The 125,040-nt window shown below is 32.8% G+C and overlaps 7 protein-coding genes across 12 annotated transcripts; 3 read left to right on the top strand and 4 right to left on the bottom strand.

The window, feature by feature from the left end:
* Nucleotides 1-27,893: 27,893 nt before the first annotated feature.
* On the bottom strand, nt 27,894-29,991 carry LOC123697563. Its single transcript, XM_045644105.1, has 4 exons — nt 29,893-29,991; nt 28,771-28,947; nt 28,198-28,357; nt 27,894-27,964 (listed from the first exon to the last, which is right to left on the bottom strand). The coding sequence occupies exons 1-4, from the start codon at nt 29,989-29,991 to the stop codon at nt 27,894-27,896; spliced, it is 507 nt and encodes a 168-aa protein (XP_045500061.1).
* A 15,957-nt stretch (nt 29,992-45,948) lies between these two features.
* On the top strand, nt 45,949-54,167 carry LOC123697303. Its single transcript, XM_045643773.1, has 8 exons — nt 45,949-46,795; nt 46,875-47,434; nt 47,514-47,864; nt 48,024-48,165; nt 48,796-48,937; nt 49,132-49,240; nt 49,486-49,619; nt 53,795-54,167. Exons 1-8 carry the CDS (start codon nt 46,128-46,130, stop codon nt 53,933-53,935), a joined length of 2,247 nt encoding a protein of 748 aa, XP_045499729.1. The 5' UTR covers nt 45,949-46,127; the 3' UTR covers nt 53,936-54,167.
* On the bottom strand, nt 54,161-95,860 carry LOC123697302 (40S ribosomal protein S19a). Of its 5 annotated transcripts, XM_045643772.1 has the most exons (32): nt 95,754-95,860; nt 94,782-94,852; nt 94,181-94,390; nt 92,651-92,827; nt 82,479-82,776; nt 81,897-82,151; nt 80,086-80,247; nt 78,744-78,992; nt 73,390-73,652; nt 72,564-72,751; nt 70,260-70,341; nt 69,122-69,154; nt 68,232-68,495; nt 66,525-68,055; nt 66,031-66,229; nt 65,680-65,804; nt 64,356-64,574; nt 63,305-63,632; nt 62,744-62,982; nt 61,651-61,815; nt 61,041-61,207; nt 60,772-60,887; nt 60,328-60,554; nt 59,609-59,846; nt 59,065-59,340; nt 58,686-58,824; nt 58,384-58,489; nt 57,944-58,069; nt 57,282-57,424; nt 56,722-56,933; nt 55,762-55,959; nt 54,161-55,326 (listed from the first exon to the last, which is right to left on the bottom strand). In XM_045643772.1, the coding sequence occupies exons 2-32, from the start codon at nt 94,850-94,852 to the stop codon at nt 55,265-55,267; spliced, it is 7,068 nt and encodes a 2,355-aa protein (XP_045499728.1). In that variant the 5' UTR covers nt 95,754-95,860; the 3' UTR covers nt 54,161-55,264. The 5 variants fall into 5 exon arrangements, with proteins under 5 accessions (XP_045499728.1, XP_045499723.1, XP_045499724.1 ...); XM_045643767.1 differs by lacking the exons at nt 92,651-92,827; nt 94,181-94,390; nt 94,782-94,852; nt 95,754-95,860 and having other exon boundaries at nt 73,390-73,649; nt 82,479-82,810; XM_045643768.1 differs by lacking the exons at nt 69,122-69,154; nt 92,651-92,827; nt 94,181-94,390; nt 94,782-94,852; nt 95,754-95,860 and having other exon boundaries at nt 82,479-82,810.
* A 691-nt stretch (nt 95,861-96,551) lies between these two features.
* On the top strand, nt 96,552-98,173 carry LOC123697300 (protein lin-52 homolog). The gene is made up of 4 exons (XM_045643766.1): nt 96,552-96,610; nt 96,772-96,873; nt 97,102-97,200; nt 97,933-98,173. The coding sequence occupies exons 1-4, from the start codon at nt 96,577-96,579 to the stop codon at nt 98,070-98,072; spliced, it is 375 nt and encodes a 124-aa protein (XP_045499722.1). The 5' UTR covers nt 96,552-96,576; the 3' UTR covers nt 98,073-98,173.
* Nucleotides 98,174-98,994: 821 nt separating this feature from the next.
* Nucleotides 98,995-102,738, bottom strand: LOC123697299 (probable cytochrome P450 301a1, mitochondrial). The gene is made up of 10 exons (XM_045643765.1): nt 102,058-102,738; nt 101,749-101,986; nt 101,323-101,516; nt 100,999-101,197; nt 100,430-100,494; nt 100,244-100,347; nt 99,902-100,071; nt 99,671-99,736; nt 99,374-99,587; nt 98,995-99,171 (listed from the first exon to the last, which is right to left on the bottom strand). The coding sequence occupies exons 1-10, from the start codon at nt 102,419-102,421 to the stop codon at nt 99,061-99,063; spliced, it is 1,725 nt and encodes a 574-aa protein (XP_045499721.1). The 5' UTR covers nt 102,422-102,738; the 3' UTR covers nt 98,995-99,060.
* A 200-nt stretch (nt 102,739-102,938) lies between these two features.
* On the top strand, nt 102,939-104,951 carry LOC123697298 (probable N-acetyltransferase san). Its single transcript, XM_045643764.1, has 3 exons — nt 102,939-103,085; nt 103,242-103,565; nt 104,038-104,951. Exons 1-3 carry the CDS (start codon nt 103,078-103,080, stop codon nt 104,234-104,236), a joined length of 531 nt encoding a protein of 176 aa, XP_045499720.1. The 5' UTR covers nt 102,939-103,077; the 3' UTR covers nt 104,237-104,951.
* A 378-nt stretch (nt 104,952-105,329) lies between these two features.
* On the bottom strand, nt 105,330-124,669 carry LOC123697196 (hormone-sensitive lipase). 2 transcript variants are annotated; one of them, XM_045643619.1, is made up of 16 exons: nt 124,490-124,669; nt 124,136-124,417; nt 121,146-121,303; nt 119,333-119,519; nt 118,400-118,613; nt 116,853-117,043; nt 116,026-116,272; nt 115,570-115,779; nt 113,945-114,061; nt 113,420-113,569; nt 112,223-112,355; nt 111,540-111,629; nt 111,233-111,328; nt 109,509-109,653; nt 108,840-108,965; nt 105,330-108,422 (listed from the first exon to the last, which is right to left on the bottom strand). In XM_045643619.1, exons 2-16 carry the CDS (start codon nt 124,415-124,417, stop codon nt 108,321-108,323), a joined length of 2,448 nt encoding a protein of 815 aa, XP_045499575.1. In that variant the 5' UTR covers nt 124,490-124,669; the 3' UTR covers nt 105,330-108,320. The 2 variants fall into 2 exon arrangements, with proteins under 2 accessions (XP_045499575.1, XP_045499576.1); XM_045643620.1 differs by having other exon boundaries at nt 112,325-112,355.
* Between the last annotated feature and the right edge of the window lie 371 nt (nt 124,670-125,040).

The following is a 125,040-nucleotide window of genomic DNA, read 5'->3' as shown; positions in this document are numbered from 1 at the left end:
TGGAACATAATATAGCAACAATGAATATCGATACCAGACCTAAATAGATGTTCAAAGTATTTTCATTAAGCTATTGCAGGCTAAAATGAGAGTCCAAAATGAAGCTCTAATAAACTGGCTTCTGAAATAGTTCCTAACACAATAACCCCTTGATAAAGCCCTGTCTGCATCCGGAATTACTTCAGGGGCAATATTTTCCGAATTTCGATTAAGCTCATATCGAAATTGAATAAAAACTGCACCATAGTCGACTAAATTAAATGAAAGGGGATACGAAAAGCCCTTGTTTTGGCGGCACAAATAGAATTAAAAAACGACCCCATGTTAATAATCGCTCTATTTAACAATTGGAAAGATTACCTACTTGACTATACCATTTAATAAAATGTCAATCAAATGGGTCAATCGAACTATTGGGGAGTTAAGTGAAAACCAATCGTAGATTTTGGCTGTATTGAAAATTAGTGAATTATTAAGTATTTTTTTTTTATTATTATTTTAATCATAAATGCGTGTGATTTTTTTTATTGTACATCGTTAGGCGATTAATTCTTTACATTATCGATCGTCGATTTAATACAGAAAGATATTATGTTTGTTCTAAGTTAAATGCATTTAAGAAATCGACTGAAATTTTATAGCCTTAACAATTGTTCGAGTCACATCGGTATTTTGAAAGAGTTGTACCAATGTACACACCAAATTTATGATTTTAATGACGATGCTTTGCATATTGCATGTTTTATAACAATTGATTACCGGTAGTCAAATATATAAATTAATCTATCTTTTGTTATTGATCAATAGATAACAAAAGCAGTCCGAAAATTGGTCCATTCCATAAATGTGACCAATTTTCTATCCTAAAATAAATCCTTCGTAAAATCAGTGATCACAGATAATTAAAGAATTGAAAGATGAGGGTATAAAAGAGATATTTTTGACAACATTAATTGCATTTGATCTCAGTCCGCGACTTGTTTGGTTTCCATGGATATTCGGAAAGGGATACATTTTTGCACCCCATCCGTCCCTGCGGATTATTTACGGGCTGGTGACTTCTCAAATCACCAATATCATAAAGGTAGACGGTATCATATAATCCTAAATAAAGCAATACGCTTCATCGTTCGTGCATGTAATGGGGATAACAAAATTTGGAAGACTCGCCTTAATACTAATATTATGGTTTCGTGATATAGGGAATACATAATTATCGCTTTAATCAAGCTGCTCCGTTGATGGGGAATAATGGAGATATTTCGTTAGGTTTTTATTAAAAAAATACGAGTAAAAACTATCCTACTATCTCCCTACATTATAGGATTATTTAACTACGTATGTTTTAAGCAGGGCTTATTTCGTTTTATGTTTTCCGCTCCTTTATATAAAGTCCTGCTATATTTTATATCCTTGTTATGTTTTTATGTGTTAAATTACTAAAGATTTTAAAATGTAGAGTGATCTCTACAAAACTAAATTTGTATATCCAAAAAGTCTTAAAATTATTTCATATAATATGTTATTTTTATTTTTTATACAGCGAAAATAATGAGCCAGAATGTTATTTTTTATTGTCTTCAATGTTATAATCTTTTACTTTGATTGTTTGTATTAAAAATAGATGTTTAGTAAGGTGAAAGAAACATTTAACCAATCTACAAGATTCAAAAATGTCGTTATTAGAATATACGACTTCCAAACTTAATTGAGTACGCGGAATTCGGAACCGCCAAGCCGACTTTCCCGGAGTGCATTACGGCCCACGTTATGACTCGGAAAATGCGACACTTCTTACCCTTAGAGGGAGCGCTGTATTTATGACGTGTTCTTGATTTATTGCTAAGCACCCCAACGTTTTGTTTCTTCACGGTGATGAGGGCAACAACCTCGCGAATCTTCGAAACGTCTGACAGTATGATTCAGCTTTTCCGAATGGAACTAATGGGCAGAGTTGACCTTTGATAAATCCGAATTCGTTAATGATATGACATGATTTCTGACAAAATCCTACATTTAAGCTTTACTTCATAATGAAGCTATTTTTATATCACGAAATGGACCCAATTTATTATGCTTTCAGAAATATACATTTATTTTTTACTGTAGATTCAAAATAAGTTTTCTACTTTTTAATAACTAAACAGACCATAGACACGGACCTCAATATGCTTCAAGCTTCAATGAACCTTTTTACTTTATTATAAAATTTTGGTGACAGTTACCTAACGCTTAAAGTTAATTTTACTGTAGGCGCTGAAAGAAAATGTCACGTAATTTAAGAAACGGCCACGAATCACGGTAGCGTCCACAGAATGAATCAAAGCGTATTCAGCGCCTTGAAAGAAATGGTCCAGCGAGCAGATTTGAATTCACTTGACGTTTAACTATCATTGGTCCGCGATTTACAATTCCTACCGCGTTCACAGTCCATTATTCACATTTCATTTCGTGACTACATTGAAAGCTACGGAACACTACGTCGTGTAAATCATTCGAATTACCACGCTGAAAAGTATTGCTTGCAATAATGTTTTATGGTTTGTTCTTTTATTTTGATGCGAGCGGGAGCTTACGGGAGTAAATGTAACAGAAAGTTACACCGTATACAGTTGAAAACATGCCAACTAGTCAACGTTTATGTGAAGTACAATGCGCTCACTTATTTTATTTATTTTAAGAAAATGCAGTTAACTTCAAACCGTAAAACAATTTTACGCTGTGAGCAAGAAATTCTTTAAATCGCGTTCTTTATTTTGATGTTTCGTGAACAGTTTAAATAAACTTTCATTTTTTAATACTGTAACTTTCATCTGTTTTATTTTTCCGGTTCGAGAGAAAATCGTCAATCGATTATCTTGCTACTTGAAAGAATGCTTCGCTATAATTATTATCGAACTTTTTCTCATTAACTAATTAATTATGCAGATAATGCAAATCAAATTAAACATCGATTCGGTATTCAGTAGTCTGTAAGACCACCCAGTGAGTTCATAATAATACAATGTAGTAATTTGAAATTGGTGTTACAAACTTAAGTTATTTCAAGACGCAGTAATAATTACATTTTCTAAGATAACGAAGTACGACTCTAGCAAAGAGAAAGAATACTATTCTCTCTATGACTCGAAAGCTTAAAAAAATTATTATACTCGAGAGATAGCATCTAGCCGAGATGTAAAATATTTCCATATTTCTCACAACTTCATTATTGACTGCGAGCGACATTGCTATTCAAATTGAAAAGGCGTTATATTTTTCATAGAGCTTTACATGATAACGGTAATGTATTCAAAGGTGCTTAACCCAAATGCACAAACCCAATTCTTATGGGGCTATTATTTATTCTTTCAGTCACGCGACGTCAGTAACATCGCAGACCTACCCCAAAGGTGAAAGGGTGATAAGAGGCTCAGGTCAGGGTCATATTAAAAAACTACAACTTTTCGTGATTGTTTTATTGGTTACAGAAATGAATTGAACATTTTAAAATAGTTTTCGATCGTTTGTGAAGTGTACCTATCATTAATTTACATGTTGTTTTCTTTGAACATATTTGATATTTCAGCTTGAAGCAGCAGCAGAAGAGCTATTCACAACAATATTTTAACGTTTCTTATTATCAATTGCATCAATTTCTATACAATAATCGAATTCGTAATTCAAATCCAATATATTCCTATAATCAATCACGCTACCATTTTCAACGAGTATACATAAACCAACCATTCATGTCGTATCAATTTCAAGATAGCCCAAATAAATTTAGTTAAGCCTTGTCTATGACCTAAATGATGTTGGAAATATTGACTGAAGGAAATTTTACAAAATTCAATAAATATATTTAATACCCACAACAACTACGACTATTTTAATTAAAACTACTATTAATTTTTGCATAATGAATCGTACATATACTATTTTGGTTCCGTGGACTTCAACACGGTTTATCGCGTGATCGCGGTTACCCATACAAATTTTCACCCCTTCAGTCACCTTGAAGGGGGAAACAGGTGTTTAGTTTTGTACCAAATAATAGTCCTTACATAAATTTCGTCTTGCTATTAAAAAGCATGATCACTGATTTTAACATATAAAATAAAAATAAAAATTATGTTACTCTCTCTAAGCAATTGAAATTAGTGTTAATAGTAACATACATTTTTTATAGTAAGTAAATATACCATAGACTAGACAACAAGCCAGCTAAGCTAAGAAGCATTATGAAGCCATTCATCTATTATCAAAGGACTATATTCATACGATACTCTAGGAATAAGAGTTCAATAAAGCACACATGAACGATCCACCCAGTCTGTAATTAAGTAGGTCGACTGTCTCGAAGCTTTCAATGGGCGGCTAGATAAAGAGATTTTCATTTATTGTTTTTTGTCATATCTGCAACGTTTTTAATCTTTGCAGCTATTAATTGTTGGACTTTACCTTTTTTCTGTTACTATGTATGTCAGATTTTTAGATATTATTATTGTAAAGAAAATTTAAAAGTTTACCTAGGTGTATGAGGCAGTTAAAAGAAAAAAAGGATTTCAATTAAAATTATTAAAAATGTCAGGAAAATAAGAAATTTTTAATAACTTTGTCAAACAGGCATTTAGTGATGACAAAATAAACAAGTTATAGTTTGTCTTCACCTTTATGAAGCTATAACTGATCAATTTAATCTTTACACGATATCAAATTACTAAAAGAATTTAAGGCTATGTTTCTTGCATCATCATTCAAACTAAAATGAAGCCTTCTAATTCTCAAGACTGTTCCATTCAATCTTAATCGATCTAAAGTAGTAAAAGTAATCCATTATTTTAAGAGAAAGTTATCTGAAATTTTAGGTAACTATTATATTATTGAAACAATAGAGGTAAAGTAAAAAGAAAGGCGCTAATGGCTCACCGACGAAGTTAGGTTAAGTGTAGTTTTAGTAGCAATATAAATTAAGGCTTTTGTGTGCTCTGAGTTGGCTGATTACTGGACCGTTGCTTAATAATTTAAAGATGTTTTTACTATTTAACATGTGATTTTGAGAGGCAATTTTAATATTAAAAAAATTTAATTATCTTTTTAAATAATCAGTCTATTAAATAATGTAAATTGCTATTTAATATGTATGTAATGTATTAACTGTATAGTAATTAGTTTATTACTGCGATCTTAGATGTGACCTTTTAGGTAGGTACCTAATACTTTTGCAATTTTCCCATATAGATATTGCATCTTATCTCCAAGGTTTTATTTAACTGAAATATGATGTTCATTTATTTATCACAATCAATTTTAAAATATAATATCTATTCACAGTTCATCAAAATTGCTGCATTTTTTTTTCTTCTGCACATGTCCACGGGCTTCGCCTGTCATTCTCTTGTCATGTGTGACAGTTGATGACGGACCCGGGACCGCACGTGGCGCCCAATCCGATTTATAAAAGTCATCTGTGCTATGTACAGAATACTGATTATAAAAGTAATATCTTTGAAAGAAACAAATAACCTAATTACATAAACATATGTATTAAATGTTATGTATATTTCAGTATCTGGAGAAAATTGGATAAAAAAAGCAAATGACAGACTAGAATGGAGAAAACAGGAGGAGGCCTTTACTCTTAAGAGGTCCTTAATAAAGATTGATTAATTAGTTAAGCATTTCAATAAGAATTTAATAATAATATAAAAAACTATGTATTTACTGTTTAACTTAGAATAATTTACTTGAACAAATAATATAAAAAACTATGTATTTACTGTTTAACTTAGAAAAATTTACTTGAACAAATAATATAAAAAGCTATGTACTACTGTTTAACTTAGAATAATCTACTTGAACACTATAAATGTAAAAATTTTGTAAAACTATATATTTAATTAAGGAAATAAAAAGGCTTATTTTGTTATTTAAATTCTACTTCTATTTTAGTGGCCTAAATTTTCCATTAATTAATATTGTAGGCTTGTCTTAATTAAATTGTATTGCGAATAAATTAGCTGGTTTAATATAATGTTTTGCGTAGAAACCTCAAAATATCAGCATAAGAAATTTTAAAATTAATTAAATGCTCAAAGAAACAATTACATTCTAAACCTTTTTACAACTTCCAATTAATAACATACCTATCCTTCACATTTAATTCTATGAATAAATCTCACACAAAATAACACTTCAAAATATGCACATTTTACGCTCACATCGGATTACAGAGAATAATTTTTGTCACTATTATCGTGACGTTGATCACAATTTTATTGTTCATCACAACATCCATACAATTCACCTATTCCCCTAATCGATTCGCAACAATGGCAGTTTAAATCGTACACTAAACACGTGTCAGGCGTCGTGACAACGCCTTTAGCGTATGAACTAGAGTTTAGTCTGAGAGACCACGAATGCGAATAGAAAGAGTTCTTGAATACATGTGTATTTACAGTGTGACTTTTCAAAGTTTTACGTGAAGTTCTTTTATTGTTGTATTTCTACACTCCGTGTTACGGCCGTGTAGTTTATAATTGCTTTATGGACAATCTTACGCAAAACCTTATCTATAATCGCTTCTTAATAATCTTATATCTACCTAATTTGAATCATTTGTTAAAGTAAAAACGTAATATTCAAACTTTCTACTTTTCTTTCAACTAATACTGTTTTTAACAGAGGATGGAAATATTATAGTACACGGTGAAAATTAAAGTAAGGCTGGCTTAAATATTATAACAATCCAAAAAATCCAGCTTACTCCTGTACCAAGCCGTTGCAAGTAGCAACCGTTTGATACGAGTCCCTAATAGGGTGATACAATAAGCTCATAGCAGTGCAATGCGCGTAACAAATCCGCAGCTAAAAAATAGAATTAAGCGCATCCACGTATTGTACCGTGAATTATAGGAATATTGTTGAACTCTTGTTAGTGACACTCGCGAGTCGTACCGATCTCTGTAATGACATTCGATGCGGTTCAGCTTCCTATTAAACTTTTCAGAGCGGAATCCGTAGTTTATGGTTCACAGATAGGGATATTGAATCTACTTTTATGCTGTATAAAAATAATGCGAATTGTTGGTAAATTATTTTGTAGACTACAATTTGTTTTTATTATACGAAATACTTTTTCATTGTCGTTCAGCCAGGGTTTAAGGATGTACTATAGGTAAATATAAGTAATCAAAGCTTTATGTATATTTAACACTATAATACCACATATTTTTTTGTTTATTAAAGTTTTATATATCAACATCATTGTGAATCAATGAAGCTTATGGACTCAAATATGACTCAAATAAAATACGAACTTATCTTTAGAGACTCCATATAAAAAGTCTCTCATAACTTTACCATTACTTATATTAAATTAGAGGCATTCAATCTAGAGCACGTATAACTGAAGTATACTTTAGCCATTACTCGTATTCAGCATAGTTTAATATAAGTTGTGCTTGTAAGTCCGGTCTCGCATATTCATGAGATGTCCGAGAGTTGAGGATGGCGCTAAACTAATTAGTTTTTAGCTAACCCTTCTAATTATTATTATTAGACGCGTATTTGTTAACATCTTTTAGTCTTAAGATTTTTTGATATAAGATAATCAAATGTTTAATAATTAGAGATTTTTATTTGATTTATCGAAAACTGTTCTGGCCCAGAACTAATATTTGCATTTTCAATTGCACTATCCCTACATTGACAATAAAATAAGACGTAACAATGATTTGTTTTTTGAAATTTCATTAGTTTCATTTGCCTTTATGAATACAGAAAAGCAAAGATTGTATTTAAGGGTTAAATCAATGTTGAAACGATTTTTGAGAAATGAGTCAGGTAGAAAAATTAATCCTTTGCCTTTACTAGCTAGCTACTAGTTATTATTCTGTGCTTATAGGTACATACTATATAAACTTACCGAAAGATTCAGCATGTTCAGATAACATCGTCAGGTATCCGTATATCCAAGACAAGATAGATCTACATTCAATAGGATTTGACAAATCTAAAGCCCAAACATGAAGGGGCTGTTATATAATTGAGTCGTACCGATGACCATAATCCAACTCAATCATGAAAGCCATAAGATAATATAACACTGTCAAAGTTGTAGCAAATTTCAAAACACTGAGCTTGAAATTAAAATTAATACAACAATATTATTAAAAACACAGACAAAGAGAAACCTAGTTCAAAACTGTTTTATAGAGTAAATATCAAGATCATTCAAGTCAAACAAATAATGTTCGTTTTAATTGGATAAACCATCTTCCTTCCTTCGACATACAAACTTTATCTTAATCCGAAAAGTACTTCATTAGAGAGAAGTGCAAAAAATACAACTGGCTTTCCTCCTAACTTTTACGATCTTAGTTTTCCAGAGTGCTTCGTGCCGGTCTAGTTAAATTGTTTTGCCTGTTATTTTAAAACTTCTTCATTTTGTTATTTAATAGATAATAATCATTTTAATATGTACAAGGTGATAAATGCAAATATACATTATTATAAACCAAAAATGAGCAAGAAATCTTGATGTGTTGAAAAATAACTGCCCGCATAGAATATCATTCAGTTCAACATTTTCTATGATTTTCAACATCACGCTCCACGACGACATCCATAAACTGCTAGATTTAACTTTATTGCTTTGTCAAAAGTAGGAATTAACGCTCGAACTATAAGGCGCAAGTTATGCAATATGTGGCACACACTGTGTGAAACTCGTTGAGAAGTTACCACCCCTAACGATCGGAAGGAAAACATTTTGTTATGGCGTCACGCACGGCGAGTGAGGGGACTAGAGGTCAAAATCAACAATTTCTTTTCACTTCGAGAACACATTGAACGTCATTTATTACAGGTGACGCGTCTTTCGACCTTTAAAATGTACACGCGTGTTTTTAGTCGTAAAAATGTACTTAATTGAAAACTAATCTATAAAATATTTTTTTACACTAAAATTATGAACTGATTTTTGGATCTATGGTTAAAAAAATTGTGTCAAAAGCTACTGCTTCATTATTATGAAGATTTCAGTTAAAATGTGAATTGAAAATATTCTCAGATATTTATTTATAGAGATATTCAAGAAGCAACACACAGTAATAAAACGATAATTAAGTCCGCAATTACTAGAGCCATTATTTACTAGAGTTCACGCAAAATAAGCGCCTTAAGAGATTTATGAGCGTAGTATAAGAACAAACTCAATACTAATAAATTATAACGCTGATATGAAAGGCATAAATTGTAATAAATGTATAATCTCACACCCTTCCCTAGGAAGAAATTTGCAATTCCAATACTCATATTATACTTACAATGCCACGAATATTTACATAAAACTGTATATTAAATTAATTGCTTTATGTTGTTTAGAATATTTGACGAAATTAGAAATGAGTATGTTCAATATAAACAAGGTTAAACTATATTATAAGCTCTTAATCAATATTCTCAATAATTCTTAGATCCTCATCAGTCATTGACATCCACATTCAAACTATGATTTTACATTAAAAAAAATCAATATGCCAAGCTTTTTTTCACTCAAACTACCTTACGACTCCGTTGATGTAAGTGATGCAATTGTGAAAAACAACCGACTTCAAACTTGCACTTGCAACATTTACAAATACAGACAAAAATGCTCATAAAATAAAAACTACTGGGCCTATCCGAATAAAATTTTTATGGGACCAATTCGACACCATCCCGCATCGAACAAAAAAAGAATCACGTAAATCGGTTCAGAAACCTCGGAGTAATCGGTGTACATACATAAAAAAAAATAAAAAAACATACCGGCCGAATTGATAACCTCCTCTTTTTTTGAAGTTGGTTAAAAATACGCCTTTAGTAACTACTAACCTACCTACCATTATAAACTTATTATTTTGTTATGCAAAGTTTATCCACGAGAAAAACAAATTCAAATATACATAGAGATAAAATCGTGTCATTCACAAGAAGGATTATTTAATAAAGTAAACGGAACATTTCCATCATAATATAAATATTTGATGGTTCACGCGTTCCCGTTCTTGTTACTATGAATATTACATGAGGAAACACTTATGACGACTTAGCGCTTACTTATCACACGGAGCGAAGAATTACTGCCTTCTACGCACCGAGTAGGTGTTAATGCTGAAATCTTGTTGCGTGAAAAACTGCTATAAATACATAAGCTAGATTTACGCCCGCGGCTTCGCCTGCGTTTACAAAGAAAATCCTCCTGTAGGATTTCTGGTATAAAACCTATCTATCCTATGTGTTACTCCAAGTTACCCTCTATGTAGAGGGTAACTTGGAGTGTGCTAAATTTCATTTTTATCGGTTTAGTGGTTTTTGCGTGAAAGAGTAACAAACATACATGTATACATCCATCCTCACAAACTTTCGCATTTATAATATTAGTAGGATAGGATAGGATATGGATCAGCAGCTTCAATAAAAATAACCGTCAACGATCAAATTTTGTGATTAATTTCCATTCACTACTTGGTCTATAAATTGTCTACATTAAATCCAACTATGATTCACCTTATCCAAATAAATCTTCATACACTAGAGTAAAAGCTTAGAAAAGTTTTAACCAGTAATACAAATGCATTTATCTAAAGGGGAGTTTTATAGGTACATTTGTATCCATTTGTCGCAAAATTAAATCTGTGAGTCGACTGTTCGATTCATTTGCTAATGGACAGCGCTAAACTAAATTGATATGTGGAACTGTTATGGATATGCATATCGGTTGTTTCTGTAACAATCGCTTTTTGGATAAAGACATTATACACAATTTCATTAGCCTGTAGGTGCCATGCCTGTACTTTTCGTTGTCTTGTTTTGCACTTAGTTTAAAGTCAGACGTCAGTAAATAAATAAAGCTGAAGAGTTGTTTGTTCGTTTTCTTGCGTGAACGTCGAATCTCATGAACAACGGGCCAATTGGAAAAAATATCACACTGATAGATTGTTCATGTAAAAAAAAAGAAAGCTATAGGCTATATAATTCCATCACGCTAATACTAGAAGGTAGTGTGTTTTTATTCTAGTGATTTTTCAATTATGAAGAAGATTAGGAACGTGAAGTTATATCTTACAAAGTATTTAAGTCGTTGTTAATTAAAATACATTATCATTAATAATTTTTTGGTAATTTCATTTTTTATGGAATTCTGAATAACGAGCAAAAGTGTCAATGGATTCAAGTTTTCACACAGGTATAAAAGCTGAGTCAACAAATTTTGAAACATTTATTTACCTACCTGAAAATAAATATCCGTATTAAACGAGACACTGTTTTATTATTCCAATCGTTTATATTACTAGTGTGAATAAAATTTCAATCGAATTTCATCTATTTAAATAAGAAATTCCAGTTTAAAAGCTTAGTTCATTTAAATATTTTACACTAGATATGTAAAGCATATGGGGTAAGTTATTGAAATTCTAACTAATGCGTGCCTCCCGAATAATCTGAAAATATCTAAGCTTCACGGGAGCCCAGATTACCTTTAATATTTTAGTATAGAAAAGCTACAACTTTCACATTAGGGACCGGGATTTGCATTTTATTGAAGGATATTTCTTGCGAATATAGAGATGCTAAAGAAAATACAATATGTTTAGCAGGTATCTGTACTGTTTAGGTTTTGACCTTATGACCATTAATTTAATAAATTGGTAATGGATATAAACATTAGAAGCATTCGCATATTTTGTACTTCAATATTTTTACCATATAAGTAGGGTATCAATTGCAAGCTATAATTTGTGGCTGGATTTATACTTTACTTACAACCAATTTAAAAGTTTATAACAAAAGTTGATCATAAAAGTGTTTTATTAAATCTCAGAAACAAATGACGAACAATCGGTGATCGGTGTCATCTGCTACCAAAACTTGGTGAAGCGTATCTATTGTCACGTTTTTCATAAATGTTCGACACGCAATAAAGTTGTCGGACTCAAGCGAGGTGTCGTTAAACAAGGAATCTCATATCGCCCCAGATTTCACCCATATCGGGAAATCAATTTCTGCGAGGTAAAGCGGATAACGAAATGTTTTACGTTCTACGTTTGGTGTGCGGCGTTTGCGGTAAATTATTTGTAAAAGTATTTGTATGTGTCATACAATGTACTGGGAAGTAAGTAAGTTTATTAAGCATTTTTTAATTTTACTTTGAAGCTTTTTCTTATATTTAGGTGATTAGCGGTACCCTTATCTTCAATGTCACTTGTAAAAAGTGATGAATGTTGATACTAATGCACCAATTATCTAGATAGATTATTGGATGATTGGAATCGATTATTTTTTATGCTATTAAACATTTCTTTCGAATCTTTCGAATTCTCAAAGGCACAACCATTCCGCAACAACAAAATATAATCGAACCAAAAACCCCGCCAAGAAAAAACACAATAACCAAAAAGTTAACATCACACGACCACAATATTCGCAAACTTATTGAAACGTCGTCAAATCCACTTAGTTTTATGACTTGGAAAATGCGATATAGCGTCGTGCTGCGCGGGGCGTTTCACATTATATATTTCTTCCGCATTCTTCACTAAAGCCTCATTTATGGAGACGAAATCGTGGCCTAAACTTTGAATAACGTTACTTCTTAACTCAGGTAAACGTTACACGGAAAGGTCACAAAATCTTTAACGAAAACTCTACTATAGAGTCCGGAAAAGTATTTTTTATCTAGATAATAAGTATGATGCGTAAATACAAAAAAAAATGTTTTAAAATTTTACTGGTAATATTGGGTATCTAGATAAATAAACAAAATCTAATAAATTTGAATACTTTTATTTACTCTTAACAAAAAGTGTAGTCCTTATAGACTTAGAAGATACTAGCTATGCACCCGCGGAGCAATGCGGGTGCATTGCTCCGCTTCTTTTAGTCTTAACATAAAGATATATATCTTATAGCCTTCCTCGATAAATGGGCTATCTAACACCGAAAGAATTTTCCAAATCGGATTAGAAGTTCCCGAGATAAGCACGATCCAGCACACAAACTCCTCAGCTTTATAATATTTGTATAGATAAGGTCTTATAAGATTAATAGTTTAAAGTTTTCTGTGAATTGAGATCTTAGTTTGTGATAAAAAATTAAAATAAGCTTAACAAGTTTTTCTTGAAACTGTACTAAGAAATACTCGCTATAGCTTCCTTTCAGAGTATTAAAGAGTTAAAAAAGTTCATGTCTGAAAGCCAATAACAAACTCGGTCTCTATGAAAATGTGGAATTAGTTGAGAATATAAAGTATAAATTGGATCTGTTCGAGCCGTCACTGACTCAATGCCAACATAAATTGTTGTTTCATTTCTGTTTCATAAACAATATGTTGATGGGATTTGCTGGATTAATTTTGAACAATATTTAAATTGAGTTTTCAAATGGGGCTTAAAGCATATCAGTCGTTCGTTATTAGACCTTTTGTAAAATCAAAAATAGAAGCTATTCATTTTTGTTGCCATTGTTTTTTCATCATATAAAGATACATAATATGTTTATGCATTCAAATCACAGTTATAATTTGTATCATAATTTCATACACTACAAGAAATACAGTGAATTATAAAAATAAGTGGGTATACATATTTTATTACCTTGAGTTTTCTTCTAATATAACCCAGTTACATTTCAAGAGCCAGATGCGAAATAAAAACAGCGCACAGCATTATAAGATGAGCAAAAATACCCACATTAATTTACTGCACTTCGCACCTAGATCTCATTTACGGGAATAAGGATGTAGGATAACATTGTGCGATGCATCTCTTTCAAGATGCAAGAAAAAGATAATAAATTCAACACAAGCAGACGTGGGGTAGTGGGGCTCATCTCAAATTATAACAAATGGCGCCATGCATCAACGGTGTCCGGGGCTGGAGGCAGGTGCAATGTTACTGCGAACTTGAGGCTACGAAAACAGCGGTTGACACGATAAATATGTGTATTATGTGATATACTGTGTGATATACCTTCTTAAGCTGTCTTAAAAACATATAATTGACAATTTTATACCTTTTTCAGCTTTGTTAATGAAAGCTGCTTACATAGGTACTAAGTAATTTATAAATATTTTACTACATATGTATCTAATGGATCTATCTCTATTTAATAAAAATCTCGATCAATACCTACTTTCATCTTCAAATTGTTTAATAACATTTTATTATATATGGCACACCTTGTTGTAGAGAAAAATAAATGTAGAGTAATATTATATTTTCATGAAGTTTGATTGAATTTAGTACTTGCTTCCTACTCTAAACTAAACATTTCCCGTAACCGTTACAACACAAACACTTTAGTAAACCACCTGATACTAGTATAAAGAGAACTCTGTTCTTAAATAATTTACTAGCCTGGTTTTTAAATTACAATCACATACAGAATTAGGCTTTTAATGATATAGGCACACTCTATACAAATATGATGTAAACCACGAAAAATTTCTAAAACCTTACTGTTGAAAGTTTCAACATGAAACAGATTCATAATGTACCTCAAATACAGACATAATAAAATATAATTATATTAATGGACTTATCGATTTAACTATTATAGACAGAAACTTAACACACAACCCTTGGCACTCAACACAACATACATGATACAACATATAAAAAACTATTGTTTTCATCACTCCCCACACCGCCTATAAAATCGCTAGTTCCACAGACACACTCCTACGCGTAAACTGCTACCGTAATTTCATTTTACCCCTTTTATCACGTGAAAGTGATGCTGGCCCACGGCTCTTATTTATTGCTTCCTAGATAAGGGCCTAATGCGCCGTATTATTAAGCTGACCCGAGCAATCTGATCTCACTGGGAATAATTGTTTTGTCTCTGATAATTGAAGACATGTGGAGATTTGTTCGTATCTCTATTGATATAAATGGAGAGTTGATGTATAGACACGCATTTTGATTAGGACAAATGCTACTTGTAAACATCGGGTTTTGTTTGATATATTTAAGGTTCTAGCAGTTAGTTGTCATTTACTTTTAAAGATTTTTTTAACCCATTAAAAACTTGAAAATAAGTGAAGTATGTGAATGGAAATAGATAATGTATTAAAATTTAATTAAACAAATATGATAATTTAATATAGGGAATACAAAAACATACCCCATTTATTGAGGATTAAATAAAAGTACTTATCGTACGTATCCTGCAGGCGTTATAAGATTAAAAACTCTGCAAAGTATAAAAATACGCAAAAGTTTTCTGCTTTACTATTCATAAGAAACAATATCCATTAGGAAAATACTTCAATAATTTATTTTTCCTTGATATTTGCTTAAGACGAGAAATCTTAGGTCTCGCTTCAGATATTATTTTACCAACTCTATGAACATGAATATACTTTTTGTTATTTTAAATATTAATACAAATCTGCTAAACCGTTTATGAAAACTTACAAAGAATATACACAATTATTAACTTGAACCCTTATATTGTTACAATAAATATCATACATACATATAAGTACCACCTAACATACAGTCAAGAGTTCTACTGTGTTCATAGGTAGGTACCTACTTCATTTTAGCGTATAAGATAACACGTATATTGTCATAGAAATAGCGTTGTCTCACTGTGTGTGTTAACTGAAACTTGACTTAGTCTTATTTATTTTATCATTCTCAAATATTGTATTAACGTAAAAATGTTTAACCATGCAAAATAATTGAATATTACTTTTTCAGCTGTCACGCAAATCACCACTAACCGTTACTTCAGAGTTCTTGAGTAGGTATCTAACTAATTTTTACTGCAATTTTTAGTTACATAATAGATTATTAGAGCTAAAGTCAACCTGTCAACATGATTCCTCGAAGATTAGTAGAAGTCTCATTATTTTTTACAAGACAAAATAATATTTAGAAATATATCGTGACCAGTAACCAACAGTTCAGCTTTTGTGAAAATCTAAATAAGTGCCCAAAAACCTATTTGGATTTTCATCAATTTATGTTAGTCTGTTATAAAGTTTATTTGTATTTTAGGAACATTTATATTTTAATTTATCCCCAGAAGCAAATGTCTACAGCTATATGAAACAAAAAGCCAGTGGTCCCGGGTCGGTTTCACTCAATTTATCGGCCAACCGCAGTTTTTGCGAACTGTTCAAATGTGATTTCCGCAACATTAGGCTTGAAGCTGTTATTGAAAGGTGACAAGAAATCTCTTCAATATCACTGAAGCCTGAAATTATGTTTTCATTTTTTATCTCCTTTATTTTTGTGGAGGAAGAACTATGCGTACAACGGTATTTTTGTAATAGCTTTTTCGTGGCTTATTAATAACTGTGTACGTTGACTTCTTTAATTATTATTATTCCTTTGTTTTATTATATTGGACTGGCTGTGCCCCGAGGTTTTACCCGCATTGCCTTCTTCGATAAACTATCTAACATCGAAAAAAATTTGACCAGTAGTTCCTGATATTAGCACGTTCAAACGACAACAAACAAATTATTTTGTAAAATCTTGTTTATCAATTTAATCCCTAGCAGATTATACTTTTCAAATTCCCTTCGTTATTCTATGTTATTTCCCTGACAAACAAAATAAAATAATATTAAATGTAATAGTTAGTCAGTGTTATATCCTTGTTATATTTTTATAGTCAATTTATTTCGGGGAAAACACTTTCGTAATATGATTTATTAACTTATTTTGTTGTAAAAAGAACATCTGGGAAAATGTTTATTAATATAACATTGCTGCTAAAACGTATTACAAACTCTCGTAATTGACAAAGATTGATCATCCGAGTTTTGCTAACAGACAGATTCATATAATAAGGATGAAAATCATGCCTAATCTACATTGATCATTTAATATTGAAAATGCTAAGCTACTAGCTAGTAACAGAAAATATCATGAATATTAAAAAATAGATCAAAATATATAAAATTAATCTACACAGAAATGTCACGTCTCCTCAGTTTACTTTAGGTATTGAAGTAAAGAAAGTAATCTTCTGGAGCCCTCCCTTATTGACAAAACGTGTTCTTTGCTTCGAGAAAATATTAAAAATAATCCGTCAAAAGCGGATTCCCTCTGAACAAATTGTAAAGGATTCAAAATGTACACAGGCGCCAAATATTGAAGGCAGGAATCGACAAACCTCCGCGTGACGGTAATATTTAACAAGCACTCCGTATCTTAGGGTTCATACGCACTATGCGGGTAGCCGCGTTGCGGGTAGCCGTCCGGCTGACCGCAAGCACAATTATGTACGTAATATTCATTTCTATGCGCACTGCGATGCGGCTACCCGCAGCCGCTCCGGTTGCTCGGAGAGCTGCGGCCCGAGTGACGGCCAACCGGACGGTTGCTATACGCACTGTGCGGTTCAGTCTGCGGCTGCCCGCCATTGAGTGAGTGTGTGCACGTGGTTGCCAAATGCTTGCTCTCATCTCGTGTTTGCAAATAAGGATGCACCCAGTACTTCTTTCTTTGCTTTTCTTCTATACGTAACGTGTGTAAATGTAGTAAATAGCTGCAACTTCTTCCATTTCCATCTTTGAAATGGATCGAAATGACCGCAAATCGCAACGGTTCTTCAACCGCACTATGCGGGTAGCCGCATTGCGGGTAGCCGTCCGGCTGGCCGCATTCGCAACCGCATCCTGCGGTCAGCCGGACGGCTACCCGCAATGCGGCTACCCGCATAGTGCGTATGAACCCTTAGATGATATTAAATTTTGTCTTTAATATTCACATGTCGCCTGAGGACGCTATAATTAAAATTCAGAGAAAAATAGAAAGTCAGTATCATTAAATACAAGAATGATTAAATAAATAATTAAATGGTATATTTTGAGCTTTAAATGGAAAATTTACGTCCAATTAAGTAGGTAGTAGTAGAAGAATAAAAGATAGGAACGATAGTTTTCAACCTTTATACATAGTTGCTCGAAGAAACGTTTCCAAATGATTCGTGATAGTTCCATCATAATTAAATTGAACATACTAACATTATTCTATAACTAAAGCCAGTACCAGTTCATATTTATTCGATGATAGCACATTGCCATAATGAACATTGGTTATTAAGAGTCGCGATGCGTGCAGTAATGGCCGACGCGGCGGCGCCTTGCGAGTGCCGGGAGGCGCCGCTCAGCGGTATCCTATTAAATACCTCGTTAACTGAATTTGTCTTCCTCCTCCATTATATTACTGAAAAACAAGCTGTTGAACACATTAACGTTTATTTTGTGTATAGCACTGGAAATTTTCCGATTTTCTTTTTCAGTTTTTTATTTTAGACTAGGTAATGTTACCTCCTTCTTTATATTTGATCAAATAAAACACAATTTTTACATTATTTTACGTATGATTTGTATCTACTAGTAAAATGTTTCTAAAATCAAATTTGCTTCAACACACAAATTTTTCATATTCGAAACATATTGAAATTTGGTTCCAAACAATTTTCAGGATGGTATTGACATAGGTTTTAGCAAACAACTCGAATAAAATAAGCCGCCTCGCAAAACTTTTTAGCGAAATGATGTATGGTACACTATAACGCTTTTACGCGTGAAAAAGTTAAGGAAAAGTATGCTACATATATATTTTTCATACGTTTTCTCTTTATCTAAAATCGAACATCTGATAAGTATGTGAAAAAATAATGAACTTATAGCGCGTAAACCGATTTATTTATGATTATAAGAAGAAATTGTTTAAAATCTGAGGGCTCTATCTTTTACGTCCATAAATTTTGCGATACTCAGTCTTAACACAAAAGTGATTCATAAGTTGTTACGGTCTACAATGTCAGAATATCTCATATAAATTGTTATATTCACTTCTATGAAAAACTCTTCCATGTGAGTAAATATTTCTAGTTCAAATGTTAAATAAGTTTGCTGCAGCCTGCTTCTTTTAATTAACATGCTACTTCATAAATAGTTTTGACCAGGGCTCGGAACCGGTTTGAAAAGAGCGGTTAATTTAGATTATATACCGGTAAATATATCGTTCCTTCATTTACCGGTTAAACAAGTGAACTGTTTATAAGTAACCCAAATGATTAAGGTTACCGGTTACTTCTGCACAAACGGTTTTGACACCCAAATTAACCGGTTAATTCCTTTATTATTTTTGCCTCATTTTTTAACGCTTGCCACAAGATATAGTGAATCTAATATAATAAATCTGTAGAAGGGTCAATTCTGTACATTGAAAATATTGAAAAAATAAATACCAGGGGGTGTTACTGGATCGATACCAAACCCAAATATGTGATTAAAAAAATTTTTGTCTGTCTGTATGTTCAGGAATCACGTGAAAACTAACGGTTCGATTTCGATGAAACTTGGTATAATTATACCTTATTATCCTGGGCATAAAATAGGATACTTTTTATCCCGGAAAAATACGTAGAAAAAAATAAATCTTAATTTTTCCGCGCGGACGGAGTCGCGGGCGGAAGCTAGTATCTAATATATCTAATATATTCTATTCTAAAATATAGTTTGTAAGTATAGATGTATGGATGTATGGATGTTTAGCACACATATAGAGGGTAACTTGGATTAACACATAGGATAGTTTTTATCCCGGAAATCCCACGGGAACGGGAACTATGCGGGTTTTCCTTTGCAAACGCGGGCGAAGCCGCGGGCGGAAATCTAGTTATCAAATTCAAATCTCAAATATAAACTAAAATTGCGAACTTGAGTGCGATTAAGAATTTTGTAACTAAATGACTTCGCAACGTCCAGGCCCGTCGAGCGAGGGTAGCGGGGGCCGAGGATCCTTATGTAACTTGGTTTTAACCGGTTAATTTTCACCACCAAAACCAATATTAATGAAAAACCGGTATTTCGCATAAACCGGTAAAAACCGGTAAAGTGCAACCTTTAACCTAAATCAATTTCGGTTTGGGGTCAATGACCGAAACCGGTTAAGAATTTAAACCGGTTTCCGAGCCCTGGTTTTGACAAAGCCACGGAAAGCACTATGTATCTAAACTTACATGAACTTTATAAGGAATCTCTCATCCTAGAGACTCATACATTTTTTACTTTGGAACTATGCACAGGAGTTCAGCTTGTTGTTCTTAAAAATACTTTTTAACATAGCTATGTAGTCTTGTAGTATGTAGAGATTTAATAATCTTGGTTTATAAAGTCTCCCGTTAGTAAAACTCTTAAATTTTTTCCCGGGTAAATTTTCACGAAAAACATCGTAATATTTTTAATTAACAAATATTACTTAATGTTTCAGTCCGTTTAATGTCAGAATAGTGTGCGCAACTAGATTTTTAGTTTTTAAGTTTCTATTAGAAGATTAAAATCATATGATTTCATTTCATCAAATAACTTTTAATTGAGTTATCAAAGACTCGATTCTTTACCATTTTATTTATCCCAAATTTAAATAACACAGTATGCACTCACTTCTCATTTTGAATAATAAGGCATTCTATGCTTACGCAGTGATGTTAGTTAGTAGTAGTAATATTGAAATAGGCCAGGATTATTTGATTATGTCCGAGCAAATTGCGTATGCAAGTCATTATTTCCATATCACGAATCACGACGTCTACAAGCCTGCTATAGCAATGCTACCACGTTTCAGCATTGTATGCATTTCACACAAATGCCGCTGCAATCGTGCTATTCGTCACTAAATAGTCGCATAACGCAAATTAATACATAATTCATTGCATTAGTATTAATTAAGCAGCAATAATAGTTATTAATCTCGATAGGTACTATGCTAATATTTACGTGAAAGTAGATGGAATATGTATGTTATGATGCAGAAAGTTAAGATTCGGTCGTATAGAAATTTCAAAAAGTATCAAGTCTTTAAAAGTTTTGCTCAATAAAGTTCATATTATGATGATTTCGCTTGATGATCGTCTCTTTTTGTATACTTTTTTGAGATTACATTGGATAAAGTGCTCAGAATATTTATCTTTCTTCCATATACGTACGCCACATACACACCCACACATACACTTTCTTATATCAACACACTTAAATGACCAAAAGCCAAGCCGTTAGCGTATCACGATGAGATCATCCTTAAACTATACATTATCCAGGTATTAATTATAAATTAATTAGTAAATAGTTGTAAATTGTTAAAATTGTCCATAGGACATCCTAGTATTTCCATTAGCGTCGCAATCGTTAAACCGAGCTTAACCCAAATGCGGGCAGGCGAGAGAATTGGGGCGCAATACTAGTCCCATTAAGTGGGGATGAAGTCTCGGTAAAACAATTTAAGACACCCGACACCACTCCTCTATTAACGGTTAGCTTAGTTTATAGAAAGGTTGTAATATTCTACGTTTTAGATTAGATACACGTGGTGCATTCCATTCTGTATTCCAAGTCTGTATTCAATAAAGGTCTGTCGTTTGACTGTTGTCTATGAATATAGATTTCAAAGCTGTAACTAAAATTTATATTGGGCCATACAAAGGCTTGACTTCTCCTTAATAGAATGAAAGTTAAAGAAAATCGAATACAAAACTAATGAACTCTTCTACAATTTAATTTAGATCTTTAATAAAATGTGACTAAATAAACACTTACACTGTAACTGCGTTCCATTTCATAATTTGCACACAAATAATGTACAAGCCATTAGTACAATAATACCTAATTTATTTTATATTATCCGTAATGCATGTTGCTGTTGCGTATAACGACACAATCCAGCAATAACCAGCTAACATTTATAAAATTTTTAATATCGTCTTACGTCTTAATAAAGATAGCTATGACATAAACTAAGAGGGTGGTTTAATAGCACTTAAAAACGTGACCTCGTAAACTCCCACTTCGAGTGAAATTAAAACATTTTGCCATTCCTGAGTCGTGATAGAGAGCAAGATCTATGATGAGGACAAATTTGATAATTCTTGATTGTATCAACGAGGTCCTCCTTCATAAATTGTGCAAAATTTATCCAAATACAGATTCTGTGGTAGTTTTATTAAGCTCATCTAGTTATAGTTTATTAATGTTGAAATAAGAGTACATTTATATTGGCAACACTGTATAGTATTCTCTGTGGTTTTCGCGTGGCTAAGAGCCAGCGCGCACGAGCAACTTTGTCTCCGCAACTATTTTGTCTCTCCCATCAATTGTATGGGGAGTTGCGTCGCTACGTGCGCGCACTTTCATACTAACCCATGTGTTGGAGAGACAAAATAGTTCCGGAGACAAAATAGTTGCGGAGACAAAGTTGCTCGTGCGCGCTACCTCTTAGATGGCTGATGCCGGCTAGCAATGTTAAATATGTAAAACTGTAAACTGTTCTTTTATCTAATAAAGTCAAGTGAAGTTATAACATGGTGTTTAATTCTCAATATAAATTAACATGGTAGCAGATCGTGGTTCAAAAATTTCGAAAATAACTATAACGAGAACTACAGAAACAGAAAGTAAGAAGAATTTTAAAACGAATACGAACAAGAACAAAGGAAAAAAATGGCGACCAAAAGTAATGATATCAATATTCCAATTTTCGACGGTACGGAATACAGTAATTGGAAAATACGAATATTAAAATTTCTACAGTTCAAAAAGTGCAAAGATGTTGTAATGCGAGCGAAAAAAAGCAACCGACAGCGATGAGTGGGACGACAAAGATGTCCAAGCAACAAATTACATTTATAGTGCAATAACCAACAAGCAGTTGGAATATATAAGTGAAATCGATTCAGCCTACGGAATTATACAAAAATTCGACGAGATGTATCTTAAGAAATCAACAGCGTTACAAATAGTTTGTCGACATAACCTCGAAAATATTAAATTGAAAAATTATTCTGAAGTGTCTCTTTTTTTCGATGATTTTGAAAAGTCTGTAAATGAGTTGAAACAAGCAGGTGCAACGGTATCAGAAATAGAAAAACTTAACTATATGTTAAAAGCATTACCAGCAAGTTACAGCTATATAGGTGATTTAATTGATGTCTTGCCAGAGCGTGAAAGAACAGTTGATTATTTAAAGAGTAAAATAAAAGTGAAAAATACGGAAAATGTGAGCGAAACGTCTAATGATACATCAAATGCTTTTAAAGCTGACGCCAAACCATCATATTATTGTTATAGCTGTGGGAAACCTGGTCACCTAAGAAAAGACTGTAAATCTGGATATGTAAACCGTGGTCGAGGACGTGGTTTTTCTAATTTTCGTGGAAATGGTTCATATAATAACAGAGGACATGGTTCATATAATAACAGAGGACGTGGTTCATATAGTAACAGAGGACGAGGCCCAGGACATTATCACCGTAATGCTCAAGACAGTCAAGGTAACAGTTTTCATACTACTATCGTTAATAATACTTACACAACAACGGAGAATGATAAGCTAAAGAAAGGTCAAATAAATTGGTTACTAGACAGTGGATGCACAGACCATATTATTAATACTGATGAGTACTTCAATTCATGTGAGATATTGAATAAGCCTGTTAAAGTTAAAATTGGTGACGGAACAATATTAGAAGCTACAAAAATTGGTAATATTAAAACTTATTTCCTAGTCTATGGACAAAAAATTGAAGTGACTCTTAAAAATGTTTTTTATGTAAAAGAAATGAAGGCAAATTTATTAAGTTATTCTAAAATTACTGATAAATACTCAATTAGTTCAAAGGGGAGATTGTCAAAAATTTACAACAATTATGGAAAGGTCATAGCAATTGCATTTAAGGAAGAAAGACTGTACAAGATGAAAAGTTACATGTATGAAGAAATATCAGAAGCAAATATGAGTAAAAAAGATATGACTGTAAAAGAAAAACTACATCGTACTATGGGCCATATTAATTTTAAAAGTTTGGAATTAATGTGTAAAAATGAATCATTAGATGGATTACCTAAAGAGATTGAAAGTGAATATTTAAAATGTGCAATATGTATTGAAAATAAAATGCATAATTTACCATTTCATAATAATAGACGAAAAGCAGAGGAGATATTAGAGATTGTTCATACTGATTTAAATGGGCCACATCAGACTACAGGATATAACGGAGAAAAATATTTTTTGAGCTTTATAGATGATTACAGCAAATTAGTTAAAGTTTATTGCATCAGATCAAAGGATGAGGTTTTTGACTACTTGGTGCAATATGTTAATGAGGTACAGAACTTGACAGGAAAAATGATAAAGGAACTGCGATGTGACAATGGGAAGGAATACATGAATGCAAGAGTTTTTCAGTTCGCAAAAGAGAAAGGAATTATAATAAAACCCTGTCCAGCATATGTTCATCAATTAAATGGAACGGCAGAGAGATACAATCGTACATTAATGGATATGGGTAGATGTCTTTTATCAGAAGCAAAGGTAGAAAGAAGATGGTGGCCAGAAATAATTAAAACAGCTGCTCATCTTAAGAACAGAACTTTGACTAATACTATTGAAAGGAAAACACCATATGAAATATTTTTCAACAGAAAGCCATCTGTCAAAAATTTGAGAATGTATGGAAGTAAAGTGTTTGTTAGAATACCCGAAGAACGGAGAAGGTCTAAATGGGATAAGAAAGCAGAAGTTGGAATTTTACTTGGCTATACTGACACTGGATACAGAGTGCTAATTAACAACAGAGTTATCATTGCTAGAAATTGTGATATAATTGAGGAAGATGTTAAATTGTGTGGTTTTGAGGGGAAGGATGAAAATTATACTGAATATGAAATAAAAGAAAAGGAAATGGAAGATAAAAAGACACAAGAGGAAAGAGATACAATTAAACACTCGGAAAATGAAGAAACAAGTGTAGCAGGAATTAAAAATGAAGAAAAGAATAAAAGATCAAGAAGACAAGTCAAAACCCCACTTCGTTTTGATGAAGAATTTGGTTATTATTGCATATACAGTAATTACTGCGATGCTTTGACTCCAGTTGATTTTCAGGAGGCGACTACATGTGATGAGGCAATGAAATGGAAAGCAGCAATGGATAAAGAGATGGACAGTTTAATGAAAAATAACACATGGACTCTAGTTGACAAACCTCCTAAGGACAAAAAGGTAATTGATGTGAAATGGGTGTATAAAAAGAAAAGTGAAAATGAATACAAAGCTAGGTTAGTAGTAAAAGGTTTTCAACAAACAAATTGTATTGATGATACTTATTCTCCTGTTGCTAAAATGCCGACACTTAAATTACTATTATCTTATTGTTGTCAAAATTCTTTAGTCATTCATCAAATGGATGTTGAAACAGCATTCCTAAATGGTAGAGTATTATCTGAAGTTTATGTAAAGCAACCAATTGGTTATGAAAATAGAACTGATAAAGTTTATAAACTAAATAAATCATTGTATGGTTTAAAAGAAAGTCCCCGTGCTTGGTATGAATGTTTTAATGATTACTTAACTAATCTAGATTTTTACAGAAGTAAATATGACTATTGTTTGTATGTAAGAAGGGAGAACAACTTAACTGTTTATATTCTTTTATTTGTTGATGATTTATTAATATGCTGTGAAAATGAAAAAGTCATTGCTGATATAAAAATTAAATTGTCTGAAAAGTTTAAAATGAAAGATATTGGTATAGTTAAAAACTACATTGGTATTGAGATTGAATATATGTATAATCAAAGTAATATCCTAACGTTAAGTCAGAAATCTTATATTGAGTCTTTAGCTAAACGTTATAATATTGAGAATGCAAAATTGTTTAAAACCCCTATAGAAATAAATTTGAAACTGGAACAATCTGTTATTAATGAGGATGTAAAATATAGAAATTTGATTGGTGCTCTTTTGTATATTAGTTCAGGTACTCGACCTGATATATCCTACAGTGTAAATTACTTAAGCAGATTTCAAAATTGTTATAATGAAACACATTTTAAGTATGCTTTGAGAGTTTTAAAGTATTTGTATTTGACAAAAGATCTTAAATTAACATATTGTAATAATAGTAATGCTGATATTCTAGATTGCTTTGCTGATGCCGATTGGGCAGGAGATATTGTGGATAGGAAATCTACTACAGGATTTGTCATAAGATTGTTTGGAAATGTTATTTACTGGAAATCTAAAAAACAAAGTAGTGTAACAAAGTCTTCAACATTTGCTGAATATGTAGCTTTATCAGAAGCAGTAACAGAATTAAATTTTCTTATTTGTGTAATGAATGATGTATTTACTAAAGTTTGTAAACCAGTTAAAATCTATGAAGATAATTCAGGAGCTGTAATTATTTCCAAATATGGAAACTTTACTAAGAATTCTAAGCACATTGAAGTTCACTATCATTTTGTAAATGAAAATGTTAAGCAAGGAAGTATTGAAGTAGTAAAAATAGAATCAGAAAATAATATTGCAGATATATTTACAAAAGCTTTGGGAAATGTTAAGTTCACTAAATTTAGAGAAATGTTAAATTTAAAGGGGTAAAGGTGAAAAATGTAAATGTAATCTAAATGAAAAATACTATGTATAGTTCTTAAGCTTTGTCTTTTTTGTTATTGTTTTGTGTGTCTTATTGTTTATTGTTTTACAATATAAATGTAAGGAGGCGTGTTGAAATAAGAGTACATTTATATTGGCAACACTGTATAAGTATTCTCTGTGGTTTTCGCGTGGCTAAGATGGCTGATGCCGGCTAGCAATGTTAAATATGTAAAACTGTAAACTGTTCTTTTATCTAATAAAGTCAAGGGAAGTTATAACATGGTGTTTAATTCTCAATATAAATTAACAATTAATACTTACATTTACCTACCCACATCCGTACTTTCGGTGCTAAGAATTTTATTACTTGCCTTCCTTTATTTTTTTCTTGTCCTTTAATAAAACATATTGTTACAATATTTTAAGCATTTAGGTCACTCCCCTTATAAATCGCCTAAAGAGGGAAACTCAAGTCATTGTTTTAAAACAGGGTAAAAAGATAAAATTACGTCATAATTTATAGCGTCATTACACGAAAATGAAAAAACGGCTCAAACAGCGGCCAGTGAACACTAATGCAACTCGTAAAATTATACAATGTGCAGGTAGTATTCATGAAAACCGTGATTTGCATAGATAATATATTTGGGAAATGGATTTACATTATGTTGCTTACTTTAGTCGTGCGTCGTTGCAAAATCTTAGTTTTGTGAAATGGGTATGAAGTTAGAGTTACTTTTATTAATAAATCACAAAGCTTTGACCGTATACATATCTATTGTAGTTAAAATTTATACCGTTATACGAGAATTACACCTCCATAAGACAATAATGTAACAGCTCTGTCTTGATAAAAAATAATGTTTTACTATCAATATTTTTTGCAGTAAGGTTTGCTGAAACATGTTTACTAACGTTCTTCTTAGGTACTTTCATTACCTATACAAAACACGTCAAAAATAAAGTCAGGTCTAACACAAAGCCATTACAAACAAATAAAACGTATAACAAGCGCTAATTCAGATTTTAAACCTCCTTTCAGTTTAATAATATCTGTGAGTGGCGAAATCCTTTTCTTAGCTCGACGACATGGTTTCCAGAGCGTAATGACGTCATAAAGCAAGAGTCCTCACGGTTTAAGATGTTTGCTGAAATCCTAAGAGAATTTCAGCTTTGCCAATGTTTTATGCGAACTGTACTACTTTTATCTTTTCAATGCTTATATAAGAGATTTTTGTGGGTATTATCGCGACGATGAATGTTGTTTTCGCTTTAGTTATTCCTTCACAAGTGAAAGGTCAACAGGTAGTATTCATAATTTTAGTGCAATAATGCCGAAATAGGATATTAATTATTATTAGAACATATACTATAGATTCACTTTACGATATAACTGCTTGTTTAACCTTTAAGTAGAGTTCACTACAATTAATTACTTAAATGAAAAGAAATACGTTATAAATATCTTACTCCATTTATTGAATGCATATAACTATTTACTACCACTGCAAAGTATATAAACACACCTGGAAAATAAATAAAATTAGGATTCACATAATAAATAAACATGCTGATTTGTCAGCGGGTGAAACCGCGTGGCTCAGCTAGTGTTTCTATAACTTATATAAAATTGATGGAAAATGGTTACCTTACTATACATTTAAATTTTAAGAATACATTAAAAACATGAATATCATCATAAATAATAAAATGATTGCTAGTCAATAAAAATATAGAGCTACATTTCAGAATAAATTACCTTCATATAAGATTCCAATGGAAATTGTAATGAAAGCCATCAGATTGTGATTCTGAGTTATGCAAACATATCCCCTTGAGCCGAAGAGAATAAAATATATCACCAATATTGATATATGGGAAATATACCACAGTGAGCAAAGATAGCGATTCGTTTTGCCCTGAAAATTACACACATTTCAATGATTTTTAAATAGTATACTGTTGTTATATTCATATTATAAATGTCCATCGAACAATAATCTAATTGGTATTAATAGTGTTTATTAAACGTAAAGAAAAATAAGCCAATAACTTCACATATGTTTCAACTATAATTATTTTTTTTTTACGATCAATCGGTACCTAATCAACCATCAATGGGCTTCCAGATGGAAACGTCTCTTGTTTGATTGTGTTAATCGGACATAGAATCTCTCACTTTAAAAGCTTAACCTTTATACAAGAAATTTTTTACATGCGTCTCTGACAAATGTGCTATAACAACTATTGAAACAAAGACACCCATACTTTTTATAGCATCACTAAATTATAGTTATTCGAAAAACCATTTAAACCAGTGCCAAAAACATACCAAAGCTTGCCAAAGCAGTAGAGCTGATATGAGGATTTGATAACTGGAGATACAGGAGGCCACTAGAGAGAATATGAGATTCATTGCAATCATTGGTCGGTTGTTAAACAGCTCTTGCGTGTTTGCTATCACGATTACACACGTGGTTGAAGATAGCAGAATTATCAATGATGTACACTGAAAATAAGGGAAATTAAATGATAATGGTTCTTACAAATGTCTATATAAAAAGGTTATATGCATAGGTATATGTACCTAATTGTGAATCTTTGACAACTGAATTCATATATTTTCTTCAGTTCAATTCAATGTAACTGTGGCAATTACTTTGATTTCTGTGAATGTATCCAATATTTAAGCTTCTGGCGACACAAAAGAGACTGGATAGATAGTACATTAGACGCATGTTTGTTGCTCTCACGTGAAATTGCTGATGGAATCGTGGCAAATTTTCTTATAGAGATCTGGCTAAGCAATTTAAAACTGTGTACCACATGAGTTAGCTACAATATCCATTGTTATCCAGTGTGTATTTATTTAGACAATTTAATTATGATTTTATATAGGTACTATCCACACACGTAGAAAAATGCCAACATAGCCTGAACGGAAAGAATTGCATTTAGTACCTACACAAACTAAAACATCAGATCATCAGAAATCTCAGGCAATAGCTCGTATCGCCAGTTAACCTAGCGTGTGACTATATCATTTGCTTGTTCTGTTAACACAAAGTTGAACAAAGAGTGTTCCGTCACGTGTCGAGACGCAATGTAGCTTGTATACGGCTCTCTATCACAAAGACGTTTATGGATGCGACTGGGATTTGCTCCGCTTTATACTTTATGTTATATAATGAAAATGCAAGTTATATTTAATGCCTGTTTAATAATGTATAAAGAGTATTTAAAATGAAACTAGGTTTTTTGAAGCCATGAAGGTAAACGGAAAATTAATAACAGACAGATTCCATTCTAAATTAAATTACCTAGTGCTTATGGAAAATAAACCTTTTTGGACCCAGAAATTTCTTTTATTTTTATACCCCTTAATATCATTCGGATGTATCTCATTATCGTGACAATAATATGGGCTGAATAAATGCATACATTACGTACTTACTAGCGATATGACTCCAACAAACACGACCCCATCGCGCAAGCTACGACCACACATGGTTTCGACATAGCAACATCTGCATTTGGATTCCGATTTCGCCATTATTTTTAATTAAGTAATTTGACTATTTTAGCTTAAGTTTTCTATTGATATTATATATTTCCCATACACGAATACTTTCAAACTTATTCAAAATTACATTTTTTTTCAATATTTTTTCAGGAAAATTACTTGATTCGTACGTTCGTTTAAATGACATTTCAGCAAGTGTCACTTTTAAGTTCAGGGTTGAGGTTTTGTTCAAAAAGTATGGTTTGGGTGTAACATGGTATTTATTTATTTCACATTTATTTAGACTACATTTAAAGGAAATACTGCTCTTTACTGCCGTAAGGAGCAGTATTTCCTTTAAATATATGAGACTGCTCAAACCTATGTGGAAATAAATTTATCAAATAATAAGTATCAGCTTACCGCTAGAGGCATTTCCCGTTCCATGTTATTCTTATTCTGTGGCAGCTTTATCTCAGAATTATCTCCTAAATCAGTATTTCGGTTTTATTTTTACAATACTAACTCATGTTTCACTATACCTAGGTCCAACCAACTCTACAACTACTTCAAATTCATCAAAATCGTTGTGGTATGAAAACGGAAAACTTGATCAAACGTAATTATGTGTACACTTACCTAATTATAACATTGGCAGCGATATACTTAGATCATTAAGTAATGATCTAAGGCGATATACCACACTAAAACACCTTTCATTAAATCTAGCTACAATTGATTAAGAGCTAGCGTGCAAGAGCAACTTTTGTCTCCGCAACTATTTTATCTCTCCCATCAACTCTATGGGCTACTAAAAAAGCTCGCACGTAGCGACGCAACTCCCCAACAACAACAGTTGATGGGAGAGACAAAATAGTTGCGGAGACAAAAGTTGCTCTTGCGCGCTAGCTCTAACAACAACGATAATCGTACCAACACCACTTTTATTCAAATTTAACACCATTAACGCTTTGATGAAATATACAGTCTAATTAGTTTTGAAACAACACAAGCATATGCTAACTAATGTTAGTTTGAAAACGCCTGTTATTTATTCAATTCATTTTATTGTAAATTTAATTTATCCGAATTCTATTGATACAATTGGACAAACAAAATATAAGTAAGTGTAAGGTAAGTGTTTAATTTTGGCGGGAGGCGGAGAGTGTCCGTTCTGTAGCGTTTAGCTACTATTATGTATTCTGTGCTTAAATATTGAATAGTTTTTTCCTACTGGTGATTCCATCATTGCCTTTTACAGGTTATTCCTTTTTTTTGCGACCTGAATTTAAAAGTAAATCCAACTTCAATACAAAATAGCATGTATTAATTTCATTCACAATCCAATTTCAATGTTTACGCAGTAAACTTAAGTCTTAAACCTTCCTAATATTATTACAGAAAACCTTCCCGTGTGCCGTTACTACTGTGTAATTTATTATTTAAAAATATATTAGTTAATTACACAATTAATATTATGTAGTTGCGTTCTAAATTTTAATATTTACCAAACTAGTCTCTACTTTTTGTAATTTAGAAGCTGAGACGAGCTTTAAATGTAATATTTAAGTAGTGTAATCAAGACAGGAACTAATACTCGCAGGCGACGATTAAAACTTAGATTGGTTGGAGAAAGAAGATGGAACTCGTACCTACTTAAGACTTCTAGCGAACCTATATTCATAAATAATAAGGTGTAATATGAAACAAAGTCTTAAATTTTATACTGCTTTTCTTCGCTTATAAACATAGGAACTTTTCTTTGAAACTTATATCCAACTAGAAAGGACAATGGGAAACAAATGTATGGAGTCTGGGCCCACCTCGCAATAGTAACATGTGATATACCATTGCATAGGGCTTTTTAAGCGGAACATTATTTATTATGACAACTATGGTCAAATGTTAGTACTTTCGGCGTCTTAAAGTATTTTAATCTAACTTATTATTTATGGATTTTTATAAGGTACAATGGTAATAATACACGTATTTCACTTTAAATAAGATTTATTCGTCGTCCTGTACATCGATAACAATATTACATCGTTTAAAAAAGCCGCGGGGGCCAGGAATCGTTGATATCTCCCAACTCCTAGGTACCAAATCAAAGATATTATATGAGCGCAAGTACCTACAGTTCGCCGTCCGGTCAAGCAGTACAATAATATTGTGTTATCGCGTTTCTTCCAACTTGGTTTCGATCAATTAATACGGTAAATTATAATATAATTATTACGGTAATTAATAATTTACATGTAATACGGTTCTAACACTATTCGGTAATATATTGAAGTAAACTACGATAATTAATTGCAGGGATTGGGATCACTTTTATGACAGTATAACTCCGAAAGTACTGACTTTTAACCTTTGATGTAATACGAAGTTTTATTCGGTATAAAAATACCAATTCATTCATGAGTTTCTCACTTCTATTGAGAGGTGGGCCCACCATTACTCATTGTCCTTTCTTACTATATCAACAAGAAAATTTATATCAACAAATTTATTATGATAGATAAACTGTTATAGATTTTAAGCATAGTAACATCATCGAATATGTATAACTTCACTTCAAACCATAGGATATTATAGCATGCCGTTTGATTAATTATTAATTCTATGAACATAAGATGAGTGATTGGTAGAAATATGAAAAGAAGAGCTCTTAAATTCCGCTTTTTAAACTATTACTATAACTATTACTATTACCCAAAAAAATTGCATGCAAAATGCAATAATTTACTAAGTACCCGAACTGTTAAATTAACATTTGTAACCTTAACACGTAATTGGGCTCTTTTTAATATTAATTCTATTAATTAAATAAATGTAGAGTACTTGTTTTACTATTTCCAAGGCTTTAACTTGCAGCTAACACGAAACAGACATAATATTAGACGTGCCGGTCGTAAATGTTGAATACTTAATTAAAATATACAAAGAAAATCCAAATTATTTACATAGAGAAACAATTTGCATTTTGCAACTGCTGAGGAATTATTCAAAAATAATTAATGTTTTTCCGCCATCCTAGAACACTAACTTGTAAATATTCAAAGGTAAACTACAGTTTTACTAATAAAATACTACCTATTACAATTTTTTGGTTTTAAACTTATGATATAATAATATGTACTTTCATATTTTTCAGAATTTTGAAAAACTACACAGAAAACGCTGATAACTATGTCATATCAGGTACATTTATTTACATACAAGAACATTTAAATGATTTCACTTAACAATTTTTTATTACGTATTTAATTTTAATAATATTTGTAATCAACATAAATAGTATAAATAAGATACAAATCTGAAAATGGTACAAAGTTTGTTTGTGAAACACATTCAAAGCACTTGGATAAGCGGAACATCGGCAAATAATTTGAAATTGAAACGATATTTTTATTTGATACTAGCTTCCGCCCGCGACTCCGTCCGCGCGGATGTCGGTCTTTGCGTGGATGGTTATTTCTCCATTTTGAGTACCTCTGTCAATAACATCTTATAAATATCTATTGGACCCAATTCCCAAATACGGCTAGGCCTATAATAATACGCAACGTGTGTTCGCGGTTCTACGGAACAACGTCTATGGATAAAACTGAAAAATTAAGATTAATTTTTTTCTACGTATTTTTCCAGGATAAAAAGTATCCTATTTTACGCCCAGGATAATAAGGTATAATTATACCAAGTTTCATCGAAATCGAACCGCTAGTTTTCACGTGATGCCTTCACATACAGACAGACAGACAGACAGACAGACAGACAGACAGACAAAAATTTTTTAATCACATATTTGGGTTTGGTATCGATCCAGTAACACCCCCTGCTATTTATTTTTTCAATATTTTCAATGTACAGAATTGACCCTTCTACAGATTTATTATATGTATAGATTGCCAAGAAATTATTATTTATTATAAAATATTAAGGCCCAGTTTCACCAAGCTCTGTTAGTTAGTTTAACACATTGTTAACTCTTTTAACGGGACATCAATGTAAGAGAGTGTCCCACCATGACCTAATCGAGGTTTAGTTTCCTTAACACGGCATCATTTTTAATTACTGGCATAGAGGCTCTTTAAATTTTTAACAAGCGATTAGAAAAAATGATTTGATGTTTTCTTGCTGTCAAGATGGACTCTGCATACTATTTTATTTTTGAAAATGAAGATGTGTTGGATGATTTGTATAATTTGGATTATATAGTGCGAACGCGACGGCCCAGAATTTATAAAGAGGTCGTCATTGTTTCGTAGAATATGATGATGTTGATTTTAGTACAAGATTTCGTTTATCAAAACAATCGGTTTTGGAAGTATTGCAATTAATTGAAGATAAACTCGAATAACCGTCGGATCTGTAAGTAAAACTATCTCGTGAGGTAATATTTATATTTATGTGCATAAAAGGTTCCTTCCTACATACTGTATTATTTTCAATTAAACCATAATAATCCTGTGAGTCATGTCAAATCTAGTATTGAATACCAATATAGGTACTTCAAATGTAAACTTCACCACTACTCAGGTAAGGCTCAGGCCTCCTCATGATTATGAACTTATCTTAATTTTAAATTCTGTTGTAGGAATCAATCAGTTTCACCTACAGACCAACTGCTTATTGTAGTGCAGTGCAGTGATGGCTCAGTGGTGAAAAACATTGTGAGGAAACCGACATAAGATAGCGTGGTGGATAATGACCTGATCCCTTACCGTGTTTAAGTTTAAGTTAGCACTACCAATCCCATGTCCCAGCAGTGAGAACGTATATGGGCTGACGATGATGATGATCCTAATTTAATTTAAATGTGACATTGTTATAGAAATATGTAATTTTTCATGTTAGTTACCTAAATAAATAAAACTTGTGTTTTTATAAAACATTTTTATTGTACCCTTAGATTGTACCTATCAATATCATTCAATAAATTGGTTATAACAACTAGATACTAAGTTATTACGAACAAGAATTTACTATTAATTTACTGCTTTCTTTTATCTTTGTCTTTATTTTTCTTGTTAATTGCTCTTCTAGTATGAGATATCTCTCCACTTTCCTTCGAACTCCGAATTTTTTTTCGTAATTTCAACCAGATCCAGTTTACCTTCTACCAAGTGAAATTGAACCGCGATTTTTCTTCAACATTATTGTATTTATTCAACTAAAAATAAAATTAAAATAACACAAGCAAAATCACAACAAAACAATCTCCAAATAACATCAAACATTTGTAACCATGGTAACGACCAAATCGTTTGACATATAAACCAGTAAACGTAAAAGTTACTACATGATTATTAAATTTTATACTGTATCAGAACATATCGATTTAGTCGAATTACCAAACATGACAGTTATTATACAACTAGAACAAATAGCCCTAATGTGCGAAACTATGGCATTGTCAACTATGACATTTTGTTTCGGGCGGTTTAAAATACGAATGAATGATTCGTGAGTCGCTCAGTTAAAGGTCGATTTGATAAACGGCTGTTGGATTTCCTTCTTGGGACCTGAAGAGTTGACAACGATGTTAAAATACATGTTTATTTTGAAGCTCGATTAATAAATCTCTGATTTAGAAAATATTGGTGAAATCGGGTCTTAAAATTCTAAAAGTGTTCCTAAGTAGACAAGTCGCTTTTTAGAGTTTTTGTGTTTATTTGAGAGTTTTTCGTTCTTGTTTAATAACAAAAAAATATAAATTATTTTCTTGACGAAAAAAGTTTGTTTGAATTATTTATTTTTTACATAAAATTTATTTTGTAAAATTAAAAATCGCGTAACTTAGCGCAGAATAAATTTAAAATTAGACAACTTAACTAATATAATGAGAAAAGATTCAATTCCCTATTTCACTTAAACTTTAACAACGGACGTAACAATGCACATTTCCGTAATACGTAAATTAAATTTACTATAAACGTAAACTTTTTCGCGTAACTTGTAAAATACGAACTGAAATGTGGAGTATTTAACGGAAACTGTTAGCATTAACTAGCAGTTTAATTGCTCTCCATTATACCAGTCTATAAAGAGGACATATAACAGCCGCTTTACAAATAACCTCTTTATTTAAAAAGCCAATAAAGTCGTGTAATTAACAATATTATATATTTTATGCCTCTTTATAATAAATGATATCTCATTTACAATTCATTATACCAATTTATGTTATGGCTATATTACGTATGTCAAAGTAATTGTACATTATTGTAAAAAAGCAATAAACTCAAAGAATAAGTTAAGAAAAATAAGCAAGTAAATTTTGAGCACTAATCAGCCTCTAATACATTAAATACAAACAAGGTAAGTAATAGGTAGGTAAAAAATCATTTTTTAACCATTATAAACGACACTTATAACCGATTTGCTTGTTAAAATATACTCATTCTACGAGAGAAACTTACTTGTCTATTAAGTAGCTTATACATATATTATTTGTGATTTAATCTTAGCTGCGACGGCCTCTTTTGTAACGTTTTTATTTTTATTAGTAATGAGAGGCATAAATATTTAGGACTATAAATGGTGCAATAGCACCCCAGCAGCCTTCGTATATATCAGGGATTTGTACTCTCGGACTTATTGCTGTGTCCATAAATTACGGGCCCGCGGGACAAGTCGGGTCCACGCAGTTTCAATCCCTTTTATACACTTTTATGATACCTCTAACGTATAATATTGTGACCGAGGGTTTCATTACACTTCCGACGAAATTTCAGGTCATCATAAAAGAGGCCCTTTCTGTTATTGGTCTGTACCACGCAATCGTATAACTTTTTCTAGAAGCTTGTGGAAATTGTAATGGGTCATTTGTATGTATTCATAATTTTATAACGCAAGTTTATTGCATGGAAAATATAATTTTGTGAATTGCTTTCACTCATTCTCAATCTCAATCTTAAATAGGTAATATATAAAGGTATTCGAAATCTAAATGCTAAAATCACGAAACAATAAAAAAAAACCTATTTATTATAATGAAACCCATTTTTTTCTCACAAACACATTTCATCATGCTTCATAACGTGGACTTCTCCGTAATCTAATAACAGCTTTCCACTTACATCGAATGAAATTTCTTCTATTTAAACACGTTTCAGCCGAGTTTGGATAAAAAGTAGACCATGCCTGTTGAAAACGACACTTAGCATAACCCAATCTAGGCCAAGTATTCAGATAATCTTAAGCTGACTAATTCTATTTGTAATTCAATATTCCATGCATCATTTCTTTTTTACAATACCTACATAATAATAAAACATATTTAAAGGGAAATGAGAAATATTTAACAAATTATTGTTTAACATGATTTTTAAATAAATAAACCCTTAGATTAAACCTATATTCAATTAAAAATAATACTTATACATGACTTATACATAGCCACTCGACAATCTTCTATAGTCTATACATTTAATAAGTAAGTCGACTTTATTTTATCATACAAGAAAACAGAACAAAATTCGAAATTAACGTCTAAGCCATTTATTTGCAAAAGAGTAGTCTTTATCATACACTTTCTAGTGGTATAACGTTCATGTTTCAGAACGGAGATATCGAATAAATCAAAAGAGGATTTACTTTCACAGCCGTAATACGTTTGGGGATCTTGATCTAAAACTGGGAATAACTACGGCTTTCCCATTCCTCTTACTGAAAATTTATAGAGTGTGAAAATTCTCAATGCACACGCCTCGGATGACAGACGTGACTTGAGTGCAAAGTGTATTAGGAGGATAATAACGTGCGTATTTATATCATAGAAAGTAAAGTTTTGATTTTGTCCTACAGGGCTTTCAAGTAGGTTAAAGTTTCAACAATGACCAAAACAGCATTTATAATGTACAATGTACCCAACGAACTTCATAAATTCATTACCAAATATAAATAACAACTGCAAAAATAATTTTAACAAAATTCAAGGATTCGTGACATTTTCTTATAGAAATAAGAAATTTAAAATAATTAAAAATATTCATGAGCCTATATTCTGACATAAAATATCTATTTATTTCCTTAAAAAGCTTCTGATTGAATCAACATTGATTGGATGATACAAGACTATAAATAATTCAGACGTAACTTTAAAAAAGCTATATATATTGAAAATTTGTTTTTCTACTGCTCTAGAGAAATTTAACAGTATACCGGTAGTAATAGCGCCAACTTCTTTTTTCTTTACCTTGCCTTATCTTTGCGTAGTAAGGATATTATGAGCATAATAGGTGAAAAATTAAACCTCATTACAAGGACATATTCTTCTCCTTATAAGATTAAGGATAAAATTCGTGTTTTATCAATCATCTCATGAAGTACTTCTAAGTTCTTGAGATCCTTTGCCATGAGACCCATTTTGAAATTGTATGCTTTTTTGTTTGCAAATACAGATTAGACCAGGTTTTTACTTTTTTATGTTTATATTTTTTTGATCTCATATAATGTGAATTATGTAATATTTCGACTGAAAAAGAGGTATTTAGTTGTTTTTTTTTCTATTCATAAAAGATAGGGTTGTATGTTTTGTTGATAATTTTAAATAGAAAATATATAGTAATGAAGATTTATAAATAAATAAACAGACTTTTTAATTTTATTTGTGTACTTGTTCTTGTTTTAAAAATGGTATACCCTCGTAGACCACGCGACCTCTAACGTCACTTTTAGATACGCGACTACTGTAGGGTTAAATAATGAAAAAAGTTACAAGAATGTATAAGCCCGTATAGTATTTATTTTATTTCATTAAAAATGAATATTGTATGATGAACAATAATATTAAAAAAAATATGCAATTACTAATGAAATAAGCTTTCTCAATCGTACTCTATTTCTTATCATTATTTGAAGCGCCGCGCCGCGGCCGTATCTCAGAATAAAATCTAAATAAGTTGATACAGATAACATCTAAAAATGCTTTTGTACGTGTTGCTATCTGCGTTGATTATACCGAGGACGCCTAACTTTATTTTTGTATAATCGTCTCAGTGCCCACGATAGGCTTGCCTAGTGTGGGTACTATAGTACCTACACTAGTAATTCAATGATTACCTATGATGAATCATTGAATTAACCTAGATTAAGCCAAATGTATGTAAAACGTGCAACATAAATACAAATATAACTGTGTAAATCATATGGTTTTTAAATAAATATATTTTTCATGTTTTTCGTTTCATCTTTCCGTTACGAAGTTTCACATCATCTAACATAGTAGGTACTAGTAAAATAACTTGATAACAAAATAATATAGATTTATAGGAAAGACTTTCTAAAATAACTTTTCACATCGGAAATCATTACCGATATTCATAATACAATCTATCACTTGATACAGTACAGTGTACAAAATGTATAATAAAATCTTCTTAGTAAAAATTATCTCAAAGACAAGAAGATAAAGCTAAAATATTCCCCCAATTTTCATCAATTTTCACTACTTCAATAGTAGGATTTCATTTCTTCACAGACCGCCAGCAAAATAAAAAGCCCTAAAAGAAAGATTTTCAATTAACAAACACAGGGCGCAGAGCACGCAGTAAAACCACGTAAAACTTGCAAGAGTCAATATTCCAAAATACTGGCGGCTCTTGATAAACAAAGCTGCACTAAAGAGACGCTAACTGCCTAGATACCACGCAGACCTGTTTACATAATCCTGCTATGCCCGTCCAGTTATTTTTGCACTTCGCAGTTAACACTCTTGTTTTCATTGCTGAAAGCACTAAACGTTTGTTTCGCTCTGTGCAATTGAATGTACGTAGATACACCGCTTTTGAAAAATCCTGAACAAATATTGGATAATTAATACCATGTATCTTATAATTAAACTGCTTTTCCTAAAGTGTACCTACAGTCAGCATTTCAGAAGTAACTAAATATATTAAATATAATATCATGTATGAAATTTCCTTCGTAGCACCTACGTAGCGTGAATACATATTATGTTTAAAAGATTTTTATTCAAGAAGGTAGATGTAAAATTTACAAGTTCTTCCGTAAGGAACTAAACTTATTTTTATTTGTTTTTTATTATAATTCGTATCCGCTTCAATATAAGTGAAGGGAAGTGAATTGTGAAGGGCTACCGCAAGCGGTATTTTTTGCCTTTCCTACCAATCTATCAACGCGAACCTTTTCTACATCCATTATGCCGCCCAAATACACTGGCTATTAATTTTACCCATTTTTATACGAATTTTAAATTGAATGATCACTAGGGAGTAGTGAGTTATGAATTTTTTTCGTAAACAATTTTTTTTGATATTTTTATCCGATTAATTATAATGGAATAAAACATAGATATTATAAACAATGTTTTTAAATATTATCTTAATCAGGCAAATAGCCCGTTTCTTCAAAGCACTTAAATTGATAAAAGAAACCTCCTCGAATCTTATTTAAGTTTTTCAGCTGTTTAAGGACCTCATTTAAAGTTTGTTGATATTTTACCGTTTATTAAGAGTTAATTATACGACGATGTCAGCAGTTAGCTCGTTAAATGTTTATAAGAGTTTCAAAGACAATTGTCGCCCAGTGGAATTCACTTTAACATTAACACTACATTCTAAGAAGTAAAGTAAGTACAATATATTCATTTTATTTAAATGTTTGTGTCGAGTAAAATTATTTGAAAATATTATATAAGAGCATTTTCTCTTGCAATAAATACTTCAAGTTTATATAAATGATTCAATAATAATTTTATCTGTGTATCTGATAATAAATGTATGTAGAGTTGTAGAGCCCACTGAATAAGTGAATTTTCTATTATAATTTTTATCGAAATTTAATGCACTCATTATTTAATGAATTACTTATGGTGCCTGTATCCCAGTAGTGGGAATATAATGGGATGATAATGATTATTTAATGAATGAAAAATAAAGTTTTCTTTTTATAATATGTACAACTAGCTGTGCTCCGCGGTTTTACCCGCAGTTCTCCGCCCTTGTTGGTCATTGCGTGATGATATATAACCTTCCTCGATAGATGGGCTATCTAACACCGAAAAAATTTTTCAAATAGGACCAGTAGTTCTCGAGATTAGCGCGTTCAAACAAACAAATTCTTCAGCTTAATAATATTAGTATAGATGTAGATATAGATGCATGTACATTCAAAATAAAAATCATCTTCAATGAACAATGCATTTCACAAAACCACGAACAACAACATTTGAGCGAAACATCGATGTTGAACAGTGAACACCCAATCATACAGAATAATTCCTGTTTGTGGTTTTTGTTTACCCGTCAAACCTGCGCAGTAGATGTGGTTATTTATGTCTTTATTATGTTGTGCTCTGAAGATAGAACAATGGAATAAAATCGTTTTATCTGGCCGAAACCAAGGAAAAAATGGTGACAAAATGTTAAATTCTATATATTTCAATTTCATTTTCACCATTGCTGCGGTTTCGCTGTGAAAAGGTGCATTCTGCATATCATCTTAATTTTTCCTTGTCGTATAGGCTCACAAAAAAATTATTAATAAGTATATTATTTTCGCGTTTTATGTTTACTTTTTTCCAGTACAACTTTCTACATTAAAATCTATTTAAAATTCACTCTGGAAACAGTGGATTTTATAATAAAAATCTGCCTTTTATGTAATTAATCCAGTTCACCGGTAAATCTTATATATAAAAATGAATCGCAAAATGTGTTGGTAAGCGCATAACTCGAGAACGGCTGAACCGATTTCGATAATTATTTTTTTATTATATTCCTTGAAGTACGAGGATGGTTCTTATGTAGAGAAAACGTTAACAAGTACCACGGGCGAAGCCGGGTAGGACCGCTAGTCTTATATATAAAAATGAATCGCAAAATGTGTTGGTAAGCGCATAACTCGAGAACGGCTGAACCGATTTCGATAATTATTTTTTTATTATATTCCTTGAAGTACGAGGATGGTTCTTATGGAGAGAAAACGTAAACATGTACCACGGGTGAAGCCGGGGCGGACCGCTAGTTAATTATATAAACTATTATGCAAATGCATGACGCAAACTTTAATTCCGGGCTTACAAAGTTGTGTATACTAACATAAATATTAGTTACTTTATAGCTTAATTAGATCAAGTTTCGGTAAGTACCTCTATAAGCTATATTTTACTGGGAATAGGCCCTGGAGGGCAGTTTGTGTGGCTACCAATGCAGTCACTCGGAACGGTCTCTGTCTTGTCATTATACGAAAAGAAATAATATTTTTATATTTTTGTATAAAATAATGTTATAAAATTTGAGTTAATGCAAGTGTGTTGGTCTTTGTGATACAGTTAATTTTAAACTACTTTTTATTTAATTCAGTTGAGGCTTCCTTTCTTTCTCTCCCGAATATTGAATAAACCAAGGCAATGAAAAAAGCCAAGTAAATAAAAAAACTAATACTAGACATCGAAATGAAAAATGAAAAATAAATTGTTATTACAAAAAATGTTCAATTATACTTGATTAGGTACCAAACAAATTAAAGCTTGATTAATACGAACAAACTTCACATATTTGTACGAGAAATGCACGGTTTCATGCAAAGTCAATATTTTGCATAACCTATTCATACTTCGTATCAGGCCATACGTTAAAAACTTCATAAACATTCATATTCCGTGCTCGAATTAAATAAAACTATACGAGCGCGATATCTCTTGCATATTTCAGAACGCGGTTTGAATTCACTGCGGGCGCAATACAAACCCGAAACAGACATAAAAATATGCTTATGCATCGTTTAGCTATGAAGCAAACATCGGGGCCCAACATTATGATCTTCTGAATTCAATCTTGTACGGATGTCGTAAAGTGCATTTTAGCGGGCGCCTTCGGACATTTCAGCATTTTAGCAAATCTCTTTAGTTGAGAGGTAGTAAAGGGAGCACCGTGCTGTGCGGTTTGCCGCTAACATACTCTACTTAGCATTCAGTAAGGCTTACGAAGAATGTACATTTTTAATGCCAGGTCCAACAAACTACAGTTAGTTTGAGTAAGTCAAAAAGTAGTGTGATATTTTTGGTTGTTTTAACTTACAAACGTGACTTCACTAAAAGTTTTTACAAGCAAAACGCCCGCCTCAGATTTGTAATATGTTGAAAGATAAAAATTCTTTAACCGACTCAAAGCATTTTTATCTTTCAACATACACACGACATTAGACGAAGGGAGATGAAAATAATTAAGAATAGGTATAAAGAAAATAACACATACATGATTTTCTTTGAAAATCCTTAACGTATCCCTAACATTTAAACGTTTTCCGTTTCATTGAGATCCAAGTTGATAGTAACACAGTAACAAGAAGTAGTAATTAAAAATATATAGGTATATTTATTATAATTATTCAATAGAAAGTGTTTCAAAGAACGAGTATTAATAAATTAAAATATATCTTTTCATAAATCTTCTCTACCTTTATATTAATCCCTCAGTGAAACATGTTCAAACACATACAACCACCATATTTTTATTCAATCAACTAGACTTCTAATAGAAACGATTATGAATCCATAAATACATATTATATCAATTTTCGTGACTTTTTTCGGTGGCGTATTTGTAAGTGACGCGTCGCTTCCTTTATAAAAAAATGTTATAAATATTAAGAAAATTCTAGTTATATTATGAATATGAACGATACATATTTTACTCCACTGAGTAATTTATTACAGGATATTGAAAGGAAATATTTGTTTTGCGATCTTCATGTTATTAAAACAATTTATCATTTCCAAACGTTAATCCCGTGTCCTCTTTATGAAGGTTAATTAAAATTTAATTACCTTGTTCGGTTCTTTGCGGTAAATATTTTGCTTTAATATTTATAAGTATGTAATACACGACACAGGTTTTTATTTTTATGTCCTAAAAATATACATAATTACGAGTGTATAAGTACTAGTAGGTAGGTATTATAATATGCGGACTATTAATTCGTGGATAAAGCTAATACCAGTAGGTACACGATTTTTCAATTATTATTTCTAATTTTAGTTCATTCATAAAAGAATACCCAAAAATTTTGCAAGATATCAAAACGCTTTCAGATAAAACATCTGGCGTATTACTATGCAAATATCGACGTTATTTAAATTATTACCATATAGCTGATACGGATACGGATTTGCTAGGAACCGATATAGGTAACCTTTCGGGAGATAAAGCTGCCTCAAAGACGATTTGTTTCTTGTTGAAATAAAATATTCTCTTTCGCCAACTTTTCGAATTTCGCCTTTCCGTTGAGCGCGAGATCAACCCAACAAATCTTCTTCGGTCGAACGGAACAGATTTCTTGAAACGAAACGAAACAATGTTACTGCAAGAGAATTAAATTTACTTCGCCCGTTAGTTATTCAGCCGGGTAAATAAATAAAGTAAATTCGGTCTCACAAGGTGACCGCGTAAATACGTGTTTAGCTTAGCATTACGTTATTCGAATTCTGCTTTTGTTACAATGCTACGAAAATAATAATATCTTCAACCAAATAGTGAGTCGAAACAACTTTCAAGTATGACAAGTTATAGAAACACTGAAAGTACTACTGAAAATTGAAGCGCTTACCTTATAGTAAGTGGAATAGGTACTAATAATACTGACCTATAATAATTAAATTATTAATCCCAAAAATGTACTTTATATTTCATTTGTTTGTGAAATATAAAGTACATTTTTCATAAGTACATCATAAGTTTGATCATTCGACATTATTTTTGGTCAGGATAAGTCTTTCTATACATACTAACATGTCTTATGCTCTTTCAATTCGCATGTTTAATTCAGGTCAGAATATAACAAAAGGGCCGTTGGCAGAGAGTTTTTCTATACGAAAGTGGTGGCTAATCAACATTAGATGTAATTATGTAATTCCTGCTTAAACCAGTGATATAGTATAATTAAAATATGCATTATAATTTCAAATTAATTTTAATATTATTTTTATTTGAAAGCTGTTATGAAATCGGGGAAAATCCTTTGATAATAATTTTTTTCGAAATTTGAAATTGATAACTAACCTATAAATTATAATTATGTTATGGTACTTTGTTGGTAATCTGTGTTCAATGAGCAAAGCTTGTCGAGTGATTAACAGAACTACTTAAATTTAATTTTTAAAGAAAAAATTAAGACTCTATTGTCTCTCTATGTCTCTCTCATAATGCATTTCATTACTAAATGTAGAGTCATAATATTATTAGTTATTACCACAGGTTATTACTAATTACATTTAAATAGATACATATATTATATTACCTACCTACCTACCTACTCATATAGATAAAACGAATAATTTTGCATAACTCTATGCATCATGTATATTTCTATTAATTATTGTGATTATTTTACTCATATTCCTAACAAATCTATAAGGTAAAATGTAAAGTAGGTCAAACGGTTTCAGAACTTTTTTATTTGTCCAAGCCTAATTAACTGGAATAGGTAAATGAGTAAAATTTAGGTCATTGTGAGTTTATCTCGGTATTTTAACGTCATAATTAATTCATATTTGTTTATAATAACTTAATCACGGTGTACATTCGCCGATAGAAGTGTACAATCGAAATTTACATGAAAATAAGCTTTAGAATAACAAATAACTATCTGGTACATATCGTTTTAAGATTATTTTTATACATAGTTTGAAATTATATTGCCGTTACTGTATATTGATTGCTCTCTTTTATTTATTTATTCATAGTAAAACTTATTAATTTTCTATTGTATCGTTATAGCGGTTTACGTCCACCTAATTAGATAAAATATGAACCAGAATTATGTCCTCAATACCTGGTATAATACCAAGTATTGAGGACATAATTATATCATTAAAATGCCGCTTCGAAAATAACCACTAAATGAAAAAAAAAGTATCTTCATACTAAGTTATTTCAAGTAGGTAATTGTTATAAAGAGTTATATGCACAACTGTACGAGTGATTGTTGATGCTATTCATCTCTATGTAGCGCAATGCTTGGACGCAAATTATTCGCCGAGCTACGTTTGAACATCACGCATCCATCATAATTGTCGCGAACTATCAAACGAATTGTTACCGTAATCACTGTAAATTACCCGATAATTGGTGCACACATGCAATATCCTGCACTCTTAACTTTTGAACACAACACAGTTCGCAACAGAGTTATTCCGCATCCACGCCGCGCTGGCCGAAACAATGTTCGTGAAATTATACATTTCCCTTTTATTCGGTTTAGTTTCATCACAATTAAATGGTGAATTCTGGTGGCTCAATGAAAAAGTTGCACAATTGTACAATATAGAGCCGCCGCATCCTATGTTCGATGACGTGAGTGAATTCGATACGGATGAAAGTGTTAAAATTATTTTTAGAGACGCCGATGTTAGTATCGAAGCTAATGAAGATATAGAAAAGCCTCCTAATATTTCGAACAATAGCACGGAAAATATGACACTAAACATTTATTTCCAAGATCAGAGTTCATTGGCTAAACCTATTTCTTTAACAATAAATGATAATTTAAGCGATAAATTAACGAGTGAAGATTCGAATAAAAGTAGTAACGATGAAGTCGTGCCTACTCCCATTAATAACTTTTCATCAACACCTCCTGCACTGCTTAATAAAGATCATAATGAAGATGTTTTAAATTTTGTGTTTCCCGATGACAATGCATTGGAGTGGGATGACAAAACTGAATTTGATTCAACCCAAATTAATGGCCTAACAACCAATAAGCCAGACCCAACTACCACTTCCTTTAAAAATGATAATAAACTCATGGATAGTGAAAGCATTTGTACTTTTATAACAACTGTTGTATGTTTAAAAAGGCGAGGAAATCCGTATTCATTTAATGGAAGGTAAGACTCATACACTGAAATAAATTATAAGGTTTCTTAATTATTATTATTTTTTTAATAATTGTAACATTCGTTTCAGACCCCTATCGCAGCAAAAGGTTAGTGATGACCAAGTAATTTGCTGTATACTGCCCATTAAAGCGTATGATGCTTCGAGGATATTATTTCCAAATATGGAAATTAAAAAATACAAGCGTTTTAAGCGCTCAAACACTGATACAGAAAATAGTGCTTTGAAGCAAAGAAATGCTTTAATGAGGCGTAAATATCAATCCCAAGAAGTTAATCCGAGACTATCAACAACAACTTCCCGAACGATACTGACACAAAAAATAGTTACTCCTGAAGATTACTTGGATCCATACTGGAATATTAAAAACTCTAAATTTAGAAATCCTGCTAAAGACAGTAGCGACCAGAGCAATGATTCAAAATTCGATTATGGACATAAAGAATATGCAGACGACTATACAGTTGAAATTCCTAAGCCTGGTGGCTTAGTCGGTTTATATTCCGATCACGGCTGGTCTGTTGCTAAACCAAATACTGGCTATTCATATGGAGATTCTGGTGATACGAGTGAAGAAAGTGGTGATGGGGACTTTTCGATTGGATATTCTACAATTGATCCGAGGCTTGGTAAAGTTTCAAGACCTCTACTTGTTTGATTACCCAGTTGGAAATTTAATTTTATAAAACAATTTAATATTATTTTCAGGTACCCCTTTGTTACTATCTGCAACCAGACGAAAACCAGCAAAGTTATCAATTTCGTCGATTGGAAATACTCATAACTCAGCCAGTCAATCAATAAGTTTTAGGTCAAAACCGGATTTCCAAGTGATGCAAGGTTTTAAACTTCTAAATTTGGTGCGAAATAAAAACAGATTTGTTCGAAAAACTACAGCTGCAACTTCAACAATTAATGACTACCAAGATAGTACAGCTATGAGCGATAGACCATCAAAAGCTTTTACTAGTTATGGTGTCGATTATGAAGACTTTATTGATGCAGAAAATCAAGTATACAGTGATTGTGGAAAAATCTATAACAACATCTATAATATAGGTTTGTGATTTAGATACAAACAGTTCTTTTTAATTCGTATGTATATCTGTGATTATTTCGAATGAAATTTTAAGTATTTTTTTACATTACGACACGAAACGAAAATCTCATAAAATTATTTATTTAAGGACAATATTTTTAATAATCTGTTACTTTCAGGTAGAGAATCTGGTGAGTTAGACAAAGGTACTAGTCCATGGCTGACGCTCGTTGTTTTAACGAGAAGCCGTCAGAGTATTCTCTGCTATGCGACACTAGTTCATCCCCAGGCTGCTGTTACTGCTGCTGATTGTGTTTACGGGTAATATTGCTTGCTGTCAGGCTTTACTTCCATAGATTAAATACATATTCGCCATATTACAAGCTTTGCACTATGCACATACTTTGTGTTAAACTTATGTGTGTAGATACGTAACTATTCCGTGGTGTAGGTTTATGTCTTATTAGTTAGGTACCTACATACCAATAAAAATATGTGTATAAAATAATGTTCAATACGACCATGCTTTTATAAAATTCGTGCGTGTAATTATAATATGAGTAGGCTAAATGAAATAGAAAAATTCCATTAAAATGAAAAAATATTTCACTAAATTCGTTTTACTTCATATTTATGAACGCTTTCAATAAATATTGAAATTGGATCATGTCGAGATTTGAGTTCGCCCATTTATCTCTTGTGATTATTATTTTCTGTAAATCGAATTGCTGTTATTCCAATGGATATTTCGAAATCAAAATTGAACGTTTGCGATCTGCGAATAACGTTTCAAGAAATTATTGGATTTCGATTTTCGAAGCAAGTTTACGATAAATAATTTTATATACCTACCTACTTGGGTTATTAAACATAAGCACATAACATTGAATTGTACGTACCCAAATTTTTTTATGGACTTAAAAAATTACCCAAATATGTATATTTTTGTAGAACCGCTCCTGGTGAAGTCAGCATTATTACAGGCGCTTTTGATTTATCCGAAGAAAATGCTAAAACTGAGCATCGTCTTACCACTGTTATAACACATCCACAATACAAGCCCGGACAATTATCCGGAAACCTAGCAGTTTTAGTAAGTATTCTAAGAAGAATATTTTCTTACCATCTCTCAAGATAGAGCAAGGTTCATTATAAAGTATTAAAACAATATTATACATACCTACTATCATATTTTGTGTAACTATATGACTTGGAAGTAAGGTAAATAGTATCACATTATAATGCCGTTTCAGATCAAAATAATAGTAATAATATTTGTTTTATTAGCATTGGAAGCGACCGTTGACTTTGGGAAGGAATGTGCAACCAGCGTGCATGTCGGACCCGCATGTTGGTGACGACTGCTACTTCGTTGGATGGGGAGGTTACGATGAAGGTATGAAAATAGTATTTAATTTTATGTCTTATATTACTGAAGCCTTATATTATTTTAAGGAAGATTCTAAAGAATACTTTAAAGTTTATCTAAGTCTCATCCTTTAGATATCTGTTTTCTCATCACAAGGAATTCGCTAAGCGTGAAATGTAGTATTCTACAAAAAAAAAAACACTAGCTTTTAGCGCAAACGGTTAACTAGAAAAATCGTCGATCCTTCGAATAACTCTTAGCTCTTTTTTCAGGAATTCGCCAGCGGCCACACTGGCAACGTGCTTTTATACTTTCGCCAAAAATTTGCAATGTTCGGTTAGCTAAGCTTGATGTGCAACTACCGACTGATGCATTTTGCGCTTCCGTTGACTCCTCCAGGACCGTGGTAAGTGTGTTACTGTTAGATATTATATTTAAGGTGAACTAAAATATAGTATATAAATATAATTCCTACTTAGTAAATTAGTAATTAGTAAAGTAGTAAGATAAGTGGCTGAATTCTATATTTGTTTGATTAATCGACATATACGAATTATTCTAAAATGCCACAGCGTGATTTTTTTGGCTGAGTTTTAATGTGGTTATTAATTATTAGATATTAAAATATATAGTGTGTCACAGATTTACGTAGTGCGTAGGTACGTACTGCACGTAGTGTTTTTTTATAAGCGTCTGAAGAAGTTTAAGTTCCAGTGATCGTAGTACCTACACCAAATACGAGACTCTTGTATAAAAGAGAAAATAATATCAAGTAACATTTTATTCACAATGCGTCACCAAGCTTTTATTATACATATTATGACTCTCTACTTGTATGTAGTTATGTAAGTATGTATGATGATTGTATGATGATTTTCCGGCTGTTACGTATGTTATATGTTTACGCGACTCGGAAATAACCTACTTACCCACTTCAATTGTTGTAAAAGTTTATTATGAAGTAATTTTAATAATGTGTTTTAATAGTGTTATATAAATATAATGCGTATAGTTTCAGTATAATGTCCATGTATCGTGTGAAATATCTACGCACTTTAGTGAATAATAATTCAGATTTAATAGGATGGATATGTAATTCCATTTTATTATAAAATACCTATTATCTCCATAGTCAAGTAGCGATGTAAGTGTATATTGGTGGTAAAAAGTAGACCTACCTACATGCTAATTCGGATTAAAATACGATCACACCGTTCCGATTAGTTGATTTTGTGTGAAACGTGTGCGTTACCCAGGCAAAATGTTTTGCTTTAGAGAGATGAGACTTAAACAAATAATTAGTGTATCATGAGGAGCAATTTGTTTACTAATAGCAAAATTTGTTTGAATTGTAGTTTTTAAGTTATTTAAGAAAAACAAATTTTGCTGGAGTAACGTTTGAAACGTTACCCAGGCAAAATCGTCTTTCAAAAATTAGTTTCAGCACGGAACCAAATACATGAATAGATAGCTTTTGTTGCGTAGTAAATGTTTATAAATAGCAAAATTTGTGTGTGGTATAGTTCTTTAGTTATTTAAGATTTTGCTGCGGTAACGTTTTGGGATTTCCCAGATCTCGAAAACGGCTCAACGCAGAAGTTTGAAAAAAATACCAATAAAAGACCTTAATTTGTTTAAATTTGTTTAATCATTAGTTTTTGATTTGGTTGACGTAAACCAATGTAATTAAATGGTTTCAAAAATCAGAAGAAGCGGGTTTACATGTAAACCAATACACTTATAACCAAATAAACAGCTGTAAAAAATACCCGTGGTTCGACGCTTGTTTACAGCAAACATTTTAGATTTCATACTTTACACGTTAAGAAGATAAAAACAAATTTGATTTATTTTAGACTGGTCGTACTTTAGCGATCGAATACGCAGTTCCCATAACATTAAGAAACATGGCATACTTTAAACAAATTAAAATGATTCATGAAAATTCTTTCCTGTTAATTTCAGCCTTGAATTACGGCTCTAATGAAAGTTATCTCAAAAACAAGAATATGTCAGCAATTCTCTAATAAGCCGACCAAATTGAAAAGGTCACGTAAAAGCGACTGCACCGTACGTACGGGTAATCTTCGCAAATTAGCAGCTTGGTAACCGATGTTTTGTACAGTTAAGCAGAAAAACGTTATTCGTGAAGCCGATTTTTTAATATTTTTTAAGTGCAGTACCATATTACACAATTTTTACTAGTTAATAAAAGTGTAATATCATAGTGTATAATTTATAGTGTGATTTAAAACAATACAAACATATATACATGTAGCTATATTTTTAGTACTTAATTTGTTGTTTAATATAACAATGATTTTAGAACAGGTATTCATGAGCAACATATACTTTTCTGCCACCAGACAGAGGTGTTGCTCAAATGACACATGCTCAAATGCATTACAACCAAAGAAAATTGATTGTAAATATATATCTTTAAATATAAATATTATAACACAAAAGGGTATTGACTTCTTGGAAGAATCTGCCACATCGTGTATTAATAATGATAATGTTTCACTGTGTCCTGTATGCGAGACAGGAAATGTATATTTTACATATGAATTAAAACCATTACTTTTCTTCGAACTACATGACATGTCTGTTAACCTGAATGATATACCCATTAATATAGAGTTAAATGGCCAACAGTATATGATTTTGGCAGTAATTGATTTTGACCCACCATCAAGTTCCACATTGATTGGACATTACAGAGCATACTGTTACAGAACGAAAACTCAACAATATGAATGTTACGATGATCTGTACTGTAAACTACAGAAATGCAAAAACTCCATAATGCCACATTTGATTATATATTCATTAGTGTAGGTAATTAAAACGTTAGAGACTGGAAGCATAAAACACATAATTTTATACGGTCCCAATGACCACACAAATTTTATTGAATTAGGTACGAATCTGTGATTATGAGTGATATTAGTAGTTATTAATGATAAAAACTGTACTGTTTCCTATATTTTTAAATAGGTACATAAGTGTAAAAGTTGTTTATTTTTTATATAATTGTTGGAAGATTTTTATTATATTGTTGTTTTCTCATTTAAAAGTTTTGTGATTATATACATTTTTTATAGAATATGCTCGAAACCGTCCCTCATAAGGGCAAGAAATATAGGCAAGCCGATAATACATATTTTGTAAAAAAAAACATTAAATGTGCTTTGCACATTACACACACAACGCCGACTCAATTCCAACTCAAGTCACACTGTGGTATTGAAATATGAGCTTTATGTCGTGTTACTTAGAGTGGATATTTCAACATTAAGTTAAAAGAAGGTTACGACGCTTTGACAATGATTGGTTCACGGGTTATCCACCTGTGGCAGTCACATGTAATGTTAGAATATTCACTCTAAGTAACACGTAACAAAATTCAAAAATGTTGATGGTAAGGCAAAGCAATACATATAATTTGTATGAGACTGATTTTTTAAATAAAAATAATGAATCTTAACCATTTTATTATTTTAACTAACCTGACCAGAAAACTTTTGTATTCAACTGTACTAACAAAACATCTATATTATCCTGTTCATTTCAGATGGTTGCGCTTATGTATGGTGCGGTCGCTTTTATGTGACCTTTTCAATTTGGTCGGCTCATTAGAGAATTGCTGACATAATCTTGTTTTTGAGATAACTTTCATTAGAGCCGTAATTCAAAGCTGCAATTAACAGGAAGGAATTTTCAGGAATCATTTTAATTTGTTTAAAGTATGCCATGTTTCTTAATGTTATGGGAACTGCGTATTTGATCGCTAAAGTACGACCAGTCTAAAATAAATCAAATTTGTTTTTATCTTCTTAATGTGTAAAGTATGAAATCTAATATTTCTGATGTAAACAAGCGTCGAACCACGGGTATTTTTTACAGCTGTTTATTTGGTTATAAGTGTATTGGTTTACATGTAAACCCGCTTCTTCTGATTTTTGAAACCATTTAATTACATTGGTTTACGTCAACCAAATCAAAAACTAATGATTAAACAAATTTAAACAAATTGAGGTCTTTTATTGGTATTTTTTTCAAACTTCTGCGTTGAGCCGTTTTCGAGATCTGGGAAATCCCAAAACGTTACCGCAGCAAAATCTTAAATAACTAAAGAACTATACCACACACAAATTTTGCTATTTATAAACATTTACTACGCAACAAAAGCTATCTATTCATGTATTTGGTTCCGTGCTGAAACTAATTTTTGAAAGACGATTTTGCCTGGGTAACGTTTCAAACGTTACTCCAGCAAAATTTGTTTTTCTTAAATAACTTAAAAACTACAATTCAAACAAATTTTGCTATTAGTAAACAAATTGCTCCTCATGATACACTAATTATTTGTTTAAGTCTCATCTCTCTAAAGCAAAACATTTTGCCTGGGTAACGCACACGTGTGAAACTTCAAGCAGGCATCCATATATTCTTTAAAACTTTTGCGCATATACCTATTAGTAGGATAATAGGGTACAATTCACAAATCTTAAATAAATGATCATCTATCATATTATATGTGCATGAAAATCGATTAACGTACTTTTAAATGTTTTCCAGACGGGTGTCGGTGGTCCGTTAATATGTATGAACAATGGCCGTCAATCCATAGTGGGAGTAGCAGTATGGCGAGATAACGTGATACTAACATTACCTGTGTTGGAATGGACCGCTCGGATAGTCGAAGATATTGTTAACTAAGCTTGTAGACAACATGTTTTTATGTGTGGAATGTCGTTTAAAATGTTTTTCATTCAAATAATGATGTGAGCATTTTAGAAGACTTTGTACTTTGCAGTATATTATTATAATTTTATTTTTAATAAACTGATAATGTAGAATAGAAATAAGATGTAACTGTAGAAAATTAAGAACAATTTTGTATTTTTATATCTAAAAGGAAAAGGTTATTTAATAAAACAATTATTTTTCAGATGATTTATTTTTATTCAAAGATATTCCTTTCAATTTATGAGCAACGTCTACGATATCCATACAAAACTTACATTACCTACGAATTTTGCTATTTATTATATTTATATCCAAATAAATAAAGTCATAAGAACGCTAAGAGGCAATTGTCACCTATAGGAACTAAATAATAAATTCACAAACTTAGGGAATGTCGAGATCTGAGCTACCACGTTTTATGACAACCCTAGAGCGCTTTAAAAAACTATTACTATCCAGGCAAAAAAACATTGAATTTAAATGAAAAACACTAAGAAAATATATTCAGCGCCCTCTGTGTTCAACACAAAGATTTTATTTATAAAGATCACCAAAAATATACACTATATTTATATACGTATTGACTATGAATACATATATTAAAATCTAACTTGTATGAAATCTTTGGTGTCGAACTTGAGTCAATGTTCTATTAAACTGTAAAAACTTAAATATTTTTTAATGAATACAACTTAAAATACAAAGAACATAAAAGTCTTCTAACAATTACAGCCCGCGTAACGTTTACATAAACACGAATTAATAAAAAAATACGACAAATCACTAATTGTACTAAATTAAATTCTTTCTATTTCTTCTACGATAGTCATAAGAACTTATTCATTTATATCCCACTAGCGTTAACAAACTAGGGTAATAAAATAATAATACTTTAAGTGTTTCATACTGGTTATTTTTCTAACAAAAACTGGCAAATGCATGTGACATAGATATTAAACGAAAAAAAAACTTCTAATTTAATTAACTTCACACTACCCACAGATATTTTATTTGTTATTATATTTTAACTATATTTTATTGTTTTGGAATATAATACATATTTTAATCACTAAAGATAAGGTTTTGTTTATAAACCTTTTTCATCTGCTTCAAATCCAATTTATTATATCCCATTTGTACATTAAATAATCTTAGAGTGAAAGGGACAAACGATGATCAGCTTTAAAACAGATAAAAAATATTTATAAGTAATTTTGTTTTTTTTTTACATTTTCAATAATCACGATGCGGGTAGTGTAATAAAATGACAAGATCACAATAAAATCACATTAGAAAGGTTCACGCGATAACGAGAGGCTCGTCGTCCGAGAAACCGTGGATTGGCGGTACGTCGTCATCTTCTGTAAAAACAATAAAAAAATATATTGTTAAATATAAAAAGTAAGGAAAAAATTGTCAGCGATACATGAAAACTAATAAATCTTCAAATTAATAATATATTACAACTGATTCGCTAATTGCGCTATATTGCAGTAAAATGTAGCATGAAAATCTCTCAAATTTGTAGTTTTGTTTTGAGCTAGCGCGCAAGAGCAACTTTTGTCTCCGCAACTATTTTGTCTCTCCCGTCAACTCTATGGGGAGTTGCGTCGCTACGTGAGCGCACTTTCATACTAGCCCATAGGTGGGAAAGACAAAATAGTTGCGGAGACAAAAGTTGTTCATGCGTGCTAGCTTTAAATAAATTGCCGCAAAATTTGATCCGTGATTAGAGAGAGAAAAAAGCTTTTCCTCCAAGGCCCACACAAAGGCGATACCGGTATACAAGTCCTCACCGTGGTCGATGGTGGCCTGTCCGCGGCGGCTGTCGTAGCGCGGCGTGGCGGCGAGGCGCAGGAAGGAGCGGTGGAGGCGGCGGTGCCGGAGCGCCGCGTGCAGCAGCGCGCCGCCCAGCGCCACCGCCGCCAGCGCTGCGGCCCCCGCGCCCCACCACACTGCGCCCGCTGCACTCGACGCGTCCTCTGCCGCTGCACCTGTGGAACGCGAACGGTGGTTTGATTTATTAAAAACTAGCTTTCCGCCCGCGGCTTCGCCCGCGTTTGCAAAAGGAAAACCCGCATAGTTCCCGTTCCCGTGGGATTTCCGGGATAAAAACTATCCTATGTGTTAATCCAAGTTACCCTCTATGTGCGTGCTAAATTTCATTGTAATCGGTTCAGTAGTTTTTACGTGAAAGAGTAACAAACATCCATACATCCATACAAACTTTCGCATTTATAATATTAGTAGGATTACCAGTGAATATTAATAATTATCGAATTGGATAGGTGTAAAAAGTGTTTTTTAAATTTTTATCGAAGTTATACTTCTTTTGGCGCGATGGAGAAAATGGTGAGAGTGAATTTTTACGATGCGCGCGCACACCGACACCTAAGTTTAACAGCATGAAGTTAGTTCTAGGTGGTATGATAATTGATAACTATGTTCAAGTTGTATAGAAGTATAACTTCTAACGCGTGTACATAAGTACACACACTCTTTTTTTTTTCAATATTAGCTAATTTGATTCCGTAGGAATGTCAATTTAGCACAATATCAATAAAAAAACCCGTATTCGCTGATGACGCAACGTAAAACACACTCGATATGTAACTGTTTTAACGAGTCACTGAAACATTTTTTTATACGAACTGCAATTTAACAAAATTAAATATTTTTAACGCGCTAACGAAAACTTTCTCTTCGCCAAAGAATTCCCATATAAATGCAACATTTTATCGCACCAAAGAACTCACCCAACATTTCCAAAGTCTGCACCTCGCTGAGATCGCTATAATACCCGTCGTCTGTCACAGCCCGCACGCTCACGTACATCGGCCCCGTGCCCACTATCGGCACATTCATTAGTAGAGGCGAGAATTCCGTCTCCGCTGTGGTCATATCTGGCGTGGGGATCAGAAGGTCTTCGGGGATCTCCTTTTCTGACACTATGACTTGGTACTTGTGCCTGAAATTTGGTTTATTTGATTAATAAATACGGTTGTGTATAAGTAGGTGTTTGTTGTAAAAGAGACTTGTGAAGGAATTGCTGCTTAATTTCAATGATCATTATAATTAAGTGCGGTCATTTACAAGTAGGTGTAAAATTATTGAAAAATAAAGTTGTGAAAGAATTGTTGCTTAATTTCAGAGATCAATAATAATTAAACCCCAGCGTAAATTGAGTTAACCGGCGATTAAGGTTATTCAAAAATTTGTCTATAAATATCAGAGTTTTATTATTAGTATTACCTAAAATACGTTTAAAATTATAAATTACATGTTACAATATTTAAATAACACATTAAAAACATACTTATTCGTATCATTGTGTTGCGGATGATCCCAACTCAACATAATATGGCCGCTCGGTGAGAGCCACGCTACGACCGCGTGCGGCGGCTGAATGATACCGCTGCGTGCGTGCCCGCAGTGTGGCGTCGAGTTCTTTGCTGCCGTCTGTTATAGATTTATTATTTTTTTATATTTATTAGACATAAGCAATTTTGTTAAAAAAAGGCCAATGAAAGTGATCTCTAACTCTCTAAACTCTCTCTAAGGCGAAAGACAAATTACATAAAACGTGACTTATTCATTGCTATAAGTACGAACATTAAAAAGAAGAGAATTATTAGAGAATTTTCTAACTACCTATATTATATTTTAAGAGTCACGATTTCATTATACTTACTTTTGTTTAATCTAGACTAATATTATAAAGCTGAACAGTTTGAACGCCCTAATATCACGAACTACTGGTCCGATTTTAATAATTATTTCGGTGTTGGATAGCCCATTTATCTAGGAAGGCCATAGATCAGGCTATAAGATTATCTCTCTAAGACCAATGAATAAAACAACAGGAGCGGAGCAATGCGGGTGAAACCGCCGAGCACAGCTAGTAAGAAATAAATGAGTTACTGATGTTACTGTTGTTACTTCTATTCGGAATTAGATCATACAAAATATTTAACTTACTCGTAAACAAATATAATATCTGCCGCCAACTGGCACGTTGTACATCGTATGCACGAGTGTTACATTGCTGCTCGGCTTCAGTTCATACCGACTCGTTACATTGCGCGTTTGTTCTGTTATATCCATCTGTAAAATACAATAGTTTCATAAAAATATAATAAGGTAGAATAAGGAGTCGTTTATTTTGGTGAAATAATAGCGATCTGGTTTGGAGTTCCAGAGAATCACAAAAAAATAACGTCTACAAAACTAGATAAAACTAGAGAAATAGTATTTTAGCAAGTGATAACATTAAGAGGCAATGACAAAAAATTTAATCTAAAATATTAACGGATCCAGTTTTTCCCACATATAATTATCTCTTTCAATTGCAGTATTTTGTTTCTACTTAGAAAATACGTCGCTTGTTTAAACAAAAAAAGCATATCATAGTAACTCACCCTGTATGCGACAGGCTCACGTATGACGTCACAGTTGGCCTTCCAGTGTATTTGCAACTCCTTCTTCTTTTCATCATATTCAAAGTGTAGGTCTTTAACAGGTGCTCTGAAAACGAAAATATTGATAGATACAAGCTTCAATAAGTATAAATATAAACATTATAAATTATAAAAATATTTTTTTAGTTTTTGATTAGTTCTCAAACAATAGATTTATGTTATTAATTTTTTTACAATTATAAAGTTACGTAAGTATTTAATTATGTTTTTTTTTTCTTTACAAATTAAAAATCCACACTAACTTCTCATTTTCCCTTGTAATAATCTCTTTAACAGACGCCAGAGGTCCATTCCGCAGGCCCACAGTGAACAAGTAACTTTCGCACGCGTTCAGGCCGTCGATCACTGCGCCAGTGTTCTTCGTGTATATTATCTTTTTATCTGGAAATTATGGAATGTTAATTTTCATTATTAAATGAAAAATGTCATGTCAAAACAAACATTGTAAGTATGTTAAAATAGTGTAACGTTTTGGCATTATATTATATTCTGTTTTATACATTCCAACTTGCAAATACTTACTTTAGTTGTGTGCACATGTGAAACAGTCAGAAGTGAAACTTCTTTGGCAATTAATTCGAACAGTTTATACAAGAGACATTAACTTAAAAACTCTCATACCTTGTGTCAACTCCCTCGGATGCATCCTGAAGTTAGCAATATTCGTATACAGCACTTGATACTCAAGTTCCTTGTCCTTATACCGTTCAGAGACCGGCGGGGACCAGCTCAACTGTACCGATGTACCCTTTTCCTTCAATAATACCGCTGTGACGTTTATCGTTTCGTCTGGTATACCTCTCTTTGGTATCGGTATGGTAAACGGTTCGCCGATAATTTGGTCCTTGTATGCTTTTATGTCTACGTATATTTGGACGCCGGGCGGGAGGTTTGTTACTGCAAATTATGAGTTATGAAGTTATGCAAAACAGTGTTAATTTAATGTGTATGTCAACTGTGATAAATAAATAATATTAAATCAATTATTATTAGAATTGAATTATAAATTAATATTACTACATGATTTAATGTATAGTTTTTTCTTGAATCTGAAGACTTCAGAAAAAATTGCGAATCAGATCTGATGAACAGCATATTATATTATGTACCGATTTTCTTCTTAAATTGCAATATCAACACCACCCAATACATTAAAAAAACTCACGCGTAACGTTATTCAACTTCGTCTTGATAACCTCGGGCTTAGCGTAATTCCACGGCAATGTAGTTTCCACAATATATCCCTCGACGCCTCTCAACTTATGCCATTCAAGGGATACAGCTGTATCGTTGATTCGCGCTAAACTAACGTTAACTATCTCATCCACGTCGCCGACGTCATCGAACATTAGGTAGGATATGTCCGTCGAGTTTGAGGAGTAGGCGGAATTTGATGCTGTCACCTAAAATATATTTTTTTTTATTAAAATTTACGGCATGTATGATTTTTTTTGTCGTATCCCTATAACTATAAAAATAAGTAAACAAAAGAAGATACTTTTTATGGTAAAATTTAATACCGTACCATGTGAATGTGCATTATTTTTAAATTCCTCCCAGGAAATATGTTGTGTAGTGTGTTGCTTTCTTATCATTGTGATCAATAATAAAACTTTTAATAATTGCTCTTCAAACACACTAAAATCTTATTCAATAGTCTATAACATCAAACACAGCCTATATTCACAACTTACCCAGAAGGAATAATAATTAGTTCCCGGCTTGAAGTACGCAAGTACGCAACTAACGGTCGCGTTTGGTTCAGAAGCAGGCACGAAGTTGTATATGAATCATCCACATAACCAGTGTACATCTTACATACATATTCTTACAATAAACGGCACGTACCGTTCATCTTTACCCCTAATAATTATTACAACTTACCCAGAATGAATAATTAGTTCCCGGCTTGAAGTACGCATTAAGCACGTAGCTAACGGTAGCATTCGGTTCAGTAGCAGGTACCACTTTCATTATAGGGGGTAGTGGGGGCACATAGTATACGGAGTAGTGTGTGATAACTCCCCGGGGGGTAAGGGGCGGGTCCCATACTAAGTTCACTCGACTGCCGACCATTTGACGTACTGTTAGGCGACGCGGTGCCGATGGTACTGCAAAAAGTGTAAAATTATAGTTTTATGAAGCAGTGTAATGATATTTATACAGATACAATTCTGTTTACAAATAAAATATAGCCTGAAAATATTTACACTGAATCTCCTTGTTATGAATAAATACAAAAAAGTTATTGAGCTTAATTCGATATGATCCATTAGGATCAGTTATAATAAATATAAATAGGTACTTTAAAACGACAAAAGTCTTTACCTCCTTCACCAGTTGTAGTATTGACGTATTCATATGAAGCGTACGTTTTGTTGGACTCGCTATTCCGTATGTAAAATGTAACATTGTAGTTCGTGTATGGTTCTAAATTAGTAAACCTGCAAAAGTACAATTTGATTTAGTACGTCTATACATTTAAAATTAATAAGGACCTATGTTAACGAAATGATTGAACAAATGCAATCATTGTTAAAATATTTGTCTGTGTATCTGTTTATGATTTTGAGCTATTAAAATACAAAAAAACATACCTATAAACACTATCATTGATCCAAGTCATATTCTTCCAATTATTTTCGCCGGCTTTGGTTATAGATGGCAGGAAATTATACATAACCGTGTTCTGCTGAGCCATCCAGCACGATATCAGGAAACTCGTCGCGGTTATTGACGATTGGTCCACTCCTATGCTGAGGAACTGAAAGAGATTCACGTTATTAATATTTTTCTTATTTTTATAAAAATAATGATAAACTTTAGGTACAGTATTAATATTTATATTTTATATTTACCTACTAACATTAGCTTAAGTCATGTACTAACGTTAATGTATCTCTGTCATATAATTGTTTAAAATAAAAAAATAAATTTAAGAATAGGACTTTCTAGATTTTTTAGATGATTTTAAATAATTCAACTACGAATATACAAACGTAGCATATGATAAAATTATTTTAAAAAAAGATTTTTGGTAAGGCTTTGTCAGTGCATTTATTGATAAATTCAATAATAACACCATCATAATTTTAAAACACACCTTTTACTGTTCATGTAAGCGCATCTAGTATGTTAAACTTCAACAAAATCGATAAATTTTCGTTTTGAACTAGGCATTTTAAAAATAAATACCAATTTATTTACCTTAAACATATTATTGTTCTGTCCATTAGCGCTGGAACAGTTCTGTTCATCCGTCCCGTCGTAACAATCCCTTCGTCCGTTACACAGCATGGACGGCCATAGACATTTGGTGCCGTCATCGCAATCGAAGAATTTCGATGAGCAGTTTCCAGAGCGTGGCAGACCCTGGAGAATATTTATTTTTAATTGCCTAATAAAAATAACTAATTAATTGATGACTCACGTATTTTCTGCAGATTTTATTTTAGCATTTTTTTTATGTCAGAGCAAGCAAAGGAGCAGATGGGCCACCTGACGTTAAGTGGTCACCACCGCCCATTAACACTTGTAACACTAGAAGTGTTACAGGTGCTTTGCCGGCCTAATTTATGTGTAAATGCCACTTTCTTAACATGCTTCGAACGAAATTTGAAGATCTTTTATAATTTTTAACCTCTATCAAGGTAATCGATTTCACTTTGACAAAACTGACAAATCATTGCCATCCTTATACGGTGTGCAATCCACATTACAAGCGGCCTCTATGCGATACTCAACTCACCAGTCTGGACCCGGCAATACAATATATATCTTCGCTTCTATCGCCATCCAATCGTTACTCCTATCCTATCCGCGCAGTCCAGCACTTTGTCACACAGCTTGTCCACACGTACACAGCCACGTCCATCATTACATGGAGTACTATCTACGTCACACGCGGGTGTGTGTGTGCGTGTACTACGAACCAACTCACCTCAATGCAATATATCTCGTCGCTCCTATCAGCACAATCCAGTACTTTATCGCACAGCTTGTCCACACGCACACAGCCGCGCCCATCGTTACACGGTGTACTGTCTGCGTCACACGCGGGCGTTGCGGGTGTGTGCGTGCCACTGCCATGCGTGTGTGTGTGTACTATGAACCAACTCACCTCAATGCAATATATCTCGTCGCTCCTATCAGCACAATCCAGTACTTTATCGCACAGCTTGTCCACACGCACACAGCCGCGCCCATCGTTACACGGTGTACTGTTTGCGTCACACGCGGGCGTTGCGGGTGTGTGCGTGCCGCTGCCATGCGTGTGTGTGTGTACTATGAACCAACTCACCTCAATGCAATATATCTCGTCGCTCCTATCAGCACAATCCAGTACTTTATCACACAGTTTATCCACACGCACACAGCCGCGCCCATCGTTACACGGAGTACTGTCTGCGTCACACGCGGGAGTTGCGGGTGTGTGCGTGCCGCTGCCGTGTGTGTGTGCGCCGGCACAACCACGCTCGTCCGCACCGTCCGCGCAGTCATTTGCTGTATCGCACACCCATGATAAAGGTATGCATACGCCTGGACAATTTGATATCATTTTATAATAAATAATTAAAAATTGAATGACTTTTAAACCATTTTTTTACAATATAATGTTGCATATGAAATTCTAGTATCAATTTACTTCATGCAATTTGTGGGTAATGCAGTCAATATAGTTTCTTTTGAATAAATGTGGTCGACACAGATGTGATAAAGTATTTTTTTTTCTTCGACATGACAAAAGAACAAGAAATTTAAGATTTCATGAACAAGCAAGTACTTCAGAGTTGAAACTGATTGACCGACTTAAACTGTGCTCTATCTCTGTATGATATAACGTATATTGAAAAATTCTTACCCGGTGAGCACGTAAACTGGTTCTTCCCGCACTTCTGTTTAGTAGCATCGTGTTCCGGACTGACAGCACTCGTGTCTGGCACTATAAAGCCGCATGCAGCTTCATCCGAATTATCTCCACAATCGTTGATCCCGTCACATCTCCACCAATACGGCAAACAGTTTCCATTATCACACTTGAACATCCAGTCAAGGCAAGAGCCGTTTGTGGGGAAATCTGGTTTGTCTGTGTTCGGTCTAGGTATTAACTTGGTGTTACCCGATGTGTTCGTGCAATTTTTCTCGTCGAACGCTTCGTCGTCGCTGCAGTCGTTTTCACCGTCGCACACCTGGTAACAAAAAGATGAACATTATTTGACAATTTATACAGGAAATGAAAATACGTGTGCGATTTCTGGTACAATTATTATTTAAGTTTTATATGTTGTTGATACACTTGGGACATAACAACGTATTCAAAGAGCGATTAATATATAAATAAATTAAATATATATATTAACTCAGCATGATTATCGTCATGAAAAATTTCAATCGCTACTACTGATCATGATTTCTAAGTAGTTCACAGAATTACTCTACGCTCACTGTAAAAATCAAAACATATCTGACCTATCTTTATTACATACATAATTCTTATTATTCCATTGCAAAATAAAAACTATCCAGAACACCAATCCACTCACCCAAGAGCACTATTTAATACACTTTCCAGTCGGACACCTAAACATATACGGGCCGCACGTAGACTGTCCACATTTCTCATCGGTCTCGTCCTCCCCCGAGGGGCAGTCGAGCTCACCGTCGCACACCCACGACGTGGGGATGCAGAGGGCGTGCGAGTCGTTAACAAATGCGAACACGTTTACACGTTGCCATGACAACACATCACAACGCGCCGTAACCATGACAACGCACCTTTCTCATCGCTCATGTCCGGGCAGTCGATGTCGCCATCGCATTGCCACTGCGGCATATGACTGCCGTAAAAGCATGCAGCCATCGGCAGCGTAGCTTTTCATTACAGTTACTAAAAACTATAAAAATCCACTCACCCACGAGCTATATATACACTTTCCAGTCGGACACCTGAACATATACGGGCCGCACGTAGACTGTCTACATTTCTCATCCGTCTCGTCCTCCCCCGAGGGGCAGTCGAGCTCACCGTCGCACACCCACGACGTGGGGATGCAGAGGGCGTGCGAGTCGTTGCCGCATGCGAACACGTTTACACTGCACGTGAGACTATCCGGACGTTTGGGGGGCGTTTGCTGGAATCAGGTTAGATATTACATCTATAAATACACAATACAGAAAAAATAGTTCGCTATCTAACGCTTCAGTATAAGTAACAAAGAATGTGATTATTAATTATTGTTTATTAATATTAATAAACAATAATTAATTCGTAAATGAAGTGTTTTGAAATACAGTGAAACCTGGTTAAGTGAGACATCAAGGGACCTGCAATTTCGTTTCACTTATAGAGGTATTCCACTTACCCAGTGTCTCAGATATACAGGTATAAATAAATATCTGTTTCATTTACAGAGGGTTCCATTAATAGAGGTGAGAATACAGGTTATTTCAGTTATACAGGTGCGATCATTAAAAAAAACATCTGTATGATAGTAAAGCGAAACTAAAACAGAAGGTACTAAAACTGAACCTCCTTTTAACGTCTCTCCCTACATATTACATACGGTGGCCTGGAAGAGATCGCTACCTAGCGATAAGGCCACCGTTTGTACACATTATTTTCCTTTTAACTGTACTTTATCTGTCTCTATTTCTTTTGTGTGTGCAATAAATAATTAAATAAGGTAAGGTTTGTACTTACACAAATTTTGAGCTTCAATTACCTTATGTACTTGGAATTACGAGTGGAATTTGTGGGTAGAATAAGAATGTTGAATGTTATCTCAGTTACAGAAGTTTATGCATATAAAATTTACTCGCTGTCTCAGTTATAGAGGTAACTATGATGATAAATCGAAAGAACAAATCCCAGATATAGAGGTTTACATCGTCCCACTAATAGAGGTAATTCAGTGCCAAAGTGTTGGGACCTCAGCATGAGTTCCACTTATGGAGGTTTCTCACTTATCCAGGTCCCACTTAACCAAGTTTCACTGTATATTTCAATTCATCATCATCATCATCATCGGCCCATATACGTTCCCACTGCTGAGACACGGGCCGCCTATGAGAGAGATTTAGTTCACGAACATTTATTTTATACACGTTAACATAGTACATGTTACAATGTGCCACTAAATAGTCGAAATTGTAATAATATGATGGAGCTATCAAATGAAAATTGTTTCCGAACACTATCAAAATAAAATGTAAATGATTAACATTTTAAGTACTTACCGTGCAATTACGCTCATCTGATCCATCCTTGCAGTCGTTGTCTCCATCACACAACCATCTCTTTTCTATACATTGTCCGTTTTGACATTGAAACTGTGTTTCGGTGCAGTTTTGTTTCACGCAATCTAAAAATAACGTTATTATAGATAAATTAAATTAAATCTAAAAATTGAGTCTGCAATGATTTTTTTATGATATGTACTTATCATCTGATGATAAAAGGTGGCAAAAAGTTAGAAAACATACAACATACTGCCATCAGAGCACGGAACCATTGCTCATTGACATGTCACAGTCCTCCACTACCTCGTTACCATAACAACACAGCCCACCGTTACCATGACAACGCACCTTTCTCATCGCTCATGTCGGGACAGTCGATATCACCATCACATCGCCACTGTGGCATATAACAACTGCCGTCAGAGCACGCGACCATTGGAGGTGCGCACACGCAACCGCTCTCGTCGGACATATCGCCGCAGTCATCGTTGCCGTCGCAGTGCCACGTGCTCGTGATGCACATGCCGTTCTTGCACGTGAACTGGTCCTGAGAACGAGTGTGCTTTATCAGTATTTTAACTCTATATCAATTTAAATCTCCAAGTATAAAACAATATTTGTATGGACTATAATATTATTAACCAATCTGAACTCTGTATTACCACAATTCAAACAAATAGATGTTAATTATTTATTTTTTATTTATTATTAGTATGAATAATTGCTTAGGTTTAACAGTGCATTAATTATTTTAACTATTACCTGATTTTAGAATCTCATTCAATTAACAGCAACAAAACAATACAAATATATGACGAAATATAAAAAAGGAAACAACTTACTGGTCCGCAAGTTCCAGCCTTCATTGGACAGGTCATATTCGGCGCCGGTTCCATTCCATTGGGACACATACATTTTCCATTAATTCTCTTAAATCCATCTGGACACAAACAACTGAACGTATGTCCTGGGCCACCCAAGCAAAGAGTATCACAACTTGTATTTTTGTAAGAACAAGCGTTGCTTCCATGCTGCATGAAATGTGCGAAAACTTTCAAATCCATCAGACCGCTAAAGGAATTGTTGATCGTAATCACGTTGGCTCCAGTGTCTTTATCAGCTATAAATATAGATTTCGCTTTCCAATCATCCCAGTACATTTTGTCTTTCAAAACAGCGACCGCAAATGGATGGAAAACTTTTTCATCATGCCACAATATCCTTTTTATGTACTGTCCGTTTAGATCAGCACTCGCTATATAATCTTCCATAGCATCTACCCAGTATATTCTCTCGGCCATCTGATCAATTGTTATTCCATTAGGCCATTGTACTACGGGATGTGTGAACAGTTTCTTAACATTTGTACCGTCGAGGTTTGATCTTGAAACTGACGGGTTTTTCCTGTCCCAATCAGTCCAGAAGAGATAGCCTGCTTTGGGATGTACAGCAATACCTCTTGGTTTTGACAATACCTTTGAGTCCAAAATTGTAGTTCTCATTCTACCCATGCTAGTGAGATCTGTTCTGACCGCTTCTATTTTCTTTCTAGAACCATCCACAAAGAACAATACATTAGATATCCAGTCTAACGCCATTCCTTCTATGCTTGCTAAATCAGTGTCCACTATTACTTCTTGGGTGTCACCATTATCGAAACACTGCCGGCTAATTTTATCATCTTCAATATCAGCCCAATAAATGCAGTTGTTTTTCATATCAAACTCAATGGCTACAATATTCTTTTGACCTTTTACGGGAATAATTGTAGAATTGTCGGATAGGTCTATACGCGCAATTTTTTCTCTCAAAGCGACTAATATAAATTCTGTAGGTTCTTCTAAAGGACAAGGTATCATGTCTGGTTCGTAGGGTGAGTAGAAGGGTGTTATACAAACGTCACCGTCAATTTTTTTGTAACCTTTTGTGCGTTTATAGAAGTGCCCGGGCTGACAATCAGATGGAACAGCATAAGGATCGTAGTTACTGTAACGTGTGGACCGATTTCGTACGCAAACATTACTGGAAAGGGCAAATCCAAAATCACATTCATAATCTCTGCGGCCACATTCGCAAATTTGCTTTTTAACCGGTCGGACATATCCAACGCCGTTGTAACAGTTAGTATGGGGTATACGTCGGTGGAAAATGTCCCTCTTCCCGAGAACGCAAGATACTGTTGAATTTGGAAGTAAAGGAGACCAAAACTTGTAATCATCATCTGTGCAATTGCGTGAAAATGTATTGAACAAGTCGATAGTGATAATTATCCATTGGTGTTGCTCATTCGCTGACCCGAACATCGTAAACGTCGTTGTGTTCTCTCCCGGCTCCGTCATAAGCCCATAAATGCGTAGGTCGTCTGCATTGAACCTGAGAAGCAAAGTGTAAGTTGACAATCAATACAAATCAGATACAATAACAACAAATTGATAAGAGACTTATTCAACTCCTATCAGTTAATACCAATTTATAGTGACGTTTTGAGTATGATAAGTATCAATTTGTTTATTAAAAACAAAAAAAAACTTATCGCCTAAATTACTTACTGATAAGAATTCCACTCCAGACCTTCATTTGTTGAATACAATATGCGTCTAGTTTCGCCTCTTGATTTAAAGTATTTTACGGCTACCAATACACCTCCGTGGTCACCGTAGTTAAAGAAATAATAGTCCTTCAGAATCCTTTTCCATGTAAGACCAGCGTCTCGACTTATATATACTCCAGGAATACCTTTAAGTGATTTTCCAATAACTCCTGTTGCCATTATAATGCCGGGAGCCGATTTAGAGCTCATTATGCTGGCGGATCTAAAATTAACATTTTGATAATTAAACAAATGCAGAAATAAGCACACATAATAAACGCCACACAAATCTGCCTCTGTAAATTAAGCTACAACCACAAATAGGAAATACATTATCAAAAAAAAATAATTGTCCACGAAGCAATTACAATAAAATCAAAGAAGCAGATTTATGGGACCCTATTTAATACCATTTAAGTTTCAATAAATTCACATATTACACACATTATCCACATTCAATTGCACACCCTTCAACGAACATTAAAAAAAAATACAAAAAAATTGTCTGTGAACAAACTTCATATATTTTGATAGTGCCCACGTAAGCTGTTATCTTACAATTGCTAGGTCTGTAACGTGATCGCATAGTGACAATAAATGCTGAATTACCTATAGGTACTGCCCATGAAGCATCACACAAAAAAATCTAAACAGAAACCTCACGCATCTATCCATATTTCAAAAACGTGCAATGAGGTGAAATAATTTGAATGATTGATGATTTGCAAAATGAAAAAAGCAACCCACTTAAAAGTCTTGCAAACCCATAAAAACGCATGTGAAACATAGAAACCCTAACAAAATGCAAACATATATGTAATAAGCATTCTCTATAACACTCTGTTTTACCTCATATCATTATTTATGATATTTCCGGGTGGGCTGTAAAAAATTTAGGTACTTTTAGGTTGTATTTAAAAACAATTTACATGTGAGTTCAATCTGTTTTTATTTAATTTGGACTTAAAAATGTTTTCATTTGAATGGTTTTAATGTTGAAACTTGTATCTACTCTAATATTATTTTCAAATATATATATTTTCCTTGAAAATTATTGTCATATGTTTATATAAAATCTATAAACGATTGCCCCATGATTTTATATTTATTATTATCCGATTTCACTTAATATACGTCACAAAGAAACAAAAATGTAAATAAGTATCGCGTTCAGGTGATATTTTTTAATATCACAAGAATTCGATAACCCTTTGTCATTTGTTGTCGACAGAATTATCAATAGAATCCTAATTATTTATCAACGATTTCTATACAGCTCATCAATTATAACTAGTGCCTTATTTGATAACTTATAACGCCTGAAATATAACTTTATACATAACATATTATGTACATCCCGTCTTGATTTCATAGTTCTGTTCAACACTACTATTAAATTAAAATTACAAGGTTATCTTGCTTCTCGAATACACCTAACAGTATAACATATTGCTTTAATGTTTTAAAGGTCGAAAAGTCAACATAAAGACATTAAAATGTACTTGTCTTTATAGTCATAATAATTTTTTTTATTATTTTTTATCGGTTGGATACTTTTTTATTGCTAGTGTTTGCATTTAAAGAGAAAGAAGAAATTAAGTATGAGATCTGTTTGCATTTAAAGAGAAAGAAGAAATTAAGTACGAACAATTATTTACCCAAAATAGTAAAATTACATTATATAATACAATGAATCAGTTAAGCAGATAAAGCAAATAGTACAGATAAAACAAATCCGTTAATACCACTATTTCAACACCAAAACGAAACATATCCAAAAAGACGAAACACGATTTTTGTTTATCGCATTAATATAATCAAATTAAAGATACTATGAAGCTAAGTTTAGAAACACATCCAAAAAGGAAATAGAAAAATAGACTTTAAAGGTGTACTTTTAAAGTACAAACTTAAATGAAGTTAAATATCAATTACCCCATTAGGAATATGAGATGAGATTAAATAGTGTTGATTGAATTATCCTCACCTTGTAACTGGATACAGTTGACTGAATTTCTGACATAAGTGTAGACTGCACGAGTTCTCAATGTGGCAATTGAGAGGTTTACCTGAAACAATTACCTTATTATTTAGTTAAACTGTGTATATGAAAGGTAATGAACGAATTATGAAGAAAAAATTTTTCAATGATATATGATTAAAAAATTAGACGTCTCCTGTCTTGATTTTGTGCATTAATTAAAATAAGAGCATGTGTCCACACGTGTCAGAAGTGAAATCTCTTTGGCAAGATTCAAAAATACCAAAAGCGTCGCCGTTTTCCATGATGTGACGGTATTGCCATGACGCGACCTTGAAATGACTGTCAACGCGCCTAAAGAAGTTTCACTTCAAAAATAAGTTTATTCAAACTTTCATCAGTAAGTATACCATTGTATAATAACCACTGAACCCTTACCCGGGTTTAAGAGGCAGTTATAAAGAATGTAAGGTACTATTTTTAGCCAAATTTCAAGCGAAAACAATTAGGTTTGCGTGATTAAGTACTAACCTTTCAAAACATTTTAATATAGTCAAAGAAGGAACTTTTAAGACTGGTAAGACGTCGATTTTCTGTGAAGGTATCATAACGTGACGATATATTATGCAAAATATTGTAAATATCTACCAAATAAAACCTCTCGACATATGCAACATTAATTATGTATAAATTAAATTTCTATTCAATTACTGTAGTCGTTAAGCCGCACAATAATAACTTCAGGTGTTTATTATACTTGATTACTTTAACGATTTTTAATGGCTTATTTATAAGAATAGATGTTTGTGTAAGCTAATGATAGTTAAAATACATATAAAATCTATGTTTTAATAAATACGCACATAATGTGATTTTTTATCATAAACTTATTTAACAAATCCAGATGCCACTTTAGAGACGGATTTCACTAAAACATAAGTGCGGAATCAATTAAAAAAACATTTGATAACAAAACAACAAAATAAACAATTATATAAATAGAACGATTGTCGTCATTATCTATATCTACATATATTCTATATAATATATAAAAATGAAACCCGTTTTCCTTGGTCACGGCATCAAGCGTGAACGGGTGGACCGATTTCGATAATTCTTTTTTTATTATATTCCTTATAGTACAAGGATGGTTCGTATGTAGAAAACGTAAATATGTACCACGGGCGAAGCCGGGGCGGACCGCTAGTAGTTTATAAATAAACGATTGAACTGACAATACTATGTAGAGCTAGGTACATTTAGAATGTACTTTTTTCAATTTTTCTAGGAATGTTGTTATGTCCGTCGCCTCTAATTTATTTTCCTCCTAACCATTTTCCTTAACACGATTTATATCTGTACTAACATTTTTAATGCGAAATCCTATCTATCTGTTACGCTTTCATGGCCAAACCATAGCTCACTGATTAGGATGACTGATGAAATTTTGAATAAAACTAGTTTATTAATGATGGTTAACACTTTTGTTTATTATATATACCTACAGTTATAAATTTAAACTTAATTTTCCAAAAAATGAAATAAGAGATAACAGTTTGTCCCTAGTTTTTGGGTAAAACCACGGAGCACTAGCTGTGCTGTGTGTAAAACATATAATAAGAATTATATTTATTGCATTGTTTTGTAATCGCCACTGTGCAATATAACATCTATTACTGCATAAATGAAACACAGTGAAAGCGAAAAAATTAGGCCGATACCGTAATTTGCTTATCATGTAAAACGTCACGCGACGCCACAGTGAAACTCTTCTTTTTTTTCGAAGATTTTAGTTTAAAATAATTTTATAGAACTGTTTAGAAAAAAAATGTGTAGTTAATGATTGTTAATGATTAAGTAATCTGAGATAATTCATTAATTAAATAACTCAATGTCGGGAATATTTCTCATAATAGTAAATGAAAGTTATTCAATTATCGCTTAGAATGGTTGCTGTGTGAGAATGATTGTTCCCGTAATAAATTTAAGTAACTGTAAGATACTTTTTAGAAGAACATTTTATCATTGTTAACACAATTTTATAAAGTTAAATGAATATATATTGCTTAATTACTTCCGCACTTTACTTACATTTGTATTTAATTATTTATTTCGTAAATGCATATAACATCAGACTCTTTCAAGTTGAGCAATATTACAAAAACCAGTTTCCTAGTAAAGCTGTTTTGCATCGACTCAATCCCAAAAAAATGTATAGATAAAAAGTGCAAATTTTCCATTTGCACTTGCCGCATCTCACACGGTATCAATGCATATTATTACAACGTCTCATCCATAAATAATACTAACCGTTCTCATCTTCAGCTGGCGGTGTGATAGGTGACCACGTGACACCGTGGTCAAACGTGATCAGAGATATTAAGTGTTCGGGTTCCACACTCTCAACCAATGATTTGGAATTCACTTTAGACGCAATGTATATCCCTTTAAGGCCCTCTACGCGATATAGGTCCGTGAATGGATCTTCTGTTACGTCCCTAGAATAAATAAATAAATAAATATTAAATAACTAACTAAATAAATATTAAATAATAATTGGTAATCAACAACAGTATTAACTATCTTGAACTTTTAGTTTTAAAAGCGTTTTTATTTAAATAACAAATTAAATATAGATGATATATTTATAGATTAGTATTATTTTTCACTCTGTCAATTTTTTGACCATATTTAACTAATAAAATGTAATATTTCGGTTAAACATTTTAATTTTTAAATATGGTATTGTTCAATACCTTTTCAAACATTTTCCTGTTTACATGCTATAATAGGTAATGTTTATTTGATGAATAACAATTACATATTTACATTTGCATTGTATTTATTTGAAAACATTATTCCTTCAAGAAAAACTAAATAAAGTGTTTACCAAAATATATACAGAGGCTATGAATTTCTTATTATATGAGCGTGTGTGCCGAGCACAGGCGTCAGAAGTAAAACTTCTTTTGCAAGATTCAGAGATACCAAAATCGTCGCTTTACTCCATGACGTGACGGTATTACCATGACATTGAAATTTTACTCTTAACGCGCCTAAAGAAATTTCACTTAAAAAAAAAAACAAATTTTCGTTATCAGTAGGTACAATTAAAGAAATTAAAAACAATTCTTACTCAAGCCAACTATGCTTCCAGTTGCCTTCAGGGAAATAGCACAAAATCTGTTTGAGACTCAGCACAAAGTTGTATTTCGTGAAGTTCCTGCTTATTTCCGAAACGTATAAGTTAGTCACGCTCTCAGTGTGCATGACAGAGACGAATATACGTTTGTCCGTCACGTCTGCGATGTGGAACTTCTTGAGATCCAGCTCGGTTTGGAAATCTGCTCTGTAGAATGGACCTCTTTGGTAGGAAATGTATAGATCCACATTGTTCTTCTGAAACAAAACCATAAATAACATTTTGAATGTTAGTGCAGACGTTTGTTTTGCGTTCATATAGACCTGATTAAAAAAAGGTCAGTGCTCAAAGTATACTTGCTAAAAATGAACTGATGAAAATATGGAATTTTGTAGTTAAGGATCCACAGAACAGTTCTTTCGTATCATCATATATTAAATGTAAAATTAAATTACATATATACATTTAAAAATTAAAAGAGCAACTACAGAGTTTCTTGCCGGTTCTTCGCTGTAGAAACTACTTTCCCAATCGGTGGTAAATGGAAAATCTATGTAAAGAAGATTTAAAAGTCTAGTTGAATAAATGAATGTTTGAGCCCGAGTTAGAGTTAACAGAATTGTGAAAACATGGAAGAAATTCAGTAAAACGAAACTATAAGAAGACAGTAATCTGCGCGATATTTGTAATGATAAGCGTATGCATTCCGTAAACAATTACCGAATACACAGAGTAGAATAAGATAAATTTTCAATCAGGTGGTTAAATATTTATAAACAAACAAGATACACAATTAACACAATATGTATAACACAACTTAGGTCATAGACCGGTCAGAGACCTTACGCACGCTAATGGAACACTTAAATATATTTATACTACTGTACTTTACTGATCCGTGTGATTATTCTGAGGATATTCCCTTTATAACCCTAAACTTTCTTTGGCATATTATGATATAATATGTAGTTAGATTTAAGTTAAAGATTATGTAATATTGACATGATTTTAAAAGAGCAACTATGTAGTTTCTTGCCGGTTCTTCTCCATAGATATTACTTTCCGAATCGGTGGTAAATGTTAAAAATACTTATATGTACTTAATGACGATTCGAAAGTGCTACTAAAAGTAGTCTAATTGAATAAATAAATGTTTGAGTTTGAGTTGAAACACTATCTAATGCTCTGTGTAGTTGATTTATTTGATTCAATGAGTATTAATTATAATAATAGAACAATAATTGTTTAAAATAAAAACAAATAGCATTCAATGTTTACGCGTCGCTGTTATAAAAACCGGGTAAACAAGATTAGAACCTAATTCATTATAGACAAGATTTAATAGAATCATGGTCATGTTTTTCTTTTTTCCTAATTTTTAGTCTTTCCAATAGTCGATAAATTTTAAAACGGCTATAATTTGACTCGGCTGTTACTATTTATTTGTAGATGGTTTGGACATGGTTTTGCATAATACGCAAGGGTTATATGTTTATGAGTTTTATCCTCAAACTCATATTATTATCAATATGAAGGCCATCGATATGCACTGTTATTGTACGTATATAATGCCTAAAATATTTACTAGGTGATCATAACAATAAAGTACTAGCACGTGACTCACTTCGGTTTAGCAGTCACTATGAATCATGTGTATTTTACATTGCAAATAATATGTTACAACAAAGAATTTTCAGACATAGATAAATATTTGCCGCTTTACTTTATACTCGTTACTAGAAAAAATATCACATTGCATTTATTATCTTCCTGAATAGAAAGATTTTCACGAGCCGTGGATATTTTATTAAAAATTATATAAAAAATCTATGTGTATAATATGAACGAACATAGTGTATATTAAAATCTACATATTATGGTAGATTAAAAGGAAAAAACACAGCGATTTCATCAGAAAGTGATATCGGAATGTATTTAAAAGTTTTCCATTCTGACGCAAATTCGTGTGAAAAAGATTTATATTTCTAATAATTCGTTTATATTTAGTTTCATCGACTTGCAGTTTAACCTAGTGTTTGTAAGGCTTCGCTTGAGGAAAGCCTTTGTTACAAATTATACGTTTCAAGTTCGATATGATGTCGTAGGACAAAGAATAAAAACTATTCATAGAAAAGGTAGCGTGTTTTTTATAAATCTATCCTACTGCTTACTAATACTAATGAGTATTACTAGAAATTTTGTGAGGGTAGATGGATGTTTGTTACTCTTTCACGCAAAAACAGACCATCGCATCGCTTCAATATGAAATTTAGTTCAGTGAACGTTTATAAGCATTTTTATTTAGTTTTAATTAACTGTATTGGCCGTTTAACGTTGAAGAAGATAAATTAAATAACATATCGTCATGGAATATAACCAAAAGCTTTCTTTTTCTTAATTTTGATTATAAATTCAAAATATTAATTGGTTTAAAAAATTTATGCAACATGAAATAAATTTTAAATGCCACTATTTTGAATCTTCAACCTAATGAATTTACAACCGGTATATCTGACGACTAAGTATCTTGAAGTATTAATTGCTTGGTATATATTATGAAACATCAATTTATCTTTCCTGTATGAATTCCGTGTTTCTTATGTTTTACCTCAAGGAAATCCATTAGCAGAAGCTATGATGGCGTAAAAAATATGAGGTCGCGTGATCATTAGCATTATTATTTAATAATTATGAAAGTAATATTTACTGAAGCCGTAATATTATGGTCTTATAATAACAATAATCATTTGTGGAGAGTTGTTATTATTTATTTGCTCTCACTCACTCTAACTCAAAGTATTTTATTAATAAGTAACTGAAAAACTGTTTTATTCGTCCGAAAAACATATCTCTCGATTAAAGTTTCGTAAATATACTTTATTAATTTTGAGTAAAAAATATCTGTGAGGCATCAAAAGAAATGAGGCTACAACAATTATAGGTTAATAATAAGGGCTATGTTATTAAAATCAGCATACTTATTGAAATAGGTAAATGCTCTTAATTTTTTGTATTTCAGTTCTATGATATACACATTATCATAACTCATTTGTAATAATTATGTTTTCCTACTTGGAAGGACATATTCGTAAGAGCAATAAAAATACCGATTAACCTGTTACCTAGAACGTATAGAATTATATAATCTGTGCTATTACTAAAACAATTATGAGTTAGGAACTCAGATGGATATGACATTACTCCGTTCGGTCCATGAAGAGAGAATTCTCTAGACGTAACCAGTGTATCGTAAGCGGTATAAATTTGTGCCCATATTATTCACTTGAGCAACCACATCCTTGCCGAGTGGAAATTTAGTAACATCAGCTCTATTAAACCTCTATTCCGCTAGTTATTTTATTATTTAATGCGTCCATTGTTTATACGCATTGTGTATTAATTGTGTTATAGTATTGTTGTTCGTTTATCAGAGAAATTTATAATTTTATTTGGTTTTAAATTTTTAATAAAGTTTTATAAATTAATATTTTATTTGACTATTCTTAACTACATCAGATGAATACAGTTTCAATGCTGCACTATTCCTGAGTTCCGGGTTAAGACAGAGCGAAGGCGCGACATTAGTTAACTACAACTAGACATACTACATCTAACTGATGTTGTATACCTGGACTTTATCAGTAATATATACAAAGTATTGGCTTAGTATCATATTATGTATGATATCTAATAAATAATGTTGCATTTACAAAACAAATGTGTGTTTACTAAACAGATATCTCGTTTCAGTAGCAACAATTTTGTTTAGCTTGGGATTACACTATTATAATAAACTACAATCTAAGCGATTTTAATCTTCAAACTTTATTGGCGATCTTTAAGATACATAATAACTAAGAAGTGAATCATTATCACTAGTTTCTAGGTTCAATAATAACGAGCTGATATTTTTTAATTCAGGAATAATTTAAAGAAATACCTTTCCAATTTAATAATATGTAAGTTTATATTATTAACAACATCTATGAAGAAATCCAACATCAATAAATCTCATTTTACATTTTTAGATAAACTACATATTATTTTATATCCGTTACGGTAATAAAAACAAAGCTATTATATTAATAAATATTAGTTTATCTAATTAACGATAATGTGGGTTATACCGGGGCGGAAAGTAGAAACCCTGCAGCAATGTACGCCCACTAAATAATCCTTAATCCCTAGAACCCTATCAGTAGTGAGAATTTCCCAAAAAGCTTATTCAAATTTATTGAAATAAGATATTAAGTTAATATGTACCTTATTACAATTTATAATTTACAGAATATAATTATCAAGCTAGATATGTAAATTGCAACACCATTCGGAGATTTAAGGTTAATCCGTCGATTCCAAATACCAGAATTATATAATAGTTATAAGAAAAATTGGAACACATTTGTAAAAATTATTCATAATAATAGTATTTTCTAGTAAGTTTCCATCACGGGATGTCATCCGAAAAATATTATCCACTATGAGAAACCGCAAATCTAAGACTTATTTTTAACAATATGACTAACGATACAGTACAATTCCTAACATCACAAGTATGACCTAAAGCGTCAACCTTTGAACCGAGAATACCTCATAATAAAACGATTGATATACAGCGGATGTGAATAATACATTTATCAGTGAGAGTGCAATCGTAATTGCTTACGCGATGCTGATACTGAGCTGAATATAAATTGAGACCTTGTGCTTGTGCCTTTAATGTGCAGTTGTATGAGTGGTATGTTAACATTTAGATTCTGACCAGTGAATAAGTTATTTGTCATGTGTATTATTTCATCTAATACAAATGGAAGCGGGTAGTTTGTATGTTTAACCTTTTAATTCTTGTTCACAAAAAACATATTTTTATGATTTTAAACAAATAATATCTATACTAATATTATAAAGCTGAAGTGTTTGTTTGTTTGTTTGAACGCGCTAATCTCGGGAGCTACTGGTCCGATTTGAAAAATTCTTTCGTTGTTAGATAGCCCATTTATCGAGGAAGGCTATATTATATGTATCATCACGCTAAGACCAACAGGAGCGGAGCAATACGGGTGAAACCGCGGGGAACAGCTAGTAAATAATACAAGTTTATGTCCTATGTTGTTTATTATCTTGCAACCTATTATGAACCGACATAAGATTGGTTTACAAAGACTTAAAGTAGCCTATCTGTTAATCCAAACTACAATGTACCCCGATACGATACGATCAGCTGTTTTACCGTGAAACAAACAACCATCCCATCACAGTCTTGTTTATAATTTTATTAAGAAAGATAAGATAACTCAAGATATAATCACAAGATAAATTACACACATAGTAGGTTAACATTTACTTACATCGTCCGACTGTCTAGTCGCGAACATGTAGTCGCCCTTTATCTGGAAGTCCTTAGCATCCGCGAAGAGTACTTCAGCGTGTCTCATGTCTGAGGGGTCGTTGACCTTGAGCACAGTGCTGCTGCTTCGTGGCTTCATACGTTCCACGTAGAACACTTTGGGCATCTCCGGGCCAGACGGCCAGAAGAACGTCTTCACGAAACTCTGAATTTGTTTGAACGTCTTGCCGCCGTCCACTGTTAGATATAGCTGCAAAACGATTGAATATTGAACAAATTTTATTTGTATTCCTATGCCCATAGATATAAGTGCGATGAGACAAATAAGAATCAATGTTAGCAGAGTTGACAAAATATAACAAAAGCTAAAAATTGAGAATCTTTCGGCGTTTTGGGAACGGGTAAAGACGTTTTAAAAAACCTTATCTTCTTCATTTTTTTAAGCTGTTTAAAATAGATATCAATTCTTTACTCATAAACCGGTACAATGTCTCTGACTGATAAACTATTTTTTGTTTTGAAATACGAAAAACTCGTTATGAAACTAAGTCGTAATTGATTTTAAATCAATTAAAAATACCCATTAATTATTATGCGAGTGAAACCATAAACGTTAATTTTGTAACTTCAAAGTACTTATGTCCACTATGATGAAAAAGTTATGTAGTTTTTTCATCATAGTAAACATACTGATTATAAATAAATAAAACCATGTAAATAAATATGCTATGAATCGAGAACCACTTTCGTTTGAGAGATCTTCAAGTTGGATAATTCCCATAATTTTCAAATGGTGCATTCAGTTTACAAAAACCGAGTTTCAATATGGGTTAAAAAGAAGATAGAAAGTGAATATTTACAATCATTGTTATTACATTATTATTTACCTTGACCTTTACATGTATAGTATAATTAAATTCAGATGTGTGAAGATAATTTTTGCATGTGATGTTACTGATTAGCACACATACATAATTATCTAAGGTTAGGAATTACACCACTCAAGGAAACTTATCATTTGTGTGTACTTCTGTACTACATAATTATTTACCTATTTAATAAGCATAATATTTTAGATTTCACAGTGATAGCTAACAATTAAAATGTGCAATTTGTTAGTAATTTGCATTCTTGAATTTAGTAAGAAGAGAATATATAATATTAAATTTAAATAAATACATTTAATAATTAAGACAATTTACACTGTATTTACACTGCACACGAAAATGATATATGTATTTTTTTATTAATAATAATTTTTATTATCTTGTAAAAATTTTAATAATCATATAAAAGCCCTTAATCTAGCATATCGTAAAATAGTAACACCAAACAATACTCACATTTCTATTCTGGCTAGTTTTGTCCAATATAACAAATCTGACAGGAAACTCTTCATCAAAGACCAATTCGTTGGGATTGAAGGTCAGGTCCGTCCTATGAATGGTGTGCCCATTGTCATTGGTTGTGTACAACTTCTTGTTTGTTGAATCAATGAAGACGCACTAGAGAGAAATTTATGTGTAATGCAAGGGGAACATATATCTATAATTATTTACTAATCTATACTAATATTATAAAGCTGAAGAGTTTGTTTATTTGAACGCGCTAATCTCGGGAACTACTGGTCCAATTTGAAAAATTCTTTCGGTGTTAGATAGCTCGTTTATCGAGGAAGGCTATAGGCTATATATCATCACGCTACGACCAACAGGAGTGGAGCCACGGGGGTGAAACCGCGCGGAGCAGCTAGTCTATACTAATATTATAAAGTTAAAGAGTTTGTTTGTTTGTTTGAGCGCGCTAATCTCAGGAACTACTGTATAACTCCATTTTTCAAGGAAGGCTTTAGGCTATATATCATCAAACTTATACCAACAGGAGCGAAGCAATGCGGGTCAAACTGCGGAGCACAGCTAGTATTATGTATTATAAAAAAATGTATATAGCATTTATTCAACCTGAAGTATAAAAATATCTTAATTTGTTGTGAAGGTCATTCTTAATAAAATTGCATCAATAAGACTTTTTTATGATTGCAATTTAAGTGGTTTTAAAAATGTTGATTTAATTGTTGTCTAGTCTTATTGTTATTACCATATCCTTCTTAGAATTAAAGTGTGCAATTAAAATAAATTACATTATAAAAATATTTTAATAAATGAAGATTAATTCTATGTTTGTCATAAAATCCGCTAAACCAATTTAGATCAATTTCGTCATAGGCTTGGACAACCTATGAAAAGTGCTTAAAAGCTTAAACTAATTCTTGGAGTCTTAAATTCATAAATGCCAGTAGTAAATTGCCAGTACAATATTGAATTATCATAACATATTTAAAGCATATTCAACTTCCATTTGTAGCAAAGAACTTGTAATAATAAGAGTTAAATTACACACTCATTTAAATTGCAACATTTGACCTTTTAACTTAAAAATATTCAAATTACAGTTGCTCTTATTTAAACATCCTGCTGCAGTCTGTAACATGAATCTTTAATAACAAGGAGTCATATCACCTTTTTGTTATTATTACATGATATGAGTTCAATGATTTACTTTTGAAGGAAAACTCATCAATTAAATAATTTGACAGCTCTTTGTTTTGCCAACATCTATGTCCTTGATAAGTACTTTATACATACATTCACATATTTCACAATGTGAGCACAATTAACAAAGAATTTAAAATGATTGAGTATATTAAGAAAAACATATCTCAAACATTTTGGATGGAGACTTAAATGTATGCAATTAATAAATTATTAAAATACAGGTGGTTATGACAAAATTTCATAACAATTTCATACGTTGCAAGCTGCTCCATTTAAACTCTATAAAGGTTTATTTCCTTATACACAATAAAGATAATATTATATTAAATACATGACAATCAATTCAGTTATTAAAAAAAGGAAAACATACTTTAAAATTATAAGTTTTGTTTGCTAGATTATTTAGAATTACATATTACATGGGATACTTTTATTAGAATTAATATTAATACAATACCTATTATTACAGTAGCCTAAATATATTGCAAGCACTCCTTAGAAAGTATCAAAACAACTAGCTTTCACTTTCATGAACCAAAAATCTAAAAATGTTATTCATAACAGCAAAATTAGGTATATACTGAGTAAATTATACTTACAAATTCTGGGTACTTTGGATGATTGAAGAATTTATCAAGTTGTGCATAGCCACTGTCAGGCTCATCTCCAAGTCTGAAACTTTCAGTCTTGTTTGTGAAGTTCTTGCCATAGTCATATGAGATATACAGGGCTGATGGAGAAATTGAACCCTTATTCCTAGGGCTGGAGTCCCTTGCCAGGCAAATGATCACATTAGAGCCTTCACCAACCCAATGCACCATTAGCTGCTGGTGACTATCATTGAGGTGAGTTGTCTAAAAATAAAGTGAATCATAACATTTCTTTATGTATAACTCGTTCAAAATAAATAAATAAGGAGACACTAATGACAGAGAGAATATTTGGCGAAAGTATTGATTTTTCTATTTATAAACAAATGCACACTTCGTAAATAATTGATGAAGGTTACAACAACAAATGCTTTGTCATGTTCAGATAAAAATAGAAGAAAATAAAAGTACATAAACAAGAAATACATTGTCATTGTTGTGAAATAGAAAAAAATAATCCTATTTACCGCCGGTACGCGTTAACAAACAGAAAGGGGAATGAATGAATTTAATAAGGAAATGGCATATTACCCATGTACTAATATTTTTTTCCAAAGGCGGTGGAGTTAAGGTTGCATCTCGTTTATTTCTTTCATGCACATTGCTATCCGCTTTTTCGTCGTTTCTATTTATTACAGTAAATTTACGAGAGGTATGCGGGTCTTCTGCCACGTACAATGTGTTTCCTGACGGAACATAATCACAACTCACAGCACTAGAAAATATATAAAGTATTGTTATAACACTAACATAACGTCCTAACACCCCAAACATTTTGTCATCACTAATAATTATGTATCGTCCGACCACGAAAAGAATTTGATTAAAACTGCGCCAAACGTATCACAAAACTACAAATTCACGATTGACGACTGATGTGTCAATTCACTCAATTGTCAAATTCAAACTGAAACTGTCTTTACTGCTGAGTGCTGACAGTGACAAACAGACAAGACAGATATTTTTTTTAATAATTTATTCTTATCCATGGATCACGCCATGGATACAAAGACAAGACAGAAATGGTAATATATTGCCATGTTAAAATGTATATTTATCACAGATATTTGTACTAGCGGTCCGCCCCGGCTTCGCCCGTCGCACATATGAAAAATAGATGTTGGCCGATTCTCCAACTTACCCGATATGCACAGAAAATTTCATGAGAATCGGTCCAGCCTTTTCGGAGGAGTATGGCAACGAAAACTGTGACACGAGAATTTTATATATTAGATTTATCTTGATATAGGTATAAAATAAAAGTATTTAAAAATAAAAAATGTGAGTCATGGAGATTATATATTTTGTAGTATAGTACTTGAAGTATAAAGTCTCAGTATCAGTCAATTTGTGTCGTCGAACTTTTGATCCTTCGACATTTCGCTTTCCTCACGATGTTTTCCTTCACCGTCCAAGCAGATGTGATGCTATGAACATGCGCAGACAAATTGAAAAATCAATTTATTTCCTGCACGCTCGCCTGGTCTCGGTTTGCCATGCCTCGCTCAACTGCAATCTGCTATATTACTTGCTCTGTGGTTCGTGGAAACGGCTCAAGCTCAACTGTGCATTTTACAAAACAAGCGAGGGATGTATGCGAGGTATGATCGAGTTAGTTCGATAGTTTTGAACAATAGCAATATACTCGCACCACGCATTTTCCTCATACAGCATTGGTGGAAAAACACCCTTTTACTCGGTACCTATCACCACAGCCTTTGATAGAGCATAGGCACAGAACTAAATCGAGATAGAAGAAAATAGTTCGTCGATTTATATGAGAACCGACCGTGTAACATTTTGCGTAGGTACTTTGACGTCACGCGAGTCTTTTAGTGATGTTCACAACATCAAAATAATTGTCCCCTAATAAATAGAAACTAAGTAGGTAGTTAAAACATTTTATGGAATCGATTTGGGAATCGATTTCGACTTTGACAGAAGAATGAGAATATGAATGTTAATTTTTACAAGCTTTTTATTAACTTAATCTGTATGTATATGCATGTGTATTAGAATGTATGTACATATTTATATATGTACGTTCGGATCAAATCTTGCAATTGAATATTAAAGTAATTTTACTCAACTTATTGAGCTTACATTTTGCATACATGTGCAAGTCAGGTGACAATATTAAATTCTAGTATCATGGTGCTAAGCTAATGATGGAGACGGAAGGAACTCCTCAACCACTTAACATTATTCGCCGAAACTTTGATGGGCCAGTAAACGAACCTTCGTGAAAATGTATGGAACAAATCAGACTGTGTTTCGTAGGAAACCAGTTTTTGCTTCCATCCATTTATTTTTCACAAGAGAATCTTTCGGAAAACTGAAACAAATTTGCAATAAGTATATAGTAAATATATTTTAAACCTTCGATATACCTAACAATAATATTATAGGATTAAAAAATAATTATCATTTTTCTGTTTTCAATAGGTATCGATTTGAATCGACTAAGAAATCGGCATTGAAAATCGTGGCGTACAACTCTATATACTTACTTTTGACAGAAAAATGAGAAATCAATCTTTACCGCGTTTCGACAGTTTAGAATGTTTTATTTTCATTGCTGGTTTTCAATGCATGTCCAGTCTGGCGTGTAAAATTAAAGCCGTAATGGAAAAGTAGCATCATTCCGTTACCGTTTACATTAACCCTTATTCAAACGCGAGCCTATGGAGGAGTTAACAAAAAAGTAAGATACGTTCCTAGGTAATTTTAGGTCGTAGATTTCAAAAATTCACACAAAAAAGGGGTTAGTGGGGGGGAAGTAACCTTTTTTTGGTGGGAAGTATATATCCCGTCATCTGTTCTCTCTTGTAAAAAGGTGGGAACTATAGCTCCCAGTGTTCTAGTGTACGTAGTACATATCTGTTAACTGTGGTTCTAGTATGACACCAATATTTTCAAACACTAGCTAGTTGCCCTGACTCCACTTGTGAATTAAATTTTATCGTTAAAAATTATACAGGGTTACTTGTAAAACACCGGCAACCTCGCAGGACAAGATAGCTAACATCATAAGCAACAACATTTGTTCTACGACTTTTGATAATTTGTTAGATTTTATTTTCATACAAAAATAAATATTCATTTAATTTTCCGTTTGAACTTTGAATATTATAAACTCTACGCCTCCCAAAAATTACGTAAACAAGAAGCGAACGAGAGGGGGAAGGGGGCGTCGCGTCGTCCATCCGATAATGAATAGAACATAGACTTACAAATGTTAGGAGAGTACAATAAAAGTTTAAAAAATCATTTAAAAATAATTTATTGCCTTATGCCAAAAGTCGTAGAACAAATGTTGTTACTTATGATGTTAGCTATCTTGTCCTGCGAGGTTGCTGGTGTTTTACAAGTAACCCTGTATAGATCATATTTTTAATAAAGCAGATGAAAGCTAAACAAGGCATTTTTCTAAAACAAAATAAAAGCAATAGGTAAATACTAATGTATTGAGTTAAGATGTCTAATTATCTGATCAGGAAATAATGAATAATAATAAATAAGTTGCTTTAACCAATTAAAAAAGATTTTTAGACACACGGATTTTATATATAGAATTTCCGAATGTCGTGTGCAGTGAAGAACACTGGGATGATATCTTCCCACTTATAGACTTAATTTCAATCGACTCTACCAAGGTATAAACGAAAGATTCTGGGCATATTTTTACGTTTCACGCAACCGTAATAGAGTCTAGTTTACATAGCTAAAACTCAAATCTACTTATCTAATTTTTTTTCAGCACTACACAAAAAACTAAAAAATAACGGTCGTTTTCGGTGGCAAAATCACGTCACCTGACTTTGACGTGTGTTTACCATGACATGTAATAATTCTCTGAAAAGTGTTTCCATGAAAAAAGTTCTCTGAAATGTTAAGATTGCGTAGATAAATATATTATAACACTGCATTAGGTTTAAGCATATAAAAATAAAACACGATTTACTTCAATCTTAGACGTGGGAAGTATAGCTCCCAGCGTTTTAATAAGGGTTAAATTATAACGGTGCACAAAAATAAATTGTTTTATAAGTAATAACAGATATTTTAGGGCAAAGAGTACTAACCCGTGAAAGAAATATTTTTATTGACACCTTCAACTTTTTTGGTGGTGTTTGTACAGTTAATTATCGAGCACGGGGGCATTTTCTGTTTGCATTAGTACGTCACACACGGAGAGAGGTCGTGAATAGACTGAGCATCGTGGCGAGCAAAGACGATGATTAATCGTCTTTTCGCCACTTTCCTTCTATCTCGATATAGTTCTGTGAGCATAGGTATGATTATTTTGACTGACCGGTTGGCTTGGTTAGTAGTGGGCCTTAGGAATTAATATTAAAAAATTTTGCAGCTTTAATTGTTATGACCACATTATAGCGTATCTATTCTAATTATACAGTAGATACCGTAAAATGCTGCAACTTTGCACGGATTTTGACGTTTTTCTTCGATAAATCTTTAATCGTTAAGAAAGTCGTATGTTTTTTCAATTACTGTCCAATATTGGACTTTAAGCTATAGGAATACATTTGCTATTAGTAAAATAAACACCTATAAAGCACCAAAAAATTGCTTTGAAAACGTAGGCAAAGTTGAGGTAAAAACTACAACATTGCCTGTCATAATATCTTTTCAAATGAATAGGTATTTTGGTAACGGATTTGACACCCATATTGCCATGAAGTTCTTTTCCACGTCAGACTTCACTGAATCTTGAATAGCACAAGAAATTTTTTTTTACAATGCTAGGCAAAGTTGTGCATGTTTCTCTAAAACTCCCATACAAAAGTGAGTTTGGTGTAGGGCTGCCCCAAAGGAAATGCAACAATTTTTCTTAATATTCAAATATATTTTTAATAAATCAAATTGTTGTACTTAAATTTTAATCACATTTTTTCATAGGAAAACAAATATTATTTAATAATATTAGGTTATTACATAATATTAGGTTAATATTATGTAATAACATTAAAAAAAATAATGTTGGTATCTATTACGTATAGGTAAGTAATAAAAATTACAACAGCAGCCTGCAGTGAGATAAACAAATACTTTTACATAAAATCAACAAAGAGTTTTACATTAGTGAGATCAACAAATAGTTTTCCAACATTTTCCATTAAAAACCTGCAATCGGTCATTTTTTCTAAAAAATCGTGCAGAACAATACGCAAGTCAATCATACTCAATCTTTACTCAATTGACAACCGAACTCTGCTGATAAATTAACAACCTCAGCAATATGCTTTTCTTCTTCTGCAAATAATTTTGTAGGATGGCCCACAGATTTTACATGAAGATTCTTACATATTTTGTTAAGAATAGTACGCCTAGGAATACCGAATTGCTTCTCCGCCTCGTATGAAGATATTTTCTTACATGTGACTAAATCTTTTTTTTTTTTTTTTTTTTTTTTTTTTTAATAGCAGGCAAACGAGCAGACGGGTCACCTGATGTTAAGTGAACATCGTCGCCCACTTGCACCCACAATACCAGGGGTATGGCGAGTGTGTTGCCGGCCTTTAAGGTGGGTGTACGCTCTTTTCTTAAAGGTCCCCAAATCGTAACTCATTGGAAACACTGCCGGCGGGAGCAGATTCCAAATTTCCGTAGCACGAGGCAAAAAGCTTCTTTTAAAGCGAACTGTTGTTGATCGCCAGCTGTCCAGATGGTATGGATGGAATTTGAGCTTGTGACGTGCTGTACGGTGGTGGAATTCAGCCGCAGGCAGTGTTCCAAACAGTTCTTCAGAGCACTCCCCATGATAAATGCGGTAGAAGACGCACAAGGAGGCGACTTCTCTACGCAGTGCTAAAGAATCAAGCCGATCGGTTAGACTTGGCTCGCCAACGAGGCGCACAGCTCTCCGTTGGATTCGGTCAAATGGAAGGAGATACTGTTGAGGTGCACCGGCCCAGAGATGGGAGCAGTATTCCATATGCGGCCTGACTTGCGCCTTATAAAGGTTAAGGCGATGGCTCGGAGTGAAATACTGCCCCGCTCTACAGAGTACACCTAATTTCTGGGAAGCTAACTTAGCTTTTCCTTCCAGATGACAAGAGAACTGCACATCACTCGTGATTTCGAGACCAAGAATTCCGATACTGGCTGTGGCTTTTAGGGGAGTACTTTGAAAAATGGGAGTCGCGATAAAGGGATTCTTCTTAGCGGTAAATGCGCAGACTTGTGTCTTATTGGGGTTAAATTGGACCAGGTTAATTCGACCCCAATTCGAGACTTCATCTAAGGAAGTTTCGATTTCGGACACAAGATCGTTCCGGCACTCAATGACGCGATCCCGAGAAATATTGCTTCGGCCGGCATAAACTGCATCACACGTACTGTCATCTGCATAGCAATGAATGCTGCTAACGCGCAGCAAATCATTGATATGCAGAAGAAACAGTGTGGGAGACAGAACGCAGCCTTGAGGTACACCAGCGTTCACGAGCTTGGGTTCGGAGCATGAACCGTCGACCACGACTTTCATACTACGCTCAGTGAGAAAACTGGCGACCCATCGGCAAAAGTTCTCGGGAAGCCCATAGGAAGAAAGCTTCGAAAGAAGCGCTTTGTGCCAGACCCGATCAAAGGCTTTCGCTATGTCCAAACTGACCGCCAATGCTTCACCCTTGCTCTCTATCGCCTCCGCCCAACGATGTGTTAAATATACTAGAAGATCACCAGCCGATCGTCCGTGACGGAATCCATACTGACGGTCACAGATCAGCTGGTGCTCCTCCAGATATTTCAGCAACTGGCGATTCATAATGGTTTCCATTATCTTGGAGAGCAAAGAAGTGATAGCTATGGGTCGATAATTGGACGGGTCCGAGCGATCGCCCTTTTTCGGGATCGGATGCACTAAAGCCGTCTTCCATGAGTTCGGGACAACGCCTGTAGAGTAGGAGTACCGGAAAAGTCGCGTCAGAACCGGAGCCAACTCAGGTGCGCACATCTTAAGCACAATAGGAGGAATACCGTCAGGGCCACTTGACTTATGGACGTCCAGGGAAAGGAGTGCTTTACGCACTGCTCTCTGACTAAAACGAATGTCAGGCATGGATACTTCACATCGTGGGATGGTAGGTGGCAAGAACCCTGTGTCGTCCAACGTCGAATTAGCAGCAAAAAGAGAGCCAAGAAGGTCGGCTTTCTCTTTTGCTGTGTGGGCCAACGAGTCATTCTCCATGCGCAGAGATGGTAGGGACGGCTGACAAAAATTCCCTTGCACAGCTTTAGCGAGGGCCCAAAAGGCTCGAGTTCCAGAAGGAAGTAGGGCAAGTTTTTCGCCAAGCTTAGCAATGTGCTCTGCTTTCGCTCTTGCAATAGCCTTCTTGAAGGACCTAGAGGCCGAGTTCAATTCTCTTTTCAATGTACGGGCGTTTGGATCACTAGATGCGAGTGCATTGGCCCAGGCCTGGAAGCAATCTTGTTTACGGCGCGATGCCGATTTGCAAGAGCGACCAAACCAAGGCTGGGACTTGCCACCCACGGGAACAACAGAGTTTGGAACAAAGAGCTCCATTCCCTGAAGCACCACATCGGCGACAGAGTCAGCACACGCACTAGGATCATTCGCGGAGAAACAAACTCGGCTCCAGGGATACGATGAGAAGAAAGTACGCATCCCATCCCAATCTGCCGACTTATAGTGCCAAACGCGGCGGTGGCCTGCACGTGGAGGCCGAGGTAAGCGCAAGATTGGCACTGAACTCCGGACTAGGCAGTGGTCGGAAGAGCCCATAGGGGCATCGACATTTACCTGGTAGCCTTCCGGGTGGGAAGTCAGCAGAAGGTCCAACAAAGAAGGCGTATGATCCTCAATGTCTGGAATTCGCGTGGGCGATGATACCAATTGCGTGAGGTTATAGGCAAGAGCGAAGTCGTGTACAGATCTACCCGCATGGTCGGTTGTTCGTGACTTGAGAAATTCGGTATGATGAGCATTGAAGTCACCAAGGACAACGATTTCTGCAGCAGGAGTCTGATTAAGCACGGTGTCAACCGATGACTGAATGTGCTCAAAGAGTCGGTCCGATTCGTCATTTCCGCTATGGGACCTATAAAGGCACGCATAGATGCGCGGGTGGTCGTCGCATTCTACACGTAGCCAAAGGATGGAAAGGTCCCTACCTTCAAGATGACCAAGGCGACGAAAGCAGATATCTTCCCGGATATATGCGCATACACCAGCGCGGGGTAAAAAATTGTGCTCCAGGCTGAAGCCAGGGTAACTAAGGTAAGATGCATCAGACGGTGAAGATATCTGAGTTTCGGTTAGAAACAGTAAGGCCGGCTTCGCCGTTTCGAGGTGGTAATGCACGGCGTTGATATTAGAGTGAATACCCCTGATATTGCAGAAGTTAACGCGGAGCGTGGAAAGGGGTGCGCAGGTCTTTCTGCTCTTTTTGCCTGGTAGGGAAGTAACGAGCGGTATTTTGCCCTCCCCAGAATACGTAGGGCGGCCTGAACAAGATTGCTCAGGGAGGGATTCTCCAGCATCAAAAGAGCTGGTACCCTCCTGGGGTAAATTTCTGTTTAAAACCGCTGCCATGATGCTTAAAGGGAGGGGGGGGATGGGCTTCCGGATGCCTCACTTACCTAATGCGAAACGCAAATTTATGCTTCACGCCGGTTTCCTGTGAGGTAGTGGTCCTGCCCCGGACGAACTACAGCCCGTTCGTGCTACATACAGAGACTGTATGCAGCTGTAGTTCTACCACTCTAAAGAATCTACCGCCACATTCAGCATCTACTCTTGGGTGGGTTGCTCATGTAATCATAAGTCCTATAATAAATGACTTAAAGAAAATTAAATTCGACATCCTTAATTTCTGATGATGATAAGTAAAGAAACATCTAGACAATTACACAAGCAAAACCACGGTCGATTAAGAGTTTGTTGAAAAAATTAAAAGGGGCAGCCCTAACCCTAGATAATGTTGAGTAAAAAGTTGCGAAAATCTGACACAACTTTGCCGACCATGATTTAACGGTTTAAATTAAGATATAATACAGAAAAAACAGTTAAAATACATAAAAGAGCATATTTTCTTTGCTATATAACATATTACGCTAGAAAATAAAGCATAAATATTCACAAAATGAAATTTTCCTGAGAGACGGTAAAAAGCGAGTATCCGCACCGACAATGAAACGGACTCTGACAGTTTGTTAACTAAAATTTGGAGTGACGTGTGATTGAATGTTGCCATACAGATTGCCGACTTGCTTTTAGTAATACCATAGACAATAAAAAACATTTCGCAGCGGGAATAATTTAACTTTTTTGAATTTAGGCAATGTTGAGCTATAAAGGCAATGTTACAGCATTTTACGGTACTAATAATGTGCAAATAAGGCTAAGCGCGCACCACGATTTTATGCAGCGTGATTATTTTATCGCAGAAATACAACGTATGAGTTACTATGAGAATGCGCGCACATGCGATTAAATAATCGCAGCGATTTTAAAATTGTGATTTGTCACATTTTGCTGCGACTGCTCGCGACGCGATTGTCGCGAAAATGAAATGCAGAATATGAAATTGTATGGTACCGCGCGCACTGCGATAATAAAATCGCACACTCGGGCCCGGCTGGCACTTCACTTGTGTTTCGTCTGTCCAACAGTAAACATCGTAGTGGTATAGGTAGGTACTGTTTGGTAAACATAAACTCAGTAATCTGTCAAAGGTTTGAATTTATTTATTTATTTAACACTTTATTGTACAAGAAACAAAATAAACATAAAGGTTACAATAATAAAAAAAAAATAAAAAAGCACAAAGGGCAGCCCTTTGGCGGAATTTTTATGCGACTTCAAAAAAAAGGAGGAGGTTATCAATTCGGCCGGTATGTTTTTTTTTATGTATGTACACCGATTACTCCGAGGTTTCTAAACCGATTTACGTGATTCTTTTTTTGTTCGATGCGGAATGGTGTTGAATTGGTCCCATAAAAATTTAATTCGGATAGGCCCAGTAGTTTTTATTTTATGAGCATTTTTGTCTGTAGGTATTTGTAAATTTTGCAAGTGCAAGTTTGAAGTCGGTTGTTTTTAACGCAGTTATCACTTGTCATTCAATAATAGCCAAAGAATTTTTTGGGATACATCCGAAGTTCATTATATTTCTGACTAGCTTTCCACCCGCGGCATCGCCCGCGCAGTCAAAGAAAAACCCGCATAGTTCCCGTTCCCGTGGGATTTCCGGGATAAAACCGATCCTATGTCCTTTCTCGGGTATCAAAATATCTCTATACTAAATTTACAGACAGACAGAGTTACTTTCGCATTTATAATATTAGTATGGATAAAAGAAACTTTTGACAATTCTATCTGCTGTAAAAGAATGAGTCCAATATAGACGAATTTTCTTTTTTTTTTCTTCTTATCCTCCGAAGTAATAATAAAGACAAGCAACTTGTACGAAATCCATGATGAAAGTGAGTAATAATAACTATTAAATTATCGCTGTGCGCGCACCGTACTCTCTGCGATTTTCTACAGCGCGATTTTGAAATCGTGTCGCAAAAATTAAAATCGTGGTGCGCGCTTAGCCTAAATTACTGCATATGACTGCATGGTATTAAATAGGGAAATAGGATAAAAGGAGCTATCTATGTCAAAAAGAACAAAACAAATGCAATTTTAAATTTTTTATTATCTTACATAATCTTACAGGACAATAACTTGTTGTTTAGCCTGTTGTTTGGCCTTCACTCTGACCTGTGCGGCGATTCTGTCGAGGTCACGTCTCCCTTGAACAGTGAGGATGCGACCACCATCTGGGATCTTCTCAACAAGCTTGAGAGCTTCGAGAGCCTGGAGGGCCTTGCGCGCGATGCTGCCTGATGATCTATAATAACCAAGAAAGTTCAAATTTTCAAATTTCAAATTTATTTATTATTATTAAACATACATACATACAATAATTACAATTTACAATTACAATTTATTACAATAGGTATACAATTAATATTCATGTAAAAGTATATAAATAAAAAGTCTACCAAAACAATTATTTATACAAGCCAATGTTTCCCTAGCTAGGTTACTGGGCAACCTGTGTTTAGGAGAAACAGCTTGCCTCTAAAATAAATACACAAAACGCATCTTAGCAAGTATTTAATTATTATAAATTAAAATTGGTTACAATAGGGAGTAAGAGAAAAAAAAAAATATGTGTAAAATTTAAGGTGTATAAGAGAATGCGGGTGTGCCGAATGAAACTGTATCTTATGAATGTATATATATTTGTGTGTGTATGTGTATGTGTGTGTTTGTGTAAGTGTGTGTATGTGTGTGTGTGTGTGTGTCTGAAATATTATATTATAGATATCTAAGCAAGAGTCACATTTACACTTAAACCAGTATCTCAAGAAGTTGTTCTGTCTCGTCATAAGTTTTTCCTAATAGAAAGAAGCGTACGGTTAATTTACATTTAGAATACGGTAAGGCATAGATGCTAAGACTATCATTAATTTTGTTATACAAATAGGGTCCGAGGAAGTAAAAGAACCTCTTGGTGAACCTGCTATATGGCTGAGGAACAGTGCAGATTTTGTTCTTTTGTCGAAACGAGGTTGTAACTAGAGGTGTTAATCGGTGTTGTAAAATAATAGTCTGTAAAATAAAATGTTGTCTAACGGTGAGAACCTTCCAATCTTTGTACAGGTCGGTTGTACAATAGTTGTGTTAATAATGTTATGTAATAAAGTGTTAATAAGTATGTTTAGATAAATTTCGGTGCTTTAAATTTTTATGTCAAATAGAATATATTTTATTGTTATAATTTTTTTTGATGTAAGAACATTCATTCTAAATAAAAACAAGCAAGCATTCTGCCTGTGACTTGATTGCATTGTCCAAAACTTATGTAACAATAACATTGTTGTACATTCAGCAATAACCTCATGATTTATTGGTGAAATCAGAATGAAACCCATTGCAGTAGTTTTTTGTTTAATACAGACAGACAGACAGAAGCAGCAGAGGTCTTAGTTTTATTTGATGAAAGGATCACCAAACATTTGATTGTTTACAACAAAAATTATTCAAACTATATTATAATCAATGCACTTGATTCAAAAATCCAATTTAAAACTGCAATTGGTCAACTGTCAAACAGTTACTTTTCTTTTGATACATTCATCTTTAAGTACCTAATATTGAAAATGATAAGTAAAATATAAATAAATGACTATCATACCTGCAGAAGTGTGAGGGGGTGACACCGTTGCGTTTGCGACCACCAAAGATCTTTGTGACGGTCTTCACACCAACCGGTGATCTGATGTAGATGTGTCTGAGTACAGCAGCGCAACGCACGTAGAACCAGTCGGGGTCGTAGGGAGCCAGCTCTTTGAAACGACCAGTCTTCACCAGGTCCATGTGTTCGGGCAGTTTAACCTTGCCAATCCTGTAATTAGATAAATAAATGTTATAATAAATTAAATACATAGGAGGTCTTTGTCCCATTATTGTGAACATAATATATCTGCTGATGATGATGATTGAATATAATTTAGTTTTCAAAAATCTAGAAAAAGCTTCACAGCTTTATACTTTTTAATTTTTGTGTTTTAGGCTTTAGCTGTCTAGTCTGCCAAATGAGTGATGATTACATCCTGCTGCAATGAACAGGTATTTTACGAATGCATCTAAACAGAACAAGCATGTGCATTACGCTTTGGGTTTACAATGATAGTGGAATAAGTACTATAGGTGTATGCTAAGGTTTATTTATTATTTCATTTGGCTCAAATGATTCAAAAATCCATTTTTCAAGTTTAAAGGGAAACAAAACTTACTTTTTGAGATGGAAGGCAACGGTCTTGACGACCTTGTCTTGTTCAACATCTTTCAATGTGACGGATCTCATCTGAAAAAAAACAGTTTTCTGTTATCATTTTACATACAATAGGTTTTTGAGTTAATAGGTATGTAGTCATAAAACAATTTCCTACTTTTTAAAATTTACTCTTTAATTTTAATGTAGTGTTGTGTTGACATACCTAATTATTACGATTGGATATTATTAATAAACAAGTGATAGGAATATTTGTGTTATTTATAGAGTACTGTATAATGTATCCGAAGTATACATGTTATCGTCTATGTACTAATAAGTAACATGTTATTCATGTAATCAATATTATTTTTTAATTACACATTTCTGATATATTTCAACACTGAGATTTGTCCTATTTCTCATGCAAATGTAGATCATAATATAATTCATCATAAAAATAATAATAATGATAAATTATAGGTATTTTTTATGAATAAATTCCAATCAAATTTTAAACAAACTGGGGAATGATGCCTGCAAAAATTAATTTTTAAATGCCATTACTGTTTTTAAATTTTATTTGCAGGTCAATGTCATTTTAAATAATGTGGATGCTAAACGGGCTTTAGGAAAGTCAATACCAAAGTATAACAACCCAATAGTGAAGTTGAGGTTAGATTTTCAAAATTATAATACAATATGAATTTGTTCATGTCCTATATACTTTATTGAATCCGTTATAATAGAAAGGGATAAAATTGTATAAATTATGATGGTAACCGATTCATTTCGGAGATAAACCTTTTTTTAAAGCGACTCGACCCTCGAGTTGAGTTGCGTTGAAATGGTCAATTGTGATGTTCATGTTAGTATGAAATACATTGTACGATAAACTATACCTTACTTAAAATTAAAACTATGAAAACACCACTTTTACGTTTCCACTGAGAAATATTATTGCAAAACCACGCGGTTCGAGTAAAACACTCACCTTGCCTTGTGTTGGCAGCCGGAAGAAAGACAGAGAGAGCAAAATGATGCCATGTGTCGGGCTCGCTGTCAAAGTCAAAATTTGTTTTTAAATAAAAATGAATCCACACAATTTACGTAAAATAAACAAATTTTAATTTCATTGCAAAGTTGGCAAACAAAAATTAATTTTATACAAATAAATCCTTTTTTTTTTATTCAATTATTCGTTATTTTTTTTTATTTCTTCGATTATTGTTATTTTTTTAAAATAAAACATTTTTGTTGTCTTAGGGTCAACTCACACCGAAAGAGCGGCGAAGGGCAGGGGAATTCCGTGGAATTCCTGCGGCCGGCGGCGCCGCGGGCTCGAGTTTCTCAGGCGATACCTAATACTAAGTTTTATAGTAATGACAATAAATTAAAAATTCATATGACACGGAAACTGCGCTCCGCTTCGCTGCCCTTCGCCGCTCTTTTGGTGTGAGTTGACGCTTAAGTTGACATTATACACGGACCGCTTCAAGCAGTTGAGACTGACGGCTTGAAGCCACGACCGCGCGGTGAACTATGGACATTCATTGAACGGCCATTACGCGGCCGTACACGGACTGATCGAGCCGCCAACGGCTGCTCTTACATTGTTTTTTTATTATTTTTTCGATCAATAAAATCATTAATTCGATCGATTTTAAACTTTTACATTTTAATTATTAAAAGATCTGGCCATACTAAAGTTTATAATATTCTGTGTTTTTAATAATTATATAATCTATTGATTCTTCGTAGGTACTCTATAGTCTATACCTTTTTGTTGTCATTTGTCTGTTGTCATAATTTAGAAAATGGCCGCGAAACCAAGTTCTGCTATTCCAGAAGGTATTTCTCTTTCGTCCTTTTATTGTTCATTCTTTATTATTTAATCGAACGGGAGAATTTTTTAAAAGCAATATATTCATAAAAAAATAGTTCAGAGCTTGTTACGGTTTATATTTTTATCAATGTTTTTAGTAGGTATGTGAATATGCTCTTCATTACAGGACAAATAACTTCTGATGATATTCCCCTGACATCTCTGGAAGAAAGCCTTTTAAGTTTAGAAAAACTTGATCGAGCATCGCCCGAGCTATGGCCTGAACAAAGTAAGCAATTATATTAATTGTTTGTTTTTTGGAATTATTCTGATTAATTTGAAAGTGGCGGGCGTTGCGTATTTTTAATGCTGTCATTCCTCCCACCATAGTGTTGTCGGAGTTTGGCATTACGTTTGTAACGATCGTAATTTGAACATATTTTATTTAAAATGGAAGATAATGGCAGTTATCCTATTAAAGACGACAACTCACAGTGTTCAAATGAATCTTTTGCAGTTCCTGGTGTATCTGAATTCGCACCATTGCTTAACCCAAACCAATCTCCACCCTCATGGAATAAAGGACTAACCAAAGAGGACATGGGCTTAATTCAACGTAAGTTTAGAGCCTATTTTACGTTATTTTTGAATTTGCGGAGCAAAACCATATAACTAACAATACCCTCTGTAATTATTTAATATTACAATGCTAAAAAAAATCCAATTGGAATCGTAGAATTTCTGGAATAATACAATAAATTAGTAATTTTTTTGAAATATTAGACCTACTATGTAATGTTTACTTTGTATTGAAACAAGAAAGCAAATTGCTTTTAGAGTCTGTGTAATGATCATGATTTATTTATAAGAACTTGCTAGAAGAATAGTATTGTATTTGCAGGGTTTATTTTATAGTATTTGTGGGATGGGGACAAAAGTGGAATTCCTGTTTTCTTTCAAATCAATTCTTGTTTTTTTTCAAAGTTGAGCGCATAATATAAGTTAGTGTCAATAAAGTATTGAAGATTAATGGCACTATTGTAATTTTCCATGAAGATATATTATAAATTATGTCCCTAAATATGTACTCCTCACTCATTGTTTTTTAAGACTCCCATTGTGTGGCACAGATAGATACTCAAATTGCTCAATATCCTTCTAATATTATAATTGATAATATAAAAGTGGTTAGACAGTCAATTACGCAATGTTTTTCTTTTTACTGTAATGAAAAGTTTCATTTCTATATGAATTTCTTTATTTACATGGGCAAAGCCACAGAAAAAATAAGGAAAGAATAAGGAAAAAAATATATATATATACTGAGCAAAGTTTTTCTCAATTACAGAACTGGGGTCGCTAACCACAATTGGTCTTATAATGGAGGTCAAAAAATTGCATGATCTTGCTTATCAACTTGGACTAGAAGAGGCCAAAGAAATGACGAGAGGAAAGTATCTGAACATATTCTCTAGGAAAAATCGATAGTGATTAGTGATGATATGTTCCGAGTTTAATTTTAATATGTTAATAATAATATATGTAATTTAGTTGTACTGGTTTTAAGAATAAATTATAATTTTAGTTCATTGTTTGTCTTTAATTCAGATAGCAACGGGGAATTTTTTTAGGCAGTATTTATGTTTCCCAATAAACAGACGATACATAAAAAAATTATTTATCAAGCATTCCAATTGAAAATGAATTTAATAATTGATTGTTGAAAATATTTAAAAATTTTAGAATATTTTTCATGAATTTATAAAAATCCTTCATATACATAGTTATGTTTATTGATTGCTTTTGTATTACTGTTTCTTTTAATTTGTGATTCAAACTAATTAAAGTAGGTATGTAATATGTATGTTTACTTTTATTACACTTTACATTATAGTACTAGATCCCACTGCAAGATTATTACGTTCATAGTTTTTTTGATGAAACCAAATTTTTTTATAATTAGGAGAATAATAATTTAATTAAATTTTTTCTAATCGATTTTTTAACCGACTTCAAAAAAAAGGAGGAGGTTATCAATTCGGCCGGTATTTTTTTTTTTTTTTTTATGTATGTACACAGATTACTCCGAGGTTTCTGAACCGATTTACGTGATTCTTTTTTTGTTCGATGCGGGATGGTGTCGAATTGGTCCCATAAAAATTTTATTCGGATAGGCCCAGTAGTTTTTATTTTATGAGCATTTTTGTCTGTAGGTATTTGTAAATTTTGCAAGTGCAAGTTTGAAGTCGGTTGTTTTTAACGCAGTTATCACTTGTTGGAAAAAAAATCCGTTCATTTGTTATTTAGTCTACATCACGGCAAATTACATAATTAATATTAAAGATACTAAAAAATTACTACATACACATTATGCAGCTAGTGAGTGGTGTGGTATCGTAAATAAAACACCTTTCAATTGCTTATTTTTTATTATTATACCTGTAACCAACAAATCTAGGTGAATTTAGGTGAAAAATTAAATTCTGTCGATAATTCTTATTTTTAGTGGCTTGCTTGGTTTTGAAATAAAACTTCGGGATGGCTGCACATCCCCGTAGTGGTATTCTAATTTGTACTTCTGCAACACCTGTAGAAGTAAATATGAAGAAAAAAAACTTGTTATTAAATATTTCTGATACTTAGCAAAGTCGTATGAAATGTGAAAACCTGCGTATTTCACATTGACGGTATATAATTTCTTTTTTGTTTTACGGCATACAAACGCACAAAAAGCCACATAAGTTTAAAATTTGGAAGCGATGAAAATTCTAAGAATTTTATTGTCATACCCTTATTGTTAGAAGAGAAAGCATGGTCTCCGCAATATTCTGGCCCAGGCACTTCCTGGCACCATACCCAAATGGGACAGAAGCAAACGCGTGATAATCACTAGAATCTTCTTTGAGCCATCTCTCGGGATCAAACTTTTTTGCGTCATCGAAATTTGTCTCTTTTACCGCTGCGTCTTGTGTAGACATAATAATTAGAGTTCCTCTTGGTATACTAACAACGTAAAAGATCAATTATATAAATGCTCTAGAAGATATGAAAATTTAAGTGTTTACTTAAAACTGTTACGTAAGTACTTATATCTATCCAATGTGATGTTCTTTGGTAAAATCCTGGTCAGTAAAGGAATCGGCGGGACAAGCCTAGAAAAAAGAATGAAAAGTCGATGAAAAACTACTTAGTAATTATGGTACTAATATAAAGCGAAGAATTTTAATGTCGCAACAAACTCCAGAAAGTTTTGGCAACCCTAATATTATTAAAAGGTGAACCAGAAAAAGGAGATTTGTATAAAACATTTTCGGAACCTCAGTGTCTCCTTTATGCAAGCTTGCAGGTATGGAGTGTTTTGTTTTAGCTTGGTAATGTCGTCTACTTTTAATTCTGGATACTCCGTTGCTATTTCTTGATAAAGCTTCAGTTGAACTTTCCGATGTTTTGCAATATAGTATAGCAGATATGACATAGAGGAGGCGATCTGAAATTAAGTTTAAACTAATTATATTAGTGAAATTGTAAACTCTAGTCTTCTAGTCTCTCATCTAGATAATGGAAGTTGTATAAATTTTCAAATAGAGGTTAACTACTAAGTTATGTGTAGAAAAATACCGGAACAAATTAGGTATAACACGTAATAAATCCATATTTACCGTATTTACTCCAATAAGAAGCATGTCCATCAAGATCGTGGCGATATCTTCTGCGCTTAATTTATTATCGCTTAATAATATCGCATTTATTAAACAGTTTCGATCTTAAAATAAAAATACAAATTAAGATGAAAAACGATTTTTTTTTATAGCCCACTCAACAAAATATACCTAATTACTACTAACTTATGGCATTTTCTTCATTTTCAGAAAATTGTCGTTCAGCCTCTAAGACATGTTTCCCAATCAAGCTGAAAAATAAAATTAAAGAGAAGATAACATCGTTAACGGTGTCTTTTATAATATACCTGATACTTACCACAGGGAATTTTATTAAGATGATCATACATGATGAAGTACCACCACGATGGTAGTGCTTCTATTTACTTATTTAGTGATGAATATCTTGTAAAATTCTAAACTTAGGATAGGACTCAAAACCGAAGACGAGGGTTTTCTAATGTGCAATACAATAGATTTTGGGCATTGCTGCTACGCAATTAGGTATAAAATTCAGAGAATTATTTATACAACGCCGCTGGGACATTTTTGACGACCTTTGAACAAGCGTTTGTGAGTCACTTTATGATGGTGAGTTGTTGACTGAGGACCAATCGTTATCGGCGATATTGACTACTCATGCAGCACATAGACATACAAATTATAATACAGATATACCTGCCTATAGCTATCTATCAGCAAGTAGGCTGTAAGTAGGTACTAAATATCAATGTTTGAGTTTGAGTAAGACTAACTTGTCCAAATTATCGCAGTACTTCACCAAGCTAAACCAAGAAGGTGTGGTAAAGAGTTTCCACGCATGCCAACCCGACTCGCACTTGTCTATCGCTTCCGTTGCCTTCTCCAAGTTGTGATACATCCAGGACATGTCGCACTGACTGTACACTAGTTCTGTATCGATCATTGAGAATTTCTTCGAAAATATCAATAGGCCTGCAGAAATGAATATATAAGCTCTGCGGCGTTTTATTACATACTAAGTTTTTATAGTTTAAATACCCAGTATGTGATATTATATGTATGTAGGTAGGTAACCTAGGCAATAAATCATAGCTCACCCATACAATCAAATGCCCATTTATGTATTTCCTTATAGAAATCCTTGACAATTTCATCTTGGTGATTTCTCAAATTGTAGATCTTTATTGCAAACTTGTCGCAAATCTCATAAATTGCGTTAGCGTAATGTGTGCTGGCGTTGTGTAATGGGACATCCAAAAGGGTCCTTTGTCGAATCCAATCCTGGCCTTGACTGTATGTGACAGAAAATTATTTTGTAGATAAGAATAATAAACTTCTATATGTGCGTAGAGAGTAAAATTTCAATGTCGCGTCACGGCAATACCGTCACGTATATTTAAATCTTGCCAAGGAAGTTTCACTTTAGACACGTAAGCTTGGCACACACGCTCTTTTTTAATTAAATAAATATATTTTTCGTTTATTTTAAAGTAGGGTATTTTCTCTATTTATTTGATACTCACGCAGTATACAAGCCACTGTAAAGATTGTTTCTGTGTTCTAATCTATATTTCTCCAATGATTCAAGTGTTGATCTAACTGGGTAATCGCCCTCCATGGCAAACACTTTACGAATATGATCAGGGTGATTAAGAAGAACTATGTCTCCACCAACCGGACTTACAAATCTGACTACGGGCCCGTATTCATCGAAAAGAGAAGAAAGAGCACGTATTGACTTCCTGTTTGACATGTATGAACCTACAAAACAAGATACTGTAACTCATGTTCGATATATCTGCCTAAGCTTATAAATTGAGAAAAAAACTAACTTATGTTTAAGCCTAATGTTAGTAGTCCAGCAGTAACCTGCGTTCCAATTTCAGACAAATAATAACGCACTGTTGATAAATATTTTAGAGCTTTCGGGCCAGGCACTTCATCAAACGATAAAACTATCGGATCTTTATCTGAAAGCACCATAGGTACAACCCTTGGTGCCGCAAATATTTCTTTTGTTGGTGTATTACTCGCCGTCAACCCAGTTGTTGAATGTTTTTCTGGCTCATTTACCCGATTAACTTCTAAAGTCTTAGTTGTTTGCATCTTAACTATTTGCGCATGAAACCTTCTTTCATTATAGTAAAGATAATTTATTAAAGACGGTTTTAACCATTGAATTTTATTTAGGAACATTGTGATATAGCACTTGCAAAGACTATAGCAAAGCTTTATTTTCGTGTGATACAATTTTTCTTTACTGATTTGACGGAAACAATTGAAATACCCGATATGAGTTAAACAATGTTTTTAAATTTTGCGCACTTTGTTCATGAAGGTTCACCTATATACCTAATATAAAAATTTATTGTTATTTTGTATGAATTGCAAAATAATTAGACATTGAACAATAAATCAAGTGAAGTTAATCACATTGATATCCTACTTAGAGCTAAATTGTGCAATAACTTTATAAAGTGTGTAATTTATGTGTATTGTGTATTTATTTTGTTTTTGTCTTTGGCGTATAAAGAAAGTCAAAACTATGTTGATTATAATTAAAAAATAAATGGATGCTGTTCATATTTTGCTAATAACAGTACCAGTAACATCACGAGAACATAAACTTAAGCTTACATACCTAAAGTGAACGCTAAGTTAAAATATTGTACTGGCAACTTTGGGTGGTCTGTGTGCAAGTGTGCAATCTGTGTGCATCCGAATAGAAACGTCAAGGCGAAAATTGAGAATTGAGATCAAAGAGCAAAGGAATAGTAGATGGCGGGAGTGATCCAGTGTGATATAAGTGATAGATTAGTATATAAATCTTAGTGTAAAAAATAGTTATAAAAATGACTAGGTAAATATAATTTACGTTTCGTTGGTAACAACACTCACCGGATGAATCTTTAAATTACGATCATATTAGTGAATTAAGTCGTAGTAGAAATTGTGAGTCCGTCTATTCAATCACTTGATGATTTCTTAAAATTAAAGTGTGCATTCGTTATTGCAGAGCTAAAATAGAACTCGGCGATGTGACACCGCATAATATTAAGCAATTGAAGAAGTTGAATACGGTCGTATTTCCTGTATCATACAATGACAAATTTTATAAGGATGTGTTAGAGGCTGGAGAACTCGCCAAACTTGCATACTATAATGATATCGTAGTAGGAGCAGTGTGCTGCAGGATAGACACATCAGAAAATTCACGAAGGTTATATATCATGACCCTGGGTTGTTTATATCCCTACAGAAGATTGGGTATTGGTACCTTGATGGTGGAGCATGTGCTCAAATATGTCGAACACGATGGAAACTTTGACAGTATCTTTTTGTAAGTACAATAATTAATTCTATGTTATCTTTTGAAAATTACATCCCATATCAATTCATAAACTTTTGTTTTGATATTCAAGAAGTGGTGTAGGTTATGTGTCATTTTCTTTTTTTAGTTGGTAACCTTGTTATTCAATGAACTTCGAGTATTTATCCTAATCATTACCTATATACTTGGCATTGTTTAAATATACTTAAAAATAAGTTTTAATTAATTTTGTATTCAAACAAAACTAGCAAACAAATAATATTAATTTTGGCAACATATACATTATACAGTCTATGATATAGTTGTACTATGTACGTGTAACTAATTAACAATCATAACTGATTATCATGCATACAATTTCATGTCAAAGATGCACTTATTTCATTTATCTTAACAAAGTTACAATTAAACAATCCTTAGTTTTCCCACGCTAACCTTCATATTGTCAGAATTTTACAGCTTTAACCCAATTTTTTTGCAGACATGTCCAAGTGAACAATGAAAGTGCAATAGACTTTTACAAAAAGTTTGGTTTTGAAATAGTAGAAACGAAGGAACATTACTACAAGAGAATAGAGCCCGCTGATGCGCATGTTTTGCAGAAGACAATCAGAAGAACGAACAATGTTTCATTAGTCAATGGGAATGTGCCACACGCAAAGACGAACGGGCATGATTGAATGCTAAAATGAAACTCAAAAAAATCTCAATGCAGTTTTTACGCAAGTGATACTTAAGATAAGATTCGTAATCAGGTCCCGATAACCTACAGATTTTGATAAAATGAATATTTGAACTGTGGTTGTGGTTTTATACAGTTGAGGCCATAATGTTTGTTTGAGATAGACTTCCTAAAGTTTTACGTAAGGACTCAAGTGCTCACTGATGATATTATGTTTTAATTGCACTGTTAATTAATGTATTTTGTTTTACATTAATCCAAATGGAACACAGAATCATGTATAACCATTATGAAAATTACCACAATTGAACAGTAAATAGCTCTGGTCAAACATCTCTTAACTAATGGAATGCTAAATCACTTGTTGAATATTTAATGTTTTTGTATTTATGTATAATATTAGGTTTTAAATTAAATTGATTCTTCTCACTATCTAACAAACTATTGTTGTAAAATATATTTTCGCAACATCTATATTTTGTAGGAAATTTCGTATTTTATTTGTAACACAGTTTAATACTTTTAAAAGCATGCTATGGCTAAAGTATTATACAATTTTTTTAATAAGTAATGATAGAAGTTTTATTTAAAAAAAACAATGTGTCTTTTGCTGAATGTTACCAAAAAGTCAATTTCTCCTCTTACAAAAACTCAATAAAATATAATCTCTGAATATCTTATTTCAATTAGTACAATAAACATGTTTAACAAGATTTTAATTGTTTTATTGATGATCATAATTTCCTTAGGTTTTATACATAGAATAAGCACATGGGCTACTTTTTATCCGGACATATACCATGCTAGTGAAGCTTCGGGACCAAGCTAGTTGTAGTTAAACAAATAGTTGTTATGCCGGCTACTCACGTACCTGCCGCAGCTGCAGAGGCGATATTGGTACATCTGGTTGGTCGGTCGGTGATCTCGGTTGGTCGGCCGTCGGAGCAATTTTAGATGTTCTCTAAATTGCCCCTTCTTGCCTATACACATCACAATTATTAAGGAACCAATTCCAATATTGCCCCTGCTATTAGGTACGTGATTAGCCAATCTAAAAGGATGCTGTAGATACGCGAAATAAAAGAATAAAATTTAATTATTTATTTAATTTCTTTATTAAAATTAAAGACATATTATCTAGTCTTCTGCAAATATAAAACAACATCAAATTACAACATTTAAACCATAATTGTTTTATCATAGAACAAAACCAAAACAACAATTAGATTGTACTTATTTCTTAAATCTGTGATGCAAATATAGTACAAGACAAGGAGCATTGAATGTAAATATACTAAAAAATAATTTATGAGAAGAATCACCCATACAATAATATTCATAAATTTGGATATACTTACATAATTCATATATTATGATCTAAATGAGCAAATATAGGGTGTGGCAATAGGATATATCATATAGGTAGCTAATCCTAATAAATGCTCCAAGTCTGTACTGACCTTTTATTAAAACCTATACAATAAAGGCCAACAACAAGAATGATAATTATAATTTAATAAAATTACTTAGTAGTTTAATAAAGAAATGGTCACACAATATAAAATAATATATTAAAATAATAATTGTACATACATAATGGTTTGTTCAACGGTCCTTAAAGGTATGATATACCTACATTTTGTTCTAACAAGTAAACCACAGGGTATTAAAGGAGATATAAATACAGTGCATTTTCAAGTATTTAAAAACCAGCGAAATCTTTTAGATATATTCCAAATAACTTCTCTGCGTAAGTTGTACTAAAAGTAACAGTAGGTTTTCAGGAAAAAAATTGATGGTATAGGTCCTATGAATTACCTATGCCATATCTTATTTCTTGGGTATTTATAATTAATGTATTTTTTTAAATACTAGTATTTTGCCTTTGGTTTAATTGTTGATTAATAAATATAAAAATAAAAGTAAAGATTTTTAATAAGAACTCATCTTGGATTGCAGGTATGTGATTATGTGCCCCCTCCACCATTCAATCACACAATATTCGAGAATATTAATTCATAATATAAATCAATTTTTTTTTAATTCAGATCGCTAGATTTAAGTTTATTTGTGAATGACGAGCATATGTGATGTGAGCAAACAAGTACTTCCCTAATTTATAAGCTGTTAGAACTTTTTTGAGAGTATATAACATTACATTTACTTAATACATAATTAAGTTTCTCAGTCCATCACACATAAGTACACTAAACAAGCACTTTCTCTTTAGAATACTGTCTGCTTTTACAAAGCATTTTTTCTATCACAGACATCTCTAAATATATTGTATAACACATCTATTTTTTAATCTTTTTTATTATAATATTAAATATTAGGTATTAACTTTCATTCCTAAGTTAAGTTTAATAAATATGAAACAAATTGAAACATTCTATAATATACAATAAATAGATAAGATCAAATATTGTGCTAGATACATTTTTGCCATGATAGTGATAGTAGTGGAATGTTTAAGCCGTATGTCAGTAGATATCTATTGCACCTAAATCTATAAAGGTTACACTTTACAGCACATCAATTCTAGCATGAAAGTATAATTACAATTCTCTACAGTATATATAAGAATAAAATTTAACGGAAACAACAATGAACAACACTAAATAACTATATAAGAAATGTTCACTATGAACACAAGTTTTACTTTTAAAGCATAATATGTACTGTGATACGCCAAATACTGTATTTTGGCATTTTAATTCTACACTAAATGTGATGCATTTTGAAAGATACAGGAACATTCTAACTATGCTAATAACTAAATCAACTACATGTAGTGTTATTAATTTGAAATAAATGTCTCCTAATGAAGAGCAGCTTAGTTACATTTCTTATGAAATCCCGAGCAATAAAGAATTAAGAAACTATCTTCCTGCGCTATTTCACTTTCACAGAGAGAGATTTATGGTAAGTGAGAACGATACAGCAATAATATTATATTATATTCATTATTTATTTATATATTCGAGTCATTTTATAAGATCAAACCACCAAATAAAAAAGCTACTGCATGCTATTACCTTCAAGCCACACCTCCGCCCGTCGGTGTGGTGAGCGTGAGGTTTTTTCGTTACGGAATTTTTCGATTCGGTCCCCGCGCTCAAGGCCCGCGATAGAAGCTATGCAATAGCTTAAAAAATTAACATTGTATTCAAAAGAATAATAAACATAGCTCAATATGGGGTTTGGTAATAAACAGTAAATATTTCATAATTTATCAGATTGTACATTTTCTTTAATAAAATTACAGTTTGGCATAAAATATCACAAATATAAAAAATATGTAAAGAAAAATAATCATCGAAAATTAATATATTTTTGGTGTTCATATTTTAGCATAGTTAAATAAATTCACTATTTTCATAATCAAGACGCAATAAAAGGACGGAGTATTGAATTTCAAGCTAATTTCAATTATGTATAGGTACTTATCATAATATGGAATGGTCAAAATGTGTGATGAATGCAATCTACACTAAAATAATTATTGTGATGTAAAAATAAATATAACAAAAGAGCCTTTATCTTTCAAAATGCGAAACTACCAACTACAATGTGAAATAAAATTACAATAATAAATGCTAATTGCACAGCAACAAAGTGACGTCACAACTAAGTCCCTATTGGACCTATTCATATAAGAAATACGGTTCTCCTTCAAATACTTACACCCTGGTCCTTTTCTATAAATATTATTTACTCACTTTCAAAATGATTTTATTAAGAACCCCTAATAATTGTAGAATAAAATTATGTACCTATGGTCAAGAGGCCATATTTTGATAATTATTTATGTAAATAAATTGATTTATTATCTACATAAAATAAAAATATTCTTCTGTGATTAATATTGACATCAAAGATTGACATAACAAATTTTGACAATGACATTTCGCGCCATTAGCAGTGTCGCTTGACGATTGAAACTAAAATTGAAAAATATTACTACTTTTTTATTCTTTGCGGGACTATATACTTGCTCCCATATTTATCTCATATTATTTTCTTTATAAATGAGATTGGCAAAAACCTAGCAATTTATTTATAGCACGTAACTCGTGAATTCATAAATCGTTGTTTTCGGGGCCCGATGCGTTTTCCAAGTCGAGTAACTGTTTAATTCTTTCTATGCACTTCAGTGATGCGTCGTTCGCTTCTTTGGCCATCTGTTGAAAGAAAGTTAAATTTTTATTTGCAACTTTATGTAGGTAGCTAAGAAAGCAAATCCTTATTTCTTTTTAGCGTTAAATTAAAAACAAAAGTGATAATAAACTGTTTAGTTTATGTCACATTATGGATTAAATTTATCAATGTTCTTGCAACTTTCAAGACAAATAATATGAACACTACTTTAACTTTATCTGTGTCTGACGGCCAAAATCACTAATTAAAGAACTAAATATAATTTACTTGCTTTCCGCTCGAGACCTAACCTAATAAATTATATACTAATTTCTTGAATCACTCTCTCTATTTAAAAAAAAACGCATCAAAATCAAAATTTAAAGATTTAAGCATACATAGGAACACAGGGACAGAGAAAGCGACTTTGTTTTATACTATGTAGCATTGATAACACTCACCAATGATAAATTAAGGAATCCATGTGGAAGTCCCTCCAATACATCAATGTCTACTTCATTTCCTAAACGCTTCAGCTTTTTGGCAAACATCACACAATCATCCAGGCACGGATCCATGTGTACGGTCTGTGGAATTTATCAAAAACAATATATCAATTAAAGTAATCCATACTAATATTATAAATGCGAAAGTAACTCTGTCTGTCTGTCTGTTACTCAATCACGCCTAAACTACTGAACCAATTTGCATGAAATTTAGTATGGAGAAATTTGATACCCGAGAAAGGACATAGGCTACCTTCTATTGCATAGGCATAGGCTATATGCTATTGCGAAATATGTACCACGGGCGAAGCCGGGGCGGACCACTAGTTATAGTATAATTTAATGATGTAGCTAAAATAAGACACAAATTTTGAAATATATGATTCAAACATAGATTTGAAAGTGGTTTCATTATTAGTCCCTAATAATATAGTGTAGTTTCTTTCTTTACTTTAATAAAATAACTTCAAAAATATAACAATACACAAAATAGTATTTTTGTAAGTTCTGTTACCCGCGACTTTGTGGTATTTAGACACTATGTATTATTATTTAAATTTTTGCATATTTAGAATGCCTTCCAATAATTACTAATTTCCCCTTAGCAAAACTTTATTAACTCACCAATATCCTCAAACGCGGGAACTGTTTGAGCAATTTGTCATCGGCCCAGTACGGAGATAGCAAGGGATCCCTTGGTACTGAGAACATGAACTCATCAGATGGACTGCGAGCTATAAGTGAATCTAGATTTGTACGTTCCGCCATTCTGGAAATAATGCTTCTATATTATTAACACAGAAGACTTTATAGTTTTGAGTTACTCATTTCTGCTGTATGTAATGAAAGATAATCGAGATAAATAAAGATCGAGATAATTATTTTATTTTGTGACAGATAATTTTAATTTCTTTTTTCTATTTATACATATAGATAGGGAGGCGAGGTAGCTAAATGGCGTAATTAAACGGCGCCGTCGAACTTATCAAAATCGATAGATAAAATAATTTCGAAAAGAAAAGCTTCTATGGTAAAAACCATTTTAGCGGTGGGTTTGGCGTGTACGGATTTTCAAAAATGTAAAAAAAAATAGTTACTTGGGCATTCTCGAGCGCGTCAGATATTCATACTACGTATGCCCCAAGTGCCTCTGATAACAACGGTATACTAATCTGCCGGTTTGCGTGGTGGGGCTAGGCATATTAATTCGTCAAAAATGCACAAAAAAAAAATTTACACGAGCGCGTCAGATTTTCGGAAGGGGTGTTAAGTAGGCCCCAAGGAAGCTCCCCTTAAAAAAACTGACGATTTCGGCGTGACGATAAGTTACGATGAATTTTTGAAAATGCAGAAAAAAAAGTCCTTTTGAAATACTCGAGCGCGTCAGATTTTCATAGGGGAGGTTTATCTCGGTCTCCTGAAAGCATATTTTCTTAATCTGACAAAAATGTTGGTGGGTTCTCTTAAACTGACCGAAAAAGGTTGAGAGTTTCTTTTTTTTAATCATCGTTATTTCATATCAATTTTTCTTAACACCCTCAGTTTTCGAGATATACTAAAAAAACCGGGAGTTTGAGTTTTTATGATGCTTCAAGTCAAAAAGTTTTAACTTTGGACAAAAATGTAAAGAGACCTTTTTTGTGTAAAATAAAATTACCTTTTTTGTTTATTAAAACTTTTTTTTTTGTAAAATGTATCGTTCGCGACTTATATACTGCAACGCGTTTTTCGGAAGACGAAATGGCTCCTCCAGACTTCCGGTCACGCGGAAACCGGCAGATTTTGTATTTTTAGTAAGTTTTAGATTATATTCTTCAAAACAAAAATAAAAACAATCGCGCTCGAGAATGCCGGATTAACGTTTTTTTTTTTACAAGTTCGCGACCCTATAACTTGGCGGCGTCAAGGACTTATCGTCAGATTAGTTAAATTTAGTCTTAAAACACTAAAATCAACCCCCAATATCTTAATCTGACGCGCTCGAGTATTTCAGACTATCGATTTTTTTTTACTAATCTGATCGTCTATCCTGGGCGCGCGTCACTACTTAAAGAGCTAAATAGTTAACAAGGTTGTTCTATTAGGTCTAAGGTATCTCTCATATCTTAAATTGCCACGCTCGAGTATTGCAGAAAATTCCCCTCTTCGCCTCCCTATCTAATATATACATGCGAGGTTGCTGGTGTTTTACAAGTAACCCTGTATATGTAATTTTATTTGTGTATCGAACGCATTCTATGGACAAAAAAACAAATGCTTACTATGAAACAAAAAACACATAAATTTAGTCAGTATATACTATTACATACATTAAATTTGGTATATAATATTACAGTTATACTACTTACTCTTCCTGTGTAGGCCCAATGATGGAATTAGAATCAGTCATATAAGCAAACCCTGACGACATCGCACCCATTATACCGGTCGCTGCTTCGCTTATCCTTTTAAATTTATTGGAATTATTTATTAATATTAATATTAATACAGAATAATTTATTTAAACTAGCTGTGCCTCACAAACACATCAAAATTTTGTTAACATTAACATTTGTGTTATATTAAAAAAAAAACTCAATTTTATGCATGAATTTTTTTTATATGAAAATGTACCTAACGAGATTAATTCTTTTTAAATAAAAAATATATATTTACCGTGACTTTATTCTCTTCTTATCTTTTCCATCGGCGTCAACTATTAAGGGTGGTTCTGCGACTAAAGTAGACGCCTCAGATTCACCATCTCTGATAAAATTAAATAGATTACATTAAAAAAATATTTTCTTCGTTTTAATTTGTATTAGTAAAAGGTTAGTGCTTGGTTTATTATTTTTTACACTATTTTATACACCATTATTACATGCTTATTATAATTACATATCTAAATCTACGATGTTATTTACAAAATGCATAAATACCAATTTATGTTAAAATTACATATTTACAGGAAGGTTACTTCAAATTCGTAGTTAAGTTTAAAACAATTACACACTATTGTATTATTATTTTAATTTTTACATATTCCTCAGTCCACACTAACATCACTAGCAAGTCGTCATACAATTTAATATTTTATTTACATTATGACTACGTCACCGTATAGGTACCCACACATTAAACAGATACTCACACAACTACACCGACATACACATTATATACAGCCGACAGCGCTCGTGTACGTTGCCTAGCAACGCCCAAGCCCGTGCGTGTTGCGTGGCAACGTGCGAGTGCGTGCGCGTTGCCTAGCAACGTCGAAGCTTGTTCACGGAGCCGCACACGGGCGAGTTGATGTTGCCTAGCAACGTGCAAGCTCAAGCGCGTTGCCTAGCAACAGGTACCTTAACGAATTGCGATCGTTCGGCTTCACGATTGGGAAGCGCCGCCCCTCGCTATCTGTGTCGCTGTCGAACACGTACCGGTCAAGAAAGTCTGATACGTACTGTTGTGACTTGTCCTCCGTTGGGCTGACACCTGAAAATAATACAATTCTCTTTTATTATTCAATTTGTACACTATTTACAGCAACTTTTAAAACCAGGTTTTGCGATTACGCATGCGCGCGAGCATGTTTGTGAGCATGTGTGCAGTTGTTACGTCAATTTTATTTACCATCTACGTTGATTTTCAAAGCTAGATTGCGTGTGTGTTAATGCTTGTAAATATGACAACACAAAGCACACAACGCACGTTTATACGATTTGTGTTTGTACGCCCTTGATGGTTATGTTTGCACGCATATGTGCGTACGTACGTACGTACGTACATTGAATAAATGTACTTTATTTTGTTTAATTGAAATTATGTAAATACAAAATTGGGGGTGTATGTTGCCTGAATAAATCAATGAATTAATGAAATAAAAAAGAAGAGTGTGTGTACTTTACACGCGTTAGAAGATATACTTCTTTGGAGTATGGAAAATATACTAGAATATACAGCTTGAACATAGTTATCAATTTTCATATCACCTAGAACTAACTTCATGCTATTAAATTTTGGTGTCGGTGTGCGCGTGTATCGTAAAAATTCACTCTCCTCATTTTTCTCCATCGCGCCAAAAGAAGTATAACTTCAATATACTGGGTTACTTGTAAAACACCAGCAACCTCGCAGGACAAGATAGCTAACATCAAAAGTAACAACATTGTTCTACGACTATTGGCATAACGCAATAAATTATTTTTAAACGATTTTTTAAGCTTTTATTGTACTCTCCTAACATTTGTAAGTCTATGTTCTATTCATTATCGAAAGGACGACGCGCGGTCAAGTTCAAAGGCGCTAGCGCCGCTCCATCCCTACCTTCCCCTCTCGTTCGCTTCTTGTTTACGTAATTTTTGGGATGCGCGTAGAGTTTATAATATTCAAACGGAAAATTAAATGAATATTTATTTTCGTATGAAAATAAAATCTAACAAATTATCAAAAGTCGTAAAACAAATGTTGTTGCTTATGATGTTAGCTATCTTGTCCTGCGAGGTTGCTGGTGTTTTACAAGTAACCCTGTATATAAATATGTATTTGTTTATGTATACCGGTGGCGGTGTGCTCGCTCTGCAGCGAGGCAGCACTGATGGTGGTGTCCGAGGACTGGCGCCGCTCGCTGCCCGACTTGTGCGCTTGCAGCTCCGCCAGGTCCGACGGCGATACCTCTTCGAACGAGGATGGCCCTTCGCTTATACCCTCTGGAAGTAACAAACACATAATCATAATAACGGGTATGTCTCCGCAAATCGACGACAAGCGCCTATTTTGCGTGACATAAACACACAATAACTCAATAACACAAACAGATTCACGGACAAAATCTACGTAACATTATAAAAAAAATTACATATTAACAAAAGAAATAACTGATAAAACATAAAAGACGGACAATGGTAGGTGGCTTGCCAGTTAGAGAGAGAGGGTAGAGAGTTTTGTTCATCTAAGAAAATTGCGTCTGGATTTTATCATATTTTTTTACGTAATCAGTGTATTCGAAACTATAAGTCCCTTTCAGCTTAGTACACCGACGTTAGTAGACCTTGTATATTATGTTAATAATTAATATAAGCTACCTTGTGAAGCGCTGACTTTCAGAAATCCGTTGCCGTCGGGTGTCGTGACGTTTGATGACGTCAATTCTTTGTTTCCCCGCTTGTCTTCCTTGCCTTTTGAATTTGGACTTGCGTATGCTGCAAACCGAATTTTTATTTTTATTTATTTATTTATTTATTCGAAAACTACACAGCTTACAGTTTGACTTAATCTACTTATATCTATGATACAATACGCCAATTACGAGTTTTACAATTATTATTAATTATATGTATATTAATTAAAACAGTAACTTATTAAAGAGTGGTGAGTTGTGTGTGTGGGTGAGTGCGTTTGGGTGTGTTTGTGTGTATGTATGTGTGTGTGTGTGAATGATTAAAATGTGTTAGGTACGTTTGATAATATTTTAATTACATTGGATTTAAAACGATTGCGAGGACTGTTAAATATATGTTATATTTACACAAAAAAAATATTAAAGGAAATCAGGTAATATGTATTATGTCACTTATAATTATTTCTGGCATTTAGGGAAAGTCAAAAGTTGTTCAAAAGCTTTTCTGAAAACAAGGTACAGTAATCCAAAATTAATAATGCGCATGCAAATCTTCGCTAATTGTCGTATTTCCGAAGACACTCGAATCATTGAATCGTAAGAGCCCTAAACAACGAACTTGCATTTTACACCTTGTTCAAAAGAAATAGAAGTCAATTCACGGTCATACACAATCAAAAACAAATCGGGCGGTAGGTGACGGTAGCCTGTCAGTCAAAAAAACTCAAAAATCCGTCAGTTGTCTTTAAATTTTGGTGGTGACTGCACGTGTTCTCTCTGTGTGGAATTATATAGAGCTGCACTATTACGTTCCCTCCTTGGTTTTGTTTTTAAAGGTGAGTTGAATTAATCGATGAAATGATTTACACAGGTGATGGCAGTAGGGAAAGTGAAAATGAAGAAGAGTTCCGATGTATCTAAAATGTCAGAAATAAAGATAATCCCTGATTTTGATTGTTTTTATTTTTTTTGTAATTGTCATAATATTGAAGAATGATCAGTACTGTAAATACTTTTGAACTGAGATTTTAATGATAAGATTTACATATATGGTTTAAATAATATAAACCTGTGTTTGAAAACCATACTTTCTACCAAACCATATCTACTTATTTTATTGAAAACCATACATATTTTAACCTTCTTTTCTTCCATCATTACACCAGCTTCAGTAAGACACTTTAAAAGTACTATAAAATTTTCCAAGTAAATCAATCCAACAAAGATAATATATTCGCAATCGTGGGGTTATACTCGCTATTTACTTACAAGGAATTATCGAAACAAAATCGTTACTTACCTACAAATACATATTAATCTCTTTTAGCACAAAACATATTATAATTTGACTAAATTATGCACGAAGAAAATGCATTAACCGCTCTATATAGATATCATCTTCGGACGCTCCGAGAATATGACAGTTGCCGAACAGTGACGAAGATTTCTATGCGCATTATTACCTTTGGAGTACTGTAATTTATTGACAAATTTATGTTCCAGAATAAACACGTCCTGATATAAGTTAAAAATATATAATGGTAACTCTTTTTAAAAATGTTTTATAGAGAGCAGTAAAACACTGTATACCTTTCAAGCACCTCATCATAAAACCAAACGGCAGCAAAGGGTCCATTAGACATAGTAGCCTTGATGGGCTCGGTATGAAGCTCACTAAAAGTGGAGCATATGCCATAAACAGACCATCTTGTAAGCGAATACCGCTTTCTAGAATCTTCAGTGTACAACCAGCTAACAGGTTTGCACCCGCTGAATCGCCCGCGAATATTATTCTTTTACCTGTGTTGAAATTATAACTGTTTTAATGGTTTATTTATCTTGTATTGAAGAATTATTCAAGAAATGAATTCCAGTTTTTTGTGAATTATCGAGAAAGAATGTTTGTGATGTATGTACTTTATTAATAAAAAATGTATGTACTGACTAAAATGAAAATAAATAATTTAAAACTTTTCGGAAGAACAATAATTATAGATAGTTTTGACCCTGGTGTATATGACCCTAAAACTTAGAGAAATTCTTTACCCGTAGTCCCAATCTCTTTCAAATTGTTCAACATCCAGCAATACGCAAAGAAAACTTCCTCCAACGCCCTCGGGAATGGTGCTTGTGGCGCCAAACTATAGTCCACGGATAATATCGGTATATTTAGCTTTGCAGCCCAATCTCGGAGGTATCCTTCGTGCGATTTCGAGCTTTGCGCTACAAAACCGCCGCCATGACAGTGGAACATTACGCCATCTGACGGCGGTAGGGTAGAGGTTTCACCTGTCTGTTAAAGATTTAAAAAAAATTTATAAATTTATAGTTTATGCTATATATAATATAGAAATTACTAGCAATAATGTTTTGTTACGAATTTGGAAATATTGGGAATGTGTATGGTTTTTTTTATGCTATAGGATAGCAAACGAGCAGACGCGTCGCCTGGTGTTAAGCGATACACGCCGCCCATAAGCATCCACTCCACTGGGTAGTGGATGTGTTGCTGTCCTCAGGAAAGGAGAAGGATATAAAAGAGAGGGAAATCGTTAGGGATAATTTTGAGAAGCCTTAGTTAGCAGCCGGTTTTTTAGGTATTTATAGGTGCTCTTTGTGTCTATGTTAATGAGAAATAAATGTTAACTGTATCGAAGTGAGAAAAAAATAACGAGAACATTGTTATTTCTGTTATCTAACTTTCGTTTTAGTTTTTTTTTATTGTATTTGACAATGTTATCTAGAATAAATTATATAAAATAAGGTCAGTTCTTTTCTGTAATTACAATTGATCGCCTTTCAATAAAGAGTTTTATACATTGAACAATTTTTTTCTTAGACATTACTACTACCTACTGAAAAATTAAACTCACCATCCCATTCCTCTTATTAACACTTATAAGCCGTACATTAAGGTCATGCAAGCCTATATGTGAGTTAGGAGGTAGGATCGTCTTCTCTTTTCCCTCAAGCGTCGTAACAACTATTGGTACGGGTGTTATAGTTATCAATTTATTCACAGCCACTGTAGTGGACATTAAACTTGGCACTCGACGCATTATTTCTGAAAACAAATGCATTTGTTTTTGTTAGTTGTTTGTTTAATGCTTTATAAATTGCGCCAGGTTTGCATAATAAATAAGAGATATGTTTTTATAATTGGTTGTTTATTTTTGCATTTATCTGGGCGTTAATAAATGTAAGAAAGCGATGAGATGCTGATATCTGGGTATGAGGTTTTGAGGTGATGTGTGTGATGTATCGGAATCACGTCTGATCTAAGACTGATATCCCTACTAATATTATCAAGATACTATCTCTATCTGCCTATTTGTCTGTCTGTTGGTTTGTCTGTCTGTCTGGTATAAACGCATTGAACCAATTTGTATGAAATTTGTTATAAATATAGTTTAAAACCTGAGAAAAGACATAGGATAGAATTCTTTGGCATATTATGATAATATTAGCCGTTACATATTTTGTAAAATTAAATTGTTATACTGAAATGATTTAAGAGAGGTTGCTCTTTGAGGATCGAAAAACGATGAAGGGGTTTTTCTAAATCGAAAGGTAGATTATAATTAAATTTTTGACTTTTACTTACCTTTTTTTTTAATAATTTTAACTAAGAGTATTTTCAAGTGTTATAATTAAATTAAAATACGCCGATAACATTCAATAACATTGCGTCATTATAACGGTTATATTATTTAGGTACACATTTAGCTACAATTGATGCATAATTCCGTTATCAATTTATTGATATATTAAAACGTAATTTGCGAATACAGCTGAGAATAATTGGAGAGTAATGGGTGCACGTGTCTTATTAATTAGATGATAAAATTAGTTAAGTAATTAAACATTATTTAAACTTTCTAATGAATATAAGATATTCCGATACATTGTAATATGAGGCTTACATAAGTGTATGAGCAAAAAGTTTCTAATTAAAACATAATAATTCATGGTATTTCACTTTGAGACAAAGGTCGGAGTAAGGAAACTTTGGAAAGCAAAAGGTTGTTTCCACAAGAAACAATTCAAATTATATTTATTTTTTGTCTATGGCATTGAAGACGGAATAATATATTATTACAAGTATTATTTGCTTTATTTTTTATATCAAGATATATTTTTTTTATATTTATTATTTCTTTATCTGTAATTACGATAACGCACTTTTTTGAAGGGCAATATTACAAACGATACCTTATTAATGTTTAACATACTAGTGTCGATAACTTCACGAGCGAGCAAATAAAATTAATTAAAAACACGGTAATTTATTTAAAAGATAAAGACGGGATGTTTTCTCGTATCTATGCAGGGTACGTCAACCTTTTCTAAACTTAAACTTAATTAATAATTATATAAGTACCTAAACAAAATTTAAAATTAATTTCCAATCAATACTCACCACTTTCAGTCAAAAACCAGAACGCTTTACAAAACTCGACACTAGCCGACTGCGATATATTGACGATCCTCCGAGCCCTCAACTCAGGGTCTATTAAGTACTGGCCTCCAGTCCACACCGAACTGATGAGGTTCCCTTGACTGTAATATGCTTCTGAGAAACCCGCCATACATATTGATATACCTTTGAGGATACCACGTATTGATGGTGCGAACTGAAATGTGAGTTTTTTTTGTGAGGTTCTTGAAAGATATATCGATGTAATGGAACATTTTTTTTATTATTTTCGTAGGAACTAAGTACGCTCGTTGTAAAGTTTTCAAAATGGTAACAATTAAATTTAATTTTTTTAGCAACAAAGGTAAAAAAAAAGATTTTTTTTCATGAAAGAATAAAAGTCTTTGCTTAATAATTTCATTAAAATTAGCAGATTTTAATGAATTAAAACCTCGATCTCTTAATTAACGATCTGTACTCTTATCTTAATTTAAATAAAATTGAAAATTGTGTTTGTACATTAAAATTTAAAAAACATATTAAGATACAAACAATGAACATTTATAATGGATTTTAAAGCAGATATTACTAGTGTCAATGCGTATCTGGAAAGCCGTGAGACTTGAAATGCTGGTTAATTACAATTATTTTGCATTTTTGTTTTAAAAACATTTCATAATGATACGTTATTAGTTAATTATGTATAAACATTAAACGTTATACGAATTAAATTGTTTGATAAGGCCATATATCTGTATATTAATCGAACCAAATTATTATAGAATATAATATAATTTGGTACAATTAAAATTACATTTACACAAATACACTTAAAAGTTATCATAGAATAACAAAAAAAAGGTAACAAAACACATGTAATAATTAATCCTACATCTTTATATTTACAGAAAATAATTTCTTCATAACATTTCATACCTGAAAACCAAGGCATCTTCCATAAAAGCAGTATTGATTGATCGTATCAGCCTTCGAGAACAGTTCTTCAGGCGAATGCGGCTCAGTGGGGAACAGATCTCCGGGTTCTGCCCACGATATGAGCGTGTGGAGATGCTGCAGACATGTACCCAGTGATGCAAGAAGTTGACTGCATGATTCCACCTCCCTGTAATTGTGAGGAGGTTTTGTTGCTTTTTTTTTTCGAATTTAATATTCTTTTTGGAATAGGTTCATATTTTTTGTGATTTTTTGCGATCCTTTGTAATTTTTTGGGGGAATACGCTTTCTTTCTTATCGTAAGAGCTGAAATCTCAAAGAGGTTGTATTTAAATAAAAAGACTTAGAGGTTTATGTGAATAAAAACAGGTTTAGAATAAATGTGTACCGAGTCTATGTAATAATTTTTTTTTTCTTAATTTGGCTGTTCAATAATTTTAAAGAATACTTCAATGCAATCATAATGTTTCTCATTGGCTGTGTGAACATTTGGACGTTTTTACGCAGTCAAAGCGAAACGAACCTAAAAACTTTGAATAAAATATCTAACACCTTTTGTTTTATCCAAAGTTGTTAAGCTCTTAGGTTAGGTTTATCTGTATTTTTTTTTTTGTTTGAAGGTTGAACATTTTTTTTGTGTTTAAAATGATCGTACAAGTCAATTTCAATGGTAATTTTTAATTTTAATTTTGATAGGTACCTATCCAATTAATTGAATCGTTTAACTTGTAGTATGTTATCACCTACCTACAAAGCGATAATATAGGTTTAATGTTTGAGATGTACATTGTTTATATTAAGAATCTACCGCATATTGATTTATTAGACATGACTTTATTAGATACTAGCTGCTCCGCGCGGTTTCACCCCCGTGGATCCACTCCTGTTGCCCGTAGCGTGATGAAATATAGCCTATAACCTTCCTCGATAAATGGGCTATCTAACACCGAAAGAATTTTTCAAATCGGACCAGTATTTCCCGAGATTAGTGCGTTCAAACAAACAAACAAACTCTTCAGCTTTATAATATTAGTATAGATATGAGAAAAATATATTAAATACGTGATTTTATCTTGTTTTACATTTATTCAATAATACGAATTCGTGCTTAATGTAAATCGAATATATCACGATTTATTACAATCTAACAATGCAATTTACAAATAAGCGATAAGTTTAAGCATGTATGCTAGTTATTAACGTTTTATCTAAGAAAAGAAAAAACTGTAAACTAACATGTAAGTCATATTATTTGCGTGTTCTCTTGAATGTCAAGCCGAAGTTCATTTCCTATTGAGTGTCCATGTGAAAATATGTTTCGGCTAAAACAATTGTTTTCGATTTAACAATAATGCAGCATCTAGACTATGAAGGCCACCGAACGTATAATCCCGTAATAAAATTAGTTGACTCGCATTTAATAATTACGACCACACGTTTTTTTTTATAATATTATGTGTGGAGTAAACTAAAAAATATTTAACATACAGTTATTTTTTAGTTAACAAATAGGTCAATTTTATTTATTGGTACAACCATAAAATCTTTAATTTCGAAATTTAGTTCAGAGATCAAGAGGTTGAAGTTCTTATCTTTTAAGCTTGCATCATAATCATGTAGCATGTAATACAATCGTTTATCAGAAAAAAAAAATTATTGAATATCAGCCTGAGTTTTATGAAAAAGATGGACAATTATATTAATAATTACCCCATTTTTTAAGGTTCATTATTTATATGGCTAAATAGGGGTTTAGATCTGTTAGACTGATAAAGAATCTGTTATATATACTTACTTCACAAAATATCCTTTTCGAAACAGCAAAGCATCCCTTCCTGTACAAACTTGCCTACTAAGTTTGAGGCCATGTAAGATGCATGAATCAACCACCGATACAAAACTTCTGTATCCATTTCCAGGGGATTTTGCATCAAAATCATATGTGGGAGCCACCTAGAAAAGAATTATGAAAGTCATTGAACATACTTAACTCAAAAGATGAATATTATTTGTGTGGTTTCAACTAAGTTTTGTGATTTAATGGTCCCTCTTCTAAGAATTTAAATAAATGGTTGCAGAAATAAACTATTTTCTTTTACAATCATATGATTATTTATTAGTTATTCATTGAAGCATAAAGTCTGACACTAAATAGTAATCCAAGAAAGCAAAAAATTACTTCAATAATAAACTGTACATATTGGAATCATTCAATTATAAATTTATAAAAATATCAAATACATCATTAAAATAAATAAAAGATAATTTATGTATATTATGTTGCAGGCTGCAGATTCTTAATTAAATTAATAATGTCTATGCATATTGTTTACAATACATTTCATGAATTGGCTGGCTGATGGTTAGGCCTTTCATATAACAGAGTTTTTGTTCTTAGTATATATTAATGACCTACCTTATTATTTGCAGGATATGTGTGAAATAGTACTGTTTGCAGATGATACCTCATTAATATTTAATGTGGATAGACATGACTCAAACGTTGACGAAGTAAACTCTGCTCTTTTACGCATATCCAATTGGTTCACTGCTAATAATTTATTATTAAATGCAAAAAAAACAAATTGTGTAGAATTTATCCTTCCAAATGTAAAAAAGGTAAAAAGGGATATTATTTTAAACGGGGAGGTATTATACCCTGTGGATTCTACTGTTTTTCTTGGATTGACACTAGATGAGAAGTTACAGTGGGGGGCCCATGTTGCCGCCACCGCTGCTAAGCTTAGTTCAGCTGCATATGCAGTTCGAAGAATAAGGCATCTCACCGATGTAGACACGGCTAGATTGGTTTATTTTAGCTACTTTCATAGCATTATGTCCTATGGAATTCTTCTATGGGGCAGGGCTGCAGATATTGAAACTATATTTATATTACAGAAAAGAGCCATACGCTCTATATATAATTTACGTGCTAGGGACTCACTAAGAGATCTCTTTAAGAATACTGGTATCCTCACTGTACCATCACAGTATATATTTAATAATATTTTATATGTACACAAAAACGCAGACTTACACACAAGAGTAGGAGATAGACACTGTTATGGCACAAGGAACAGAAATAAAATTGAAATGCCATTTTACCGGTTAGCTAAAGTTAAAAATTCATTTATGGGTCAAGGTATACTTTTTTACAACAAAATTCCTCATAGTATTAAAGACTTTAGTAGTGCTAAATTTAAGAATTATTTAAAAAACGTCTTAGTTCAGAGAGCCTATTACAGCATTAAGGAATATATGGAAGATAAAAACCCATGGAGGGTTGTCGCGTGAGAACCGCAGGACAGTTCTTTGGCATATTATGATAATATATACGTACGGTTACTTACATATTTTGTAAAATTAAATTGTAATACTGAAATGATTTAAAAGAGCAACTATGGAGTTTCTTGCCGATTCTTCTCCATAGATACTGCTTTCCGAATCGGTGGTAAATGATAAAAATATGTATTGACGTTTCAAAAGTGCTTCTCGAAGAAGTCTAATTGAATAAATAAATGTTTGAGTTTGAGTTTGAGTTTGAGTTAATAAAAATAATAATAATGTAAAAAGGTAAAGTATACTAAACCAAGTGTTTAGCCTTTGACTTCATAAAAAGCAGAGGATTTCAAAAGATATTTATATAAATTACAAGGCCATTACATTGAAAGAGCCTTCTGTTACAATCAGGTGTTAAATTGTATTTTTTATTATTATTTTGTTATTAGCAAAAAGTTATATTTAAATAAAATATTTAAAACAGTATCATTAACCTTGTTAAAGCACTTTCTGACCTAGTTACAAGAAGGCTGTTTAGTTCCTATTTTTGGCAATAATGCTATAACTAAATACAGCTATTACTGCTACTTGGCACAGATTTCATTTCTCTCAAAAGGTTTGTGACCTGAGTAAATTGCTTTTATGTAAACTTTACAGTTCAAATCATGAATTAACCATTTGTTAAACCTAAAACATTAATTAAATGACAATTCATTTGCCATGCTATTGTTTGTTTCTTCTCATTTTGTATTGATGCTCATGATACAGGCCACAACTCTAGTGTGGACATCTTGCTCAAATTATACTTTATTTACTGATTTAATAGCTTCATAGCCTTATGTATCAATAAGAACTGTAAGCTTGATTTAATAAAAAAAATTTACTCTTATTTTTTAAATACAAATTTTTGTTTTAAATTATTAGTCATGCTATAGCATGGATATATTGGTTAGGTGTGTAATGTTTATCTGTTATGTATAATCTCAATGACCCATGACATGATTTGAGGGAACATGTGTTCAATCTGCCAACAGCTGGTGTTCCGGTTCATTGCTCTATGATTAAATGTATGTATATTGGGCTAAGATCAACTCTTTATTTTATTTTTCTAATTAATTTTATTCATAAATTTATTGATTGATTGGTGGTGTTATTTTAACACATGTAATTATAAATTGTAATATAGTAGAAGCAGAAATGTATTTTCCTTAATCATTTATTTGAATATATCAGTGTTATTAATCATTAAATTATGCTGAGAATACTATTATTTAAGCTTTGTAATTGATGAAACAATTTCCAGTTCAATTTCCACAAGTTGTTAATTTTAAGTTAAGCTATATTAATATTAAGATATTTAAATGTGAGATTTCCATAAATATAAAATATTTAAATATTGAAGGTGGCATTTTAAGGTACAAGTTATGGTTAGGGCATAGTTTCTATGGGTTGCTAATTTCTTATTAAAATACAATTTAATTAAAATTATTTTGAATAACAAAATACCTTTCTAACTCGATCGACGAGCGGCCACACAGTTTCTATATGGTCTATAAGAGTCACGAAACCCTGATAAAGACGTTGTCCATTCTCACTTTCATCTGGCTGAAAATATTGGGCATTGTTTTGGCAAGATTCCTTCAATGCTTCATACATCGCATACGTTGGTGGTGTTCCTTCTACGTTTTCGCAACATATTGATGCCTTCGCAGGTGTATCCGGGAACGACATGGTTTTCAAACTTCGCACCGCAAACCGAAACCCACGATTTACAAGTCTAAGATTCATCTAAAAATATTATTTACGTATATTTACAGGGAAAAAGAGCGCACAAAAAATGTTATTTTACAAATTATTTACAGATTTTATCCTCGCTAATTAATAACATTATGCTAATCTAAACGATAATAGTTTTAAGTACTGTGAAGAAAACTACGTAGATAAAGAAAAAGAGTTTTTAATTTTAATTATTTTGACCCTACGGATGATACGTTCGTTCCTTAGCAAAAACATAAAAACATGAAAATTGTGATTGGAACAGAGTAGGTCTAGAAAAGTCAAAGTCAGTTTCTAATTGACAACTCGGTGGTCACAAGCAATGTCCACAGAGGTATTTAGAATATTTGACATTTTATTTGAAAGACTATAATTTATTTTTAACGTTGGAGAGAAGTTGGAGACGAGAGAATGCGAGAGAAGAACAACTATAGACTGAGGCCACGATAATAAATTATGAAAATCTATTTTTGGGAATGATTTATGAATCTTTCCCTTATTCCGGTATCGCTATTAATTCATTAGTTACATCCGTAAGATCCTTACTAAACAATTAATTATGTATGTTTTAATGTTATTTTCAGTTATTTTATTTGAATAAAAACAAATACAACATCAATAATTATTATATATTC

This window comes from Colias croceus, chromosome 14, assembly GCF_905220415.1.
Source record: "Colias croceus chromosome 14, ilColCroc2.1".
NCBI lineage: Eukaryota > Metazoa > Arthropoda > Insecta > Lepidoptera > Pieridae > Colias > Colias croceus.
Note: the sequence above shows the minus strand (reverse complement) of the source record. Positions and strands in the feature narration are given on the sequence as shown.

Bases quoted from the DNA above. Each gene is read 5' to 3' on its own strand.
- LOC123697563 (XM_045644105.1), bottom strand. From the start codon at position 29,991: ATGGCGAAATCGGAATCCAAATGCAGATGTTGCTATGTCGAAACCATG. The intron at 28,948-29,892 runs GTAAGTACGTAA...CCTTATTTTCAG, and splicing joins TTGTTGGAGTCATATCGCTA to TGTACATCATTGATAATTCT. The intron at 28,358-28,770 runs GTATGTTTTTGG...TGTAATTTTCAG, and splicing joins TACTGCTTTGGCAAGCTTTG to GGCAAAACGAATCGCTATCT.
- LOC123697303 (XM_045643773.1), top strand. From the start codon at position 46,128: ATGTTCGTGAAATTATACATTTCCCTTTTATTCGGTTTAGTTTCATCA. The intron at 47,435-47,513 runs GTAAAGTTTCAA...TATTATTTTCAG, and splicing joins TACAATTGATCCGAGGCTTG to GTACCCCTTTGTTACTATCT. The intron at 47,865-48,023 runs GTTTGTGATTTA...TGTTACTTTCAG, and splicing joins TAACAACATCTATAATATAG to GTAGAGAATCTGGTGAGTTA.
- LOC123697302 (XM_045643772.1), bottom strand. From the start codon at position 94,852: ATGAGATCCGTCACATTGAAAGATGTTGAACAAGACAAGGTCGTCAAG. The intron at 92,828-94,180 runs GTATGATAGTCA...TGGTTATTATAG, and splicing joins ACCCCCTCACACTTCTGCAG to ATCATCAGGCAGCATCGCGC. The intron at 78,993-80,085 runs GTGAGTATTGTT...ATCGTTTTGCAG, and splicing joins AAACTAGCCAGAATAGAAAT to CTATATCTAACAGTGGACGG.
- LOC123697300 (XM_045643766.1), top strand. From the start codon at position 96,577: ATGGCCGCGAAACCAAGTTCTGCTATTCCAGAAG. The intron at 96,874-97,101 runs GTAAGCAATTAT...AATCTTTTGCAG, and splicing joins CGAGCTATGGCCTGAACAAA to TTCCTGGTGTATCTGAATTC. The intron at 97,201-97,932 runs GTAAGTTTAGAG...TCTCAATTACAG, and splicing joins GGACATGGGCTTAATTCAAC to AACTGGGGTCGCTAACCACA.
- LOC123697299 (XM_045643765.1), bottom strand. From the start codon at position 102,421: ATGTTCCTAAATAAAATTCAATGGTTAAAACCGTCTTTAATAAATTAT. The intron at 101,198-101,322 runs GTGAGCTATGAT...TCATTTCTGCAG, and splicing joins ATGGGCATTTGATTGTATGG to GCCTATTGATATTTTCGAAG. The intron at 99,588-99,670 runs GTACTTACGTAA...TTACGTTGTTAG, and splicing joins ATCACATTGGATAGATATAA to TATACCAAGAGGAACTCTAA.
- LOC123697298 (XM_045643764.1), top strand. The intron at 103,566-104,037 runs GTAAGTACAATA...ATTTTTTTGCAG, and splicing joins AACTTTGACAGTATCTTTTT to ACATGTCCAAGTGAACAATG.
- LOC123697196 (XM_045643619.1), bottom strand. From the start codon at position 124,417: ATGAATCTTAGACTTGTAAATCGTGGGTTTCGGTTTGCGGTGCGAAGT. The intron at 117,044-118,399 runs GTGAGTATTGAT...ATTTGTTTTCAG, and splicing joins CTGGTTTTTGACTGAAAGTG to AAATAATGCGTCGAGTGCCA. The intron at 113,570-113,944 runs GTAGCTTATATT...TGTTACTTCCAG, and splicing joins GAAAGTCAGCGCTTCACAAG to AGGGTATAAGCGAAGGGCCA.